At 39.2% G+C, this 143,143-nt stretch overlaps 3 protein-coding genes, 1 non-coding gene and 1 pseudogene across 6 annotated transcripts; 1 reads left to right on the top strand and 4 right to left on the bottom strand.

Annotated features, from left to right (window-relative positions):
• Nucleotides 1-3,678: 3,678 nt before the first annotated feature.
• Nucleotides 3,679-16,807, bottom strand: tnfaip6 (tumor necrosis factor, alpha-induced protein 6). Its single transcript, XM_088352763.1, has 6 exons — nucleotides 16,652-16,807; nucleotides 11,033-11,170; nucleotides 5,800-5,961; nucleotides 5,352-5,580; nucleotides 5,237-5,277; nucleotides 3,679-3,921 (listed from the first exon to the last, which is right to left on the bottom strand). The coding sequence occupies exons 1-6, from the start codon at nucleotides 16,752-16,754 to the stop codon at nucleotides 3,812-3,814; spliced, it is 783 nt and encodes a 260-aa protein (XP_088208889.1). The 5' UTR covers nucleotides 16,755-16,807; the 3' UTR covers nucleotides 3,679-3,811.
• A 21,524-nt stretch (nucleotides 16,808-38,331) lies between these two features.
• On the bottom strand, nucleotides 38,332-39,568 carry LOC148353318 (uncharacterized; annotated as a pseudogene).
• Nucleotides 39,569-48,684: 9,116 nt separating this feature from the next.
• trnas-gcu (transfer RNA serine (anticodon GCU)) lies at nucleotides 48,685-48,766 on the top strand. Its single transcript has one exon. It is a non-coding gene; the product is annotated as a tRNA-Ser (tRNA).
• Nucleotides 48,767-53,411: 4,645 nt separating this feature from the next.
• Nucleotides 53,412-122,746, bottom strand: itgb5 (integrin, beta 5). The gene is made up of 16 exons (XM_088353591.1): nucleotides 122,246-122,746; nucleotides 120,247-120,332; nucleotides 119,945-120,152; nucleotides 116,631-116,880; nucleotides 114,612-114,780; nucleotides 110,169-110,330; nucleotides 99,789-99,884; nucleotides 99,608-99,697; nucleotides 95,386-95,520; nucleotides 83,990-84,164; nucleotides 83,088-83,342; nucleotides 68,250-68,472; nucleotides 67,090-67,190; nucleotides 60,823-60,942; nucleotides 58,855-59,021; nucleotides 53,412-57,700 (listed from the first exon to the last, which is right to left on the bottom strand). Exons 1-16 carry the CDS (start codon nucleotides 122,325-122,327, stop codon nucleotides 57,611-57,613), a joined length of 2,409 nt encoding a protein of 802 aa, XP_088209717.1. The 5' UTR covers nucleotides 122,328-122,746; the 3' UTR covers nucleotides 53,412-57,610.
• A 2,000-nt stretch (nucleotides 122,747-124,746) lies between these two features.
• rbm44 (RNA binding motif protein 44) lies at nucleotides 124,747-140,424 on the bottom strand. Of its 3 annotated transcripts, none has more exons than XM_088353593.1 (10): nucleotides 139,993-140,424; nucleotides 139,815-139,881; nucleotides 139,626-139,732; nucleotides 134,530-134,577; nucleotides 133,216-133,391; nucleotides 131,321-131,472; nucleotides 127,578-127,641; nucleotides 127,393-127,507; nucleotides 127,207-127,277; nucleotides 124,747-125,413 (listed from the first exon to the last, which is right to left on the bottom strand). In XM_088353593.1, exons 1-10 carry the CDS (start codon nucleotides 140,117-140,119, stop codon nucleotides 125,150-125,152), a joined length of 1,191 nt encoding a protein of 396 aa, XP_088209719.1. In that variant the 5' UTR covers nucleotides 140,120-140,424; the 3' UTR covers nucleotides 124,747-125,149. The 3 variants fall into 3 exon arrangements, with proteins under 3 accessions (XP_088209719.1, XP_088209720.1, XP_088209718.1); XM_088353594.1 differs by having other exon boundaries at nucleotides 124,747-125,416; nucleotides 133,216-133,388; XM_088353592.1 differs by having other exon boundaries at nucleotides 124,747-125,416; nucleotides 139,993-140,421.
• Between the last annotated feature and the right edge of the window lie 2,719 nt (nucleotides 140,425-143,143).

Raw genomic sequence — 143,143 nt, 5'->3', positions numbered from 1 at the left:
GGTCCTGACATAAACAAAGTTTTTTATCTGTTTACCTAACATAATGATCTAAAAACGTATGTGGTTATCCAAAAAGGCGAGACGAGTTTTGAAAAGAATAAACTCAGCTCTTTAATTAAATTGGTGAATGAATTGTTAATTAGAAGAATTCATTAACCTCCCATATTAGCTTCAGTGTGATACAACTGAACAAGCGAGCCACAAGGGTCCCATCAAGTTCTTTCTTGCATTTCAGCTTGATGTGGCATCAGTGTTGTCAGGGTTGGGTAGGGTTACTTTAACTTGATTACATTTAATTACTTTTGGATTACTCCAATACCAAATATGCTAATAAAAGACAAGAGAAACTATATATGACTAAAATTATGACTCACAACACGTGGTAAGCTTTCTCTCCTGGCTTTGATCTCCGGCAAAACTAACATAAAATGCGACAGAAACAAAATGAAAATAAATCCAAACAGCTTGCCAACATCATTTTTGCTGTTCCATGTGTTCCGTTACTCCCCAAGCCTGCACAAAATTTAGTAATTGTATTCATATTTAGTTTATTTTGTCTTTTATTAGCATATTTGGTATTGGAGTAATCCAAAAGTAATTGAAAGTAATCCAGTTAAAGTAACCCTACCCAACCCTGAGTGTTGTTATAAACAAGGTGTCGCTCAAGACTGTTTGGACCGACATTTCGCCCTTGCCAGATACCATACGGGAGATGGTCAGATTGCATTTTAACCCCTTTGTCCCCAATGTTGGCCCTGGGCCAGCATTCCGATTGCTTTGAGACCTCAGCTTTTATTCATCTACTTCATATTAGGAGAGCTTTTAGCATGGTTGATCATGCTATATTCATGAATAAGCTAAGATACATTGGAATCAGAGGTGCTGCATTGATTTGGCTACAAAACACCCGAGATAACAGGCAACAATAGGTTCCTATATTGCAAATCAGCAATCAATAAAGTGTGGCGTTCCCCAGGACGAAAAGGGAAAAAAGCCGAGAATGCAGAACACAATGAAAATCACGAGAAGTTACGAGACCGTGATAAGTCAACGGCGACACAGCAAGGGATAACTGTAAGACAAAATTTATACAATTTGGAAGAAAAGTATATAATTATGAGATACAGATCAACATGAAACTGTTTAGTTTAATTATGTGTGTGATGATCCATCCATCCATCCATTGTATGCACCGCTTATCCTCAGTAGGGTCACGGGGGTGCTGGAGCCCATTCCAGATATCTTCGGGCAGTGTGCAGGGGACACCCTGAACTGGTTGCCAGCCAATCGCAGGGCACACGGGGACAGACAACTCACTCGCTCATTTACACCTAGAGACAATTTGGTTTCACCTAACATGCATGTTTTGGAATGTGGGAGGAAGCCGGAGTGCCTGGAGGAAACCCACGCAAGCACGGGGAGAACATGCAAACTCCACACAGGAGGTTCAATCTCATGACCTCAGAACTGTAACGCACACGCGCTAACCACTGTGACGCCATGCTGCCATGTGTGTGATTTTGTTGAATAAAAAGTGATACATATATATCTCATCCCATCTCATTAGCCGTACCGCTTATCCTCATTAGGGTCGCGGGGGGCTGGAGCCCATCCCAGCCATCTCCGGGCAGTGGGCAGGGGACACCCTGAACTGCTTGCCAGCCAATTGCAGGGCACACGGGGACAGACAACTCACTCGCTCATTCACACCTAGAGACAATTTGGACCGGCCAATTCACCTGAAATGTATGTTTTTGGAATGTGGGAGGAAACCCACGCAAGCACGGGGAGAACATACAAATTCCGCACAGGAAGTCTGGAGCTGGATTTGAACCCACGCAGGAGGTTCCCATGACATAAACTGTACCGCACAAGCGCTAACCACTGCGCCGCCGTGCTGCACGATACATATATATATATATATATATATATATATATATATATATATATTAATAATAATAATAATAATAATTTCCTTTGTATTGTCATTCTTGGTAAGAACAAAATGTCGATACACCTGACCCGTTGTAGTGAGCCGATGCAGTCGCAGCCAACAGAGGGCGCCGCCATTTTACCAATGTTATAAGTCTTAGGAATGACTCGGCCGAGGCGCGAACCAGCGACCTCCATATATATATATATATATATATATATATATATATATAAAATACATTAGTTCTACATGTATTTTCTGATTTTTTATAAAGTGTTCATGATATTTTTTCTTGTGTGATGATGACATTAGAGTTATATTACATAAAACACCTTTTTATAATACTGAGATTATATGATATGACTAATGTGAGATGTTTGGACTGTCAAGGGGACGGGACCAAGATAATAATAATAGTAATATTAATAATAATAATGCATTTTATTTCAATGCTCCCTTTAATACACCCAGCGTCGTTGCACACAGAATGTAATATACAACAAAACTACAATAAAACAACAAGCAATAAATGCAAAAATGAAAACAGGGAGTCTGGGTGGGGTGGCGTTTGGGGGGCAGGTATTATGGGTAAGCATGTTGAGTCCAGATTTGAAGATGGAAAGTTTAGCGGAATTTCGGAGGTCAGGTGGGAATAAGTTCCAGAGCTGGGTGGCAGAGCGTCTGAAAGCTCTGCTCCCCGTGAAGCTGAGGCGGGCAACAAGTACGGTAAAATGGAGGGAGGAAGAAGATCTTAATGTGCAGGATTGCGTGGCAATATGAATGATGTTGGAAAGGTAGGAAGGGGCAAGGATATGGATGGCCTTATAGGTGTACAGCAGGATATGGTGGGTAATTCTTTAGATGATTAGGAGCCAATGCAGTTGTTCAAGAACATGGGGTGATGAGGTGGTGAGAGAGCGCTTTTGTGAATTCTGGACCATCTGAAGGATCAAGAGATCGCAGGTTCGATTCCCGGCTCCTCCGTGTTATATGTCGAAGTGTTCTTAGGCAAGACACTGAATCCCTAATGCCCCCAATAAGCAGGTCAGCGCCTTGCATGACTGCATGGCCGCTATTGGTGTGTGAGTGTGTGTGTGAATGGGTAAGTGACAAGCACATTGTAAAGCGCTTTGGGAGGTCTTTATTGACTTGAAAAGCGCTATATAAATTCAGACCATTTACCATTTACCATTTATGGCAGGACTTAAGAAGTAGGCCATAGAGGCGGGAATTACAAGGTTAATTAAAGGTGACGAGGCTATGAACAAGGCTCTGTCTTTTTCCCATCAGCCTTTTTTTTCCTAAAATTTTGTCATTTGTTTATCAAAGTTGTTGATTTTTAATTCATTGTACCTTGTATCTGACGATCAGTGGAAAAAATGTCAAAAAATCTGTATCTTCTTTAACAGCATTCACCACACGGACCGACTACCACCTGCCCATGTGGCGACACACTGATCCATTAAATTTCCAGCTAAATTATTCAACACAGAGAATAATGATCATCTTTAACTTTTTCTGTTGTATCTCAGTGTTCTCTTTTTCCCTCATGTTGAATTGCTGTTCATTTTTTAGAATCAAATCTCAATGAGCACAGAACAGTATTTGAAAACATAATTTTGGGGAGCTCTTTTGGAGTATGCATTTTAATTTTAGATTTTCAAAAATCTATTCATACAGTTGTATCACAATTACAATGCATTGCAAAGTTTTTGTATCTTAGAAACTGGAAAAATACACAGAAATTAAGTTTTCAGCATCTTGAATTATTGACTGTTCACATTTGCAGACATTTATTTGTTATTCATTATGTTCCAGTATCTCTTTGTAAATCACGATTAAATTGATAAAAATGAAGATGTCGATCAGTGAAAGTAATTATGTGTAATTATGTGGCAATGCAGAAGCATTTATGGCAAAGTATTGTAACTGGAAGCCACCAGCAGTGACTGAAGCATCTGAGAGGAACTTCAACGTCATCACGTTTCCTGTAAAGTAGAAGTTTTATCAAACACAAGGTTTGGTCTTATCCAACAATCTTTCAATTTTACAATACAGCTTATTATCATGAGTAGGGAGATCAGGAATGACATACTATTTTGAGTATGGTACTTACACCTCATTGGCTCATGAAACAGAGGAGTTCTCTAATTTTGCCCATAATTGTGTACTATAAAAGACACACACTTGGAGCTCTAATACACTGACACAGTTTATGTAATATTATGTGAAAACAAATTTACCTCTAGGGACAATATCTATCTATCTATCTATCTATCTATCTATCTATCTATCTATCTATCTATCTATCTATCTATCTATCTATCTATCTATCTATCTATCTATCTCTAAACTCAATATATGTATGTATGTATGTATGTATGTATGTATGTATGTATGTATGTATGTATGTATGTATGTATGTATGTATGTATGTATGTATGTATGTATGTATGTATGTATGTATGTATGTATGTATGTATGTATGTATGTATGTATGTATGTATGTATGTATGTAACTATAACTGGCTTAGAGCTAAGAGTTGACATAATTTTATGTTCCTCCATCGCCACATAGATGACTTGATTTGGTTCGTTGATTTTTTTATTCAAAAAGACGATATATATCTTCTGCTGGCCTTTTCCAAAGGCCAGGTCTTTCTTTCACCCAGGGAAATTACGTCCAACCAAGAAGGGACATCACCTGATCCAGTTTAGAGTTGTACACTAAGGTTGCGGTAGGAATTGGATTATTTCTTTGCTTCTAACTGTTGATTACTAAAGTTTGAGAGCCAGCTTGTGCTCACAACACATGCCCATGGACATTGGCATTTACTAGGCTGGAAGACATTGAAATCGTTTTTTTCTCTTTGTTTGAATCCCTTTGTCATTTATTTTGAATTGTCATGGATACTTTAAGTAGGTTTATTGTGTAATTTTAAATGAGAAGTAAAATGGTGAGTTTTGGTCACTTTGAGACTCTGTAGTTTGTGTTCTACATTCTGATTTTAAACACTTGTTTTCAGTTACACAATACCATATAGCGACATCAAGTAATAAAATAATACACACTGTCCCTTTAAAGTAAGAAGATCATTTTTGCATACCAAATCCACATTTGGTGAGCTATAACTTATGTTAAATTTGTCTATTGTCTTGTCAATATTTCACTAAATGTCCGGCTTTTGTTTATCTTACTACACATCAATCCATAAACCTAGTCCACTGGCTTTTCTTCTTCCTGTTTAATAACATAGGGACTACATCACCATATTTTTTGTTCTTTTGAAAATGGAGACTCACCTGTGCTGATTATATCTTCAGGTAAATAATCACCGCAAAACCTGAAAAACATGCAAGCTTGCAGGTGATTTGATGTAACTCAATATGGTATTAAATGACTCCGAGCAGCCCTGACCTTCCAGCGAAGCCGGACACGTCATCGTAACTGTCGTACACTTCCAGGTAGTCAGCCAAGCATGCCGTGTCGTCTTCCAAATCAAACTCTAAAAAGTGGAGCAGGATCTTTTGGCCCAGACGTGCTCGGATGTGCCAGTAGCAGATCTGGTCGTCCTTGTATTCTTCTGGAAATCCAGGAGACTGGATGAACCTCTCTTGGTCAGTAAGAACACCGCCACACTCCTTGGCTGGGCACACGCAACATGATCATGATTTGATTCTGTACTTAATAAACATGTTTTGACTTCGCAGGACTTTTTGTTACAGCAAAAACAAGGGATTACTTTTTACGTTCCTAAATCAAGGTCTTTGGAAAATGGGAGGAAATCCAAGTTAATTCTAAATGCAGCTAGGGGCCCTCTACTTATTTATCATTGTCTTATCAAAGTATTTAGTAAGCTACTCACAGCTTGGATTGTAGCAGTACACATCCCATCTTTCGCTTTTGTTGATCCTGTAACCGTAGTCGATGATGCCAACCCTTCCAAAGCCGCAGTTGGCACCAGCTTTGACGATTGGATAACCGACACGCCCATTGTCAAACCATCCGGCAGCGCAGATGTGGAACCCTAAAATTAAATATAAAATAAAAATAGAGCTTATGTTGCATGATTATTACAAACGAGAAGACCTCCTAATAGCCGTTGTGAAACTTTTTGGTGGGTTTGTTTTCTTCATTTTGTCCTTTTTGTGGGATCGGTGTGGGTGTAACAAAACCCAGACCCCTGCCAAAACAGGCCTGATAAATGGAAGACCTCCCACTCCAGGGGAAAGTCTCAAGCTTCTGACAGACTTTTTGGTGCTAAGAGATGAAAAAGGGGCACATTTGTGCTTATGGACATTTGAAGTGAATTGTATTGATTCTGGTTGAGAATAATGTAGTGAACATTGTTCACAACAGGATTGGCATTGCACTCCAGCATAAACACGAATTAAATACTTAAAAGAGAAAAATAAAATAAAAGAATGTACAAATAAGTTTGCAAATACATTTACAAGGTTTGTTTAGAGAATGGCCTAAGTTGTAACAATAGTGCAGTAAACAATAGTGCAAAAAAAAAAGCGTGCAAAGCCCTTTAACAACAAGAAAATTGCCATCTGGCAAAATGTATTTTTGATTGTTTTGCGAGCTTGTTTAGGGTGGTGATGGCCCCTGCTAAGAAACTGTTTTTGAGCCTATTAGTCCTGGTTTTACGGGAACTGTAGAGCCTACCAAGGGCAAAAAGTCAAACAGGTTGTGCCGGAATGAGAAAAGTCCTTTATAATGTTTATGGTTCTTCAATGTTTTATGGTTCTTTTTTTTTCATTAAAGGGTGAATTAGATATATCCAACATTTTAATGTTCACGCATGCTGATTACAATTAGAATTGTATTCATAAAATTATAAGAATGTTTTGAAATATTTTACACATTAGTTTTATATCAAACCTATGAGACTGTTGTGGCAAGCGCCCTCTTCTATGCGGCAGCGTGTTGGGGAGGCAGCACCAAGAAGAAAGATGGCTCTCTTCTTAATAAAGTGGTGAGGAAAGCGAGCTCTGTTGTGGGCACAGAGCTGGACAGCCTGACAACAGTAGCTGAGAGACGGGCACTGAAAAAGCTGCGGTCTATCATGAACAATTCATCATATCCACTACACAGCATTATCTCCAAACGGAAGAGCAGCTTCAGCGACAGACTGTTGTCACAGTCTTGTTCCACGGACAGACTGAGGAGATCATCATTTCTTCCTCATGCCATGAGGCTCTTTAAGTCCACCCGGGGGAGTATAGGCCCACATTAAACCACACCCCCACATTGCATATTACCCTATTTTTATTACAGTGTGTATTTGATGTAGCACTATTTACTCTATATCAACACGTTACATTGGGTATTTATGTATTATATTCCTTTTACTTTATTATTGTTTTATTTTCAACACAAGGATACTGCTGGAATCTATCTATCTACAGTACATCCAACTTTGGACAGCATTCTGTTTTGCAGGGGGTGAGGGGCGCACACACACATGAACAACTCATCTGCCTCCCACCCCACACCTTTCTCTCTCTGAACTTCCATAAACAGTGAAAAATAATTCACTTTAAATTGTCATGGATCCAACCTATAGATTAAATGAAAGGGTTTTCATCTGTTTTTTTTAACAACTCATCTGTATACGAATATTATGCTCCTTGGAGAAAACAAGTTTTATAGATTAGACCTGCCTCTTCAGTTTAATTCGTCAATTGATTTTTTATTCATAGTCCATTTTTACATAACCCTGGGAAATTTTAGCTTTTGTTTTTTTTCTGGTATTTTTTTCTTCTTTTTGTAAATCAGGGGTGGGCAAAGAACGAGGCCCATCAGGCTTTTTCATCTGGCCCGCCAAATCCAGATGGTCAAAATAAAAGGACATAAAAGTAACAGTAAAAAAGTAAATAAAGGACTACTGGTAAAAGTTTGTTTTTGGTGCCAACTTGGTCACCATTGGCCCTTTGCGTGTCTACAATAGAATACTCCTACAGAAATTCGACAAAAATACAATACTACCAGAAAACTAAATATCAAATTTAGGGCTTAAAAACTGGAACCTAATATAATAATATAAATAAAAAAGACTATAGTAATGCTACAAAAGTTGTACTACAGTAATGCTACAATACACAAATACTACAGAAATACTACATTAGAAAAAATTACCAAAATACATCTAAAGTAATACTACAATACAAAAATACTACTTCAGAAATATTGCGACAGGGTTACTACAGAAATACTATAACATAAATATTACGAGAGGAATACTACAGAAATGCTACTACATAAACATTATTACAGAAATACCCAAAAAATACTACTACAGTAATACCAAAATACAAAAAATATACTACAGGAATGCCACAATATAAAAATAATACTACATCAGAAACACTACGAAAATACGACAGTAATATCACAAAAATACAAATTTAGAAATAATACAAAAACGCTACAAGTGTACTACAAAAGTTTTAGTAAGGAAATACTACAAAATAGTACTGAACTAAAACTACACTGATACTACAGAAATACTACAAAAATACTCCTAGGGAAGTACAACATAAATGCTACAAAAATAAAACTACAGCAATACTACAAAATTATTGCAGAAATACGAGAATAATCTGACTGCATAAATCCTGTGAAAATACTAAACAAAAACAAGTAAAATAATGTTACCAAATTAAATATTAAATGTATTGATAAAAACAGAGACCTAATATATTATTGTATCCAATTGTGAGTGTTTCAAACTCAATTTCAATGGACCAATCATTTTAAAACTAATATAAAAAGGAATATAAAATGTGTATTTATTCATGAATTTAAAAAAAAATTGGATAGGTCTTTGCCCTGCGACTGTCTGGCAACCGATTCAGGGTGTCCCCTGCCCCCTGCCCGAAGATAGCTGGGATGGGCACCCCCGTGACTCTACTGCGGTGCAGATAATGAATGAATGAATGAATGAATGAATGGATAGGTCTCCACAATCGGCCTTTCGGTCAAATTTTGAAAACAATGTGGCCCACGACTCCAAATATTTGCTCATCCCCTTTGTAAACCAAACAAATAATGAAAACATTCAAATAATTATTTACAAAGGATAACTGTGCAACTTCTTAAGACAAAATTTGATTTCAGTAATAGAAACTAAAAAAGAAAACTAAAAAAAAACACAGTCTAAAGACCCTTTTTAGAAAGAGAGTAGAGGGACAGAAGCTTGAACATCAGCCGGTTAGTCTGTAATTGTACCAAACAAGAATTCTCACATTGCTAATGTCAAACAGCTACTAAAGGGGAAACAACACTGAGAAACTTCAACTCACTTGTGTTTTTGTTCCCCCACGTTTTCTCCTCAATTGTAATTCTAAATAATGTAGAGAATAGGTGTCAAATTCAAATGAAGAGGGGCCGGAGTAAAGGTTTTGGCTACAAGTCGAGGGCCAAACTGATCGAATGTTAACATTTTGACAAAATATTCTGGTGTAGGGGTCTCCAACATGGTGACCTCAGTCACAAGGGTGCCCTCTAAAGACCGTACCTGTTCTGAAAAAAGTCATTGTGATTTTCTAGTCACATTAATTTTTGAGTGTTTTAATTGAGTCTATTTGACCCTACTTCCCACAATTTACCTGGTAGTAACATGGTAATAGCACAATAAGTTTTCCTTTTAGAAAAGCATATCAAACTGGGTGCCTTTTGCGCTAATTAGTAACAAAAAAGTAGCTCTCAGTTTAAAATAGGTTGGAGACCCCTGGTCCAATGAAGCTGATTGAACCCAATGAAATCCTGACAAATATATTCCAATACGAACAGATAAATAAACCAATATTTTGTAATGGCTCTTTCAGATTTTTTAAATTACAACAGGCACAGAAGACAAATTTACTTCCTCATAACCAGGGTTGGGTAGAGTTACTTTAACTTGATTACTTTCAATTACTTTTAGATTACTCCAATACCAAATATGCAAATAAAAGACAAAAGAAACTAAATACGAATAAAATTACTAAATTTTGTGTAGGCTTGGGGAGTAACGGAATACATGGAACGGCAAAAATTATGTTGGCAAGCTGTTTAGATTTATTTTCATTTTGTTTCTGTCGCATTTTATGTTAGTTTTGCCGGAGATCAAAGAGATCAAAGCCAGGAGAGAAAGCTTACCACGTGTTGTGAGTCATAATTGTATTCATATTTAGTTTCTATTGTCTTTTATTAGCATATTTCGTATTGGAGTAATCCAAAAGTAATTCAAAGTAATCAAGATAAAGTAAACCTACACAACCCTGCTCATAACATAATCATTAATAAAACATTAATAAGCTGGTATTATACAGGCACAATCTGTAACCTATTTTAGCAAAAGTGGGCTAAATTTACTTCAAATAAAAATACAATAACAGCAAGTTTCTATCATTCACTCAACTAAAAAATGTTTGAAGTATAGTTTGATTGGAATTTAATGAAAAAGTATGCACATATTTAAAAACAACAACAACACTTTCTCCAAGGACAGTGCAAAAAAACTCAAAGATTCTTGGTGTGTGATGCAATAATGAATCAAAATCATCTCAGGGTACATAGAAACACCTTTCCGCGGGCCAAATCTGGCCCCTGGGCTTTGACTTTTAAATTTGTGATATAGAGGATCCTTATAAGGACTACGGTCATTTTTTTCAAAAGAGAATTTCCCTCATTATTGACTTAAGTAAATGTAATAATTTGAAAACAAAAACGACTTTTGAAAAGGGCAATTTCTTAAGAGAGTAGGGTGGTAACGGTTTTGGTACATCCTAGTGTTTTCCAGGGTAAGCCACTGCAGACAGGTGGCCAGGTTGTGACCCCCCGGAGAAAGTGGCTGGACTCAATATTAGAGTTATGTCATTCAATCAAAATGGTGTGAACATTCTTTTTCCCTCCAATGGAGAGATCTTAACGACTGGGCGTCATGCAACAGCAATCCAATCATCCAGGAGAAACTCATATTTGCGACATTGTTTTGCTCTGAACAGCAGCCTACAATGGCGTACAATATTAACTTCCTCATTGCTTGATTTTGTGAATAATTCTTTCAGAAGCAAAATGACAGATATGTGCAGACAGGTTTTCCAAACCTATTTGGCGAGCAGCCTCCAGTTCTTTGTAAGTGGCAAGCCTCCCTCCTTCATACTTGCATACGGCTTTGGCCTCCTTGTAGGTCAGCTGGTATCTCCCCTTGCGTGACTCTCGGTGGTATACTCCAGCCGCTTGCTCTGTCAAAGAGAAAACGCCACAGCTCAACATCAACATTAATTTATTTATCCCATGACAAGTTAAGTCATGTTATGTTTATTTGTATATCCCTTAATCATGAAAAGTCTCAAAGGGCTGCACAGACCACAGACTGTTACAGACAACAGATTATTATTACACCGTTCTCTGATCTAAAACCTACATGAGGACAAGGAAAATGTATCATCAATAGTCTTTCGATCTCATACCTCTCAACCTCTGCCAATTACCCCCTTATTATTATTGCAAATCCTCCTTTCAAGAGATAATAAACCTTGCAATAACACGGCACCTATTTACTCACAGCAAGACAGCCAATGTAGAATACAGAGACCCCTTGTTACATCGCACCTCGATTATTGCCAGTTCCCTTTGCAGATTTCATCGTTTCTTGGTTTTTATTGGAAGGAAGGAATGACAAGGCGTGATTCTTCGATCCGTTGTTTGAGAGATTGACGAAGCTTGACAGGCGGGCGAAGGCTTGGTGGAAATGGTCGCGGACAGGCGCAATCGTCGTGTTGTTGGTCGGGGCTGGAGAAGAAGGGCGTCGTAGTGTTCGGAAATGTGATCAGGAATCAGACGGGCAGGGCAGGTCGTAGGCAAATTCGGAAACGGGTCGGCAACGGAGATCAAGTAGAAAAACAGGAGGCAGGCAAAGAGTCGGAGGTACGGGCCTTCTGAGCAGATTGCAACAGGTAGCATAGTACAATCAGACAGCTTGTTTCCGGAAGCTGAGGATTTAAATGGACAGGGTGCACCAATCAGCTGTCCTGGCTGTTGGCGCCAAATCCTGAGCACAGGTGTTCCCGATCCGGGTGATTGTGACACGGACAAAAAACAATAGAACATGCATAATGTGCCACTTATCTCATACCAAAAGATTGCGTAAAAACACAGCATGCAATCATTAAAATAAAATAAAATTAATACAATCTTAGTTTGATTTCTGCGCCGATGTCAAACAAGGCAAAGCATGGGTAAAACCTCTCCTCTTCTCTTTAGATAGTAAATCAACACACCCATCCCTGGGCCTGAGCAACAAAACACAAAAAATTATCTGGAAGTGTCATTCAAAATATATACTGACAAAAATCAGAAATTACTTAATAAAAACAGCTACTTTGTTACTAAAAAGTGCCTATGTGAGGAATGTATTTGTACCCCTTTAATGTGACTTCTGTGTTAAAATTAAGGCTGTAACGATGAGTTGAGTTTGTAATGCTGCCCTTTTTGAAAAGAGGCGGAGCTTGCGCTACGCTCAGCTCCAACACAGGAACTACAGCAGAGAATACGGCAAAATTGTCATGATTGCTGATTCGGGGCACCTGCGACTGCCCCCTTGGCGCCAACAGCCGCGGGATCTGATTGGCTGTTGAACTCTTTTTAAACTCCCGTCCTCCAAAAGGAAGCTGTCAGACCGTCTGCAAACCTATGCTCTCAGCTAGGCAAGCTTTGTACTATCCGACATTATCCTGCCCTGTTTTCCTGCCTGATACCCGTTGCTGACCTGTTTCTGGACCCGTTTCTGCTTTTGCTCCTCCGTCCCGGCCATCGACCTGTTTTGCCCTGTTTCCTGCCTGATACTCGTTGCTAACCTCTTTTCTGGACTCGTTACTGCTTTTGCTCCTCCATCCTGGCCATCGACCTGTTTTCTCGCTGTCTACGACTACCCTCGCTCGACACAGAAATTCCACTTCCGCGTTCCTGCCATCAGCCACTCGTGACCGACGATCATCAGATCGTGGAAGCAAGCACTCCTCTCTTTCTCAATAAAAACTGAGTAAACTGAACGCTATTGGGTCATGTCTCCGTTCCTGGCTTGTGACAAAGGTAGTTTATTTGGATCATTTTTCAACACATTTTTGATACATTGGAAAACGTTAAGTTTTTGTGTCATGTTCGTCCTCCTACAGAAACCAAATTTAAAGAAAAATATTTTTCTCCTCAATCTTTTTCAATTTGTACAAATTTTGGGAAAAGCGCCAGGTAGCCAAGCGCCAGCGCCAAAGTGTCACATGCAGTCCCTGAGCCGTGAGTTGCCGTCCCCCTGATGAGACAAACCTGACATTAGAGTTTTGAATACAGTACATTCCGGAATACAAGCCGCCACATTGTTTTTTTTAAACACTGGTTTTAAGTATGGTGCAGCTTAGTTTTTATTTTTTTGTGGTGGCAACAGGGGTAGCCTAGGGGTCGGGGAACCTATGGCTCACGAACCAGATTTGGCTCTCTTGTTAAATACATCTAGCTCAGAGATAAAATGAGACCTTCGTTATTTTCCCGATTCGTTCTGAATGTAAACTGAGGATTAACGACCATAGACCATGCAAATCCAAATTAATGCTGATTTCGCTAAGGGTTCGGTTCAGTATATATCGAGCTCAATCTCAATTACAGTTTACGATCACTGTGTCACACCAACATACCCCGTTTGTACATCGCTACGGAATCCTTTATATGGAAGCTAATTAAACAATACATCAGGGGTCTTCAACCTTTTTAAAGCTGAGAGCTACTTTTTGTTCCTAATTAGTTTAATTAGATAAACATTTCTGAACTAGCAATTTCGCTGGATGGCTCGCTAAATAGCTAAAAAGGTAGCTTTATGGTTAGTTAGAAAGGTAAACAGGTAATAAACTAAAAGCAAGCTGGATATCTAGCTAAAAGAATAAAAAAACACCTAAAGAGCCAGATACACACCTGAAAACAAAGCTAGATAACTAGCAAAATGGAGGCCAAATTTTAGCTTGATAACATGCAAAAAAAGATAAAATGTTGGCTAGATAGCATGCAAATCTTTTGAAAAACCTAGTTAGCTAGCTCGCTAAACAGCTAAAAAAGTTGTAAGGTAGCTAGATACACAGCTCAAAAGGTAAAGGCTCATTTGCTTTATAAAACTGATAAATGGGAATTTAGTTTGATGTATTTACTGTGAAACAAACCAATAACAAGATGAATAAATACATTTGTTTAATACACGAATAAATTCTCATTCTACTCTTTTAATCAATTGCTTAAAGTCAAGTCAAGTCACATTTATTTATATAGCCCTTAATCACAAAAATGTCTGAAAGGATTGCACAGGATTACAATTATACCATCACCTGATCTTAAAACATAAAATAATAAATAATAAAATAATTATCAATAATTATCACTACTTAAACACGTTTTTTTTTGGTAATGAAGCCCATGAACTGGAATTTATTTATTTTGATATTATAAAATAACAACTTATCAGTTTACTACTATGTTGTTAATATGTTATTATCAGGTTAATTATTAGAAATAGGGTTTAACAGACTCAGTCAACCAATAAAAAAGTCGTTTTACTAGAAAATCACAATGACCCAACACTGGTGAGTTCTTTTCAGAGCAGGTCCGCAGCTCAACTATCCTGGGGGGGGGGGGCACCCTGATGCCCACAGGCACAACTTTGGAGACCCCTGCAATTTATGTTCACTGTTGAGACACTTTATGATGAAACACCACCGAACAAACTGTAAACACCCATACCCCCAAACGCCAGCAAAGCACCCAGAGAAATTTGATTGGGTGAGAGGTGGAGATGGACAGAGCTATGCACACATCGCACAAGCAGTCACTTATCTCTAAATATGTCTGTATCCTTCTCGTCTACAGTATTTTGTGACACCTTTACAAAATAACTTTTCTCGCACCTTGATTTGAAACCATAATTTAGGACAAAAATGACAGTTAAAATGAGCCTCAACACTCTTAAGATACTGTAAGAGGGAGTTAGATTTTACATGGTACATCTATGTTGATATGGGACAAGGGCACTGGCATTATTATAATTTAATAAATTCTATCGATCTATCTACCCTGGCCATATCCCTTGAGAGGGATGACCGACAGCTTTCACTGGTTTAGCCCTGCCGTATCATACAGGTGCCCTGCCCATCCCTTCTAACACGTCCAAACATCCCACTATCCTTTCACAACTCTTCTCCACTTATTCCTATCACCAACAAGAGCTCTAGCTTCCACTACATTTAGACCTCTTTCCTGCTGTGCACCATCCATTCATGTCAATCGCGGCTTTCCTCTTGGTCTCCTTCCTTTTACTTTTGCTTTGTAGATACTCTTCAACATTTGCTCTTCATCCATCCTCTCCATGAGTCCAAACCAACCGAGTAGTCTCTCATTCACACCCTTGCTCAGTTCCGCTACTACTTCAGTTCTGTCTCTCACAATTTCATTTCTCAATATATGCAATCTTGTCACTCCTAACATACTCCTCAAATGTTCATCTTAAAAATCAATTAATTTCCTGAATATCATCAATTAATTAAATATCACACTCTGAAATAAAATGAGCTGAAGAATTAGCTTCTTTCTGGAGACCGGGTTTGGCAGTTTTGTTGAATTTTGTCTTAAAATATATGGTGTGGCTCTTTCTGTAAATACAAAATCACAATATTTTGCTTTTACCGCTATTGGGGTCAAAATTTTCCAGACCCCCGGAATAGCCTCATTTTGTAATTCTTCATTTTTGATCCATTGTTACCCGGATGTGTTACATTAAAAAAAATCCCTGATACTAAGAAACAAGGAAAAAGCATGCATTATTTTAGCAATGAATAACTCATTGCTGATAGATACATGCGAAAATAACATTTGGGGAAAAAAAGAGAAAGAAACAGTCACTTGTGTGGCCATCTCAAAGGGGAGTCTTGATTCTGTTTTGGTTTCACGCTTGACTAGCTACAAGACATGCTGCCGAAGCTGAAAAGCTGCACTCACTCATATTGGCTCGCTGCTGTTTTCGCCGTCTGTCATTGACCTAGGCGTAACTGTTGAGAAGTCTTTTTTTCCTTCTTTGTTTAGTCATTACCTTGCATGAGGTCACAGACTGGCACAGACCATGCCGCCAATTTCTTGATTACTTCCATTCATGCGTTTGAGAGTCTCTTTGAAGATAGCAACAAAACTAAAAAGGTCAGAACATTCAGTACACCTGCACAATATAAGAGCTGTATTAACAACATTTATCAAGATAGGCATGACAGATTTGGGCTATGGTATTTAGTTTAAAATGGAATTTCATGATTTGGGTATATGGTGAATGGGCTGCATTTATATAATGCTTTTCCATTGACTGAAGACCTTCCCAAAGCGGTTTACAACACATTTAACACTTAACCCATTCACACACTCACTCACACACCGATAGCTGAGTCAGCTATGAAAGGCGCCTACCTGCATATCAGAGTCCTTAGGGGTTCACTGTCTTGCCCATAGACACTTCGACATTCTCTCTTTCTCACTTTGGTCCAAAGACGACTGCTTTACCTCTTGAGCCACTGCTGCCCCATATACAACTCTATATGTTTTCCCATTTGTGAAGAATTACGGAAACCGACCAACACTCAAGTCTTAAACCAAATGTTTAACCGTCAGTAGGTCTACAAATAAAAAAAATAGAGAGAAATATTTACCTAGCCATATGGAGTTGTGAAAGATGCCGTTCCTGTAGCCCCAAGTGTGAGCTTCTTTGAGAAGGAAGCTCAGCGTCCACAAGATGGCCAAAAGATGCATCATGCGAGCTGCTTTCCAGATGTGTGTGTGTGCGGGGAACCCCTCACTCTGGACTGCCTGCCCTTATTTATGGGGCTTTTCCAGAGGAGGAGGAAGAGAAGAGGAGGAGCGTCTGTCTATCATGTTCCTGGTTCATGGATCTTTTAACCGCCAGGATTGTAGGGACACCCTTTCCTGTGGTGTGTCTTGGGCAAGTACAGCCTTGTGGAGCTCATCCTTCTCTTTTTTTTGGGAAGAGGATTGCTCCCTCTCATGAGACTGACGATACCGGTTTCCATGGTTATCAGGAGTGTTGGGCACGGTACTTTAAAAAAGTAATTAGTCATAGTGACTCACTACCTTTTCCGAAAAGTAACTGAATTAGTAACTGATTTTACTCTATATTATAAGTATCTGATTACAAGGAAAGATAACTTTTTCGGTTACTTTAGAAAACATTTGTTGTATCTCAAATCATTTGAAATTTTCTTAGCAAATACGAAACACCTCGTTTCATTGTAGAGACGGGAATTGTGACTATTTGTAGATTTTTCTGGCTTGGCTTACTAAAAAGAGACATCTTTTTCGGGTCCCAAACAGCTCTTCAGGTTGTTTTGGTTGCATTATTCCCCACATTACCAATTATTATGTAACATTATCCTTGAATGACCTAAAAAAGGTAGATATTGAGAAAAAAAGACAAAATAAACAAAGGAAACAAAAGGAAAAAGAGAAATAAAAGAATAATGAATAAACTTTACATTTTTATATTAACACATGACCACTGAAAAACACAGGAAAAATTAAAATATTTAACTACAAAAAAAAAACAATTTTCACATTTTTATGCGTAGCAAATTTAATTTCAATGACACAGAATCCCCCAAAAACTAATATTGACCAATCATAAAAGATCCTTAGGCATCTCGGAGGTAAGCGGGGGTTAAGAATATAGTATTTTGTTCATTGGTGAGGAGCCGGATCCTTTCGTTCACTTCCAATAGCCGGCTCATACAGACATTTTGTTTGCGAACGACACAAGTCTAAGTTCTGTCTAATATAGGGCTCACATTTTTTGCAACTCAGCCCTCATTTGCCTATTCTTTTGGCGAATAAGTAAATACTATAGACGTAATCAATATCTAACTATTGGTCGTCACGATTTTGAATGGTGACATGATCCAAAAAGACGTGACGGGAGCAATTCGGAGGAGAGTGTAAAACCGCTGCCATTGGCTTTCTGCAGCCAAAGGAACACACTGCTTTTGACCGTCAGTAACGGTTACCACATTGTAACAGCTGAAAAAATAATGACTTAGATAACCCTGCTCCTTTAAAAAATAGCACTATTATGTAACAACGTTATTTATAATGGCATTTTCCCCAACACTGGTTGATAAGACAGGACTATTGACCTTCTGTATGCGAATATCAAAAATGCGTACAGTGCTAAACCACTGCCTGCCCTTGGAAAAGGAGACCACAACCTCATTCTGATTAAACCACAGTACAAACCAAAAGTGAGGAGGCTACCAACAACCACACGCTCTTTTAGAAAATGGTCCACCGAGGCAAAGCAAGCTCTGAGAGACTGCTTTGGATGTACGGACTGGGATGTCCTGCTAGGGTCCAGCAGTGGGGACATTGAGGAGATGGCAAACTACACTACTGACTACATTGAGTTCTGCATGGACAATGTTGTTCCTATAAAGACTGTACGCTGCTAAGCCAACAACAAGCACTGGATCACGAGCGACATCAAGTGCCTTCTGAACCAAAAGAAGAGGGCCTTTAAAAATGGTGATCATCAGGAGCTAAAACGAGTACAGAAGGAGCTCAAAGTCCAGCTCCGGAAAGGGAAGGAGCAGTACAGGAGGAAGTTGGAGAAAAAGCTGCAGAACAACAACATGAAGGAGGTGTGGGAAGGGATGAAAACAATTACTGGCTGCAGCACCAAGCAGGGTGTGGCTGTGAATATAGATGTGGGGCGAGTCAACCAGTTGAACAACTTTTTCAACAGGTTTGACCACTCCGCCTCATCCTCACCCCTGAGTAATGCAGCTGTCCTTCCCCCTCCCCCTCTGGACACTAGCATGGAAGACATCCCCCCACTAAAAATAACTTCAGCCCAGGTGTGTGGAGAGCTGAGAATGCTACGAACCAGCAAGGCAGCTGGTCCGGATGGAGTATCCCCCCGACTGCTGAAAGCCTGTGCGTCTGAGCTGGGAGACCCTCTACAGCGCATCTTCAACCTGAGCCTTGAACAGGGGAGGGTCCCTCAGCTGTGGAAAACATCCTGCATCATCCCAGTCCCAAATAAATCAAGACCTGAGGAACTCAACGACTTCAGGCCGGTCGCCCTGACATCACATGTGATGAAGACCATGGAGCGGCTGCTGCTGCACCACCTGAGGCTACAGGTCCGTCACGCCATCGACCCACTGCAATTTGCTTACCAGGAGAAGGTGGGAGTGGAGGATGCTATAGTATACATGTTACACCGATCCCTCTCTCACCTGGATAGGGCGAAGGGGGCTGTGAGGATTACATTTTTGGACTTCTCCAGTGCCTTCAATACCATACAGCCTCTGCTACTGAGTAGGAAACTGACAGAGATGGGAGTTAGCTCACACCTTGTAGAATGGATTACTGACTACCTGACAGGCAGACCCCAGTATGTGAAACAGGGGGGCTGTACATCGGACACTGTGGTTAGCAGCACAGGATCTCCGCAGGGGACCGTTCTCTCTCCGTTCCTATTCACTCTATATACATCGGACTTTAAGTACAACTCTGAGTTCTGCCATGTGCAAAAGTTTGCCGACGACACTGCGATCGTGGGATGTATCAGAAACGGGCAGGAGGAGGAGTACAGGAAATTGATTCAGGACTTTGTCCGATGGAGCGACGCAAACCACCTGCACCTAAACACCACCAAGACCAGAGAGATGGTGGTGGACTTCAGGAGAACCAGAACTCACCCGGTTCCTGTAACCATCAAGGGAGAATGTGTAGAATTTGTCCAGACCTACAAATACCTGGGTGTGCAGCTGGACAACAAACTGGACTGGACTGCCAACACAGAAGCTCTATGTAGGAAAGGGCAAAGCCGACTTTACTTCCTCAGAAGGCTGGCCTCCTTCAACATCTGCAAAAAGCTCCTGAAAATATTCTCTGAGACAGTAGTGGCAAGCGCCCTCTTCTATGCGGCAGCGTGTTGGGGAGGCAGCGTCAAGAAGAAGGATGCCTCTCGTCTCAATAAACTGGCTAGGAAAGCGAGCTCTGTTGTGGGCAAAGAGCTGGACAGCCTAACAACAGTAGCTGAGAGACAAGGACTGAAAAAGCTGAGGTCAATCATGGACAATCCATCGCATCCACTACACAGCATTATCTCCAGACAGAAGAGCAGTTTCAGCAACAGACTGCTGTCACTGTCTGTACTACGGACAGACTGAAGAGATCTTTTCTTCCTCATGCCATGAGGCTCTTTAACTCCACCCGGCAGAGTAAAGGCCCACATTAAACCACACCACCTACATTGGATATTACCGAATCTTACTGCAATATGTATTCTGTGTAGCACTATTTAGTTACTCTATATAACACGCTACAGTGGGCATTTGCACGTCACACTGGGTATTTGTATATTGCATTCTTTTGGCTTTATTATTGTACTGTTCTCAGCGAAGGGATGCTGCTGGAATTGTGAATTTCCCTTTGGGGATGAATAAAGTATCTATATCTATCTATCTATCTATCTATCTATCTATCTATCTATCTATCTATCTATCTATCTATCTATCTATCTATCTATCTATCTATCTATCTATCTATCTATCTATCTATCTATCTATCTATCTATCTATCTATCTATCTATCTATCTATCTATCTATCTATCTATCTATCTATCTATCTATCTATCTATCTATCTATCTATCTATCTATCTATCTATCTATCTATCTATCTATCTATCTATCTATCTATCTATCTATCTATCTATCTATCTATCTATCTATCTATCTATCTATCTATCTATCTATCTATCTATCTATCTATCTACCAGTAACTGGAGAGTCATGATTTGACTCAGATACAGCACCTTTATCATCTGGTCACTGTTGTTTTTTAGTGAAAAGGATCATTCCATTTTTCAGAGATGAGCTTGATCTTGGCATTGACAGGCAGCTGCGTGTGGCTGACAATTCTGATACTAGTTCAGGGTTTGGCAACCCAAAATGGTGAAAGAGCAATATCGAACCACAAAAAAACGTGTTTGAAACACCAAAAAAATAGAAGCTTAAGATGTGATTTAAAGGTTCTGCTGGTAGTATATAAAATCATGCAAGGACTTGCTCCCTCATATCTTTTAGATTTAATTTCCCCCTATGTTCCGGTCCGGAGCCTTCGCTCTGAAAATGCTGGCCTACTAGTGATCCCAAGAGCCAAGAAGAGATCCGCAGGTTCGAGAGCGTTCTCCATTCTGGCCCCGGTCCTGTGGAATGCTCTTCCCCCTGAGATTCGATCTGCAACCTCAGTGGAAATGTTTAAATCTAAGCTTAAACCACACTACTATTCTATGGCATATGAATAACCTATATTTTATGTTGACAATATCTGTGTATTATTTGCCCTCATGTAGGTTTTAGATCAGGGGATGGTGTCATAATTGTCTGTGGTTTGCAATAATCTGTTGTCTGTGCAGCCCTTTGAGACTCTTTGTGATTAAGGGCTGCACAAATAAACATGACTTGACTTGACTAGCTGCTTTATTTAAGCCTGATTTAAAAGCAACACATGCTGTACAAACATCTAAATCTAAACTACTTTAGAAATCCTGATTTGTATGTGTGTTTGTCACGTGGCGGAGTGGAAGGGGGCTGTCACGAGGCGTGGTGGACCGGACCAGAACGGAGGCAGGAGGCAGGAAGGGAGAACTCATATGCGTTGACGACCATAAGTTTTATTTAACAAAATAAAAGTCGCCCAATACTCCGGGACCAAAACAGAACAATACAGAGTTCCTCCGGCACGAACTCAACAGGACAAGGCATAACAGACGGAAAATGTTTAAACCTAAAACAGGACAAGGCATAACAGACCTGGGATTGTGTAATGAGCCAGCGCCCGCCAAACCCAAAATCCAGCCTTAAATAGCAGACCAGCAATCAGCTGATCTGCTGCAGCTGAGTTCGGGGGCGCGGCAGACTGGTAGCCATGGCGACCGTGACAGAGCCCCCCCTTTAAGGGACAGCTCCTGAGGTCCCCAAAAAAGGAAAAAAAAAAAAAATAAAATACTACCTCACGCCCCGGAATGGTTCGACGCTCGGCAGGGTTGGGGGGGGCCGGCAGGCAAACTGGACCGGCAAACACGAGGACAGACAGGGAATCAGAACCGGCAAACACAGAGGACAGACAGGGAATCAGAACCGGCAAACACAGAGGACAGACAGGGAATCAGAACCGGCAAACACAGAGGACAGACAGGGAATCAGAACCGGCAAACACAGAGGACAGACAGGGAATCAGAACCGGCAAACACAGAGGACAGACAGGGAATCAGAACCGGCAAACACAGAGGACAGACAGGGAATCAGAACCGGCAAACACAGAGGACAGACAGGGAATCAGAACCTGCAAACCCAGAGGACAGACAGGGAATCAGAACCGGCAAACACAGAGGACAGACAGGGAATCAGAACCGGCAAACACAGAGGACAGACAGGGAATCAGAGCCGGCAAACACAGAGGACAGACAGGGAATCAGAACCGGCAAACACAGAGGACAGTCAAAATTGGCAAAAACAGGCGAGAGTCAAAATCAGAACCGGCAAAACAGGAGAGAGTCAAAATCAGAACCGGCAAAACAGGAGCAGCGGAGTCGGACTGGCAGGCAGCGGAGTCGGACTGGCAGGCAGCGGAGTCGGCCCGGCAGGCAGCGGAGTCGGAGTCGGCCCGGCAGGCAGCGGAGTCGGAGTCGGCCCGGCAGGCAGCGGAGTCGGAGTCGGCCCGGCAGGCAGCGGAGTCGGAGTCGGACTGGCACGCAGGGGAGACTGAATAGCAGGCAATCGGCACGGGAGTCGGGCAGGCAGGCATGAGAGTCGAACAGGCAGGCGTCAATTCCTCCCGGGACCCCATTCGAGGCACAGCAATGGCCACGACGGGCGGGGCCGTGGTTCGAACGGGCAGGGAGTCGAAGTCGGACTCAGTGGGCGCTTGCCAAGCTGCGTTCTCCAGGTCTCCCCAAATCGCGCTGGGATCGTTCGCTGAGTTCTTGTCGTGGCTGGCTCATTCTGTCACAAGGCGTGGTGGAGTGGAAGGGGTGACCGGACCAGAACGGAGGCAGGAAGGGAGAACTCATATGCGTTGACGACCATAAGTTTTATTTAACAAAATAAAAGTCGCCCAATACTCCGGGACCAAAACAGAACAATACAGAGTTCCTCCGGCACGAACTCAACAGGACAAGGCATAACAGACGGAAAATGTTTAAACCTAAAACAGGACAAGGCATAACAGACCTGGGATTGTGTAATGAGCCAGCGCCCGCCAAACCCAAAATCCAGCCTTAAATAGCAGACCAGCAATCAGCTGATCTGCTGCAGCTGAGTTCGGGGGCGCGGCAGACTGGTAGCCATGGCGACCGTGACAGTGTTTGCATGTCAAGTTGATTCAACTCGTGTTTATTTGTTTCGCCCTTAATCACAAGAAATGTAACTTATAGGCTCAGAAACAGCTGAATTGATTTTTGTGAAAACTTACATACTTTAAGCCTCTGCGGTTGGCTTTAGGAAGGTTTCGTGTCAAAGCACCCTCAATAAACACTAAAAAACACCACTGTGGTCGGACTCATCTCATGGGAAGATGATTCAGACTACAGGGAGGAGGTTAAAAGACTTGTAGGGTCGCGGGGGTGCTGGAGCCCATCCTAGCAATCATCGGGCAGTGGGCATGGGACACCCTGAACTGGTTGCCAGACAATCGCAGTGGTTCAACTCTTTGTGAGGATATTCATTTAAAAACTTGTTTGTGACATTCTGTCTGTCTACAGAAACCATATCATTTTCCATTATGTCACTGAACTGCTTTGGTCCGCGCACACCTCTGAGGCTCCTTGTGATTAAGGGCTATACAAATAAACATGACATGACTTGACTTGACTACTAAACATATATTAAAAAAAAGTTTCAGGGAGCCACTAAGAAGCGCCAAAGAGGCTGTTGCTAACCCCCATACTAAATACTAAACCAGTGTGGAAAAGCTCTTTTGTTCTGAAATTCAGAGCAGGCCTGTTTCTTTAATTATTCATATTGTACAATAGGCATGTCAAGTCAAGGAGTAAATTAATATACAAGTCAATAGATGTAAAATAAAATGGTTCGTTAAAAAATACAAAAATAAATTATTTAAAATAAGGTATTCATGTACCTTATCTTAAATCATTTATCTTTCACTGCTCATGAAAATAAAATGAAAAATAAAATACAGCATTTTCTGATCGCTCATCACTTCTGCATCACTGGTGTTGGCTTATACAACAATCCTTTAAAAGAAGGAGTCAGCTTATAAGTGCATATTTAGTTGTGTGGCACCATAAACACGTGGGGATGGAATCGTTGCTCATACAGAAGCCACAAACCAACAAGAAATCAATAAGGCGTGAGCACAGAATTTACAGTCACAGTGTGCGTAAATTTTGTCTTATTATTCAATTTTTGAAATACGGCATGCCTTGAGAAAAAAAAAAAGTACATTGGACAGTACCCAGAAATGGAGAAGGAGAAGGAGTGGTTTAAATCCCAGAGACAAAAGGGGTATGGAGTGTCTCAGCTATGTGTTCATTTGCGAGCGAGAAATATGAAAGCTTCACTGCCTACACTGGTAACCATGGAAACCATCTGTTATTGTGAACGAGCAAACCCTTTTCCCCAAAAAACAGCCTGGAGAAGGATGGGCGCTGCCAGGCTGCACTTGCCCGAGACACACCACAGAAAGGGGTGCCCTGACGACTCATGTGATTAAGGGATCCATGAACCGTGAATTTAGGTGGTAATTGATTACATTTTAAATAAAGTCAATAGAAACTGTTACTGTTTTCTGGTCACACGTCCAAAACTGTAACTAGCCGATAGAGGAATCGTCTGCACCCACCCGGAGGAGGGAACCGGAGCTCCACGGTGGGGGTCCCGGCAGCAACGGCCTGGCTATTCGGGTGGTTGTGGAAAGTAGAAGCAGGAAGGGAGAGGACCCATCTGGGCATCCCTGGCAGAGGACTGGAGGATGCTGCTTGAGAGGGTGGGAAGAAATCCCACTTGAGAAGACAGAGCTGTGCCCCTGCACAATAGTATTGCCCTTTACACATTGGTTAACTGCTGTTAAAAGTGTCGATAAAAATTGTTCAAACCTCATATTGTTAGAATACGGTATAATGAAATTGTGAATGTATTTAATTGCTGTTAAAAGTGTCTCCAAAAACTCATATTGTTGGGATATGATATAATGAAATTGTGAATGTGTTTAATTGCTGTTAAAAATGTCGAAAAAAATTGTTCAAACGTCATATTGTTAGATATAACGAAATTGTGAATATGTTTAATTGCTGTTATTAAAAGTGTCGAGAAAAATTGTTCAAACCTCACATTGTTTATTTGCTGTTAATAGTGTCAATAAAATTGTTCAAAACAAACAAAAAATACATTAGCTCTATTTAAACCCTTTAAAGCAGTGGTCTCAAATCCGTGGCCTGAGGAGCAATTGCGTCACCCAGGATGATTGTTTCAGGCCCTAACTTAAGATGAAAGTTAAAGGGACAATGTGTATTATTTTCCCCCTTGGTGTCGCTGTATTCTGTCGTGCCAACAAAAACAAGCGCTAAAAGCAAAAGAAGAAGACAAAAAAACGGGGACTCAAGTTGTCCAAAACGCACCTTTTTCTTTTGAAAAGAAGAGCAATAAGAAAACAAATTAGAAAAAAAAGAAAAGACAGGAAAAAGGACTACAAACATAAACAGAAAGGAAATCAGCAAAAGTACAAGATAATTGTATTTCTTTCATTTTTGCCTTTCTCTTTAATTCATTCCAAAATAAAGAAATAAACAAAAAAAAATCTAAATAGAAATAAGACAAAAAAGAAAAAAAGGAAAAGAAAAATGGAAAAAAATTAAAGAGAAAAAGAGGAAATTTAAATGAAAAAAGAGAAAATTTGCAATTTTCTTTTCTTTGCTTTCCTTCTTTATTTTTCTCAATTTTTCTTTTGTTTTGCTTTAGTACCCCTACTTTTCTTTAATTTCCATTTTCCTTTTTTCGCCTCTTCTAATTTCTTCTTCCCTATTTTTCATTCTTTTTTAAAAAAATTCCCTTCTTTTTGTCTTTCTTTGAAAAAGGCTGGCTAAAAATGGAAGAAAATGGTGCTTTTTGCTCACTTTCACTCTCTGTAGTATGTAGTTTTCCTCAGACTCATTTTTGGTTGCACTACACATTACAGCGGCATCTAGTGGTCAAATTAAAAAAACGTCCCTTTAAGAAGGAAGAGCAGGAATTTTTTTATCAGCTTTGTTTTTGTGGAAAACCCCTTTTGGCCCAACCTCACCCGGATCCTAGATTAAGAGGCGCCCAACTCAATTAAGTTTGAGACCCCCGCTTTAAAGAAACATTATGTATTATTTGGTGCCTCCTTGTGTTAACCGCACCTCCCCCAGTTGATAAAAAACAGTATTATTTGAATACTAAGCAAAAATACATAACCTAACATATAACATGCATTTTTCAAAAATACTCGTATTTTGAGATATTTACACTTAGTTTACATAACATAAGCCTCACCTAAAGCGAGCCATTATAATTGTTCACCATCTTGCTGTTTCGGTACGCAAAAACCTAAAAAATGCTGGCCAAAAAAATGAATGGTGCATTTTGGTCACTTTCAGTCTACGTAATTTGCATTCTTGCTTGTTCTTTTTAGCACTAATTTTCAGTATCACTACAGACTAAAGTGACCTCTAGTAGTCAAACATTACATACTGTCCTTTTAACCTAACATTGCTAAACATGGGTTAAAACTTCACTTCAATTAATTTTTGGCAGAACACTTGTGGCAAATATCCGACAATGTGAATAAGCCGGTATGCTAGGACATTTTCCCTCACCCCCCGGAGAAACGTCAAACCAAACGACTGTAGCAAAGTGCACGGAACGACTTCCAGATCCGGGAAAGAACATGAGTGCCCATGTCATTGCTCAGGGCGTCTTTCTCTGGCTGCCAAGCCCACACTTGGAAAATTGGCTGCCGTCACTACAACCTCTCGGGTTTTTACGGAAGAGTCATCGTTCACGTCTTTCCCATAACATTTCTTTTGGGGGTGATGCTAGGTGTGTGTGGCCTGTGTCATTTCTGAACTTTAAGAAAGCGCTGAAGTCATTTGTGACATCATGCTCATGTCACACATCAAAACAGTTAGAGTGTGGATGTTAGCATCTCGTGTACATTACTGTTCAAATATGTCGTTCAAAGATGTCCTTATTTTTGAAAAGCACTGTTTTTCTCAATAAAGATAACATGAAGCTACCGTAATTTTCCGACTCAAAGTCGTAGTTTCTTTCATAGTTTGGCCGGGGTGCGACTTATACTGAGACTTTTTTGTGAAGTTATTCACTCATTATTGTATAATTGAGTTTTACATTTGTATCAATGGTAATGTATATCATTTCACATGTTCTTTTTAAACTAAACTGCAAGAGGGCGCTCTACATATGTGTTTATAATTTCAACCTTGACCGCGAGATAAAAGGAGAAAGCAAGGAGTTGATTACCGGTAAAAGTGACGCAGGATAAAGATTTGAATGGCTTTTGTGATTTGGAGCAAAAATGATGGTTAGCCTGTTCGTTATGATTAGTTATCTAAATAACTCTTAATATGTTACTTTGTTGCTGATGAACGGGTCAAATATATGCTCGTACGTGACGTTAGTAAACCATGTTAAATGATTTAATTTCATTTTAAATTGCATAACAAGATTAAATGTATGTTTTTGGTGTTGGAGTTTAATTAATTTATTTTCCCCAAAAAATGCTACTTATACTCACAGTGTCACTCATACAGGTTTTTTCCTTCTTAATTATGCATTTTCTGGCGGGTGCGACTTATACTCCGGAGAGACTTATAGTCCGAAAAATATGGTCATCAGAAATACAGCCCATACATTGATAACCTAAATTATTATTTTAGCTGCTAATGTCTGGTTTTTGATGCAATATCCACATATGTGTATAGAAGCCAATTTCAAGGAACCAGCACTCCAGTGTTCATTGTACGTTGTGTTTGCTAATTGCATTAGAAGACTGATGAATGATTAGAAAACCTTTGTGCAATGTTGTTAGCACAGTTGAAATAAGTTGAGCTGGTTAGAGAAGCTACCAAATGGACCTTCTGTTATGACCTGGTACGCCTCCTATCACCAGAGGTTGCCAACCGGGTTTGGAATTGGTAATTTTATTATCACCGTCCTTTCTACATCAGTTTTGGTTTTTGTTTCCGGTTTTTAGTTTGGAAATTTCATTGCTTGAGTTTTTGTAAATTACTTTTTTTTTTGTATTTCCATTTCCACTCTAGCTTTGTTTTCCTTTGTTTCTAGTTGGAACATTTTTTTCGTTGTTTAGTGGCTTAATTTATGTTGCTTTGTTCCTTGCATTTTACATGCTTTGGCTTTGCCCTTTAGTCCTGGTTAGGACTTTGTCAGGTTTGATTTTGTTTGGATGTCTTTTGTACCGTTGTACCCCCCTTATTTGTTTTGTTACTTTGTTCCTAGTTTTGCTAATAAATACCTTCCTTTTTTTGAGCGCCTTGGCATCGGTTCCTGCCCCCTTCCCCCAACCTTCCTTTGAGCTAGTCGACTATCTGGATAATCACATTTGTGGGTGTGATAAGCTTTCAGAGTGACCAGAAAAAGAGAGCTTTCGTATGATACTCGACAATCTATTGTAATAAGAATCAAAGGTCAAATCAAGTAACATTTATTTTGATCACAAAATGTATCAAAGTACTGTACAAGTTACAATAACACCATCACCTGATCTTGAACCAATATTAGGGCAAGGAAAAAACGCGTAAAACCTCAGCATTAAGAAAATGAGAAACCTTTAGAAGGGGCCTCACAAGTAGCAATCCCCCCTTCAGGGTGACCAAGGTCCAATAGATTTAGAATTGGCTAAAATTCACAAAACAGAGTGAACATAAATTTAAAAAAAACATAGGTAATATGTAAAACATTTATCCGGAAAGGTCATGACAGCAATGACGCCTCAAGCCTGTCCATCCATCTTCCGCTTATCCGAGGTCGGGTCGCGGGGGGCAGCAGCCTTAAAAGGGAAGCCCAGACGTCCCTATCCCCAGCCACCTCCTCCAGCTCATCCGACGGGATCCAGAGGCGTTCCCAAGCCAGCCGAGAGACATAGTCTCTCCAGCGTGTCCTGGGTCGCCCTCGGGGCCTCCTGCCGGTGGGACATGCCCGGAACACCTCCCGAGGGAGGCGTCCAGGAGGCATCCTTATCAGATGCCCGAGCCACCTCAACTGGCTCCTCTCAATGCCTCTAGCCTGTAAAATTGTTTAATAAGTCCATGACAGCAAAGACGCAGTTTCCCATCTCTGCCGGCTGGTCAATGCAGACGTTAACAAGCTTCAGGTCTAGACGCTGGTGCACTGACTCATCTTAATTTGTCCTTTTCTCTCATATCACTACAAGCCAGGCAGCAGGAAAGGACAGAAAAAGAAGAGTATGAGAAGGGCATCATATAAAAGCTTATTCCATTTGAGAACTTGCCACGAAACTGAAGACGTCCTACAATGGCGTGTTCTACTCCCTTTAGAGAACAGCACAAACAGGCTCTAACCAGACTAGAAAAAGAAGTGGAGGGCACAACAAAGCAAGAGAACACGTGTTGAAAAATGATTGCCGCCTTACGGGTCCTCAACTAGCAGCTTGGTCTTGCAAGTAATACCCGCAGAACACTAGTGTCAACATCTACACTGAATAAGTGACTCAGAGATACTGGCCTTTAAGGCAGTGTGGGAGAGAAAAAAGACTGGCCAACAAAAGAAAGAGGTTAATATGGGCAAAAGATCAAAGACATTGGACAACACATTTGAAAAATAAAAGCATAACTTTTTCTTGGAAAACACAAAATTGACTAACTGAACCCAAACTTTTCAACGGTCGTGCACATGAAATGTAGCCAGTGGGATACATGACATACATGTTTTGGACGATGATGAGGGGACATTTCTGTGCTCTTGAAAATGGTGCAAAAAAAAAAAAAAAAAGAAGCTGTCATAGTCTGACTTGCAATATGCACTGCAGGGGATAGGAGTGGCTTGGGCGGCTGAAAAATGACACAAAAAGGCAAACGTCGTAATGGAAGATCTTTGTTTGATTCAGTGAGTCAAGTGTGTTCACGGAAAACAGTTGGAAATTTCAATTAATCATTGTCACTACTGCAGTGTTTCTCAACATCTTTTGAGCGAAGCCAAAGATTTGTTTTTATTAAAAAATCTCGAAGCACACCGTATGTCAAAAGTATTTAAAATATAATTTCCGGCACCAGTTTTGTGTTTTTTCAAAGCCTAAATTACCATGTTTCTTCGATTGACAGTATTTTTGTTATCATTTGTTGTCACCGTGGCGCAAGCATACTCACATTATTCTTTGTTTTAAATTTAAACAACAACAAACTAGTATTTTAGTCTGGTTGGTTGGTTGGTTGGTTGGATCCCTTGGTTGGTTGTAGGGGCACCATTTCCTGTGGTGTGTCTTGGGCAAGTACAGCCTGGTATTGCCCATCATACTCCAGGCTAACATATGTTACCACCCGGTCTCAAACTAGGCACTTTTCACGTGTTAGGCCAATGTGCTCTAGCTGCTTTATTTTGAACGTGAATAAACCACTTCAACGATCGAATTAGATTTTGTTTTAAAAAAGCACATGTTGTAAAGGATTTTTTAAAAGGACCAAATCAGTATTATATAATGTAAGCATTTTGCCAAATGAATGTCTGTTGCGAATGTCTTAAAGCCAGGTTGTTATTGTCTTTAATTGGAGCAGACATAAAAAATACTTTTATTTTTGAAGGACGTGCTATTATTTTAAATGTGTCTTGCCGAGGGCGTGCTCTTCCGAGTCTATATCAGCAACTGGAACAAGTCCGCGAGTCAATCAGACACGGTGTAGAAAACCTCACGAATGAAATAGGGAGTTTGCCAAGAAAGGACAAAAAAAGTTTCATCAGCTGAGAACCTGGCTGATAAGGGCACCGGTATGCTTATTGTTTGTCATGTGTTTGATCAAAGATTCGTTCAATGCGTGTTGTGACGTGTTTGAATTGTCACCATCATGAGTGCTAATTAGAACTAATTGAGGACTTTCCCATGTCCGCGAAAAAAGAACATTTCAAATCTTCCTGTTAAATATGGTCACAGTCTAAGGGAGGTTTTTGTCCAGTTAGAATTGTCATGGAACAGAACAAGGACTCGGATCCAATAGCGTCAGTTAAAGGCTTTATTGTGACAAGATTCGGTGGAGCAGGCTTGGGACGTCGAGCCTTGGCAGTGGAAAGCCTCTTGGGACGATATGGCAACTCCGTGGTGAAAACGCGTGGCGAAACGTAGCAGGTAAGTCGGTGGCCGGGGCGGAAGAGTAGATCGTAAACTTTTAACAGACAAGGGTCAGGCAACGAGAATCAGACTTGGAATATACATGGGCTTGTGGTACCTTGAATGTTGGAGGTTCACTCGGGAAATGAGGAAGACACTCGAACGTCCATCTCTGGACGCTGACAGCTTATGTAGTAGACTTCCACCAATCAAGAGATCGCGTTCCAGCACACCAGCTGATTACCTCAGGTGACTCCGGTTAGGTAATCACGACAGAACCCCCCCCTCAAGGGACGGCTCCAGAAGTCCCCCAGGGAAAAATAAAAATAAATCCAAACACGTCACATGGCAACACCGGTAATCCAAGGGAAGAGAAAAAAAAAAAAAAAAAAAAAATTCACAGGCCAGCTACAAATAATCCCCCAAAACCCAAAATACATCACCAATAATCCAAAATTGGAGGGCCCAGAGGTCGTCCGATGAACCCTCAGAATTCTTCCGAGTGGATAGAGGCCCCTTCGTCCGCATCTGAAGGGGTGGTAGCGGGTGGGTCTGCCGGTGGAAGAGCAGCAGCGTCAGACCTACGACGACGACCACGGCGTGGTGCTGGTTGGTCAGGATGCAGTTGATGGAATTCTGCCACAAGAGATCGGTCCAGGATCTGCCTGCTGGGAATCCATGATCTCTCCTCCGGACCATATCCCTCCCAATCGACCAAGTACTGGAAGCCCCGACCCCTGCGTCGGGAGCGGAGCAGGCGGCGCACTGTATAGATAGGCTCCCCGTCCAAGGAGCGTGGAGCTGGGGGAGGAGGTGGAATGGGTGCCAACGGACTCTGGCTGACGGGCTTGATTCGGGAAACATGAAACGTGGGGTGCACTCTCATAGATCTTGGTAGACGGAGACGGACTGCTGAGGAGTTGATAATTTTTACTATAGGAAATGGGCCAAGATACCGAGGAGCCAGTTTCCTCGACTCAACCTTCAGTGGAAGATCAGCTGATGCTAGCCACACCTTCTGGCCCACCTGGTACTTCGGAGCAGGACTCCTCCGTCGATTAGCTCCAACGGCATGAGTCTTGCTAGCCCGAAGGAGTGTGGCCCGAGCACGAGCCCAAGTTCGCCGACAGCGACGTGCATTCGCCGTAGCTGACGGGCAGTTTACTTCCTCTTCTTGACTAGGGAACATAGGGGGTTGGTACCCATACACACACTGGAAGGGGGACATTCCAGTGGATGAGCTAACCAAGGAATTGTGAGCATATTCCACCCATGCCAATTGCCGAGCCCAGGACAACGGTTCGCTAGAGACCATGCAGCGAAGTGCCGTTTCCAAATCTTGGTTCACTCGTTCAGACTGCCCATTGGATTGAGGGTGGAACCCTGATGAGAGGCTGACAGAGGCACCCAACAGACGACAAAACTCCTTCCAAAACGCGGATGAGAACTGGGGACCACGGTCAGAAACAATGTCCAGAGGGATGCCATGGAGGCGGAACACATGCTGCTGGACTATCATTGCAGTTTCCTTGGCGGAGGGGAGCTTCGGTAGTGCCACGAAATGGACCATCTTACTGAATCGGTCCACGATAGTTAGTACAGTCGTCATCCCCTCGGATACTGGCAACCCCGTCACAAAGTCCAAGGAGATGTGGGACCATGGGCGGCGGGGAACCGGAAGTGGATGTAACAGACCGGCCGGACGTTGGTGGGATGTTTTGTTCTGGGCGCACACTTGACAGGCGGAGACATATTCCCTAACGTCCTTGGCCATGGTAGGCCACCAGAAGCGTCGGGACAAGAAACTGTGAGTCCGAGCCGACCCCGGATGGCAAGAAAAGTGAGAATTGTGCCCCCATTGGAGGACCTCGGACCGTAAGGGTTCGGAGACGAATAGTCGACCCTCGGGACAGGAGCTGGGGCCCGCCTGATCGGGTATCGCCTCTCTGACTCGGGACTCGATATCCCAGGAGACTGCTGCCACCATACAGGAAGCTGGGAGGACCGTTGCGGGACCCTGAGGTGTGTCATTGGAATTCTGGAATTGTCGGGAGAGCGCGTCGGGTTTCACATTTCGAGATCCGGGTCTGTAGGACAGAGTGAAGTTAAAGCGGGTGAAAAACAGGGCCCAACGTGACTGGCGAGGATTGAGCCGCTTGGCCGATCTAATATATTCTAAGTTCTTGTGGTCAGTCCAAACTATGAACGGCACCGTTACCCCCTCCAACCAATGCCGCCATTCCTCCAGGGCTAGCTTGACGGCCAACAACTCACGATCCCCCACGTCGTAGTTGCGTTCGGCCGGGGACAACCGCCGGGAAAAGAAGGCGCACGGGTGCATCTTCTGGTCCTTGTCCGACCGCTGGGACAGGACAGCACCCACTCCCACATCTGAGGCGTCCACCTCCACTACCAGTTGGCGTGCAGGGTCCGGTACCTGGAGTATGGGGGCCGTAGAGAAATGGGTTTTTAGACGGTTGAAAGCTGCATTAGCCTCGGAAGACCACCGAAATGGCTCTCTAGGACTGGTAAGAAGCGTGAGGGGAGCTGCCACCGAACTGTAGTTCCTGATGAACCTCCGGTAGAAATTGGCAAAACCAAGGAATTGTTGGAGCTTTTTCCGAGACTCAGGGACAGGCCAAGAGGTGACTGCTGATACCTTGGCAGGATCCATCTGAAGGGTCCCCTCCGCCACGATGTAGCCCAGGAACGAGACTGTCTTGGCGTGAAACTCGCACTTCTCTGCCTTAACAAATAAAGAGTTCTCTAGGAGACGACGGAGAACCAGCTGGACATGTTTTCGGTGTTCATCGAGGGACTTTGAGAAAATCAAGATATCGTCCAGATACACAAAAACAAAACGATTAAGCACATCTCGTAAAATGTCATTTACCAAAGATTGGAAAACAGCTGGAGCATTGGTTAATCCGAACGGCATTACCAGATACTCGTAGTGACCGTTGGGTGTGTTGAATGCCGTCTTCCACTCATCACCCTCCCGGATTCGGACTAAGTGGTAGGCGTTGCGCAGATCAAGTTTAGTGAAGACCGTGGCCCCCTGTAGAAGCTCAAAAGCAGAGGCAAGCAGCGGCAAGGGATAGCGATTTTTAACCGTGATTTCATTAAGGCCCCGATAATCTATACAGGGCCGGAGTGACCCGTCCTTTTTTCCCACAAAAAAGAACCCCGCCCCAGCAGGAGAAGAGGAGGGTCGAATGATACCAGCCGCCAAGGCATCGGAAATGTATTCCTCCATGGCCTTCCTCTCGGGAACGGACAAGGAGTAGAGGCGGCCCCGAGGAGGAGCAGACCCCGGCAGGAGATCAATTGCGCAGTCATAAGGCCTATGAGGGGGCAAGGAAGAGGCCTTAGCTTTACTGAAGACCTCCTGTAGGTGGTGGTAACAGGCTGGGACCTTGGACAGATTGGGTGGAGCCCTCGTGGAAACAGGATGATTTGGGTAAGGAGCGGCTTGCAGACAGGTTTGGTGACAGTCCATGCCCCATTCAAGTATCGACCCAGTGCGCCAGTCGAAATGGGGGTTGTGTTGCACCAACCAAGGATGACCCAGGACAAGGGGTTGGTTAGGGGAGTGGAGTAAGTGAAATCGGATCTTCTCTCTGTGATTTCCAGACAACTGTAGTTCAATGGGTTCCGTTATTTGAGATACGGTGCCTAATAGGCGGCCATCCAAAGCCCGAGCTGATACCGGGTTAGGAAGGGTTTCAACAGGTATCCCCATCTTGTGTGCGAGTGACAAATCCAGGATATTTGTTTCAGCACCAGAATCGATGAGGGCATGGAAGGGTTGAGATGTACCGGAAATAATGAGATTTGCCCGGAGAACAGGTCTATCAGTCTTGGGGGACGATACTAAAGCTGAGCTCAATCGGATGTCCCCTATATCCGACGAGCGTTGGCTTTTAACGGGCAATTGACCACCCTATGTCCCTGGCCGCCGCAGTAATAACATAGCCGTTCAGTACGCCTTCGCTGGCGTTCTTCGACGGAGAGAAAGGTGCGGTCCACCTCCATCATCTCATGAGGTGCGGTAGAATTGGTTGGGGGGTTCGGTATCTTACTAATGTCTTGACTTAGCCGGGTGATGGGTTGGCTGGGATCTTCTCTCTCTCTGCGTCTTGCCTGAACCCTACGGTCGATCCGGGCGGTCAGTTCGATAGCATTGTCAAGAGTTACCGGAGGAGCGTGGGAAACCAATTCGTCTTTGATATAACCGGACAAGCTATGGAGGTAGGCGTCGACCAGCGCCTCTTCGTTCCAGTGACTCTGGGCTGCTAGTGTGCGAAAGTCAATGGCATAGTCGGCAATGGAGCGTCTCCCCTGGCGAATGTTCAAGATTGAACGAGCAGCATCGACTGATGAGGCTCCAGAATCAAAAACTTTAATCATCTCCTGGCTTAGCAAATTAAAAGAGGTGCATGCTGTCGCCCCCCGTTCGTATTCTGCCGTTCCCCAAAGGCGGGCTCTGCCAGTCAGATGATTTATCACAAAAGCCACCTTCGCCTTTTCGTTCACAAAGGCTCGCGGTTGTAGATCAAAAATTAGTCGGCAATTTATAAGAAAGGGGCGGACCTGGGCGGGCTCTCCACTGAATCTCTCTGGCGAACCTACTCGTGGTTCAACACTGCCGACCTGATCAGAAAGGGGCGGAACTGGATCTTGTGCTCGTGTTGCCGGGGGAGCTTCGCACTGTTCAAAAAATTCTTGGTGACGTCGTACTTGCCGGACTAGTGTGGATACGTCGTGGACGATCTGTTGTATTGCGCCTTCGGTGTGTTGTAGGCGCTGTAGCGCGGATTCCTGTTCGGCATTTCCGCATCTCTCAGAGGTGGGACGAACTGTCGCTGGATCCATGCTTTGGTTCGAGTGTTCTGTCATGGAACAGAACAAGGACTCGGATCCAATAGCGTCAGTTAAAGGCTTTATTGTGACAAGATTCGGTGGAGCAGGCTTGGGACGTCGAGCCTTGGCAGTGGAAAGCCTCTTGGGACGATATGGCAACTCCGTGGTGAAAACGCGTGGCGAAACGTAGCAGGTAAGTCGGTGGCCGGGGCGGAAGAGTAGATCGTAAACTTTTAACAGACAAGGGTCAGGCAACGAGAATCAGACTTGGAATATACATGGGCTTGTGGTACCTTGAATGTTGGAGGTTCACTCGGGAAATGAGGAAGACACTCGAACGTCCATCTCTGGACGCTGACAGCTTATGTAGTAGACTTCCACCAATCAAGAGATCGCGTTCCAGCACACCAGCTGATTACCTCAGGTGACTCCGGTTAGGTAATCACGACAAGAATGCTCTTTTTTTATTCATGTTTGTTTGTTCTGTGTTGTTGCAAAAACTTGCTTTATTTAACACTAGCACTACCAGAGAGGGATCAAATGATCTTTTTGTGCAGAAACTCCAGAGAGGGATTAACTGACCCCAGAGATTTCACCTAATATCCTGCCTTTGGGTGTGAAAGGCTGCCTTTGAAAACGTGGCCATTACTCGGGCACTACAGGGGGGGGGCACATGCTTGTAGTTTTGTCCTGTAGTGCATACCTGTCAACCTCCACGGCTCCATGACCGTACAAACTGTCGTATTTTCCCCTACAAAATACAAAATAATCGTACACCATTTTTTTCAGAATTATGCATGATGGGAAATCCCCAGGCGGTAGACGCATGCGCACATTAGCATCAAACCGCTTGCTTTGTTTGCAACGAAAAAAAACAATACAGAGATAGAGGCTTCTGCAGCGAACTCCTTTGACTTGATTGATTTGCCGTTTAGTGATAGTCGATGTATACCGGATGGTACCCATAATTGACAAATTTGCGTTTTTCCGTACGGATTTCCTTGTACGTCGTACTCGTCTTAAAATGCATAAAAAACGTAATTTGTATGGCAAAACCGTACAGGTTGACAGACATGGGTAGTGTATTACGTAAGTGTAAGTACAGCCCAGGACAATGTGGTAAAAAATGTTGTAAAATGATCATGACACTGATCATGGAATGTCATAAGCAGTATTGGGTGAAACTAGTTATTAAGTAACCAGTTACTGTAACTATATTTCTTTTAAAGTAACCAAATCATGTAAGAGATTACAATTGCTAAACTAGTAATTTAATGAGTTACTTATCCAGTAATTAGCTACTTTAGTTACTTTTAGATCAGGGGATGGTGTCATAATAGTCTGTGGTTTGCAATAATCTGTGGTCTGTGCAGCCCTTTGAGACTCGTGATTGAGGGCTATACAAATAAACATGACTTGACTTGTATATTAAATAAATACCTTTATTATTGATAAATGTCCTGTTTTTGCTCTGAGTGTCTGACAATTAACCTGCCCTAATGTCACTGTCCTTTGGCTTAATATTTTATTTCTATGTAAAAGTCTGACATTTGATGCATTTTAAACAGATCTTTTGGAGTTTAACTTTATCTAAATGGTTTTTTTAAACAAACAGCAAATATGATTTTCCGCTTTTTATTTGTGACACAAAGAAGTCCAAAGGCTATGTAACTCAGTAACTTTCTAGCGGCAAGTAGCGTAACCAATTACTTTTTTGACAACTAGTAATTTGTATCTTATTACCTTTTCAAAGTAACCCACCTAACACTGGTCATGATAAAAAATAAACAAAAACACCAGTGTATTGTTTTCATGTTCTTTATTTTTTCCTTTTGTTATTGAAATCCAAACTTGTAAAAAAAAATGCAAGTAATACAAGAATTCCACTAATCTGTACATATTTACATTAGTAATCATGACATATCCTGCCGTGTGAATGACATTTCAGCACACCTCAGATGCAGTGTCAGTATCAGAACACAGTGTCTCCTTATTTCATTTGACACAGGTGTGCTTGTAGCAGTGAACACACTCGGACAGTTGTGGGGTTCTGTGAGCATCGAAGCTTGACCTAGCACTTGTCTCTTTTCCCAGGGCTAGGTGTGACAGGTTGCTGCAGAAGGTTTTGCTCTGAGTCCACTTTCTTCGCACTCACGAGAGTTAGCCAACTCATTCGCCAACTTTACCAGGAAGTCCACTTGTCTCTCCTGTAGACCGGATGCAAAATATGAGCATTCAGTGCTGCCTTGTCAATCTTGTTGTAGAACATGTCAATCATGTTGTAGAACACAGCGACTGGCCATCTCCGTGTGACTGCCCGCAAAGTGTACTCTCACACTATCTGGTCCATCACATCTACTCCGCACTTGGTGGTGTTGTACTGTGTCGCAGTGTTTGGCTTCCTTTTGGTGTCAGTCTCAACCACAGAATGCATGCTGCTGAGGACGTAAACAGTCTTCTTCTGTTTTGGTGCATATACTGTAAGTGATGCTTCTATGGTTGAAAACACTTGTGTGGTGAATTCAGTCTGGACTTTATTTCTTGTTGATTGAGGAATATCGCGGCAAATCTTGACTGTCCCAAGGGTGGAGGTTTTCTGGTGACGCAGACGTTTCACAAGAGACAGCGATGTGAAAAAGTTGTCAGTAGTTAGAATTCTGCCCTTATCCATGAGTGGCTCAATGAGCTTCATCACTACACTCTCGGACATTCTTTCCCCGCTTGCACGACTTGTAACCTTGCGAAGGTATGGGAGGACATTGCAAATCTACTTTGTTTCTCAGGTCACATGCCACCTAAAACTTAAAGCCAAACTCGTCAGGTTTGTTGCAATGGACTGCAGGGAACCGCACCGAGTCTTTGATAGGGAAAGGTTTTCATCTATAGTGATGTATCGACCAGGGTTGTAGGATTCCATGCAGTTATTGTCAAACGATCCCCAAACTTCTGAAATAGCAGCGAACTCATCAGCATCAGTCTCTGCTCTCTCACTGCGTGTGAACATGTCATCAAAGCGTAGGGGTTACATGATGTTTTGGAAGCGGTTCTGGGCCATATTAACACTAATGAATGGGTTTCCAAGTTTGGTGGACCAGTTGTCACTTAGGGCTGGCAAATGGGTCACCCCCTGCATGATTATGAAAATAAATGCCATCAGTTCTGGGAACTCCATAAACCAACCTTACGAAGAATGGCAAGAGTTATAAAACACAGGAAGCTCTGAAGACTCCTGCCAATACTTCTCCTGGCCTTGGCCATTGACTCTCCATTTGCGGCGTATGGCTCTGTTTGAAGGAATTGGCGACATTTCCCCACCTGTTCTTCACACAACATGGTACTGTTTATAGCAATCTCAATGGGTTCATTTTGCAACCGAGCGCTCTTTTCTGGCAGTGGAGTTGAAGTCTCTTCAGTTACACAGAAAACAAATAGAAATGAGTTTTACATTTTATATTATTAACGATAAACTAATAAACACTAGACTTTTTCATATTTCAGAATCACACAGCTGAAGTAGTCCAAGCCTTTTATTGTTTTTGGCAAAATATTAAAGAAAAAAAGATCTGTGTCCAAAAAAGTAGCATACTTTGAAAAAATATATTAAAGCCTAATATTTGAGTATATTACAGAAAATATTGAATTTATCACAATATGCTATTTTTTCTTAGAAGTACCTGTATACCTATACCTCATTTAAAATATTAATAGTGATTCCCTTTGCTTTTGGTTCTTACTTAATATACTGTAAGTGTCATGGTTGCCTTGGCGACCGGTCTGCCCTGCCCCCTGGGCACCAGCTGAAGCAGTTCAACTAATTGCGTGTCTGCTATTTAAGGCCGGATTGTGGGTTTTGCGGGTGCTGGCTCATTATACCTTTTCTGTTCTGTCATGCCTTGTCCTGTTTAGTTGAGTTGGAAGAAACCTGTGTTTGCACGTTTTTGTTAAAGCCTGTTTGTTCTGTCTTGTCCCTGAGTTTTGGACAACTTTTATTTTGGTAAATAAAAGTTTTTGATCGTCACGCAATTGAGTTCTTCCTTCCTGCCTCCTGCCCCGTTCTGGTCCGGTCACCCCTTCCACCTCGGGACAGAATGAGCCAGCCAACATTTTAACTCAGCGAACGATCCCTGCGCGATTTGGGGAGAGCTGGAGGACGCCGTTTGGCAAGCACCCATTGAGGTATCCTTCCCTGCCCATTCGAACCACGGCCCCGCCCGTCGTGGCCTATGCTGTGCCTTGAATGGGGTCCCGGGAGGATTTGACGCCTGCCAGTCCAACTCCCCGTCCTGCCGGTCCGACGCCCCGTCCTGCCGGTCCGACTCCCCGTCCTGCCGGTCCGACCCCGACTCCGCTGCATGCCAGTCCGACCCCGACTCCGCTGCATGCCAGTCCGACCCCGACTCCGCTGCCTGCCAGTCCGACCCCGACTCCGCTGCCTGCCAGTCCGACTCCGCCTGTCCTGTTTTCGCCTGTCCAGTTTGCCCGCCGGACCCCCCCTGCCGAGCGCCGATTCCTATCCGCCCGACGCAGATGGCGCCTGCCTCTCCCCGTTCCTGCGTGTTCGGAGGAGGGAGCGGGGTTGCCCCAATCGTGAGCGTCTAACCATTCCGGGGCGCGAGGTAGTAATTTTTTCTTTTTTGGGACCTCGGGAGCTGTCCCTTAAAGGGGGGGCTCTGTCATGGTTGCCTTGGCGACCGGTCTGCCCCGCCCCCTGGGCACCAGCTGAAGCAGTTCAACTAATTGCGTGTCTGCTTTTTAAGGCTGGATTGTGGGTTTTGCGGGTGCTGGCTCATTATACCTTTTCTGTTCTGCCATGCCTTGTCCTGTTTAGTTGAGTTGGAAGAAACCTGTGTTTGCACGTTTTTGTTAAAGCCTGTTTGTTCTGTCTTATCCCTGAGTTTTGGACAACTTTTTTTTTTGGTAAATAAAAGTTTTTGATCGTCATGCAATTGAGTTCTTCCTTCCTGCCTCCTGCCTCCGTTCTGGTCCGGGCACCCCTTCCATTCCGTGACAGTAAGTGTAAATCTGATCTGAACCAGGACTAAACCAGGCCTAAAGATTAAATAAAAAAATCACTTGTCACAGTAGCTCAAAGTACAAACGGTAGGAAAAAGTCCGTTGTGCATGCAATTCAACATAAGTGACTTATTAAAATAAGAATAATAAATAGAAAACACGTGGCTTCACTTGTGTATGAAAACAGTTATCTGAATAGCAGTATTGTGTTCTATACAGTGTGTTAAGTTATAAAGTGATAAGTGGCCACTACATCTGACAAAGTATTATCCTGCTCTAAATGGTCTGAACCCCCTTGTTTGATTACAAAGTAGTCATGGGATGAAAACTGTATTTTTGGGAAAGCTTACCAGAGGACTGCTCAGATTCTGTATCCAGCTGTTCATCTACAGTGCATCCGGAAAGTATTCACAGCGCTTCACTTTTTCCACATTTTGTTATGTTACAGCCTCATTCCAAATTGTATTAATTCAATCTCTTATCTAAAAATTCTACACAAAATACATTATGACAATGTGAAAAAGTTTTTTTTTTACTTTTTTTGAATTTATTAAAAATAGAAAACTAAGAAATCACATTTACATAAGTATTCACAGCCTTTGCCATGAAGCTCAAAATTGAGCTCAGGTGCATCTTTTTTCCACTGATCATCCTTGAGATCTTTCTACAGCTTAATTGGAGTCCACCTGCAGTAAATTCAGCTGATTGGACATGATTTGGAAAGGCACACACCTGTCTATATAAGGTCCCACAGTTGAGTGTGCATGTCAGAGCACAAACACCAAGCATGAAGTCAAAAGAACTGTCTGTAGACCTGCGAGACAGGATTGTCTTGAGGCACAAATCTGGGGAAGGATACAAAAAGTATTCTGCTGCTTTGAAGGTCCCAATGAGCACAGTGGGCTCCATTATTCGTAAATGGAAGACATTTGTAACCACCAGGACTCTTCCTAGAGCTGGCCGGCCTTCTAAACTGAGCGATCGGGGAAGAAGGGCCTTAGTCAGGGAGGTGACCAAGAACCTGATGGTCACTCTGTCAGAGCTCCAGCGTTCCTCTGTGGAGAGAGGTGAGCCTTTCAGAAGGACAAGCAACTCTGCAGCAATCCACCAATCAGGCCTGTATGGTAGAGTGGCCAGACGAAAGCCATTCCTTAGTAAAAGGAACATGGAAGCCCGTCTGGAATTTGCCAAAAAGCACCTGAATGACTCTCTGACCATGAGAAACAAAATTTTCTGGTCTGATGAGACAAAGATTGAACTGTTTGGTGTGAATGCCAGGCGCCATGTTTGGAGGAAACCAGGCACTGCTCATCACCAGGCCAGTGAAGCATGGTGGTGGCAGCATTATGCTGAGGGGATGTTTTTCAGCAGCAGGAACTGGCAGACAAGTCAGGATAGAAGGAAAAATGAATGCAGCAATATATAGAGATATCCTGGATGAAAACCTGCTCCAGAGCGCTCTTGACCTCAGGCTGGGGCGAAGGTTCATTTTTCAGCAGGACAACGACCCAAAGCACACAGCCAAGATCTCAAAAGATTGGCTTCAGAACCACTCTGTGAATGTCCTGGAGTGGCCAAGCCAGAGTCCAGACTTGAATCCGATCGAACATCTCTGGAGAAATCTGAAAATGGCTGTACACAAACGTCTCCCATCCAACCTGATTGAGCTTGAGACTTATTGCAAAGAAGAATGGGCAAAACTGCCTAAAGATAGGTGTGCTAAACTTGTGGGATCATATTCAAAAAGACTTGAGGCTGTATTTGCTGCCAAAGGTGGATCAACAAAGTATTAAGCAAAGGCTGTGAATACTTATGTAAATGTGATTTCTTAGTTTTCTATTTTTAATAAATTCCCCCCCCCAAAAAACCTTTTCACATTGTCATAATGAAGTATTTTGTGTCGAATTTTGAGATAAGAGATTAAATTAATACAATTTGGAATGAGGCTGTAACATGACAAAATGTGGAAAAAGTGAAGCGCTGTGAATACTCTCCGGATGCACTGTATATATATATATATATATATATATATATATATATATATATATATATATATATATATATATATATATATATATATATATAATGTTTTTAAATCTACGCACATGATATGCTATTTCTAAACAACACTGGACCTTAAACATTTAAAGGTTAAAAAAAGGTGGTTTTTGGGCCTTTCTGCTGATGAAGAGTTGCAACTCATCCTTTGTTGTGGTGTGGGCTTAGTGTTTGGTGTCAGGTTGGGAAGAGGGAAGCGGAATGAATGTTTGAATGTGAGTGTGTTCTAGGTTCTAGCCACCTCCCATGAGGAGGATATGGCTTTGATATATACTAGATAGAGAATTTCTTTTCCCCCATGTTTTAGTATTTCGATGAATAATATCTCATCTCAACTCATCTCATTTCATTAGCTGCACCGCTTATCCTCAGTAGGGTCGCAGGGGTGCTGGAGCCCATCCCAGCAATCTTCGGGCAGGGGACAGAGGGGAATTGATAATAAAGGGATTAAAGCAACAGAAACAACCTGAAGAGTCCTTTTAGACCTGAAAGAGACAGCTCATTGTAGTGAGCGGAGTCAAAAAAGCCTGTTCTCCAAAAATAGTCAGATGTTCCTTCTCTACTAAGTAACTGTTGTCAAAGATTTTCACTGCGGTTTTTAGTAATTTCTTCATACAACTTGTTTTTAAGGTAATGGAAAGAGTTACTTTCCCTATCAACTAGTTACTTCAATATACTGCTTATTTTTAAGGTAACTGGAATAGTTACTTTCACTGGTCACTAGTTACTTTTACAATAAAGTAATTAAGTTACTAACTTTTGGGAGAAGGTAGTAACTATAACTAATTACTTTTTAAGTCGCAGTGTTGACATTTTTAAATGTCAAAAGGTTGACATGTATGCCCTTGAGAAAAACTGGGTATTCATTTGTTATAATTTTGCTGAAAGTTTGGTTTTTACTATATATTTAATTAACCACTTTTTTAATGCTAAAAATGAGCAAAAATTATCTTCCTGTTTTCTTTTTCATTTCTTTATTTCTTTATGGTAAAATGACCAAATAATAATTAAAAACAGGAGGAAAATTATGCCTAGCTTTGGCGATATCCAATTGACATATTTAATACCGCAGGTCATTGCTTGATGTTATGCAGCTTATTTTTCTCTTGTGCCTCTCAGCATTGTCTTACCCACCCTTTGGTTGATTGAAGTGTTCACCTTTTGCCATCTTATTAAAAGTCCACAAATACAGTAATAATACACGCTTATCCCGTTGGGAGCTATATTGTTCTTGTTGTTTCTTGTTATCTGGTCTACTTTTTCTTCCACATATCAAAGATAAACCATGGTTGGGTTTTGCAGAACCCTGTTTATCCTCTAAAAAAGGGCAAGTATCAAATACAGGGGACAATTTGACAAAGGAGGTTGAATCTAATCATGACCTGAGTTTTGCCAAAATGATGTAGAAAACAGAGTTTTCGGTGGTATGTGTACAGATTTGGGTTAAATGACTGAAATATTATGTATTACCTGGCTTACTGGCTGTCTAAAAAAGACCATATGAATGGAGACCCAATTCAACCAGTCACCATGTATGGGAAAGAAAAAAAGAATGAAAGAAAGACAAACATTACTTTTTGCGTACTATTTGGAAAAAAAATACATTACAAATGTATCATTTGCCAAATTGTTTGAATTAGTTATCTGGCTCCATTAACCAAACACAAACTTCATTCTCCTAACAATGCATGCTTCTTTCTTAATTTAGGGAAAATATTGACAAGAGACAGGCATTTCCACACGGGGGCAGATTTATTTTCTTAAAGTAATTAACTAAGTGAATTCCATTGAATTCAGCCGAATTATTGTCGAATTAGTCTAATTAGACATCACATGTGATGAAAACCATGGAGCGGTTGCTGCTGCACCACCTGAGGCTACAGGTCCGTCACGCCATCGACCCTCTGCAATTTGCTTACCAGGAGAAGGTGGGAGTGGAGGATGCTATAGTCTACATGCTACACCGATCCCTCTCTCACCTGGATAGGGCTAAGGGGGCTGTGAGGATTACCATTTTGGACTTCTCCAGTGCCTTCAATACCATACAGTCTCTGCTACTAGGTAGGAAACTGACAGAGATGGGAGTTAGCTCACAACTTGTAGAATGGATTACGGAATACCTGACAGGCAGACCCCAGTATGTGAAACAGGGGGGCTGTACTTTGGACACTGTGGTTAGCAGCACAGGATCTCCGCAGGGGACCGTGCTCTCTCCGTTCCTATTCACTCTGTATACATCGGACTTTCAGTACAACTCTGAGTCCTGCCACGTGCAAAAGTTTGCTGATGACACTGCGATCGTGGGATGTATCAGAAGTGGGCAGGAGGAGGAGTACAGGAAACTGATTCAGGACTTTGTCCAATGGAGCCACGCAAACCACCTGCACCTGAACACCACCAAGACCAGGGAGATGGTGGTGGACTTCAGGAGAACTCAAACTCACCCGGTTCCTGTAACCATCAAAGGAGAAGGTGTAGAATTTGTCCAGACCTACAAATACCTGCGTGTGCAGCTGGACAACAAACTGGACTGGACTGCCAACACAGAAGCTCTATGTAGGAAAGGTCAAAGCCGACTTTACCTCCTCAGAAGGCGGCCTCCTTCAACATCTGCAAAAAGCTCCTGAAAATATTCTATGAGACAGTTGTGGCAAGCGCCCTCTTCTATGCGGCAGCGTGTTGGGAAGGCAGCGTCATGAAGAAGGATGCCTCTCGTCTCAATAAACTGGCGAGGAAAGCGAGCTCTGTTGTGGGCACAGATCTGGACAGCCTGACAACAGTAGCTGAGAGACGGGCACTGAAAAAGCTGCGGTCAATCATGGACAATTCATCACATCCACTACAAAGCATTGTATCCAGACAGAAGAGCAGCTTCAGCGACAGACTGCTCTCACTGTCTTGTACCACGGACAGACTGAAGAGATCTTTTCTCCCTCATGCCATAAGGCTCTTTAACTCCACCCGGCGGAGTAAAGGCCAACATTACACCACACCCCCTACATTGCATATTACCATATTTTTATTGCAGTGTGTCTTTTATGTAGCACTATTTAAATACTCTATACAACACGCTACAGTGGGTATTAGCACGTCACATTGGGTATTTGTATATTGTATTCCTTTTGCTTTATTATTGTATTGTTCTCAGCGAAGGGATGCTGCTGGAAATGTGAATTTCCCTGCGGGGATGAATAAAGTATCTATCTATCTATCTATTTATCTATCTATCTAGTCTTCGTCCAGCCTCCCTCTCATTCTCGATCTGATCTCCCCATCTCTCTTCCTCCGTCTTCCGTCTTCCGTCTTCTTTTTCACAAGCTGGGGCATTGGCTCCTCCCCCATGGGTGGGCCAAGAACTCCCCACGTCGCCACCTCGTCTGACCGGTGCGTCACGAAGGCCTCCCCCCATCGGGCGTGTCAGGTGTCAGCTTATCAGCCAAACAATGTCTCTTTTCCCGCGTCACGGGCCCCTCTGGCGTCAGCCCTTGTCCCCGTTCTTGCTGTTTTTCTGTAAACATCATTCTTGTCTAGGTTACAATGACCTCACCCCACAGCTCAGCCAGTGAATATATTTTGTATTTAAATGTAATTTGTATTTGATCGTAAAAAGTCCCTTATAGTAAAAAATATATAAAATATAAAATCCTTCAGTACAATACAACAGTGGTGGGTCATCAGGGCGCTCAAGGCATCTGCTGGCCTAGACTAATATCTGAATCGTGTTACGTTTCTATTTTGTCTATTAATACTTACACCAACAGCCATTAAACTTCAAGAGACAGAGCTGTACAAGTTGTGTTGACTTGACAACTGGCGGCATGGCAACTGGGTGGTTATCACGCAGCCCCACAGTGCAGAGGTCTAAGGTTCGATTCCAGCCTCCCTGTGTGGAGTTTGCATGTTCTCCCCATCCCTTCGTGGGTTTCCTCCTACAATCCATAAACCTGCATGTCAGGGTAACTGGTTGGTAAAAATTGTCCCTAAGTGTGAATGAGCGAGAGTGGTGTCTTTCTCTATGTGTGTGGCTATCAGTTCAGGGTGTCCATTGCCTACTGCCTGAAAATAGCTGGGATGGACTCCATCACCCCTGCGACCTTGTTGAGGATAAGCGGCTCAGAACATCAATGGATGATTTAATAGCAACAACCCAAGCTCATGCTCGCGACCAGCTTGAATCTTTAGTCAGTTGGGTCTAAAATGTTAATTGGGTTAGGCTGAACTTCCGTTGTTGAATGTTTATTTCATAGTCTGGATCTTTTTTTTTACTACTTAGAGTTTGTTACAAAATACAGACTTTACGTGTCGTACGCCTGCCTGAGCCCCGCCCCTTTTAAAGGGCAGTGTCACATACCAAACAGGTGGCTTAAAGATAACCGGTGGGCGTGCTATTGACTATGGAGCCCAAAGGTAAAAAAAAGAAAAAAATCAAACATAAACCTTAATAATGTGATTGTATTTATTTTACCTTTTCAAAATGTTGCCATTTTATTTCATATAAGTGCATGCCAAGTAATACAGTATTGCACTCTGTTGCCCAGTAAGGGGCACATTATGCACCTTTGTTGTTGTTTTTCAAAGTAAGAAATACATTATTTGATTCCTTGATTGCATTTCTTTAATGTTATTCAAACAAATAAACATTCCGTAATTCATTAATATAGTCATGACATTAAACTTGAGGCGGTGTCACACAAAAGCATTGTCACTTCATTCTACACACACACACTCACACACACACACACACACACACACACACACACACACACACACACACACACACACACACACACACACACACACACACACACACACACACAACAAAGACACAAACAAACAAAGACACACACACGCACAAAGACACACACACACACACAAACAAAAAACAAAGACACACACACACACATAAACAAAGACACACACACATAAACAAAGACACACACACACACACACACACAAACAAAGACACAAAAGACACACACACACACACACACAAACAAAGACACACACACACACACACACAAACAAAGACACACACACACACACGAAGAGGAGCTGCGAGAGCAGTGCTTGTGGAATAAAATTAATTGAACCATTTAAAGGCGTGAAATGTCTCCGACGCTGCGTTGTTCACGGTTTTGTTTTGCCTTTTTTTTTAATCTAGCGATTGTCATCATTTAAGCCTAAGTAAAAGAGAATGAAAAATATGAACGGAAAACAATATCTTCCCAACATGCTTTGGTGCCTTCTTTTGATATGCAGTAAATGAAAGTAGTTAGTTCTAAGAATGCTTTCGACAAACTACCGTAGAAGTAGTGCAATGATGAAGACAGGAGCACAAGTTTAGTTCAGAATGATTATGAAACGCCGTGTTGCCACCAGACGAGGTGGCCGAGTGGTTAAGGCGATGGACTGCTAATCCATTGTGCTCTGCACGCGTGGGTTCGAATCCCATCCTCGTCGGTTCCTTTTGATATAACGCTAGTGCTAGTGTTTCTAATATACTATGTATGTAATCTTGTCATGCTTTTTCAAAAAGGTTTTTGGACGACTGTACAACTTTTTTCTCTTTAAAATGGACTATGCAGGGAGTGGGTAATAAGACGGTCCACTAGATGGCAGGGTACGGCCACTACAAGAGGACGCTTCTTAAAAAACTAACTTGTTTCGGTCTTTTGTGAATCATTGCGGCTGACCCATTGATTAACCTCTTGGAGTAGGTGGGGGGAAATAATTTTTTGGTATCTGTTACATTTTATGTGTTCCACCCGTGCGGTTAGACAGGTGCACTATTTTGTAATGCAGGCACTCAAGTTCCCGGTAAAGCTGATGAGCATACTTCTGTGTGCGAGTCTTCATTAAAAAATATCTAACATAAAATAGTATCGATCCGATACATGAAAATAAGGGATAGGATTGATTTATACCGACGCGACACAGTTACTTATTGCCTTGAAAAGTCTTGATCATTAAATAATTGAAGGCTTCCCCTCTTGAGATATTATATAATTTAGATAAACACAGCACAAACAATTTAGGCACTACAAATGTTTCAATCTTTTTAATTAAATAAATTCCAAACGTAAAAAGTATATAAAAGTATTTCTAATATAGCTGTTTCAGGAAAAAAACAAAGAGAGTCAAACAAAAAAGCAGCATGGTAACCAAAATACGAATAGGGTGTAAAAATCTGAACAAGACAACTATAGTACCTTCCATTGCACAATATCTTGAAAATAAAATCAGTACTGCAAATAAAGTCAATTTTATTTCACTGGCTTTGTTGCCATCGTGACAACAAATTAACAGATTTAACAGTATTATGTTGGGTGAGCTTTTTTTCAATACCAGTCCACTTTATAACAGAAATGTCACCTGGTACTATCCTTTTCAGTGGTTGAAAATAAGTCCACGCTTCCTTCCTATTTATAGCTTCCTGTTGGGTGGGCAAAAGATTTTGCTTTATCTTCAACCTGGCAGGTAAGATGCCGAAAGAGTGCCTTTTGGTCACACACTCAGCATACAGTTAAAGAGTGGCAGAGGGCGGGGGGTGAGAGAGAGAAGGGCTGTGCTGTCCACAGTACATAGAGAAGCGGTGTGTTGAGGATAATGGTGGAGGAGCAAAGTATAGACCCCAGTACAATAGTATCAATCTAATTCAAGTACCTGCTTAGTATCGATAAATTAATACTTTGGATCAATCCACCCCCCCCCCTATATCGGAGCTGGAATAGAGTGCTTCGAGGTCCTAAGATTACCCACAATGCATTGCTGGCGGCCATTTTGGAAGTCCACAAAGCTTTTCACTTCATTGTTATTGTTCAGCGAACCAGTTAGATTCTACATTGTAATGCCGAATACGTGCGTTATTGTTGGCTGTTGTAGCCGAGGGGAAAGGGTGGGAAGGACTTCTTTAGACTTCCGAAGTGTGTTTACGATCAGGGGATTGAAGCTCAGGAGAAAAGTGAACGGCGAAGACGAATGTGGCTGGCAGCTATCAACCGGTCGAATTTGCCAAAGCTTGACTGTGTTCGTGTTTGTTCTGACCACTTTCTGACAGGTAAATTGAATTATTTATGATGTAGAAATAAATTTTAAAAAGGTTATGGGACATGTGTACTTCATGTACTTCTGTCGACACCATTCAAGTATGGCTAGGTTAAATACTGTAGGTGTGTGCACAGACACATCCCGAACCCAACCAGACACAAATCTGTCGTAGGCTTCCATACTTTTGTAATTTTTAAAATCCTTCAGTTCACAAAAGGGACTTGGGTGGAAAATAAGATAGTTAACAAGTTCGATGTAAGTCACATACGGCAACAAATCGGGATCAGACTTCCAGTCCTTGTTTTTAATTTTGTAGGGATCCAATTTTCCAATAAAATGCAACTTCGCAGCGTACCGCTCGCGTGCTTGCTTGTCTAAACTCTCCACGTAGTTTTCCATAGTGTTGATGGACAAAATCCGTACACAAACGAAGCTAGTTGAGTAAATAAATAGACAAACTGAGTAAATATTTGCTCCTCTCGCTATCACCGCTTGTAATCGACAGACTTCCAAGATGGCGGCACAAAGCCGCGTTACTATTTTTAGCACAAAGCGCGGAGCCCTCTATATAACCCGATTCGACCCGATGGAAGACGAGTTCTGAAACCATAATTCAGCTGATAAGTTCCATAATAAAATTTTTAAATGTTGGATGGCAAAACACATTTATGTTTGTGTGGCCCTGAGAATCTTTGAGTTTTAAAGAAAAGGGCAGTACATAATACTAAACACATTCTGACAAAGTTCATTGACCCTGCTCGATTTCACATCCTCTCAAATTAAATCAATGAAGAAGTCATATATAGGAACTGAAATTTTAAAAGCAGAAAGAGGTCACACTTTTCCAACTGCAGTAAAGGTTCTTTCTCATAAGCAGTGGGGCCCCCAGCAAGAAGGGTTCATGCCCAAATTCAAGCACTTTCCAAGGATTTTCAAAGCCATTTATTCCCTGTACTTAATAAGATATAAAAACAATTACAAAAATTACAATGAACCAATCAGTAATAAAGCAATCCATAATTTGCTAGGGGCTGCCTCCTAGAGGTAAAAAATATCTCATTCATTAGAAATTTCAAAGGTTGACATTTCTACTTATTTTACATTTGGCGGCGCCCTCTGTTGGCTGCGGCTGCATCGGCTCGCTACAACGGGTCAGGTGTATCGACATTTCGTTCTTACAAAGAATGACAATACAAAGGAAATTATTATTATTATTATTATTTACGAGCCTCACCTAGGGCGGCACATCGGCTGAATGGTTAGCACAACGGCCTCACAGTTCTGATGTCCCGGGCCTACCTGTACGGAGTTTGCATGTCCTCCCTGTGCCTGTGAGAGTTTCTTCCGGGCACTCCCACATTCCAAAGACATGTATAGCAGGTCAATTGGCAGTTCAAAAATTTTCTTGGAAAGAATGGTTGTCTGTCTCCACATGCCCTGCGACTGGTTGGCAACCAGTTAAGGGTATTACCCGCCCACTGCTCGGAATCAGTTTAGGTGGGCTTCAGGACCCTAGAGACCCTAGAGAGGATAAGCGGTGCAGAAGATGGATGGCATGATTGTCCGCCATCTTGCTGCTATTGGTACCTTGAAAAACCAGTGCTTTATGGTAGCTTTGAGTCCCCGTAGTTTGTATCATTCCCTGTCATTTTTATCAAACCTTTTTGGTTGCATGAGAAAATACTACATCTAGTGGTCAAGTAATGCACACTGTCCCTTTAACTTTCATACTATGACAGGAACCTCAAATCCTGAGGGCTGCGAGTTTGAGACTCCCCGCATTAATCGGATGGAATGAAATTTGAATTTTATTGAATGAACAGTACTTGTACCTGGTTAATATAACTTGTCACAAATTGTTTTGTCGTGTACTTGTAGATGCATGTTGTTTTTTTCAATTTATGTCTTTTTTATTTTGTCTGAATGGAATGTGCAAAAATACATAGATTTATATATATATATATATATATATATATATATATATACAAAAGCCCCGAAAATAGAAAGGCATGCATTAGCATTTTCTCTGACATATTGCAGAGATATGTTTTGAGACTGTGTAGATAGAAAAAGTAAAAATGATAAAAACAATAATATTTTTCCTCCCAGCCTTTTCGCTAATTTATTTTAACAATGGCTAGCGATTTGAAAAGTTTGCCTACCCCTGATCTGGAACCTGCTGAATCAGTTGAGATTTTGAGACAGGAACTTTGTCCTTTGCAACTACTTTTTGCATTATTTCGGTTATGACTTAAGGCAGTGTTTTTCAACCCTTTTCGAACCAAGGTACACTTTTATTTATAATAAAATGTCCGAGGCACACAGTCCGTCGAAAATTTTGAAAGGGAAGTTATGTGAAATATTTCACTGTACTAACTCATAAGCAGATAATTAGTATATAAAAAGAAAATACTTAAAATAAAAAAGAATGATGTGCTTTATTTATGTTTTTTATTTTTTACAGTGTAATATTAAACCGCTTTGTTAAACAAATTAAGTCATTAAATGTACTGTGCTACCTCATGAGATAATTAGTACATAAAAAGTATATAAAAATCTACTGCCACTTACTGATATGGATGACTATTACAGTTCCTCATCTGAAGATAGCAAAAATACTGAATAAAGGCCTGATTTTTTTGGACCGATAAAATTGGCCAAATTCCAGTGGCACACTAGACAAGGTCTCACAGCACACTAGTGTGCCCCGGCAGACTGGTTGAAGAACACTGACTTAAGGTATTGTTGATGTTGACAGTGTATTTTCTGTTAATGCCCTTCCAACATTCATTGCAGCCTGGTCATCCCTGGAGGGGGTTACCTCATTTACGACCTCTTCTCTTCTCATGGTCCCTTTATTTTCCTCTTGCTGGAAGTTTGAGTTTTTCCCTGCCCTCATGTAAATTCCAGATCAGGGGATGGTGTAACAGTTATCTGTGCAGCCCTTGAAAGTGTTTTGTGGTTAATGGTTATCCAAATAAATATGACATGACTTGCCTGATTTCAAAGTAGCATCTTTACAGACGTTTTGTGATCTCATGTAAATAAAAACACACAATTCTTTTTCTGAACAAGCTGATTTATTGAATGGCAGTGATGCAGTTAACAAAGAGTTCAGATTAAGGAAATGTTAAAACCTACAACCCAATCCATATTTCCCTGGAGTCAGGCCAAAACGTTGCAACATTAAATCCAACCATCTTTCAGGATTGCTCTATGAAAGCAAGCTACTTTCAGCACCAATGGTGAGCGCAGATACACTAAGTGATGCCCTTTTATTACTATCCATGAAAAGTGCCCTTTATTTGTTTTTCTTTGAATACAATTTTTCATTACGTCAATACCAGCAGACATGGCCATTCAAAGAAGTTGCACCATTAAGAAGCATGTGTGCATATCAAAATTTTGTACAGAATTGTGCATGTTAACAATAGAAGCTGTCCTTCCAAAGTGTCTTTACTAGTAAGACAGCATTTGAAAGTGTTAATGACAGTGTGATTGTTTTTGTAAAAAATTGTTATATTTGAAGAAATACATACGACAAGGTTTTGGCCAAACGTAAGAAATTTGTGGCAAATACCACACAAACACACGCGCACACAACCAAATCTCAGACATTTGTGAAATTATTGAATCAACTTTACCTTTAAAAGTTGCAAGTAATGTAATAAGTTATTTGAAGTATTGGTAAGAAATTAGATTTACTGTATAATAGCACAGAGTTTTTTTCATGCAGAGCTGCTCAATCTCTCCCAATACTGTATCATCAAAATTGCTACAGTGGAGATATTGCAGATCTGTGTGCTTTTTTTGTTGTTGTTTTTTAATTTAAAAAAGCGTTCTGGTTGGTCTGTGAATACCAAATAAGAGGGAACATAGTTTCCTCCCTCTTTACGAAAAATTTGATTAAGACATGAAATAGTATGATGGGTTATTTAGTGAAGTTGCAGTGAAGTGACAGGGTGTTTGCTTCTAATTAAACTCACATTTTAATGGTATGTGGCGTCTATGTTCGCAATGCTCAGAAAAATCAACACCGTCATAGTGTGACAAATGTAGTCATACGCAACACATCCAGAACCATTATGATGAACACGGTGATACGCCAGGGTTCGTGCTGAGCCCCCTCCTCTTCACTCTGATGATGCCTGACTGCACCCTAAAGCTTCAAACTCTTTAGTAAGTTTGCAGACGGCAAACCTGCGAAGAGCCTCATCAGCAACAGCAACGAGACAATCTACATGATTGAAATGAGCAGGTTGGCCCACTGCTTTAAAGACAACAACTTCCATCTGAATGTGGCGAGGACCCAAGAGATTCTTGTCGACGCCAGTAGAGTGCACAACAAGCCTGCCCCCCTTTCATTTAACGGTGCTGCAGTGGATGGGATGAACAGTAGGAAGTTCCCGGGTGTGCATATTGGCGAGGACCTGTCCTGGAGTCATTCCTTACATTACACCTAGCCAAAAAAAAAAAAAAAAAGGCCAGCAAGTGCCCTGACTGTCATCATGCTCTTATTCTACAGAGGCTCCAATAAGAGCATACTGTCCAGCTGCATCACCGTGTAGGAATGGAACCTCCACAATGTCCTGTCGACAGACTGCATTGCATCATGAGAACAGCAGAGGTCATTTATGTACCAATCCTGGACATTTACCACTACCACCTTACCCGCAAAACCTCCAGGATTTCAGGTTAAAACACCCAACCATCCCACAGCCACTTTAACCTGCTGCCATTAAGGAAAAGACTGTGGAGTCTTGAAACCAGGACAAGCAGGCTCAAGTACATCTTCCTTTAGTATGTTAGGACTCTGAATTCTCTCCCTGCCCTCCCACCTTCAACCCCTCTGCCTTCTGCCAAATCAATGCACTACTGTGCTATTTAGATTCTGACCTATACGTTAGACACTTTGTATTCTAAATCGTATATTTTTTTTATATGCTCACATAATTTTTTTTTACCTTGTAGTAATTTGTATTTTGTGTCTTATACATTGCATGATTGCACACAGGGTGAGAGGAAGTAATTTCATCTGTACTGTTTGTTGTGCATGTATCATATTTAACACTTAAGTTGACAAAGACAAATTTAATATACCATTTAGAAAATCACCTTTCATCTAATTTCTCTAGAAGCCCTTTGGACCTATGCAAGTTGTTTTTCATACAAATTTGGCCTCAATTTGATGCACCGGCTGAAATTCAGTGCAATAACACGTATATTACGAGAACAGTTGCTTAACTGTTGTGTTAAACAACCGAATACGGTTAAAGGGACATTTTGTATTATTGAGCGCTCCTAGTGGTAAAAAAAAATATTGGTTTGAATAGTAAAAATAAGAAATATTGTAAGTTTAGTTTTTTTTTCATATTATCATTTAGAGGGAGCTGACATAATTGTAAGTCATTTTGCTGGTATGGGTTCCGCCAAAAACCTTGTGAAATGCTAAGCAAAAAAAAATTGGAACAATTATGCAATTTGGGCACTTTGAGTCTACGTGGTTTATACTTTTCTTTGTGGCAAACCTATTTGTTTGCACTACACAAAACAGCAACATTTAGTGCTCAAGAATTACACAGTGTCTCTTTAAAGGCAGCGGAGGTGACCCTGACTTACAATTACACACACGGATACATGTACATATGCACACTCAGCCACAAACCCTCACAAAAATGTCACCTCTAGCTCTTTGTTTGCCTGAAGCACCGCTCAAAGCAAATGTTTCCCCATCTGTGTCAAAAAACACATAAAATTTAATTACCAGGCTGTCATGTGCATGCCAATGCTCCAGTTAGCACTAAAACCCCAATGCCAGTCAGAAAGCAGAAGTTGATAAAACAGAGAAAATCTTAAATCATTAGTATACAAAGTTGTAATTTATATTTTGTTAATCAGTAAGAGCCATGCTACATAAATGCACCACTTTTTCTGTAATCATTTACACTACCGTTGAAAAGTTTAGGGTCAACCAGACAAGTTTGTGTTTCCCATGAAAAACTCACGCTTTTATTTATCAAATGAGCTGTATGATGTCTGTGTTCTTTTGCCCAAATTTATCTCTTACTTTTGGGGGCCACTCTCAGATATGCCTTTTTTTTGCCACTCAGCCTTAAAGGCCAGCATCTCAGAGTCGTCTTTTTACGGTAGATTTTGGAGCTGGTGTTTTGCGGGTACTATTTAACCAAGCTGCTAGTTCAGGACCTGTAAGGCGTCAATTTCGCAAAGTAGAGACTCTAATCTATGTTTAAAATTGCCACTTCTCTTTCTATTTGTACTCTGGTTAGAGACGCTTCGTACTGTTCTCTGACGGCAGTTGTACACACCGTAGTATGAGGTGTTCAGTTCTTGGGCAATTTCTCACATGGAATAACTTTACTTTTTTAGAGCAAGAGGATTGTCAAGTTTCATACAAAAGTTCTTTTTCAGGCCATCGTGAAAGATTAATCAGACTCACAAATGTGATGCTCCAGATACTTGAATAGCTCAAAAGAAGGTCAGTTTTGTAATTTCTCTAACCAGCTAAACCGTTTACAGCTGTGCTAACATTGCACAAGTGTTTTCTAATTATCCGTTAGCCTTCTTACTCAATTAGTAAACACAATGTACCGTGCTTTACCTTAAAAAAAAAAAAAGGACATTTCTAAGCGACCCCAAACTTTCAAACATTAGGCTATGTTTATTGTTTATGTTGACTATGTTTCTTCTATTGGTGCCAATGCAGCATCCGTTGCAGCCTGGAGATCCTGGAAGGGTGATTACCTTAAAGTGCGACTCCTTCTCAAGGTATCCTAAATTTTCATCGGGTTGTTTTTTTCCTTGCCCTCACGTAGGTTTTAGATCAGGGGACCTTGTAATGACAGTCTGCAGCCATTTGAAGCTCTGATTAAGGACTGTACAAATACATGTACTGTAACTCACCATTTTCTATTTGCAAAATGTTAATGAAAATCTTCTCAAATCTTAAAAAAGACTTTTTTTTGTAGTGTATAGCTGCTGAGTGTGTAGTTGACCATGATAAAGACATTTTTAGTGTATGGAAAAATAAAAGATTGGCACACAGACCAGCTTGTTGCTAACATTAAGATGTTGATGCCTTGCTGGTTGTTTCAATGAAGTGAAGCTGCCTTTTCAGTCATTTTTATCTACTTTCACTTCATTGACTTTGTTGAGGAAGGAGTTGGCCTCAGCCTGCAATGGCTGTGTGCAACCCGTACGTGTCCCTCTTGCTGGACGGGTCCTGCCGCCCCACACGTCTCAGTGGACCCCTCCATTGTAGGGCTTGTCGAACATATCAATTTCGCCAAAATTGGATGAAACAGGCAGCTTGTAGAGTGGGTTGGAAGCCTGTGAAACAACCAGAAATTAGCCCAAAGAATTATACACACACACACACATAAGTACAAAGAATGTATCTCAAATACGACTACAAGCCAAAAGGCAAATAGAGCCAAATAAAACTAAGTAGATGGACATAGAGTTAAAAAAAAAAAAACAGGCACAACCACTTACCAGAAGAGCTACACACAAACCAGACAATCAGAAGAATCCAGTTTAATAGACAACATTAAAAAAAAAAAGGATACTCTTAAATAAGTCTAATGAGTCAGACAACCAAAATCAGAAATGCCACTGAATAAGGAGAGAAGACAGAAATTAATTTAGAAATTGCAACAACAGAAGATTAATGTGAAAGAAACTCATCAAATTCCAATTATGTTCTAAAAGATCTTCCCCTAAGCCATTTAAAAAAAAAAATCACGAAGGTTAAGTATGTGCTAATCAAAGAACAGCAACATTATTCGCCAATAGTGAAAAATGATGTACACAGTGCATAATAGTCAAATTAACAGAGAGGAATAATTAGCAGAATAACCAGCTGGCATCGTATGCAATCACCGTTGCAGGTATCCAATATGAAAAACACAATAAACTAATCACTAAGCCCAAACGCCAGCTCCTAAGACTAGCTCAACACCTAACCTAAGAAATACAGCAACAATCTCGAGCATTTCACCTAAAATTCAAGCACTTTTCAAACCTGTAAAACACAACATGAAAGTTCAAGCATTTTCAAGCATTTCAGGCACTCGTTCGAACCCAGCAGAAATATACAGAAGTAAGACAAAACATTTGAGAAGACACCGTCATAACAAAGCAGAATAAACCAGTCACAAACCTGACACAATTTTGAAACAGAAAACATCCATTGCAATCTAAAAGAACTCCCCAAAACAAACCAAAAAACATTACCAACATTACCAAACAGTAAACAAACTAATCCAATGCACACAAACGCACAGACAGACACGAAGCCACACACCCAGCCAGGCTAAGAAATAAATATTATGACACAACCACAAGTAATTTAGACCAGACACAATACAAATGTACAACAAACACACAACCACCAACCCAACACCAACAAGTCCTACCTCACACAACCAGATGGGTTGAAACCCGATGAAACGGGTGATTTTTACGCTACCCGTCTTGCTTACCATCTCGTATCGAGCGCGAGAGCGAGCGTTCTGGAAGCGCGTGAACTCTCGGCGGTCGTGGACTGTGATGACCAGTTTCCAAGTGGCGAGCAGCACAACGCCCACCAAAAGTATGCTGCCCACTACTGCCAAGAGGACCATCAGGGCGTCTGGACCCCCGCCGCATTCTGGCAACACATCACAAGGAAACTTTCAGGTAAGCCACAAATTATATATTTCAGGGGTCTTTTTTTTTTTTTTTGTGGTCCACCGAGTAAATTTATATATCTCTAATAATCAACCAGGTAATCGAACAAGAAACGTTGTGATTTTAGAAATGGAACTCAAAATAGGTTCCCTTTGCGCGAATAAGTGGCAAAAAGTGTCTCTCAGCTTAGAGAAAGTTAGAGAGCTTGACATATATTACATGTTTTACCCTTGAGTGCCATGTCTTGCACGGAATTGTGAAAAAAAACGTATACAGTATAGTATATATTTACCTTGTGAATTTATATATACATATATTTCTTAAATTGCTGCTGCTATGTGTTATTGCATGTTTACTGCACTACATGTATTCTTCATTGCATTATTATGATAATTTAGGACAGTTTTTCTAAGCACTATGTTGCAGTTGTAATTATTATTTTCATATACAGTCGGATAGTCTTTTATACTTTTTCTCTTCAAAGTCATGTTTAACCTTGGAGTTCCATGTCTAATCTTGTTGCAGACAATATTTCACAACCTTAATATCAATGACAATAAAGAAATTCTAATTCTATATGGTCAGTTAGAGTCAACTGACTTATGTGCATATTAGTGTTGGGATTAATGCATTACAAAGGAACGCATTCCCTGACACAATTACTCGGTAACAAATACTGTACCGCCTTATTAATATAATTTTGGAACTGTACTTTTAGTACAACTTAGACCAACTACTCAATTAAATGCAGATCATGAATTATAGTGTTCTCTGATTGTTGAGTAATCTTATTTCACTTACAGTGTCACATGCATCCCTCGCTCTGCCATAAACAAAAGCAGGGGGTGTTCATATTTACCTACAAAATAACAACTGAATACACTTATGGTGGCGGCGTCACTTATGGTGAGTGCGCTGAATTTATCCTCATGGAGATATCCTCCCTACTGTATATACTCACATCTAAGGCGAATTGTTCATGATAAAATAAAAAACTGAAATCATCTTATATGGGTATATTTTTTTGTGTGTCACCAGTAGCGAATTGTAGGCCGGACATAGGCGGGGGGGGGCATGGCTTATACCGAAACAACTAATCGGCAATCGATGGGCGCAAATGCGAGTACAAAATTTACGGTAAAGGAGTGACGAATTTTGTTATTTTTATTTGTAAAATAATTTTTGCAACATACCAAGCCTGGAGAAAAAACGTCTTAGGCTGAACCCAAAAATGGAGTACGAGATCTTGACTGGTTTGAAGCCAAGAGACAAAATGGATATTGAGTGTCGTTTGCTTGCTCTAAAGGTTGCAAGAAATCTAAAGGCTTCACCATTTCACAGGTTGGTGTACATGTTTTCTTCTATTTATTTTATTATGCATTTTTCAAAAACAGCTTTAGCGTGTTCAGCTTTTATGCGACTATATACACGGTAATTTGTAACTTGATAGTTAGTTACTTTAAGAGTAAAACTTTACTTTTTGGGATCAGGATTCTGAGGGGTGTCTGAATTACTTTTGAAAAGAAATAACTAGTAACTGTAATTACTTTTTTTCCAGGAACGCGCCCAACACAGGATGTAAAGACAGTATTAAATTACAGAAGCATTGCAATGACCAACTACTTCTCACCTGTTATAAGATGAAATTTTCAGTCAACAGTAAATAACAAAATGGCCACCTGTCCTGCTTTACATCAAAACCTTTTTTTTGCTGATACCAATCAAGATTTTTTGCTATTATGTAGACGTGGCAATATCGAGAGAATTAAGCAGAAGCTCACCTGGCTCCTTCAGGGTCGTGAGAACGGACAATCCGCTGGCGTGTTCAGAGTACGTAAACTTCATCACGCAATCGTTTTCCGTCTTGTAGACACACAAAACAGCACCCGGCTCCTCAGTTCCTATGAATAACAACAAAACAAAGTCAATCACATTAGCTCACTTGTGCTATCGAGTTTTTTTCACTCAAAAATGTAGTTTTGTTTATGAAACGAAGAAAAATGTAAAAGTAACCCCCCCGGTTTCACCTTCAACGGTCTCGCTGCTTCACAGATTTCGATCATGCATTGTGTTCTATATTCTGATTGGCTAAAGAGCTCATTAGAGCATTGTTTTTCAACTTCTTGGAGTCAAGTCACATTTCTTTCATTGAAAAAAAATCCCGTGGAACATCACCAGATGAAATTGTGAAAAAAATAATCTGAATAATACAGTACAAGTGTTTTTTAACATTCAAGAATGACATTATATTTTACCACCTAAGTAGCTAGTTGTAAGGGTTCTTGTGTTTTTTATGAAAGTTGCTTGTGTGTCCGTGTGTTCATGCATGCGAACAAAATACTCCACAATTTTGTTTTAAAGTGAAGGGTGTTTTGTTTGGTGATGGTGTTTAGGCTTACTTGGGACCAGGAGCGATTTTAGGCTCAGAACTTTGGGGGTGCTGAGCACCCAGTATCTGACTGATTACCTCCTTATTTTTCCCCATTTTACTTAAAGTGATTCAGGATCATTAAACACTGTTCAGGACTGTCTCTTCCCATTTGAGAACATCACATTAGACTTTGTGGTTCACAAAAACACCAATTACTATGCCATGCCCAGTTTTTACTCATTTATTTCTAGAAGAGAACACACAAACATACACTTCAAGAAGAACAAGCATGAACCTTATTAGACAACGATGCATTCAAGTCAACACTTTATAATTCTACCATACACTTTATGGATTAAGCTGTGACGCCTGGCTTTGAGAGTTGCAAAGCGGTCAATAACTTTTTGGTGTTGCACTTGGTCAAGCAAATCTTTTTCAATTGCCATCATAGCCAGGTGCTGGAGTCTGTTTTGACTAGTGGTCCTTTGAAACTAGGTATGGAGCCGGGTTAATGCAGTGAAAGACCTTTTGAAGCTACAGCTGCTTATTACAATTGTGAGAGGCAGAGTCTGGAAACTTTGCAATATCCATGGGATTGTACACTGATAGTGTGTCTTCAATGGCACCAGACAATATATAATTCTAAAAGAAAAATCAATGTTTTTTTTACATCAGGGATTTTGTCTATCACGGGTTCATTTTTGGAACGTAATAATTAGGTGATTTATGAGAAACTGATGCCAAATAATTTGATAAAAATCAAAATAATTTGTTGATGGGGAAATAAAAAACAACCCAAAAATTAAACAGAATGACAATGCAGAAGACTGGTTCCTTCTGCCAAAAGATCATTGTAGAAAATCCCAATGATTCTCAGAGGTTTGTGTGGTCCCCACATTCTTGTATGCATGCCTGAGAATGCTAGGGCATGCTCCCGTTGAGATGAGAGAATGTGTCCTTGGGGAATCTCCCCCTTGGATCAGGACAAGGGCATCACTGAGTTTCTAGACAGTCTGAGGAGTAAACTGGCGGGGCGGATAAACCTAAACAGAATGACCCAAAGGCGTTCTAGTGGCTTTAGTTCAGGTGAACATGGGGGCCAGTCAATGGTATTAATTTGTGTTGCGAATTGCTGTTCTGCTTAAATACTCAATTTAACTGTATATGGCAGCGTGCTCCAATAAATTCCTTGCTAAGTGAATGGATACATTTCTGGGCAGTCTTTGATCCTTCTTCCCTCTATATGATGAACATCTTCCTATCCATCAAATTTTGTGTCATCATTTTGTTTCCAACACACTACTAATCATTTTCATGAAAGACATTGTGGATCATTTCCCCCTTTTAGATCTGATTTCCAAGTGTTCGTTTGAGCAGTGTATAAAGTGAACCACATATTTATTTTTCCAACCATTGACACAATTGGCATATCAGAAAAATACTCATTTTATTTCAAGTTGTTGACATGTTCAAAATAAAAAACTAAAAAGAGGCTAACTTAACTGCTCTGAAAATGGATGAAAATGAACGGAATAAAAAAAAATCTTCCTCACTTCTGCTAAATCAAAAACTACTGCAAATCATCTAGTGACTGACTTAATCATTGATTGATACAGTAAGATTACGATTTTACATGTTCTTTTTTAAAACAGAGAGGAGAGTAAGTGGCTACATCCATAGACAATAAATGGTAAATGGTCTGCATTTATTTTGCGTTTTTCAAGTCAATTAGGACCCCCCAAAGCGCTTTACAATGTGCTTCACACTTACCCATTCAAAATAAGTAAAACAGGAAACAACCCCCCAAAAAAGTATAATGAAAAATCTAAACAATTTTCAAAACATAGTGGTCGATGTGTTCTTAACCCATTCTTTCGTTAATTCAATCAGTAAACAGTAGATTAGTAAAATTTAAATTATCCCCCCCAAAAATCTACAAAAATACGTGCTATAAATTTATTACAACCTGGATTTAAAAAAAAAAAATCACATCGTGTAAAGACAAACAAATCGGGTGAGGTACTGTAACTTCAACAGGAAAGAAAAATTTTAAAAAAGTTGAAGAAAATTGTTTAGCAGACCAATAAAATAGTTATTTGCCTATAAAAAAATCACATCTGACAAGCATGTTTTGATCTGTTGTCCACTGATATCTATGGATGTATGTGGGGGAGTTGGGAGAAAGGAGGCCGCAAATCCCCCAAACCCACAAGCCTTGCTTGTATGCGGAATGTACATGTGGAGTCCATTAGTGCCGATCTGTCAAGCTAGGAATGCTATGAATCACGTCAAGATTGGGCCAACAAGCAGTGCTCCAAAAATAGTTTCAACAGCGACAGAGGAGTTGCGTACAAACACACTTGTCACTTGCTCACGTATGAACCACATGTATTTCTGAGGGTTTATTTCCTGAGCAGCAGAGCAAATAGGCATTTATTCGTACAACAGCTAATGTGAAGATGCACTTTACTCTATGAATGCAGCCATACTCTAAAGCAGTTTTTCTCAACTGGTCGGTCAGCACCTGTTTTAAGTGGGCCGTGGGCCTTTTGCTTGTCAACATAATGCTGAGAATAAAAAACCACGGAGGGTCAACTACCATCCCTTACAGCAGATAGCGATAATGTCCTGCTCGATCTCTTCTACCAGTTCCGTCAATCGGCGCGTTTGAGAGGGACCATGTGTATTTTTATCGTGATTCTGTTCGTTTTATTTCCCTTTCCTGTCCATAATAATGGGTCCCAAGAAAGTTAGTGATGAGGAAAAGGAAAAGTGGACAACTGTTACAACAATAGAGTCGAAGAAGGAAACAATTGCTAAATTTAAAAATGGTATACGGGTGTCTGCCATTGAAGCCCTGTTGTAAGGTACAGTAAATGCTTTAAATTGGTCATATTTGTAGCTTTTTACGAGTGTAATAATCTTTTTTACCTACATAATAAATTAATTATCGATGTTTAGGTACACGCTTTATTAATATTTTGAGTTTCTTTTTGCATTCGGCTATTTTACATGCTTCCTGCAGCTTAAGGCAAGTTAAATTCATTAGACTTTTTAATGGCTTTTAAAATCAAATTTAAGACCAACCTTACAAAAAAACCTGTTACAACAAACAAAACAAAAAAACAAATATTTCTCACACACAATCCATCATGCCTCAGACACATTACTTGGTACAGCTTTTAGCCATGGCGAAAATTGTTCAAAAATGATATGTGTATTGTGGGTAGACCTAAGACATGCGTCTGACTGAAAGGCCTAAACCACATCTTTGTTTTGGTAGTTCCGTTATTGTGGTCATGCGATGTTGCCGCGATAGCAAATAAGTGGGTTATTAAAAAAGACAAATTATAAATGTTACTAAATCTTTTTAGCTCAAACAAATATAAATCTTGTTAATGTCCTGACTAGAACCAGGAAGTACGACCATATTAGTTCTGTGCTCAGGTCTCTGCACTAGCTTTCGGTCGCTCAGAGAATAGACTTTAAAACAGCTCTGCTGGTGTATAAGTCTCTTCATGGTCTAGCACCAAAGTACATCTGTGACATGTTGGTCCCATATGAACCATCTCGGACCCTGAAAACCTCAGGGACAGGCCTTCTGCTGGTGCCCAGAGCCAGGACTAAACAGGGTGAAGCTGCATTTCAGTTCCATGCAGCTAAACTCTGGAATTGTCTTCCTGATGACGTCAGACAGGCGTCTACTCTGACAGTGTTTAAGTCCAGGCTGAAAACAGCTCTGTTCAACTGTGCATACAACTGAAAGGGTTCTATTTGTACATTTTTGCACTTTTACTTTATTTTAATTCATTGATTTTAACATGTTTTATCTGTGGTTTTAATGCATTTTAAAAACACATTTTAAATGTTCAATGTCTTTTCTTCTATGTTTTAACTGTAATTGTGTGTTTTTCTCTTTGCCATTTCTGTAAAGCACTTTGAATTGTCTTGTGTATTTGTTGTGCTATACAAATAAACTTGCCTTGCCTAATGTGTTTACATTTTTAAGACTTTCAAAAATTGGATTTAAGACAGTTTAATGCCAATTAAGGCTTTATTTTTTAAAAAATAAATTCAATGCCTTTTAAGACTTTTCAAGGATACACAGGAACACTGCTATTTATCCTGATAGTATTCTAACGTTTTTCTCTTCAAAGTCTTTATTACATGTTTTACCTTGGCGTGCCATGTCTAATATTGTTGCATATTATGTTTACAACATTGATATTAATGATGATAAAGACAATTCAATAAGATTCCATGCTTGCTTCTATTACGATAAAACATAAACATAAACATAATGGGGCGACCTGTGAGGCAGAACTGGGATTTCTCGTTTCACAGTACGCTTGTTGCGATCAACAGGTTGGAGGTTTATGACCACCTTCTATTTTGCTCCACAGTTCCCAATGATTGGAGAATCTTTTTTTGAAACAAGTACCTTATAGGGTCAAAACAAACTCAATGAAAATTTCACCAAAGGGAATGCAGAAATAACCCAAAGGCGAAAAAAATGATCATGCAAATAAGCGCTTTGTTTATTTTGTTAGCAAAATTCCTTTTGGATAATAGGTCCAAAGACTTTTGCTTCACAGTTTTGTTTGCCGAGATAACTGTTTTGTAAACATAAGCGAAAGCTGCACAGAAATATGTAAGCAAAATTAAGAATAAATGTGAAGGAGCCTTGTGAGTTATTGACTGGATTCCTTTTAACATTATTTTGGTGGTTCTGTGTGGTGGGCGCTGCTTAAGCGGCCTCTCAAGAAGACATAATTGATGTCTCCAAGCAGTGGGAACACTGGACCTGGGCCAACACTGTAAATGATGTACTCAAAATGCAAGCTGATTAAATCATGTCCCAAATGGAATACGGCATAGGCTAAATGTCTGTCCCTTATGTTTTGAATAGTAACGCAGCTAGCTGCGAGAACTTTGCGACGCCATGGACACACAAGTGATGATGGCTTATGATGAGAGTGGAGGTGCTGCTTATGGGCTCTTACTCTGTCTCGTTGGGCCCTCACGGCTCGCTTGTTCATTTGGTTGTACCATGTTCCATTCATAAATCTACATGCAATAAAAGCCCATTTGTTCCAGGTTTTCTGGAATGCATCAGAGTAAGGAGGAAAACAAAATCTGAAAATGTATATTGTAAGTGAACTTATGTGATCATTTATGAATTGATTAACAAACGACTGTTATGATGACAAAAGACATGATCATGAATTGAAATTATTATGTGTTCAAATGAATTTAGGGGACTTTGGAGTTTCCAACTATGCATGGATTCAACCCCTCATCCCTTTTTTCTTTTCGGGTGATTTGTTAACTTTGTGATGTGACGTTTGAATCAACATGCTGGAAAAGAAAAACTTGAAATCAAAGTAATCTGTGAGCAATAAAGCAGATGGAGGACATTTCAGAAGAATTTCAACTCTTCCACGATGTCACATAGAGATATGTTGATGTTATTTAAATGTATGAACATGAAAATTATGTTTCTTTTCAGTGAGCGCAGACTTTGAAGTGTTTTTAGTTGAAGAAGTACTAGTGTGTGTGTACGATGCTTTGACCAGTCCTGACAATAATGATGGTCTCAAGATCTGAAGCAAAAAAGAATCCTGGCATGTGAGAATAGGGACGTGTATGTGCACACTTGTAGACAGTGTTTACTTACTGAGAGACTCCACTGTGATGATTTCATCCTTGCAAAGACGCTGGCAAGTCTGGTTGTCTGAGAGCTTGCCCGAGTTGAAAAGACGGCACTCAATGCACTCTCTGAAAAAGGAAGAAGCCGTTTAATAGGAAAGAAAAATGCAGACTTTTAATTTTTTACAGGTCGACCGATTATCAGGCGGGGCGATTATCGGCACGGATATTTGGGAATTTGATGGCTATCGGGATCTGCCTTTTTATGTATTAAACCTGACGATTATTTAGGCTCAGATGCAGCCACACCCTTGTTTCCATTCGCACCTACTCCTGCCCTCCCCTCGCCTCTCTACCCACCAGCGCCTTCTGACCACGGCTGAGTCACTGAAGCAAAAGCTTTCCCAACCCCACACACTGCAGACTGCAAACATGGGAAGCTCTGCAAACTCTTGACTTCCGCATGCCTGTGAATCAAGCCGCTGATAATATGGAGATTTTAAAAAGTATTTGCCAAGGTAGAAAAGCAGGTGTGTGATTAAGAGATAGCCATTAACTGCTCTAATGCCTGAGCAGACAATTATAAAATAGGTATACTTAAAATATGGTGCGTCGTTTGAGAGGTCCTTAAAAAAACTAAAAGGTTCAATATTTTCTGTATTAAATATTTGTTAAAATTGCCCAACTGAGTTGAAACAGCCCTTATGCTTAATTTTCCACTGCTTTTATCTTGCTTTTAGCAAAGTTGTTTTGTGCCGAACGCATTAGGTAGAAAAAATGGGGAGCAAGGTGGAGTGCTGAAGAGTGAATTATTATTTGTCACCGTTTTCTTTCTATCTGTTAGGGTAGCATGAAAATGGCAAAAGTAAGAAGAGTCCTTCTTCAGGTATAGAAAGATAAAAAAAAGAAAAGTTTATATGAATGCGTTGGAAAAATGCATGTACTTGCACGAGCATCATAAACGAGCTTACTAAGGCTGCAATGATGACACAAGCCAGGAGATAGCAACAGAGTACAAAAGTTCCAAATTCTGTACAGCTCCTATAATATCTGCACACATTTTGCAAATGATGATCAATTCACGAATGTCTATCATATGAAACAGGCCAACTTTCTGCAACAAATCAGACAAGGTTTCGCAGTAGACAAAAAGTGTTTCCCATATGAAAATAATAACTTTTATTTTACCTTTTGGCGTCACAAGCGTCCGGACAGGTGGGGCACTTTTCGCACGTGTCGCCGAAGGCTCCAGTTTGCGTGCACTGGCAGCGTCCGCAAACACAATTTCCGCGGTGGCTGCACATCTGCCCGTTGTCTGCAATGCACGATGCAGTCTCAGTGGAACAGTTGCAGTTGTCCCCGATATATCCAGCGTGGCACTTGCACTCGCCACAGTGGCATTCGCCGTGGTCTGACAAGTTGACAAAGAGCAAGTTAGTGTTGGAAAGTCCATTCTACTACTGTGTTGAACTAGTTAAGAATTTTAGAGAAACTAACAGCTTTTTATTGAGAAAAAGCCACTGACTTGGGCTGACATTTTGCCAACTTGATTGACAAACAAAGAATCCTAATAATGCTGAACCACTGACCCACGATAACCTTTTTAGCAAAGTGAAAAAGAACTGGGGTTGGATACTGAGCTAAAGTTTTAACTTGGCAAACATCTTTTACACGGGGATTCTTCTGGGCAGGATAGTATTATCACAACTGTGGGATTCTCAACACTCAAATTGGTTGACATCAGTGACAGTTCTGTCGAAGACCTCTTTTACAGTTTTGATACATGTGATGCCATTAACTCAATCCCAGAGGTTATTGATGCACAAAGAATGATATTGCTGAGGATTATTTTATTAATACATTTAAAACCTTAATATTAATGGGGATACTATATTTTTTATGTGGTGGTGTGGACATTTTTTCCCCCTAGATGAAGGTGGGCAGTTTTTTCCCCTTTTTTAAACCCTGCCAGGCTTTAGTACAAGTAAATCTTTTCCTTGATTGATTAGGGCCCTAAAAGCAGTTGGTGGGTCACAATGGACTCAAGGTTGTATTTTGGACACCACTGCTCTAATGTGCTAATAGAAATGTATCCCCATCCTCGTAATTATTCATTTTTTTGGAATCATTATTCAAACAAGTTTTATTTTTTTTAAGATTTAGCCATTAATTCCTAGATTACATAATGGAGACCATCCCCCATAGTGAATTTGGCGGGCCATAGGTCCCAAACAACAGTTTGATTTAGATAAAAGGTTTTGCCATCACTTTATTCATGTATGGACACGGCATTACATTAACATAATAATCTGCTAAACCCACTGTGTAATAGGGAAGTCAATAAACAACACTATGGCAACTGTTGAAAACAGTAAAAAGAACAGACATGGTAAAAATAGAGGTAAGACTACCTTTTGGCTCCCACTGTAGCACTTTTCTCAAAACATGGTCCGACTTGTTACTCAGGCCATTTGTGTCTCCAGGTCTGTTTATTTGGATTAATTGGTCTAAGTCAACGTGCAGTAGCCAAGATGGGCTAAGAGTGTAAAGACAACGTTTTGAATCAAGCATGACCAAGTATGCTAGTATGTCCATGTTCAAACAGCTAGTGATGATGGGGTCCCACAAATATTTATATTCAGATTAATGTCTGACAAATTTTACAGTTTGTCGCAAAAGTGAGTACACACCTCACATTTCTGCAGAGATTTCATTATGTTTAATAGAACATCACTGAAGAAACATCACTTTGACACAATGAAAATAAGTCTGCCAAAAAGCCACGGCTTCTGGAATAATATCCTCTGGTCTGATGAGATAAAGATTAGTTTATTTGGCGAAGATGGTGTGAAACATGTGTGGCGGTAACAAGGTGAGGAGTACAAACATGTTTGCTCCATGCCTAAAGTCAAGCATGGTGTTGGAAATGCCATGGTTTGGAGCTGTATGAGTGCAACTGGAGTTGGGGAGTTGCATTTCTTTGAGAAAAACATGAACTCAAGCATGTACTGTGAAATACTGGAGCAAGGAATCATCCCCTTCCTCTAGATACTGGGTCGGAGGGCAATGTCCCAGCCCAATACACCTCTCAGATGACCAAAGCTTTTCTAAAGGGACTAAGGTTAAAGGGGATGGATTAGCAAAGCATGTCTCCAGATCTAAATCAAATAGAACATCTTTGGGGCATCTTTAAGCGGAAGGCGGAGAAGCAAAAGATCTTGAATATCCCCCACCTCAGTCATGTTGTCATGGGGGAGTGGAAGAGCATTCCAGTGGCGATTTGTGAGGCTCCGGTGAAATCCATGGCCAGGAGGATTAAAGTGGTTCAGGTATTGGCCACACAAAATATTCAGGAACTTTTACTTTGGGGTGTACTCACTTTTGTTATCAGGTGTTTAGCTACTAATAACTATATATTGAGTTTTTTAAGGGATAACTAAATTTACACAGCTACCTGGCAGGGGAGATACCATGATCATGATGGAATAAGAGCTTGCTCTGTCCACTCCACGCATCAGCCCGGTATTGCAGTACCTCCGGGAACGGTGCATTCGCAATGATCGCAACAAGGCTTTAGGGCTAGGACCTTAGCTTGGCCTTTTGGCTGAGAGTAAGTGTCCCGGCTCCTAGGCTTTGTAGCGTATTATGAACTGACCGATAACGGATAATGAATAATGAATAACGAAGATAGATAAATAACCCTTAAAAACCCCAAAACCCCCAGCTATACAAGTTTTACACAGACTACATTTCATTGTGTCAAAACAAGTGTTTTCAGTGTTGTTAAATGAAACATAATAATGAAATCAGAAATGGGGGGAGTGTACTCACTTTTGTGACATACTGTTTGATCCTAGCAAGGCTGCCTAATCAATAAAACATGAGAAACCCTTTAGCAATGACAGATGATCGTGCAGTGTTACCAAATCAAAGTTTGAAAAATAGGCTACATTGGACCAAATGGGATAGCCCTGAGACTAGGCAATGGTTACAATCATTGGTTGGCATGGAAGCTCAATGAAATCTTCAAGTGATCCTTCAACAGTCAAAACAAAACTCTCACCTTGAACCAATGTACTGAAAATTGCTTTGTTATTTTAGGACAAACTTCTCAAACCCCTGTGAAAGTCACACAGATGTGATGGAATCCTTGAGGCCTACGGCACACAATTACGTACATTTAGCTGTTCTAAATGAAAAACGTTCATCCTCTGAGTTCACTTTGGATGATTCTATTGCCAACATCTAACCACTTACTTTCACGTTCACGTGAGAGTCAGATTGCCTTTGCAAAAAGCTGCAAGTTCTTTTCGTCTACTCTACAGGCTACAGAATTGACAGGTATTTTAGAGGTGGATCGATTATCAATTGGGCCAGTTATTAGCGCAAATATTTGCGAATTTTATGGGTATCAGTATCTGTATGTTTATTTATTCGTAGGGCTGATTATTTAGGGTCAGATGGAGGTGAGCCCCTTTTTCCCCTTGCACCATGTGCTCTTAAATGTCCTCTTTTATGCACTACCAATGGAAAGTTTCAAGGGAGAACTGGGTCACTAGGTGCGGCCCGTCATCCAAAATCCAATAATGACAGCCTGGCATTGGACGCGGGCAAACGCATCATCTGGCATGATGCGTTTGCCCGCGTCCCCGCGTCCTAGACGCATCATTTTTGCTGGGGACGCATAGTGTCGAATCAACGTGCGTCCCCGGGACGCAACTTTGACACAAAATTGACATTATTACTTTTTTTTAACAAAGATTTATCGCACTCCAAACTTTTCGTCAGGCAGATCCGCCATTGTTGTTTTGGTCTCGCGGTTCGAGATTTCGTCTGCACGCCAATCTCGGCAAACGAGATTTTGTTGCTTCAAGATTACGTCATTGTTGTGGTGCTTGTCGTCGAGTGAAATTTAAGTATGCCTCCGAAAAAAACAGTATTAGGTAAAAATCAACACAAAACTGGTCATTTATCAGTGTCAGTAATAGGTCGAAACATAATGCAGAGAGTGATAACAACGGCAATAATTCCGGCAAGGAAAGCACGTGTGTTGAAACGAATGATTCGACGAAAGAAAATAAACAAAAGAATACTCCTAGCGAGAAAAGGACTTTTCTGCCAAAATTGACTAAATTATATTTCTGGTTACGCTATGAGGAGGATGATAATGGAGGCTACATGTTCTGTGATGCGTGCACCCAGCATGACAAAAAAACTGGATTGCATAAATCATTTCGCAATACAAACTTTCAGAAGAGCACAATTGATCGGCACCACGACAATGAAAACCACAAATTAGCTATGGAAATTCTGTTGCTGCAATTGGTCCTTGAGAAGGCATTACAATTGTGGCGGGACAGCAAGCCACGAAGAATATATGAACTGAAAACCTGAAGTGATAACTGCCTTGTATTACCAATTAACTGTGATGATTAAAACTGCATGAATATATAGACTAATATTTCAGCAATATTATTTTGTATAATGTACAATATTTTTTGTGAACTGAAAACTCTTGAAGTGATAACTTATTTGTATTACAAATTAACTGTGATGATTAAAACTGAATGAAAATATGGATTAATATTTCAGCAAGATTATTTTGTATAATGTACAATATTGTGAACTGAAAAATCTGAAGTGATAACTGCTTTGTGTTACCAATTAACTGTGATGATTAAAACTGAATGAAAATATAAATTAATATAATTTTTTCAGCAATAATATTTTGTATAATGTACAATATTGTTGTGAACTGAAAACTCTTGAAGTGATAACTGATTTATATTATCAATAAACGGTGATGGTTAAAACTGAATGAATATATAGATTCATATTATATATTTGTCGCCGATTTACAATTTCAATACAACACTAAATTTTGGGGATCCATAGATATCTGTTGGGACTCATAGATTTTTGAACATGGGACTCCCCGGGATCCATCACTCTTCAGAGGTAAAATGAACACTGTATCTATAATTTTTTTTTTTTTTTTTTTTAAAGATTATTAAGCTTGGAGTGCAGCCTTCTGCCATGAGTCACCTAAGCAACAAACAAAGCTGCTTCAACATCAACAACAATGCCTTATTTACAGAACTATGACACTGTTGGAAAAAAGTCATATTTAACATATCAAAACATTCTCATGTTAAGTGTTGTTTTTCTTATTTAATTGAGACACAAGAATATACTGTAAATCAGGGGTTGCAAAGTTTTTTGAACCAGAAGAGAACTTTTTAGTTACTGACTAGCGCAAAGGGCTACCAGTTTGAAATGCATTTCTAAAACAACAATGTTATTACTGTGTTGTTACAATGTTATAACGGGATTGTAATTATGAACAGTAGGGTTAAATAAGCACTCAATCATGTTTTTAAAGAAGATTTTGTCGGAAATTTGTCCTGCCAGTTAGAAATATATTTTCCTAGGAAATCATTATGACCCATCACTGGTAAGCTATTTTCAAAACTTGTCCGCAGGCTACTCAGGTATGCTAAGGGGGCCAGCTGGTGCCCGCGGTCACCAGATTGGGGAACCCTGCTCTACATAGACACTTTTGCCTATTCAGTGGTCTTTTACTATTTAGAATAGAAAAAAACCTAAGTACTATAAATGCTTAACAAATATTATTTTTTTACTTTACAAAAGAAATATGTAAACATTTAAAACAACCTGTACATAAAATTATAACCTGCCAATCAGAAATGTTTTTGTTTTTTGCAGTGTAGGACAAATTAAAATTAGAGCCTGTATTTTTGTTATATCTACTAATTTATACCTAAACAAATCAATGATAAGAGGTTAGGTAGTGACAGATATGACTTAAAGAGAATTTTCTGATTTTGGAAATGTTTTCATAAAAGACTTTAAGAGTGCTATTTCTAAGTGGAAATTTGTTCTTGGACAATCACAAACAGCACTCCAAACATTTTATAAGTGTCCAGCAGATGGCATAAATACATATTAAATAATCAAGGAACAGTCAACATTTTCTAAACTACTTTATAAATCTCAATGTGTGTGTGTGTGTTTGTATTTGACTTATAGGCTCCGAAATGTCTAAACTGATTAAAGTGAAATTTTACACTGTTGTAGTTTAAGCCTTTATGAGTGTCTTTAGCTAGGTTTTATGTCAAGGCAGTCTCAATAAATACCAAAAAAAAAATAAAAAATAATAAATAAATAAACATCTGCTCTTGTGTCGTCTGCTTCTCTAACGCCTCTAAGTGCCAAATTGGCTACTGCAGCTCCCGACCACCAACTTTTGTTAGATTTCATAAGCAATGAGTGTTTCGTAATTTGCTACTATAGTTTTGTAGTATTTGGTAGCATTCCGAACATTTGCATACTTTGTTGGGAATCATTAATTATAGTAAAAATTCATCGTCGAAATATCCAGAAAGTAGGGCTGCACGATTAACAGAAATCACCATGTGACGTAGTGCGATAGTGTAACCGCAAACTGTTTTTTTCAAGGATTCATAGTTCCATTTTGGTTTATTGATTGACTGAGTGTTTGGCCAACAAGAATTGTCACATATCGGTGCCATTAAAACCTGCTTCTGATTGGCCGGCGATATTAAACCCCAACTAATAAAGGTGAGGCAAAGTTTGCATGGCGTGTGTGTAAGACTTTGATAGGCTGGTGTAAGCTGCCAGTCAGCCTAACAGCGCGTACACAAATGGCCACAAAACAAACGTCAGTTTGTAGCTTTACCATCTCGTTACATTGAAAATAAACTTATTCATTAAATCGTATTCTGAGGAAAGTCAGAAAAGCGCAAAGAATAGCAGGTTGGTTTGAACAAATTTATTGACACTAAAAACAGAAAACAATCATGACAATCTCAACAGCAATTAAGCAAATTCACAATATTATATTCCAATATTACGTGCTCCCTGTATTTACATCACGTCCGGGAACTGACTGAGGCGGCGTCGGATGGCTACGCTAACAGCTAGGCTAACATCTCTCAAGCCACCACTGCCGAACGTGGCTGGTGACAAACACTAACTCCATTACCAATAAGGCGAGAGACTTGGAGCAACCACTCGTGGAAAACCGCTACATTTGAAACTCTTGTATTTTAATCATCACAGAGACATTGCAGAAGTCGCGGGGACCCAACTGTAGCTTGCCAGCCCCACAATAGTTCATTTACACTGACTCAAGAAACCTTCAATTTCGTTGTCCTTTTATATATAGACAATAAAGACCATTTATTCAACTGGAATTCTGTTTTATTTGTACATAAATAGTTGATATTTTGTAACACTCTGTCTCTGAGTATGTTATCTCAAGTTATGTTTGCATGTCACTATGTTTATGTTCTCCCCGGAAAAAAAATTGATCAAAATTGCAATTTGCGTCTGTAAAAAAAGGATCGCAATAAGTTTTTTTTCTAAAAACGTGCAGCCCTTATTTAAAATGTTTTTTATGTTAGAGGTTGACTTTGGTTATGAAGACATATCAAAATAAATAATTGGAATGTTATTTTGTGATATGTATTTGTTTTGAAAATTGTGTAGATTGACTACTATTTTATTGAGGTTAAAGTGCTATCTATTGCAATTCACAGGTATGTAGGTACTGTACTTAAGTCGATTGAGGAATCAATAAGTAAAAATTTGTCAACAGACACCAACCCTAACAAAGCTCCCCAGAAGAGAACGCTGTTTTCTCAAGGTTAAGCATGTCAATATGATTGAGTACTCAAAAAAAAAAAAAAACTAGTAAAGAAAATGCAATTAAAAAAAAAAATGAATAAAATTGAAGATCGCATCGAAATCGCAACACTGCTCAAAAAAATCGCAAGTAGGTTTTTTTCCTAAATCGTGCAGCCCTAGCAGAAAGTTCTGAATATTTTTATCATGTGAGCTACTTTGAAAATCGGTTGGATCCCTTAACCACTATGGTTGTAGGGGCACCATTTCACAGCCTGGTGGCGCGCATCCCTCTCCAGGCCAACATACAGTCCAACCAGTCTTGAACTGGGGGCTTTTCTCGTGCTAGATGAATGTGCTTAAATGACCAAGTCAAAATGATGTATACCCACCCAAAAAAATGCAAACCTTTAATTATTTCCAATTGTGTAAATCAACACAACATTATTTTTTTCCATAACTTAACTTTATTGTGTTATGTAATTTTCACTCTAAATGCTACTTCCTGCTTGTACATTGATAGGTTTATCGTTTAGTACACAGGAAGAAAAACAGGGGAGAGTCCAAACCCCAGATGAGAAATGCCACCCTGTTCTAAAAGCCCATCCTTGAGCCCTTTTAATAAAACTCCCTAGGTAACAAAAGCTGATCAGCCCTAAAAGGTGTGGAATCAAACAACAGAAACAAAACAACGAACAACACATAGCTGCTATCATTAAAACAACAAACTGGGATCTATGGGATCTCCTTTGCAGGTGTCCAATACTAACTATATAAACTTATACATAAATGCTCTTATCTTTTGGTGCATACTTTTGGTTTCGCATAATGTAATTTAAGGTTTGATTTAGCAAGATGACGAGATGTTTGCTATGGAGCTTTGACAAGCAATTCACTTTGTATTACTTTTGTACCGTAATCAACCCTTAGGTCGCCGCTATGTATGCCCAGCATTCAGCCGCCACGCTGTGCTCGGGCCCTCACTCTCACCAGACAACATAGTGGTCAAATATTACACATTAGGGCTTTAAAACTCTCCTTTTTAGCCGGTTTGAAAGTACCACAAAATCTTGCTGTACAGCTCCAAAGGCTTGTCACTTATTCTTCCACATATGCATACAGACTATACTGCCCCGATTAAGGGACTTTTATGGGATCCAAGAGTATTTCCCGCAGTAAAGCGTGCCAGAACAAGACTAAGTGTAGCTTTAACTTTGCTAATGTTCTGCGGTGTTTTTCTGCCCAGACACGAGCTGGATTGTAACACTACTTTCAAAAGTGCTAGAGTCAATATTTGGAGGTTAAAAAAGAGGAGGAAATGGTATTTCTAGTGGGTTGAGTTGCGCGTTGTAAAGAGCACATGTGCCAAAGTGTCAAGTGTGTGACCAACTTGCATCAAACACTCAAAGTACTTGATTCAAATTCTTCATTTTTAAGAGGCTATTCGGTTTGGACTGGAGATAATTAGTAAAATTGGTGAATAGATCACAATCTAGAATAAATCAAAACACAAGCTGCAGTACTTTCTGAAGGCTCATTGTGATTCGGTGCGCTTGTGGCCTGTGTCATATTTAGACTTCCTCAGTCAGGTTGTCTTACTGTGAGAGGAAACTGGAACGGGACGATTTTACTGCGGTTTGCAGCTAGGTCAGGGAGGCGCACGCCAAGAAATGAAAACCGCCTCATTTAATGACACAGACTGCTGCCAAGGGAGAGACTGCAAGCGTTTGAGAACCGGTGTTCTAACAAAACGTCCTACCCTTTTGAGGTGTCCTACCGTAGGCTGATCTGACAGCTGTTTTGCCAATAAGTATTTTGAAGGCGTGAAAGTGTCAAATGAGATGAAAAATAAAAGTACATTCATCTGAATGTATCACTGCGTTCAAAGTCACATATGATAGGTAGGACGAAAGGTTGCCCATTTCCTGGGAAATCACTATCAGTGTGCATGCGCACTAGGCATTGGAGGGATGACGATGGTTAGGGAGGAAATTTAGAACACCAGTAACACGGTAAGAGACAACAAGAGAAGACATTCTCTCTAAAATCAAGAGAGATTAAAAAAAAAAAAGTAAAAAGTAATTCTACTTGATGGTATCAAACAGCTGATGGGGTTTTTAATCTTAGCATAGCTGCATATAAGCTCAATTTGGAACTATAAATCAAAATATGCGCATAAAACAATATGAACACAAGGTGGCGTAAGGCAGGCACTGCCACCTAAGTCAGGCTGTCTGCTGGTCTTGCTGCGCCAAGTACTATCCTCGTAAATCAGACTATCTCACCGACTCAAGTGCTTTGTCTGGCCACCAACTTGTATCTACAATGGTGCTCAGACTCCATCCTTACCTAATCCCTTCCTTCTGTTCAATTGGTGCCGTCCTAATTGTATTTAAGCGGGACCACATCTCATTTTATTGTGACTTAGTGCCTTTTATTGGCTTTTTGCCCACAACGGGTCCCAAAATATCACAGGGTTCATACCAGACATGGGGACTTGAGACTTAGTGACTTGGACTCGAGTCGACTCGAGTCGCTGTTTTTATGACTTGTGACTTGACTTGGACTTGGCAATCTAAGACTCGGGACTTGACTTGTGACTTGACTTGCCCAAGAAAAAAATACTTGGGACTTACTTGGGACTTGAAGGTGAAGACTTGAGACTTACTTGAGACTTGCACATGTGTGACTTGGTCCCATGTCTGGTTCATACAGCTTAAGGCAAGTTAAATTCAAAACTTTTAGGACTTTTTTAAAGCCTTTTGAAATCAAATTGTATTCTAAAATGTCTAAAGAAATGGCCAAAATAAAATACACAGTTGCAGAGGTTCTATAGCTGTAAACTGGTCGTCTCCGAATGGCCACTTTTGGAAACGCCTACAAAAATGTGTATGTAGTTTTTCAGATCAAATTTGCCAAGATACCAGGTAAAATTTCAAGCTATTGACTCACCCATGCTTCACTCATCTGCAGGCATTTGATTACAATTTTTCTTTAGGCAAAAATAAAACCTTTCCCATTCTGTGTGTTCAAATTCAGATTACTAAATGTTAGTAGCATTTGATTATTTCAGTTTGGGACAAAACCTCTGTGTGTTAATTTTCAAAAGAAACCAAAACCGTCCAGTTTCTCCAAATTGTTCAAGAACAGCGTTCAATTTACTTTGTTTTGGATTGGGATTTTAGTTGAATTTTACATAAACGTAACGGGGTGATATCAGATAATCTTTTACTGTCGAAATTAAGTATCTAGTTTCCAACTTCAACCGACTTTGGTGGGAGTTGACTCCGTTTCCCAGATATCTCAGTAATATTCCTGCCTATTTGTGTGTCAGCTGTTCAAATTGCACGAGTCAAGACATGTTCATGAGTCAAGGCACTGTGTCAGTGTTGTTGAGAGAACATTTAGTCTCTTAGAGAACTGAAACCTTTAAATATTAGAGCAGCACCTCGAGTCAGCAAGTTTTATGCGCACTATTTTCTATTACAGTAAGCAGTAACCAGATTTACAATGCAAACACATGAAACGCTTTGATGCACACTGGACATTCAGTTAATAAAAAAGACAGTGTATGCATTTTGACCACTAGATTTTGCTGCATTGTGTAGTGCAACTAAAAACAAGTGCTACAAAGCACAAGAAAGGAAACAAACCATACTCAAAGTGAGAAAAAAAAAATCTTCCGATTTACATGCCCAGCCTTGTCCGACTACTCCAGGATGCAAGCATATTGCCATCTCATACAACTTACAGAATTTCTTCTAGTTATGAATCAAGTTAATCACATTTGTTATATCAGTATTCACTTATCCCTGGAAAAATTGGAAGTTGCGCTGCACTTTTTTTCAACACTCAAACCGCATTATACATTTCGCAAGGTTTTGGGTCTTTGGGTACCCACAGCAGCAAGATGCGGACAATGTCAGCTCCTTTTAGGTGAGGGTCATGTTGCATAAAACAAATACTAAGTTCTCAACCTATGACTATTTAAAAAATACACATTTCTTAAGATGTTTTATGTATTTTTGCTTGTTATTCAAATCAATATATTTCTTGTGACGTTTATTTGTACTAATAGGAGGCTCTAAATAATACACAATGTACTTTTAAGATGATCATTACAATATCAAAGAAAATAACAATGGATAATGCATTCAGAACGGCAGTCAAAGGTGTGTCAACACTGTAGGAACTGAGATTTTTTTTGCAATATGCATGCCAGGACAGTAGATGACATTATAATTGGTAACAAAGTCCACACTTTTCCAGTTGTGTTTGTCTACACATGTTAACACAGATCAAACTAAACGTGTGTTTTAAAATGAAAGGGGAAAATAAATAAATAGCAGTTCTTGTCTTTGATATTTTTAGCGATGATTGACTGAATGGAGCCTGCTGACTTAGCAAAGCGTCTGTCAGCACCCCCGAGTAAAAGTCATAATCATCCATGGCTGCAAGCTAAACACCCACCCAAGCACCGCTACAAAACACTGCTAAGGGAATCCCCGCAACTGAATTTGGACGTCTATTCAACAAACAATTCAGTTACGATATTAACCAGCTTTTTGGGCAAACATACATCAAGCTAACAAATCAGATTTACGGAAAGGGTCTGAGCTTTGATTATAAGGGCAAAACAGGGGAGTTGCACTTATATTTTTCTAACCGCTGTGCCAGAGGATTTTGTTAAATTGGGTCAAGTTGAGTCACGTCTTAAGAGTGAAAATTGACAAAGTGAGCCAGTTTACCCTTAGGGGACAATTAAGTGAAGTAACCATGAACCCAAAATTGACCTGTAAATTTTCAGTAAGGCAGCCAGGTGGTCAAATAAATAGTTTGAATGGCACGTTTAAAGTAAATAAAAGACGTAAAACAAAAATAAAATACATTATGCTGAATTGTAATTCCAGGTTAAAACTAGAAGGACTTTAGGCCTCTAGAACACAGGACGGCAAGTGAGGAAAAAAGAGAAAAGGTGACATTTATAAAAAGGAAATTAGAGAAAGAAAAAGGGCAAGAAAAAAATAAGTACAAAAATACGAAAAAAGAAACAAAAAGTTAGTAAAAAAGACTTAAAAGAGCAAAAGATTAAAGAAAAAGTTAAAAGACCAACAAAAAAGCAGAAAAAATACATGTTTTTCGGGGTCTCTGAACGCTCGTGTTACGCAATCAAATACATTGCAAATTATTTACACGTAACAGTAAATTTTTTGCCAATAATGTACTTTCATAAAAAGGGTAATTAAATATAGTTCTGTATTATGCAATAAATCCACAAAATGTTAGTATCATGTAACAAAAGATACTTTTTTGAAAATGGAAATCTTGTTGTAAAAACAACTGCCATGTGTCGGCTGTGCAACCTTTTAGATATTAGCCAGTTCAATAAAATTTTTAAAACTATGTAACTTGATATGATCTCAGGTTTTGGACATGTTGGATAATTATTGGATTACAACATGCAGGAATGATAAATAGATAGATAGATACTTTATTCATCCCCGCAGGGAAATTCACATGTTGCTCATCGTTATTTTGAGAGATGCTCAGACTGTGTGACCCGTGGAAGCTTGCTCACAATTCAAGCACTTTGCAATCCTTCAAAACACAACATCAAAATTCAAGCGTTTTCAACGACTTCAATCCCTCGTACGGACCCTTATAATAGATTTTCTTTTGAAGCTGCTATGTAATTAGAGCTTCATCGAGGCCTCATGCTTGGTGACCAGTATAAAAGAGCAGAAAACATGTACTGGACTGTTAACATTTAATGAAGGCAACACACATCTGAGTGTCTGGCCTTGTTTTCACTTGTTGTGCTAAGAAAATAGAGGCGGGCATTGTGTTTACTAGGAATGGCACAAAGCGAACATCAATGTGTGCAGTAGGGGTTGGATTTAGAGCAAGGGTCCCTAACCACTCGGCCAGACAGAAATAAAATAAGTTCCATTATTTTTTGCCTGGATTTGTTTGAAAGGACCACATGTGTTTTTTTTTTTTTTGAATTATTGCATTTTATTGCCTTATTTTGTCCAGAATAATAGGTCCCAAGAATGTTAGTAAAACGGGGAAAGAAAAGTGACAATGATTGAGTTAAAGCAGGAAATGATTGCGAAATACAAAAGTGTCCGAGGTCAAAGGACTGCTTTAATGTACAGTGAATGGTTTCAAACCGTTTTATTTTCATCTTCATTACAGGTATGTTAATCTTTGTTATCTTCACATTTAAATAGTTATTGTGGTTTAGGCACATGTTTAATTGGTGTTACGCGTACGTATTTCTTTTAGCAGTTTTAGTGTGGCCATGCGTTTATTTAAAGTCTATCTTTCAGGACGACCAAATCACTACCCACTATATCTTTCTCTTCAATAAGTTCAAGATCTTGTGCACTTCATAAATACTTTGGGAGTTGGTGATTTGATACTGTAGGTACTTATGTAGGTTTTAGATCAGAAGATGGTGTAACAATAGTCTGTAGTCTGGAATAGTATGTACAGCCCTTTGAGACTTCTTGTGATTAAGGGCTATAGAAATAAACATGACTTGACTTACCAAGGACTGGTTTACATGCGAGAACATTTTCCCAGCCAAATAATATCATCAACAACGTGGTATAGTGACTAAAAGTAGGGTCATAATGACATAAAACCCAGTGCAGTTTCATGTGTCGACTGTATCCCGAAGAGTATAGTGGATAGTATCTGGCACTCTCCCTGCCGTGATCCAGGATAGATTCCTGTCGCATTCAATTTTTGCAACTCTAGCCCTTACTGTAATTTTTTTCCAGGCCTAAAAGCCCTGTGCGCCTTATATTTGAAAAATATATCGCACAAGACTCATGTTTGTGAGTGCACCCAATAGCGTGGAAAATATGATGTTTATATTACTAGAAAACAAGATAGTACAGAAAACATTTAAACACAGGTTAAAAATATAATCAAATACCAAATTACGGCAAAATTATAAACCAAAATAAATAATCTGTATACACCCTTCGCCATTGCTGCTGGCACTGGCAATCCAGTTTTAAACATTTGACAGATGATGTGCTGCAAGTTTTTAAAAAATAAAAATAGTGTTCCTCGGCTCAAAAAAGATTGGAAAACACTGGCCAGGACATGCATTTACAAGGGCGACCCTGTGATCCCAGCCCTAAATTTCTGCGTTCTAAACGCCATTGGTAATTGAACTTACAAGACCTAGGACCCATTGTAGGATTTGTAACTCTAGTATTAAATGAAATACTACATATACATACTCAAACGGCAAATATATTCAAATTAAAGGGATGTTGCTTTGCTTATATGAGATGGACATAACCCCGATTTTATCTCTGTTGGACAGTATCAAGATGTTACCTGAGCACAAGACGCCTTTGTGCCGGGCACACGAGAAGTCATCGCACTGGCAAAAGCTGCCGTAGATTTTGCCAAACTCAGATTCGTAGCACAGGCACTGGTTGCAGCTGCATTCACCGCGCCCGCTGCACAACTGCTTGCCTTCAGCTTCTCGACAAGCGCTCTGGTAGATGCTGCTTGCCTCCCCTTCCTGGCACTCGCAGCGTGCCCCCAGGTAACCTGGCTCGCATTGGCAGCTCCCACACTTGTATGTGCCTTGAAAAACAACCACGTGCAATGTTACTCATACTTTGTCAAAATCAAAATTATTTATGTAGCATCACATTTGTGGGTCTGATTTAACTTTCAGAATGGCCAGAAAAAGAACTTAAATGTGAAAATTGATAAGTCTATTTTTGTTTTAAGGAATGAAGGTTATTCATGCGAGAAAATGCAGAGAACCTGAAGATCTCCTACAAAGGGGTGTACTACTCCCTTTAGAGGACGGCACAAACAGGTTCTAACTTGAGTAGAAAGAGAAGTGGGAGTGCATTACTGTCTCTGATTCTTCAATTAGCAGCCTGGTTAAGTAATACCAGCAAACACCAGTGTCAATATTTACAGAAAAATGGAGGCACTGAGTTGCTGGCTTTCAAGGTAGAGTGGCAAAAAAAGCAATATCTGAGGCTGACCATCAAGAGGAAGAGATTAAGATGGGAAAAAGATCAGACATTTGACAACTCATTTGATAGATAAGAGTGACTTTTTTTTTTTTTTAAACTTGTTTGGGTGACCTCAAACTTTTGAAAGGTTGTGTATCCTCAAAAATTGTTTTAAATTGGTGAAAAAATAATGAAAGCAAAGTGAAAAATGTGGTTCACCAAAACAATTTATGATGGAATAGACAGACAGGTAGCAGTTACCAATGGAGCTACAGATGGTGCTGTTAATTTTGGCCGCCTTGGTGCAGGCACATTCACACTGGTACTCCACAGCAACCTGCAGGCGGTCTTTAAAGCCCACCGGCTTGATAGTGAAACTGTGGTCGGTGCCATGAAGAGGACAACTCCTTGCTTCCACACTTACGTTAAATGACACCTGGAATAACAATGAGGAACAAAAATACTAATCAATTTAAAAGATAGATTATTTTGTTGTGGTTTAAATAACATTTTGACACTATTCCATTTAGGCAAATGGGTTATTTGGTTGTACTGTTAAAGAGGTATTCATTTAAGGTAGTGGTCCCCAAACCTTTCTGGACCATGGAACCGTGTAGTGTCTGAAAACATTCTTGCGGCCAAGGCCAAAAAAAACAGTGATAATAATAATCAGCCTTAATTCACTGCAAGAGGCCCTGTACGGTCCGCGGCCCGGTTGTTGTGGACCACTGATTCAGTGGAGAGTTGAAAAGGGACCAAGGCTTTTTGAACTTGCTAAGTAAAACAACTTGGTCCTGGCAAACACCGTTGGCAACGCAACCACAAGAACTCCAGAAAGCGGACATGGCACCAGCCGGATGGAATCCACCAGTCAGGTTCATACATCATGATCCCACAACCATGCAAGAGTGGAATCAAGACAACAAGCACCCACACATATCCGGGAGCTCACGTGGAAAGCGATCATGACCTGGTCATAATCAACTTTCGCATTCGCCTCCAGAATATCAAGAAGTCACAGAACCCACGGATTAAGTTTGACCTGAAAGAACCACAGACATCTGGGGCATCCAGGTCTTTATTGGTGGAAAGTGTGCTCCCTTGCTCACCTTGGACTACCATGTATTGTATTTATTCAGCCAGTATAAACCATAAACATGATAGATAGATAGATAGATAGATAGATAGATAGATAGATAGATAGATAGATAGATAGATAGATAGATAGATAGATAGATTAGATTAGATACTTTAGTCATCCCCGAAGGGAAATTCACATGATATATGATATATTCAAATGATATATATATACAAGAAATCATTTGACACGCGAACTCTCAATAGTGATAATATAATAGATTTAAAAGAATAAAAAGAATAGAGTAAAAAAGATTTTATAGTGTATAATACAAGGTAATTATATAGAATAGTTTAAAAAGAAAGAATATGTAAATAACAAGACTAGAGTACAATAGGTCGGAGGAATGCCGTTGGCAAAATAATACTACAGTATACATAATAACCTAATCAATTCCTGTTGAACATATGTTAAATCTCTTAAGATCTCTTAAAATAAAAGAAGAAAATAAAACAGTGGGTCAAAAAATGAATTAAGTGCGGAAAAAAACAAGAGAACACAAGAAAAAAAAAACAGCCCTAAAAATGTAGCTAGGTACTGAGCAGCCAACGAGTAAATTATAAAAAGCTTGAGAAAAATAAAGGAGAAATGATTGAACTAATGCATGAAGTTAGAAGAGTGACTCAACAAGAACAATTCAAAGTAAGTCTTCTAGATTGTAAAATACCCTACTTAAACTTTAAGGCATCAGATAAATAGCCCTTGTGTCCAAGTCTAAGGCATGGGTCGGAAACATTTGGCTCGGTAGCCAGATACGGCTCTTTAAATGAATGCATACGGCCGGGAGATAAAATTGTAGAGATGCAAAATTCTTCCCGGGTTCACCAATTCTGATAAGTACAGTGGAGGGTTCGGTACTCTGCCGACTACAATTTCCAGTCAAGGTGTCCCACCAACAGACCCCGTTTTGGCTGTACGTCGCTAAGGAATCGTATAAATGGAAACTCATAAACAACCTATGTTCATTGTTAAGACACTTTATGATGAAAACCCACATGATCTTTAAACACAAAAACACCAGCCAAGCACACAAAACAATTGGATTGGGTGAGCAGTAGGGGTGGACTTGCTTCTCTGCCAAGCGCCGTCTGCACTAAAGGTAAATGCGTTGGTATCCTTGGTTGCAGTATTTTGTGACATTTTTACAAAAAAGAACTCTGCTTGCACCCAGTATTGAAACAAATATTCATGAAAAAAATTAAGGTCAAAATGAGCTTCAATGATCTTATGTAACGGCAAGAGTGAGAACAAGTTTAAAGTCATATACCGTTTTTGATGATATGGGACACAGGCTCTGGCATTATTATTTCATAAATTTAATCAAATCATCTTACGTGACACAGTGAAATAAAATGTGCTGAAAAACTTGGTTTTGTCTGGAGAGCGGGTGTGGTATTTTTTCTGAATTATGTCTTAAAATATGTTTTAAACTTACTAACATGAATTTCAGTCAACTTTACTCTTCATCACTTAACAGTAGCTAGAGAGGAGCATCAATGATTCTCCATAGAAAATATATTTTACTTTAAATCAAACAATGATCGATCAGGAAGGTCGATTTATTATTGTCGAAGCAAATATATTAGAAAAAGCTTATAAAATTGTCAATCTGTATGCACCCACTTATGATGATATGCCCTTCTTTCATACACTATTAGCACACCTTGGAGAAATTGCTGAACCCACCTATTCATAAAGTAATTCAAAATGATTATCCCCCCTACACACACACAAAAAGGACTATACCCTATAGGCAAACAAAGCTGGCACACGTGCACAGTGAACTACACATGACCCTGACTGACACTGTGTCATAATGTTTAGACCAGTGGGTGCGGCTCATCCAATGAGTCAACAAAGTGGAAATCTGATAGCTCAGAGGAAGGAAGAAGGATCACCCAACTCAAAACACACCTCATTTTGGATAGAAGCTCAAACTTGCATCCTAGATGCCATAGGCATAACCAGCCCGTTTGAAGGCGCTCACGCTCTCCCAAATTCAAACCAAACAACCCCCGAAAATTAAATAAATTTAAAAAAAAGAAAATGTAAAACTAAACAACTGAACAACACTATCTATCCATCTACCCTGGTCATATCCCTCGAGAGGGGTGACCGACAGCAAGACAAACACGTACACAAAAACAAAGAAAAGAAAAAAGGAAAGAGTAACAAAAAACACAAACAATGTGACCATGGCCAACCCAAATGCCAAAGCACCCAAACAAGTTAAGCACCTCGGCACCCAAGTTGGTCATGCTTTTGTCCCCCCAGATGAAATGGGACACAAAAAAGCAGCCATGTCACTCGGGTCAGGGTGACACAACATACTTTTGTGTTTAACAGCAGGGCCCAACAGCTTTCACTGGTTTACCCCTGCCGCATCAAACAGGTGCCCTACCAATCCCTTAGAAAGCGTCCAAACATCCCACTATCCTTTCACAACAGCTCTCCACTCATTCCCATCACCGACAAGAGCTCTAGCTTCCACTACATTTAGACCCCTATTCTCCAGTGCACTCATAACACCATCCATCCACGTCAATTGCGGCCTTCCTCTTGGTCTTCTTCCATTTACTTCTACTCTGTAGATTCTCTTCAACATTCGTTTTTCATCCATCCTCTCAATGTGTTCAAACCAACAGAGTACTCTTATATCCACATGCTTGCTCAGTTTCACTACTACTCCAGTTCTGTCTCTCACAATTTTATTTCTCAATCTATCCAATCTAGTCACTCCTAACATACTCGTTAAACACTTCATCTCAAAAAATTTTAATTTCCTTCTCAAATCTGCATTCAGGCTCAAAGTCTCTGCACTATACAACACAGTCGTTAAAATCACACTCTCATACACTCCTCTCTTTACCGTCAAATATTCTGCCGCCTTTAAATGGTTGAGTCCATTTCATTCCTAGCACTGTGATGTAGTATTTCAGCAGTAGTATTTTTGTAGTATTCTATTGTAGAATTTTTGTAATAGATCTCTACTATTACTGTAGTTGTATCTTTGTTGTATTTTTGTTGTCAATAGTTTTGTAGTATTGCTATAGTATTACTGTAGTTTTATTTATGTAATATTTTTTGTAGTATTTTTGCAGTTGTATTTTGTGATATTTCCATATTAGAATCTCTGTAGTATATTTGTCGTATTACTTTAGTTGTATTCCTGTGTTATTTTTAAAGTATTTCTGCAGTCATATTTTTGTAGCATTTCTGTAGTACTTTTATAATATCATTATTTTGAATTATTTTATAGTATATCTGGAGTCAGATTTTCATAGTATTTTAATTGTACAATTTTTATAGTACCGTACATCTGTAGTAATATTTCTGTCTAAGTATTTTTGTAGTATTTCTGTCTTTAAAAATATAGCAGTATTTTGTATTATAGTGTTACAGTAGTGGCATTTTTTTGTTGAATTTCTGTACAAATATACCAAGTATTTCCATACTGGTATCTTTGTAGTGTTTATTTTTTATTTTTTTTTACATTACCGTGGGTGTGTTTTTGTATTATTTCTGTTGTAATGTTTCTGTAAAAGAACTTTGTATCATAGTATTACTGTAGTATTTCTTCAAAATTTCTTTCTCTCAGAATGAAGACAAAATGATGATAGGGTCCTGTTTTAAGCACAAAATTTTATATTTAGTTTTGTTGTAATTTTGTAGTATTTTTGTAGTGTTTTGTTGAAGACATAAAAAAAGGACAATGGGGACAAAGTTGGCACCCCTGAAAGTTTTTTTTATTAGTAGTACTATATTTTAATCTTGTATATCTTCATCATATTTTGACCATTTTTGTTTGGCTGGTCTGATGAAGTAGCCCGGGGGCCGCAGTTTGCCCAACCCTGCTCTGGGTGCTCAGTACCCCCAAAGCTCAGAACCTAGAATCGCCCCTGCTTAAAGCTGTTCGGGCTCACATCTACACAGTATATTTAACACATCCTGTCAGTGCTTGAATGGCAACCAGCACGAGCTACACAGGAAGTGGTTACGTCACATGGAGCAGATAGGACATTCCTTTCCCCCTTGCCGCCTCCTTATCCCTAATAAGCTAATGAGCAAGACACACAATTAAATTTAGTGTAAATGTGAATCCCGCGGAAGACTCCGGCTTCATGACTTTCATAAGGACAATCGAGGGGGTTGCCAAGAGTCCAATGAGGGGAAATACGCGGGAAGTAGTCTTTGCCGTAATAGTAGAAAACACAGGCCATGTGCTGAGAGTCAATGAGGAAATACAGTTGTGGACTGTATCATTTGGGGACTAAATATTTGAAAATGTGTCAATAAGTTACAACTATATAGAGAATGTACTCAAAACATTTACCATAGATTCAATAAAAAAAGCTTTTGACAAAAAATGTCATTCTAATGTTGTCCTTTAACTCAATATTTCTTTCGAGCACCCTCTTTCCTTCTACCCAAGTTTTAAATTATATTCTTGAAAGGGACAGTGTGTTTTATTTAGCACCTCTATCAAATTAAATTAGAAGCAAAAAACATGAACTGTCATATAAACATCCAAGGGAGCTGACAACATTTTCTGCAATTTTGCTGCTACGGGGACCCAAAACCCTCAAAAGGCTGGGAAAAAAAGAGTAAGTAAGTAAAATGGTGTGTTTTGGTCAATTTGAGTCTCGTTGCACTACACCATACAGTGACATCTAGTAGTAACATTATTTACACTGTCTCTTTACCATCTGCATTCCTTTGCCATTATCACGCCATGGTTTGTATAAATTCTGCGTGGCCAAATTCAAGCAATTTTTAAGGACTTACAAATACAATTTTCCATTTTTTTCAGTACCTTAAAAGAAGTAATAAGGTGTGCATTTATCAAGACACCAGACTTTTGGATCTTGAGTAAATTGTGAATAGATTTGTTTTCGAAACAAATCTCTCCCGACATAGGTGTTGGGTAAAAATGGCAATAATATGTTAACTTACATTTTCAGTTGCAAGAAATTCTTCCCATTACATTTTACCACAAGGTAACAATACCATAATTTTTTGCGTGGCCCATAATAAATGTCCATAAGTGATACATTCTGTAATCCTTACAGAAATACACATTTCATAGTAGTAACCTGTTTAGGTTTAGCATGAACCTGTCCTCTTGGGTGGGACCAGTCAGGAGCAGTGACTCTGTATAGGACAAAGCTGTACAAACTAATACCAGCTGCAGTTTTTCAAGAGGGAAGAAGAAATGCAATGGCAAAGCGAAGCCGCCAGAGAGCAGTGTCAGCATTATTATTTAAGCGACCTTTTGAAAGACATGGCTACAATTTCAAGCATTTACAAGCTCTTTATCCAAAATTCAAATTTGATAAATAGAAAGGGATCAGGGGAGGGTTTTTTAGAAAAGGATGGCATTTCTTATCTGAGGTTTGGCTCTCCCCTGTTCTCCTTGGAAGTTCAATATGAATTTACATATTTTCTCCTTATTTTGAATGTCCACTAAACTACAAACTTTATATCTATATATAATCAATATGTTTAGAATATGAATAAATACAACAAGAAATACAGAAACAACAATATTCAAAACATAAAAATTACAGTGGAAATACAAACATAAATACATTTAAATATGCATTAGTAAATTAAAACGCTCAACTTTCACATTTGTTTAGTTAATGCTGCAGATGTACTGAGGGGAGTGTTAAACACGCTTTATCTGCTCAACCTTGGTTATAAAACACTACTTCACTGTATTTGCTTCTGTTGTGTCTTTCCGTTCCAAGGCTGCAGATAAAATTCAATGATACGATAAAATATTTGGCAAAACGCCATGTTCAGAACGGTTCAAGTTCAATTCATATTCAAAATGTTAAAGGTTAATGACGGTTAAAACACACATTTGAATTTGAATAATTATAATGGCATGTTTTTACTTGCAAATGTTTTTTTATATGCGATATTATTGTTGTTTTAATAATTTATTACAGACCGATTTATTGTCTAATTCATTCTAAATACTATTCTTTTTTTTTGGACTTATTTTGTGAAGAAAAAAAAGCAATAATCATAAAATATATTTGATAACAGTGTAATGTTTTTTAATCAGAGAGGTATTGCCCATATTTTAGACTACAATGTTACCAATCACATTTGTTCCTAATTGGCATTAGCTTGTGCGTTGGAGATCTACAAATTACATTTCAGAAAAGTCCAGCAGTTTAAGTAAAAAAAATGGATGTAAAAAAAAAAAAATTAAAGACAAGTATAAAAATTTAAGATACTTATCCCCTGTCATATTACTACACTATTTTTTAAAATTCATTTATATTGTAAGACTTATTTAAACAATAATTGTTTTATTGATGAGAAAACTATTGCTTTCAGTGCAACTGTGAGAAGAACATTTGCTTTGCTTTTGATGCCCAGGAAAGAATTCCTCTAACTGCCAAGAGGTTTTTTTGTTTAACAATACCTTTACTCCTTAGCCTACTTTTGTGTGAAGTCATTGACATGCAGAATCTTACTCCACGGAAAAAAAAGACCACAGAAGCTTGTGGGTTACAATTTGGCCGCTGGAAGAATTCTTTGTTAGCCTCCTTTCATTTGTTAGCATAAAAGATCGGATCCCAGACTCTTACGATTGTCTCTTGTCCATTCATTGGTGCTTTTCTGCAAAAACAACGATTCTCCCAACTGTGGCCTCAGCCGCTATCCGTTGCCATCCCAACACTGTCCCAGAAAATGGAAACAATAAGGCTAAATGACACAAGCTTCAGAAGAGGGCCAAGTTCTTGAAATAAAAAAAAACTCCCAAACGTTTTCTCTCAATATGCATGTGAATGTAATGGTCAGGTAAAAGGATATTAAACAAAAACAGTAATTAGAATTCTACATCATGATAGGTTACACTCTAACTCGAGCAGGGGCTTGCAAACTACAGCCCGTGGGCCACATTTGGCCCATCAGGCTTTTTAATCAGGCACTTTAAACGAAACTGTTAAATTGACATTTTGTATCATTGAGTATCACCTAGTGGTAAAAAAGTCTTTCGTTGAAGAACATAATAGTATTGGTTTAAATAATGAGCAAAAATGCATATTAACTTGAATTTTTATTCTGAAAATCTAGGGCTCGTACACTTTTTCACAGCCAAATTCAAGGAAAAAAAAACAACAACAAAAAAAACAAACAAAAGAGAAGCCCGGCGCAGCCTGGCCCGTCTTAATGATTGACATTTTAAGCCCGAACCCAGCCAGAATTTTAGGCCAGGTTCGGGCTCTGGCCCAAGATCTTACCAATATTGGTAACTAAATAGATCATCGATTCGTTGTACCACGTGATTTATGAGCCACATCAAAGCAAACAAGAGTGAACACAATTCCGTTGTGACGCTGAGAATTGGAGTATCACTTTGGTCCGGCAGAAGGCGCCAAAACCGTTTTTTATAAAAAAGTTATCTTACATTTTTTAAAATCTTTTTTTCCCCAATTGAACATTGCATCATTACAAACAAAATTTATCATGAAAGTTTTAATTTTGTAGAGTTTGACCAGTTCATCATAAAATAAAGTGAACAATATTCAAGAGAATAGAAAATGCAGCATAGGAGAAAAAATATCTGAAAATAAGTGAATAAAGTAAAAACAAAAATCACAATAATGAAATGTTTAACTCTGCGCAAGAGACAGATTCTTAAGCATATTATATATAATATGGATATTTTCATTTTAGGTATGTTTATCATATTCAAAGATTTAACCAAAATAACATTTTGAAAAGGGGGAAAGTAAAATGCTACACATGAAATGAAATGTATTGCTTTTTCGTTCTGAATGATAAATTTAAATATACTATGATCCTTCGATAAGGTGGTAGGAAAAGTGTATCTTACATATTTGCAGGTGTATGGTATATATTTGAATGTATTTTTGTTTAACGTCAGGTTAATTGACAAACACTTGGATTTATTTATTGTTGAATATTGTTGGTTTGCGCACTGTTTTCCTATCGGTCCAAAACTTATATTATTTGAATAAAGAAGAAGAGATTAAGAAATGTTTTAAGAAATCCGATTTGTCGATTATTCAAAAATTAATTCAACCGATTCATGGATTATGAAAATAATTGTTAGTGACAGCCGTTAATGAGTGGTACAAAGAACAAGGAAGAAAACAAACTACAGAGTCAGTGACCAAATAGCAACATTTTACTTTTCATTTTTTGCTCTTCATTTTTGAGGTTTTTGGGTACCGGTAGCAGCAAGATGGCAAACAATTATGTCAGTTCTCTTTGGGTGTGGCTCATTATATATAAAATAAATACTAATCTCTCGACCTATGAGCATATTTAAAAATGCATGTTTATGATAGTTCATATATTTTTGCTCCTTATTTCAATCAATTTTAATGTTTTTCTGATCAATAAAGTTATTTTTTTAACCATTAGGAGGCGCTAAATAATACACACTGCCCCTTTAAGAAATGATTTCCTACTTGCATTCAGCCCAGCACTCGTTATGCGTTTCTACTGTATTATTATTATTCACAATGTAGGTAATAGACATTGGCGAAAACTCATACACCAACAGTTATTAAACAATGAGCCCTTTTCAGGAGTAGGAAATGTGTGGTGGATTAAATACAGTTATTTCGATTTTTGTTATGTTGAATGACACAAACAGACACACACGTGTACTTGCACACACAGCAGAAAAAACATGGGATGGAGGGACAACATGTGTACAAAACAAATTGTGCGGGAAGCGGGACCCACAGTGAAAAAACAGGAAGGTCAAGACCAAACAGACATCTCCATTTACCCTACAAATTAATGGTGATTTAAAAAAATCTACCAGAAAGGCTCCTTAGGCCTTCATTCAAATCGAAGTCTCATAGTAACTTGACTTTTTGGAAGATGTGTGTACCTTGTTTCGCTTTTGACATTTTTTGAAAAGCTTTGAATATCAGCATCATATATTTGTTTTATATGAACAATTATGCCAATTATTAGGTATAGTCAGTGTAAAGACAAACATGGTACAATTGAACGTGTTCCTAGAACGCACTCAACTTTCTCAGTAATGAGTACTGTACCGTGTAATTAAAGAATTTATAAACTACTGTTGTTACTACATGGTGTGTTAGTGTTTTCTTAGTTACTTATGCAGATCACATATGATCATCCAGTGTCCTTTAAGTCCTGAATTCTCCTGCATCACCTACAATGTCACATAAAACCCCTGATCTTACTGTCACAAACTCTGTGAGGTGGGCATGATTATGTTTACCAACAGAGTACATTTGAATAATTATGGCAGCCAATTTCTCCTCATGAAGATTTTCTCAATACTGTGTATACGTGCAGATATGCTGGAAAAATAAAATCAAATACTTAAACCAAGTGGTCAGCATATGTGCACATTTTTGGTTGTGTGTCACCAATAGCAAATGGTAAGCAGTGCATGGGCATTTCTTGTACAGGAACAATCAACCAATGGGAAACCAATGTGGCTAACGGGTGCATGCGGCCACAGAATTTACGATAAAAGTATGCTGAATTTTGATCGTTTTTTTTCGGTAAATTATCTTTGCAGTTCACCATGCCTGGAGAAAAAGGAAAAGTCGATCCTGTACTGCTGACTAGCAACGTGAAAGCTGCAAGAGAGTTTGGTGTAGATGAAAACAATGTCAGAAGATTGTAAAAAAAAAAAGATACATAATTGAAAACTGCGCCTAAGGCCAAACGAGAGAACATTGGATCAAAATATGGCTGCTACCCAAAAATGAAGGAGATCTTTGAGTGATTTTGAAGCCCAGAGACAAAATGGATGTGGAGTGTCTTGGCTAAGTGTTGTACAAGGCAAGAAATATAAATGGGTTCACTGCTTCCACAGGTTTCTGTACGTTTTCCATTTATTTTAGAATGTGGCTATTTTAAAGTAAATTTAGGGTGTCAGCTTATATGATGTAGGTTTACTGTATATGCAAGTATAAATGGTATTTGGTAACTGGATATTTACTTTCCAAGTAATGCTCTACTTTTTGGTGTCTGGAGTTACTGAATTACTTTTTAAATGAAGTAACTAGGAACTGAAACTAATCACGTTACTGTTTTTCAGTAACGTGCCCAACCCTGGTTATAGGTATTATTACTTTTTTTAGTTAATGGTCTTTTATTCCATGTTAGTTGAATTCATCTGTCAGTCGTAAAAGCATTGGCAGGCCGAAAAAGTGAGTGATGTCATCTGATGACTAAATTGGCTGGTGTAACAATTTCAGCATATGCTTTATTGAGGGTGTTGCAAAGCTCAGGCTTGAAATATTGCATGACATATCATGTCCAAGGACACTTCCAACTTCGGGTTTTGGTGTAACTAGTACAATTTCTCGTAAATAGATTAGTCAGAGGACAGGGTGGTCATATCCATTGAGATTAAAGTTTCTTATCGTATAGCATATAGCTGCAACTGGGTGGATGCAAAGCCACTTTGCAGCATGCCAAAAGCAAATACAATATTCATAAATCTAAAAGGAGAGCATAGAAATGGACTCACCGTGTCACCTATTTTTAAATCCGCGCACTTCCTGAGGCCGGGTAGCGGCTCACCGTCCTGGCAAGTGGCGGTGAAAGACAGGCTGAGGTCTTTGGGTTGGTCCCACACTGTAAGCTCCACTTTAGATCGAATGTTCTGTTTAGGGCCAAAATACAACAGATCTGTAAGATCACGTTTTGTGACTAGTATTTGCTTGGAAGGGGAACAAATAGGCAAAAACATGTACAGATTTAACAGAAATAAGTGAGAAAATAAAGGCCTACTCTTATAGGTCAGATGCTTGAATTTCCATCTGAAAAAACACCGTACACTAAACACTACATACACAGTACATTTATATTTTTTTTTCACACAATTCTATGTGATCCCTTATAGTCACCATCATACTGAGATGAAGAACTTTTAACTGACATCTTGTCTTTATGCGTGTGTGTAGTTTTCTATAGAAAATATAAATTACAATGATATACAACAAAGCATGAATATCACCCGAAAAAAAAAAACAAGAAATTCGCAGGAAACTGAAAAAAAGAATCCAACATTGGCAGATAGATTGTTAGTCATGTTTGATTCAACCATTTGGCCAAATATTATCTGCAAGGACCTTTTATATTGAATCTCCACAGGGGGAGGCAGTAATAAATACTTACAAATCCAAAGTAACTCAGAAAAGAAAGAAAAGGCATTGGGCGGCATTAGCTTAGGAGGCAGAGCCCTCGTCTTGGGATCAAGAGGTCGCAGGTTTGATTTCTGGCTCCTCTGTGTTATATGCCGAAGTGTCCTTGGGGACACTGAATCCCTAATGCTCCCGTTAGCTGGTAGTTGCCTTGCATGGCTGACGCTGCTATCGGTTAGTTCATGTGTAAAAGGGATAAAGCGCTTTATTATTCACAATGTAGGTAATAGACATTGGCGAAAACTCATACACCAACAGTTATTAAACAATGAGCCCTTTTCAGGAGTAGGAAATGTGTGGTGGATTAAATACAGCGCTTTGGGAGGTCTTCATTGACTTAAAAAGCGCTATATAAATGCAGGCCATTTACATTTACAAAAGGCATATATTTTATTTTTTGAGAAAATAATTCACAGGTTTTATGAGACAGAGATAAATAGTTCAAATGGAGATTCTGAGAACTGCTGTGTCACGACTTTTGCAAGACTGAGAACGTCAAGAAACAATGTGCATGTCCAAAGAAATAGTAATGACATGTTGAATCTCAAAGGATCAGTCAGAATGTTTAAGATCATAGATATGTAAAAAGTAGGCAAACAATTATATGTTAAATAAAAATTTTACCCATTTCTGAATTTGTTGGTATTTCAATATTTTCAAATAAAGTATGAAAAAACTATATACATTGACATTTAATTTCCCCTTATGTTCCGGTCCAGAGCCTTTGCTCTAAAAATGCTGGTCTACCAGTGATGCCAAGAGCCAAGAAGAGACCTGCAGGTTCGAGAGCGTTCTCCATTCAGGCCCCTATGTTGTGGAATGTTCTGCCCCCTGAGATTCGATATGCAACCTCAGTGGCACTGTTTGAATCTAAGCTTAAAAAACACTTTTATTCTATAGCATATGAATAAACTATATTTTGTATTGACAATATTTGTGTATTATTTGCCCTCATGTAGGTTTTAGATCAGGGGATGGTGTCATAATAGTCTGTGGTTTGCAATAAACTGTGGTCTGTGCCGCCCTTTGAGACTCTTTGTGATTTAAGGCTATACAAATAAACATAACTTGACTTGGTTGAGTTATCATTTTAGCCCACAGCAGTCAATTACATGGACATCAACTTTTAAGTATTTTCTAATAGATGTTAACAAAAACATCAGCACCTACAAAAAACAATATGTGGTCTGTGTCATACCAATCACTTAGAATTTGTAATGCTTTAAAAAAATAAAGACAAAAATAATTAAATTGATCACCACTTGTGACCCAAAAGTCAAATTTTGGATAGATTAAAATTACAAGGATTGTAACAATATGGAATCGGTTTGGCGACCAGCATGTATTTTTTTATTTTTCAAAAATGTAATACACAAACCAACTCTCAAACAAACAGAGAAGTAAAATACAAAGACTAACCTTTGTAATACACACGGTTTATATTATATTATATCACACACACACCGCACACAGCATTTTTATAGTGAGAAAAATAACATCATTTATAAACTTCAAATCGAATATGATTACAAGCAAGAACAGCATATACCATATAAGTGTTGTTTAATATAAATCATAATTACATGGTATACCAACGCCACATTAGTACCAGAAACCTGTATGCGGTTCAAATCATAACTGCACTGTGGACATAATTATCTTTTTCTAAGCCATGTCTTTTCCTTTTAAAGTTGTACTCGTGATATTAAAACTAACCTCACCAGTTAGCATCAAAATTTATATCTTGAGGTCAATGAATTCCTGTTTGCCTGTTTCTATAATCTAGATTTGTGAAAGACTAATTGATAAAATACTCAGAACACATTGCCGCCTGACCTCTGAAATTCTGCAACCGTGTCCACCTTCAAATCCGGACTCAAAACTCACCTCTTCAGAGTTGCCTTTTCTTGACCATATGCCTCACACACCGCCCCTTTTAACAATAATGTGTTTTTTTGGCTATTTATTACTTGCTTGTTTTACTCTTCGTTTATTGTTGTGTCCTACAAATTTGTACAGCGACCTTGGGTGTCTTGAAAGGCGCATCGGAATACAATGTATTATTATATTTAGGACTTTCCCATCTGCTGCATAAACTGTGGTGCAGCCAAGAGTCATCTTAGCAGTACCTCAAGGTTGTAATTGAGGAACCAGAATGTAGAGTTTCATCTTCATTCACAAATTTTTATGTCCAACAACGCTAACGACATATGCAGACTAACATTAACATTTTCTATAGAATATCAACAAATGCATCACTAACAAATACAGCAGGCAAGCAAAGAATGTACGTATATCTCAAAATAAGAAATGATCAAACTCATATATTGAAAACTGTGATAACTTGTCAAACTGAGTACTGGCCAATCTAACTGATATTTAGGATGCAAATACATTCAGGCCGCTATATTCCAAGTTAATAATAAACATCAAAACAAATTTTGATATCATCACGTGCAAGCAGTTGAACTTTTCACACTATCACAGCTAGAAGGAGCTTTGAGCTTCCGTTTGCTTCGAAGATAAACCAGGCGGATACACAATAATGTCCTGCAGTCGCAGTGCGAGGGATGCAGTTTGGCAGCTGGAATGTTAATAAGGCCATGAGTCAAACGTGGTTTTTTTCAAGCTCCAGCAACACAAATCCTGTCCGTCCCACCCAAAGGCCTGAAAACTTAATTCAACTGAGGCAGGAAGTGAATCTCAAACACCCACGTGGCAAAAAACTTAAGGGAGGTTAAGGGTAAGGCTTAATGCCATTAATCCCTCTACCCCTGAATTTTACTCTTCACTAAGGCAAAGCTCGATCACAATGATGGTAAGAACAAAGCAAATGCAGTTCAATGCAGATTAAGTTTATATTTTATTTACTATGCTTATTTTCTGCTCAAGAGGTACAATACATTTAACTTATTTTGATGCAGCAGTTTAAGATAAAATAAAAACTTGGATAAAAATAAAGAAAACGTTTTTGCACATAATTCAGCTGATTTTAATTGTTTTCATTAAAGAAGGAATATAGTAAAAATTAAAAACTGATCAAAAACACAGTAAAATCCTCAGTTACAGCAAAAATATTGGCCAAAACAAATAACCTGCCACCACAAGTAATATGAAAAACTTGATATCGACTATTTAAGTGACGTGATAATTTAAGTTAAAAAACAAACAAAAAAACAAACAAACATGAAACTGTTGCCAGGAATTAACTTTTAAACATTGTCGATGGACGTTGTGCCACCACATTTTTTGAAGAAAAAACGTTTTCTTTGGCTCTGTAAAGGTTGGGAAACACAAGTTCCTACCACGATGAGAATTCCAGCATGTAAGAAACTGCATGTGTCCTAATAGGAGCTTTATTAACAAACTGTGTGCGTTTTCCAATAGGGGAAACACTTAAATTCGTCTCACTGGCAAAGGAAAGGGACACGCTTTCACTAACAACTAAATTCTTCCTCATCTCTCAACTACTGCTCTAGTATGTAACCTGTCGCTATATATTTTATCTTTATTTTATGTAGCCAAAACAGAAAACATGTAACTCACATTGTAGGCTGTGATGATGAGCTGGATGACGTTTTTCGAGTCCTGGTCAAGGATCTCCACTGTAGTTCCTGGTATAAGTGCCGTAAAATCCTATTGAATATGTTAAATAAAGAAAAACTGAATTTGGAGGATTACAAAACAGATGTTTTAGGCAGAACACTTAAAGGAAGAACTAAACTACCTTATAAATGACGTACAACCGCTTAGTGACAGCAAATATGAGGAAAATGTTGTTTTCCGACAGTTTCTCACCAAGAAGTGCCAGGGAGGGGTAATCCTGCAAAAACATCACACCTCAATATCAGGATGTTACATTACCACATTCAGTCCAATAACATAAAGATACTTTATCAGAAGCATTTTCCATGAGTGTCAAAATGTAAAAATACATTTTTGCTTTGTTTCATTTATTAAAAAATAAATTTTTAAGGGTGTGGCGCAGCTCATCAGTAAGTATCAAGCCACTGGGAAAACTTACAGTATGATAAATCACCATTAGATCTCTCTACACATCAAGGGAGCCCCCACTTCCTAGTGTTGCTTTCTGTATCCAGCGATTTATGTGTTTAGGTGGCCCCATTTAGCAAGCAGGTAGTGAAGCAGTGAGTGAGAGAAGTGAAAAGATGAGGAAGTCCCTTCGTTATCATCGGGGCAGAGGGGGATGCCCTTCAGTGCATCTCGCAGGAATGCAATCGCCATGGTGACCGAAATAGTGTGACAACGTCACCGGTAACACCGGGCGCTGAAAAGGTTCTTGCACATATTCATGCATCGTTCATGCATAAGTTCAGAGTTCTTGCAATAAAATGCTAACTTACAAGCAAAGTGCAGTAGTGTTTATCGAAAGCATAGATTAGACATTGGAATTATCACAAATGCAAAAATAAAAAAGTACAGAACTGAAAGTTCTGTTAAAATGCATCATTTCACAAAAAGCAGTTTTTTTTTTAAACGAGTATTTTCAAAAATTGCCGTTTAGTTAACAATGGTAAAAACTAGAAACAGACATCTTTCTAATGCAATATGAGAGTCTAAGCTTTCTTTTGATATTTCCTATGTCTACGTAGAGACAATACACATTTTTCCCCAGGCCTTTAAAAATGACTCAAAATGGCAAAAATTGGCAGGCACCCGCACTTTGTATTTGAGATAAACGTCTGGCATTGAATGAGTTAGAGGTATTTCCAAACAGAAATGTTCTTTTTTTCAATTAGGCACAGAACATGTAGTGTTCTTCCCCACAAGTATGCAAATATGTTGCAATATAATGCACACCCCGTGGGAACTGGGAAATTTAGTCCCAAAGTTGACCCATCTGGCTTGTTTCCTGTAGAGCTGTGATATCATTTAAGGAACACAACACTTTCAAAATGGCAAATCCCGTGCTCCAAAACAAACATCAATTGTAGTGAACAGCGAATCCATTCTGCTAATTTCTGCTTGGAGGTAGGCAAAAAGATTTTTATGCAAAAATCATGTACTATTTCCACACATTTTGCAAGTTTAAAATTTGGGATTATCTTGCAAGAGAAAGATTGCAAAGTCACAAATCAAAGACGGTGGGGAGATAACAGTGCTGCTTTTACTGACCATGTGAAATGAAAGCGCTTGTCAAGTTATTTCCAGTAAAAATACTACATCTCACATTGTGGGCTTGTTTTGATAGGAAACACATTAATGGTGATATTTCAGCATGTTTAAAAGAGGATTGGCGTCAACATGCTTGCAGGATTCAATCATCAAATACCAGTGAGGTGACCAACCCCATAAAACAAAAAGTACACGTAGTGTGTTTCACTGAAAATCTTTATCAAGTCTGCTCTGACTCCTAATTATGCATATTATTTACTCATCATCAACACACGTACCACTATTTTCAGAATTAAAAGGTACACTGTGCAATATTTGGTCACTAGATGTTGCTTTATTGTCTAGTGCAGGGATGTCAAACTCGGTTTGGCTTTGGGGCCGGATCCAGAGTTTCTGTTCCGACGCGGGCCAGATCAGTAAGAGAATGTCAACTCCAATTTTTAACTTCGGTTTTTAGTATTGTTTTCTCATTTTGACTGCATTATTACATATTATAATCACGGATAACAAGGGACCTTTTATAAAGACAACTCTTTCATTCACAAACAATGGAGAAAAAGATTTTCAAGCTAGGCATTTGATGTGTTACCTGGTTTTGTTAAGTGAATGCAGTTTCACACCTGAACCAACTACCACGCTATACAAACTCAACACTACCCTCTCTAGTGGCCAAAGAGAGCATTTGGTTTGCATTTATTTAAAAAAAAAAAATCATAACTTTTGATGGAAATGACAAAGAGACTTTTTATCATCGAGTGGCGGGAATTTTTGTGTTGCTCAGGTCGTCACGACTACGAGATCGATTCAGATTCCTACTAGAGCAGAATTCTGGACTGAGATTTTTTATTCCTAACAGTTGAAAAATTTCAGGTAAGTATCTCGCACAATTGGCGTAAGGTAAGTGCTGCGCACAATTGTTTTACAGTCGCGCTGCTGCCGATCACTGGTGAAGAGCAACCCCTCCCACGGCTGTTAAGACGCTGTTCGGCTTCCGACTGCTCACAAGTGAGTATGGGTTGTTGTAAAGGTTGCTCCCGCTTCCGTAGGCAAGTAGCCCTTTTAGAGGGACGTGTCCGTGAGCTAGAGCAGTTTAAAAGGAAAATGTTAGGTGCCGCAGACACCACTGCTAGCGTGGGTTGTAGCGAACCTGCTAGTCCGTTTAGCACTAGCCCTAAACTGATAGCGGTGAGCCAATTCAGACACATAAGTTCAGCCCCCTAGCTAGTCCCACTCCACCCCGGTCTACTGGCTCCCACACCCTAGTTATAGGTGACTCCATCACCCGTAACACCCCAGCCACGGTTATGTGTATTTCTGGGGCCAGAGCACCCGGCATTGAGGCTAATTTGAGGGAACTGACATGCAAATCTAGACACCAGGACAGGGCTAGCTACACTAATATACATATACATTCAAGTCGGCTCTAATGATACTAAAATGAGGCAATCTGAGATTACAAAGAAAAATATTGCTAGGACCTGTAATCTTGTCAGCAAGATGAGTCGGCATCAAGTAAGTGTCTCTGGCCCTTTGCCTGCGAGAGGCAATGATGAGAGGTTTAACAGACTAGTCTCGCTAAACCGGTGGCTGGCAAGTTTCTGTAATCAGCAGGGATTTAGGTATGTGGATAACTGGCCTGCTTTCTGGGGCCGACCCGACCTGCTGAGGAGAGACGGCCTTCACCCTAACTGGGAAGGTGCTCTCACTCTTTCTAAAAATATAGATTACTGTTAAGCCTTCCATGACAGGGTACACTAGTGCAGGCCAGGTCACAGGTGATTAGTGAACCTGTAACCACGGGTGTGGAGTCTGTAATGCTAGAGCTAACTAGTGCTATGGTAGATTCATGCAATTCACATAGTTTTTGTAGTTTAGAGTGTTCCATTGCCTGCACCACACACCCTGATCTGTACTTTTCTATAGCATCTTCTTCTGTGCTTCTTACCTCTGATTCTCCCTTGTTAGGTGAGGAGGGAGAAGAAATAACATTATTTTCTACCACTAGTCATCCTGCTACTCCACCTGTCAACAATATTCCTGTGGGATGGAATTCGGGCCGCATCTGCCGTCATGCCAGGCACAGGACCCGGACTGGCAGTATGATACTGTGGAGGTTACCACTAAGGTTCAAAACTCGGGAAAGGGTTCAGCTCAGTCCACAGTGCTGAAGCTTGGCCTTCTGAATATTAGATTACTAGCCTCCAAAGTTTTACTTGTCAATGACCTCATTGATGAACACAATCTTAACCTTATTGGCCTTTGTGAGACCTGGTTTAAACCAAATGAGTTTGTAGTGTTAAATGAGGCTTCTCCCCCTAACTTTGCGAGTTTGCACTTGGCACGACCATGCAAAAAAGGTGGCGGCGTTGCTCTTATATCGGAAGGTAAGTTGAAATTTATTCCTGGTACCCCTACTGTTTTTAAAATGTTTGAAGAACTTGTTAAGAGATCCTTAATGTCAACACCAATTTATGTAGTTGTTGTGTATTGCCCACCTGGACCATACTCAAATTTTTTGGATGAATTTTCGGAACTGTTAACAGACTTAGTAACTTATGCGGACAATGTTGTAATTATTGGTGATTTAAATGTTCACATAAACTCCCCATCAAATTCACTTGCAATTGCTTTTAAGTCAAAAAATAGTCTGTGTAATAACCTGTTAAGCCCTTTGAGACTCTTTGTGATTAAGGGCTATACAAATAAAAATGACTTGACTTGACTGATTGATACATTTGGTTTCAATCAAATAGTTGATGTGCCCACTTAAAGATGGGACCACTCTAGATCTTGTTCTGACCTGTGGCGTAGTAGCCTCAAATGTTACAGTGTTACCGTATCCTAATGCCATCTCTGATCACTATCTTGTTAAGTGTGCGGTGCTGTTTAATGTTTACTGTGATAAGGAAAATTTAGGCTTTAGCAGTCACAATATCCGCCCTTAGCTTCAAAAGAACTATTACCTATGGTAACTGCAGCCTTCCCTTCGTACACTGGGTCTGTTGACTCACAAATAACGTTAATACTGCTTTGGTTAATGTTCTTGATTCTGTGGCGTTCCTAAGGCATACATTTCGAAGAAGCATACACCTTGGTTTACTGAAGAAACCAGGTCACTCAAACAAGGTTGCAAAAAACTTGAACGAAAAGTGCGCACTACAAAGCTGGAGGTCTTCAGACTGGCCTGGTGTGACAGCTTTCTGAAATATAAAGTAGCTCTTGCCTCAGCTAAAGCATCGTTTTTTTCTAAGATTATTGTTTAACATAAGAATAATCCGAAATTTTTGTTTGACACAATGGCGAAACTTACCAGACGACAACTCAACCCAAATAGTTCTACTTATTCTGCTAATGACATTATGGAATATTTTAATAAAAAGATTCAACTAATCAAGAATGAAATTTAAAAAAAATGCTCTGTAACCTCCTCCTATCTCAAAGATGTGGAGGTGTTAAGTAAGGACCGTGTCGGCGGTTGTTCAGAAACATTCTCCAGTTTCAATGATTTGTCCCTTGATAGTCTAACACAGATGGTCAGTAGGGCCAAACAAACTACTTGCCTGCTTGATCCGTTTCCAGCTTCACTGGTGTAGGGTCTGTTTCGGATCTTAGGACCATCAGTTTTAAATATTATTAATATATCGCTATCCTCGGGTATTGTTCCTGTAGCCTTCAAGTCTGCCGTTATTAAACCCACGCTTAAGCCACCTAACCTTGACCCAGAAAGCCTAGGTAATTATAGGCCAGTGTCAAATGTGCCAATTTTTGCAAAATTACTTAAAAAGGTTGCTGCACAGCAGTTAAATGACTTCATGTCAGAAAATAACCTCTTTGAAACTGTCCAGTCAGCATTAAGGGAAAATCACTCTACTGAGACAGCCCTGGCTAAAGTAATCATTGATCTCCTTTTAGCAATAGATTCCGGTGCCTCATCAATGTTACTGCTGCTGGATCTCAGTGCTGCTTTTGATACTGTCGACCACAACATATTACTTGTTCGTCTGGAATGCATTGGTATCTCAGGAACTGTACTCTCATGGTTTAGGTCCTACTTGTCAGACAGGATGCAATGTGTTAACTATGGCAATCTGACCTCTAAACAATCTAATGTCCCCTGTGGTGTTCCACAGGGCTCTGTACTTGGCCCCCTTCTTTTTAGTATTTATATGATCCCGCTTGGTGACATTATCCGCAAGTATAATATTAGTTTCCAGTGCTATGCAGATGACACTCAACTGTATGTGCCACTGGAGACGACTGGACATTTAAGTTGTAGAAATCTGGAGGCTCGCCTTACTAAGATTCAGAGATGGATGTCACTTAATTTTTTGCGCCTTAACCCAGAAGAAACTGAAATGTTGATTATTGGTCCAGCTCACTGTCGTGAGTTGTTTTTAAACACTACCTTAAACCTAGACAAATGTAATATTACCCAAGTGAATCGGTCAAAAATCTAGGTGTAATATTTGATTCTAGGGGAATACCACTTGTGAGGACCCTTCTCAAGGTTTCCCTTTTTTCCTCACGCTGAGGTTTTGAGTTGTTCCTTGCCCGCATGTTGGTTTAAGATCAGGTAATTGTGTCATTGTAATCCTGTGCAGTCCATTGAGACATTTTTGTGATTAAAGGCTATATAAATAAATTTGACTTGACTTTAAGAGGTTTTTTTTTTTTTTTTTTTTAAAGTAACAAATTTATGACCGGCTTTAGTAAATCTTCCAACAGTCCGGATCCAGTCCGTGGGATGTATGTTTGACGGGCCTGTAGTGTGCAACTGAAAACGAGTGCTAAAAAGCTACAAAGATTACAAACTAACAAGACGAAGTGACCAAACTGCACCAATTTTCTTCTCTCTTTTTCCTAGTCTTTCACAAAGTATTTTGGGGTACCCTTAGCAGCAAGACGGCGGACAATTATTTTAGCTCCCTCTAGGTGAGCCTCATGTTATGTAAAATGAATACAACTTTATTGACCTACAAGTATTTAAAAAAATGCAAATTTATATGACAGGTAACGTTTTTTTGAATATTATATATATATATATATATATATGCCACCAGGAAATGCCAATAAAAAACACAAATTCCCCCTTTCAAGTAGGACCTGTTTGGAGTTGTGTGTCAACACAGTCAAGTCCTGATAAATCTTATTTTGTAAGCAGTCTTTTGAGTTTGTAGTATGAGAAGACAATAAAAAAATATTAGAGGACGCTCCTTGCATGGCTGTCACCGCTATATGTGTGTGAGTATGTGTGTGAATGGGTAAGTGTGAACAACATTATAAAGTGCTTTGGCCTGTCTTCAGCGACTTGAAAAGTGCTAAATAAATGGAGAACATTTACCATTTGAGCTACTCAGGATCGCCCAGGAGATTGATCTTTTTTTTTTTTTTTAGAAAGAAGAACTTTATACTGACGTTTTATGCCTTCAATAGAAACGTGCCCATGTTTGAGTAAACACAGTACAGATATACCTCTACATAAGAGATTAATTTGTACCCGGATCGTGCTCGTATCTAGAATTTTTTGTATCTCGAGACAATTTTCTCCATACAAACTAAAAACGATCTAATTCGTTTCCAGCCTCCAAAAAGCACCCAATTTACCCCTAAAGAGCTATAAAACATCTTTTTAATCATTAATAACACATTCAAAAAGTAATTAAACATAAAAATACAGTATAAAGATATATTAGATGAAATTACTTCTTGGACTTTCTCTCAATGTGGGGCAAGATTTTTACTCAAGAGAGTTTGTATCATGAATTTTTTGTATCTTGAGTAGTTCGTAGGTAAAAGTGCTACAGTATTCTGAGTAAATTAAATTGAATACTAATTTGAATAACTATCACAATATTATAATTTGCTGAAACAGTCTTGTAAGTACTATGATCCAAGACTTGATTAATACTTTTGGTTTTCATCACGGCTTATCTAATCCCATAGTTTTAAATCTTTTCTTAACAAGTCAACAGATCATTTTGTGGTTCCAGTGAAGGGGGGCAGCCTCAACAAGTACATGTGTGCGTCAGTTTCTCCCCTCTGCAATTAGAATAGAATATACCTTCTAATTACCTCTAAATGTGAGCATGCGTGATTTTTATACGTGCAGAGTTAAATAAAAATAAACCAAACTGGCATACCTTCCTAATGCCTGCGTTTATGCAGCTTATCTTAGACAGGAAACAAACATTATCAACCCACTAAGGTAAGCAGTTTAGGTAAGCAGTAAGAGAAAAGTGCCAAGAAGGTCAACTGTATCTGGTTGTTGTATCTAAATTTATTAACTGTTCACTGCTAAAACTCCTATTTTAGATTTCTATTTGATTTATTTAATAGCAGTATGACAATTGAGGCAAGCATATTTTATTTATAGCTCCCACTTGAGTTTGTTTACTGTGGTGAGTTGTTTCAGATGTAAAGCTGCATTTATTCATTTGTCAAAAAAATCAATTTATCACATTTAATTCCAAACATGACAATCTTTTTTACTCATTGTCTTTAAATAATTGTGTTGTGCTTGGAAAAGATCCAGTATTTGTGATTATAATTTGTAAGGTAGGCTACAAATAAAGACTGAATGAGAACTACTGAAAAAAAACAAAGCTAAATATTTGGTGTTGCATCTTATTACTGGTCCGGCCCCCCTGAGAACATAAAGTCTGGATCTGGCCAAGCCAAATTAAGTTGCCTAATTTACCGCCTCGTAATGGCAGAGAAGAACTATATTAATTTAAAAAATGATTGATTGAAATGTCAAAATACTTGAAATATAATAGAAGCATTTTTTTAAGATACACATAGGTCAAGAATTTTATCTTTTTACATAACATGAGGCTCACTTAAAAGGGAGCTGACATGATTCTCAATTTGTATTCTTCCTTGTCGTTTTAAGCACTTATTTTCAGTTGCAATGCAAAATACAGCGACTTATTGTGGTCAAATAAAACACAATGTCCCTTGAACGCATTAAAATCTTGTAAATTTGTGAAAATAAAATCCACACTTCACATGTACGGGCTAACCAAAGGTATTTTTTATTTCTTGTTTTTTTGGGGTACTCAGTTTTCTTTTTATGTAACACCAAGAAGATGAAAAGGAGAAACATTTTATTGTTGAGAAGTTAAGCATTTGAGGATTTTGAGAGTGTTAAATTAAAAATATATCTAACAATGATTTAAATTGAATTCGAACGTTTTTTTTTTCCATTAAATCAATTAGTTGATTTATCAATTAAGTGTTGTATTATTTTTGTGACTTCAACTTTTCATTAGAAATGGGAAAGAGGGAAACTTTAGACTGGTCGGATTGGAAAATCTCATTCTGCAAGTCCTAAGATTCTGTTTTTCATGTTGCTGTTGCACTGAGGCAAGCCTGTGGTGCAAATGAAATGAAATCAAATTTGTAAAGCATGAATCAGACAATGAAATGCAACTCAGAGTCCTGTGAAAAAAATTGAATAAGTAAGACACGCTCCTTTTTCTCCACGCTTGTATCCCAAACAGTTATATGAACAAATTCCGTTGATTACGGACTTGAAAACCTGATTAAAAGCCGTTTGCTCCAATTTGTGAAGAAACTCAATTTAAATCTTTGTAAAAGCCATACTGGATTTTAAGCTGCAGCCTTAAGCGCAGCGCTAACCTAGCGGCAACCGTGTGGGGAATTTGGTGTCAAGTCTTTTGAGTACAAATTGGCAATGGCGTCGTGTCCCCGCACACCTGAAGCGGCAATTACCACATCAATTACAGAAACAAGCTCATATTTACCACTACCCAAAAGTAAACGCGAATGAGGGCCATGTCACATAAAATGTGAGCCCTATACTTCTAGACAGCCCAGGGCGACCTTACTGTTAAAAATAGGGCCAGATTGCAACACAGATGTGCTTTTTGTGCTGTTCCCATTGGTGGTTTCTGCGGTGACGGACCAATCTGCATTCGCTTTTCATCGTTCCTCGAGGTTTAAAGGAAGCGCCAGCAACTTGACAATGACTCCAATGATAAAGAGAATATAAGTGTTTTTGATAGATAACGTCAATTCGGATGTGTAAACTGAGGACTTGATTTTGTGGGGGAAAAAGCTAAAATATAGTGAGTACGTACTGGGTAAAGTACTACCAAGCCCCACATTTTGCTGCTCTTAGGTATTATGTTGGCAAAAAAAATTAAAGTATTCCGGTAGTCGGACTAGTAAATTATGGCAGCCTTAGCTGGTGAACTGGGGGTATTTTCGGAGGGTCACAATAAAATAATGATTCAGGGATGCAATATTTGATTATAAAACGATTATTGAGTCCCCCCCTCATTTTTACAACTTCACAAAAATTTACAAAAATGCACTTGAACGAAAAAGAAAAAAACAAATTGAATTGATTTCCATTACTGTTTAATTAACCCGGGGAAACTCTTGCAGACTGGAAAGTGACAAAAATTGTACAAAAACATAAATTTAAATGATTGATTTAACTATTCAAAATTTGTTCTGTTTATTCTTTATTTCATTTGAATATGGGAAATTCCCTGTTAGCGTTCATCCACCTGTATTCTAGAAAGGAGCATAAACTTCTGCAAAGACACCAAGGTGCAATTTTTTAAACTGTTCTATTTTTGTATTGCCCTAAATAGCACTTCCATGACTTTTTTAAGGTAAGATAATTAACTGATTGGTTACTTCAATGTTCTCTGGTTGATTAATGGTTTTCAGCAAATACAGCTTTAGGAGCGCAGCTTAGTTTGGCGGCATTTAGAAATATTTAAAACTGCAAGTTGTTTTTGAAGTTAATTTTTCTATTGAACTTCTCTTAGCATTGCCCCGCGGGCACAATTTAGGCATTTACAAGCCCTTTCCCCAAAATTCCCAGTACTTTTCAAACCTTGAAAAAAAAAACATTAAAATTCTATTTCTTTTAAGGATTTCAAGCACCCGTGCGAACACTGGTTTTCATAATGACAGTATGGAGTTATTTGGTTACCAAGCGAGTGGAAGCACTATACTCATTGTTGTCATCCAGGTGACAGCGGCCATCATGAGGCTGCACGATACCACCTAGACGGCCGTCCAGGGCCAGGTGAGGAACGTCGTCGGTGGCGAACACTAGCAGGTGGTACGCTTCCTTCCTCCAGCCAATCTCCTCCTGGACAAACCATAGTTACACACACTTATAGCGATGTCCACCAAAGCCATTTTGATACCCAAATTTCAGGCACTTTTCAAGCACTTTCACGGCCAATGTTTCAAAATCTTTAGGAACTTTAAAAGAAGAAATCCAGCTCCTGATCAAAAAAACGTTTTGTTGTTGTTGACTTTGGTGACTAAGAAAAGTAACTATTTTGCTGCTAGCACATACTTTGTTTCAGCTGTTTTATTTCATGATCAACATTGGGTTCAATACGAAAGACAAAAAGAAGGTACTGTATATAAAAAGCAGAAAAATGAGCCAAATTTCCACTCATTGTAATGATGATGAGTGCTCCGAAGCAAAATGCATTCAGTTTCAATTTTAGAGACAGCTGATCTTTGGGTTTTTCTTAGTTCTGTCAGATGGGTCAAAAAGACAAATTTCCTTTTTATAACAATCCCTAATGCATACACATGAAATGAAACAAGCCAGTATTATTCAGGCATCATCAGTAGCCTAGATTTTATATTCAGATTCAGATTCAGATTTACTTTATTGTCATTCGTGTACACGTGTATACAGAACGAAATGTCGATACATCTGACCCGCACAGGTTCTTTGAACGTCAGCCGGGATAGATAAGATTAACCATGTCTTCGTCAGAATTTTAGCGCAGCAGTTCGTCATCTCGCGGTTCGATGCCACTTCCAGTTGTTAAATGGTCCAGTTTATTGTCCAGAGAGCGAACGTTGGAGAGCAAAATGGATGTTAGAGGGGTTAGCCTTTAGCCTAGCTGTTAGCCCGGCCCGCTTCCTCGTCACGCCGCTGTCTTGCCACTCTGCTTCGCTGCTTTGTAGGCCGCTGGGTCTTGTTGACATAGCAGTCCGTGGCTAATAAACACCGAGCGCTTGATGTCTGGATGATCGCATATCCAGCAAAAAAAACTGCGATCGTATCTTAATCTGCAGTTCGAGACGACTTTGTGCGCCATCAAAACTGAGTCGAAGACTGGATCTTATGGCCGACGTGTAAAAAAACCGTTGCAAGCCGATACAGCCGCAGCCGAACAGGGCGCCGCCATGATGATGCACGTTATGCTCTATATTTTAGCAAAACTAAAGTAAAAATCTATTAAAAGAAAGAAAAGCAACATTTCTATAATTCACTAAACTACAAAAAATAAAGTGAAGGAATAAGTACAGTGAAAAACAGTTCATGATATAATACACTCTGGCTTTTCTTTCCTGTCAGCCCTTTTCCCCTTTCTGTTTTGTTAATTGTTCATCAAAGCTGTTGATCTTAAATACATGATCATCTTGTATGTGATGATCAGTGGAAAAAAATAAAAATGTCAATCAATCAGAAATGAATCAAGATCATCTCAGGGGATGAAGAGAACCAGCTCGGGGGCTGCGTTTGGCTCGCGGGCCTAGACTTTTACATTGTCCTAGAGGAGTAGGCAAGGCAGCAGTGGGCATAATATGCGTTTATGATATAAAACTGCCTTTGCTTAGAGCATATTCACCTTATTTACATTCATTTTAATTTATTCATTGCAATGGATTCTGATAAACAAAACATTGATTTAAGGTAGGGTGTATGAGTGATACGCCCAAAATATCGTTAAATTGAAAAAAAAAAAAGTCATGTAAAAAAAAAAAGGCCGATTTGATTTGTTTGGGGAGGAAATGTAAAATGTCTAACTGCATTATAGCCATCATTTGATTGAGTTTTGCAGTTATATAATTTTCATTCTTTTAATCATCAGATCATTATTTATTCATCATTATTTTAATCTTGTTAATCGTTTAGTTGTAATTAATGCACCTAATGATTATACATATATTCGAATGCATTTTCTTATTCCAGTTTTATCCAGGGCTTGCATACCTTTTTCATGGCAAAGCACTTTTTAAGAATTTATAGCCATTTTCCTAATTTCTTCAGTACCATTCAAAAAAAAATTAAGGAGTGAATTATGTATTTTGCATAGCCACAACTATGTCTGCAATGTATCTATGTAATTTCAAATTTTGCGTGAGCATTCATCAACACATATGATTTTTAGATCATGAGTCAATCGCGAATAGGTTTGTTTTTGAGACAAATCTCTCCCTATATAGGTGTTAGACAAATGTATACGTAACTAACATTTTCAGTTGCAGGAAGTTCTTCTCATTACAATTTATCACTAGCAAGCACTACCTTAATTTTTGCATGGCCCATAATAATGTCCCCAATTGAGTCGCAATCCTTGCAGTAATACACATTTCATAGTGCTGCTTATAGGTGTAGCATGCACCTGACCTCATGGGCACGATCCTTAGGGGGCGATGACAATGCAGAACAAACTAATGCCAGCTGCAGTTTAAAACAATGGCAAAGCAAAGCCACCAGAGAGCAGTGTCTGTCATTTTTAAGCAGATTTGTTGAGAAACATGACAACAATTTTAAGCATCTACAATCACTTAACAGGAAACTCAAGCACTCTTTAATCCTTGAAAACATTTAAATTCAAGCATTTTCAAGTATTTCAAGCACCCGTATAAACCATGAAGGAATAAATATAATTTCCAGTGTAGCTAGCCGGCGACAGCAATTGTTTGTAGCTACTATGCAATTGCTTACGAGTGTTGCTCGTGCCTCTAGCTTGGCTAACGCTGCTAGCACAGATCATGTTAATACCATAGTGAGTCATTCCAAAAGAACAATAACAAAAGCACACTTCATTCATATTTACTACCAGCCATGATCTACATTCAAAGTTATGACCTTGGTAGCCACTCAAACATTACTGAGCATGTTCAGGGGGGAGTAGAAACATAAATTTATACTGTGTTATTACTGGATAGAATAGAAAGTACTTGAACAACAAAGGAATATTCCAGATGTGGCTTTGTTGAAGATATTACGAAAAATTGGGCCACAGGGAAGGCGAGAACTGAGGCTTCTTTTTAATTACAATGCAGTGTGTACTTGCAGGAAGTCAGGGTTAGAGATGAAAAGAGAAATGAGGGTGAACAAGAATTGACCAAATTTTCTATAAGATATTTGTTCTAGTACACACTTCTTGTCCCTCCCTCCCATGATGCTTTTAATTAACAGGCAAATAGGTCAGATGCATGTCATGAGGCTGGTTACTTGATTTGAACAATGTTAAAAACAATTGAGCTGACACATTATACTGACATTTTATTGTCACACAACCAGTCTAACACTAACTCATGACATATGTCACGCAGTGAACGAGCTTTGTGAGACTAAATCAAACCCTCAGACTGTCAAAATAACTATTATGGATTCCTTATGCATTCTAAACTAGATAGTTCCTATTTCCAATACACATAAGGGGGTGCAGATAAATCCAAATATCGATATTTTTGATACTCCACAAGTACTTCGATCGGATTGATATTGTTCTACAATCGATAATTTGCTCCTCCACCAATTTCCTCAAAGCAGTGCTTCTTCACACAGAGCACATCCCTTTCTCAATCAGCATCCTCTGCTACTCTCTGAGTGCATGACTGAAAGGCAGAATTTTAGCCCCTTCCCCTAGCTGGCCACTGGCCTGCCAGGCAGAGTAGAGGGTAATGGCAGAGCGAAAGAGCAGCCCGATTGATCCGCCCACCCCGACCAGAAGATAAAAATGCCAAAAGCAAGAGGGAACCTAACATGGTGTGGACTTTTAAAGTGGTCCACTACTGTAGCGTCACCCAAACATGTACCTATACACATAAAAAAAAAGAGGTCACCATACAATGAGCAACGAGCTCCAAACAAAAATTTAAGCAGGTTACGGTTCCTAAACAAAAAAAAACATTAATTTGTTGTCACTATGGCAACTTGGAGCAGGGAGCCAGGGGCTGGGAATGAGGGCCAATTGAAACTTTATTTGGACTACTGACTCTATTTTTTTTTAATTCTCACAAGTATTTTATTGTCTTTTTGAAATTGTTATTAAGTATTTGTGTTTATGTTAAGAAGCATCTTTAGGTTTGTCTCTTTTGACTTTTATTCTGAAACAGTTATGATAGAATTATTTATATTTTACACTGTTAAAGGTAGCATTGTAGCTGTTTAATAAAAAAATACACATGTTTGTGCCTAAAATTATTCATGACATTTCAAAGTTTAAAGTGGCTATATAGGATCGTTATCGATTAATACTACCCATGGATAAGATCAATATCAAAATTTCAAGATTTGCCTACCGTTAGTTCACACAATGCTACCCTATGATTGACTTAAAACAACCATCAACGAATAGAAAGATATTGACAGGTTGCTTCTCACCTTGCAAACCGCTGCCTGCAGAATAGCATCAAATCCGCCCTCAGGCGCGTCCCTGTTGCGTGAGACCACCTGCTTCTGCACCTCCTCATTGAAGCGATCCACTTTATCAGTCAGCGGTAGGATGTGACGGAATCCAAACGTGGGAACGCAGTGTGGAAACAGCTTGTACCTGGGTTGGACATAAGACCATGACAATCATTATATATATATATATATATATATATATATATATATAATCTTGTTTGCTTGCTTATTTGGATCCCTTAACCACTAGGATCGTAGGGGCACCACTTCCTGTGGTGTGTCTTGGGAAAGTACAGCCTGGTGGTGCTCATCACTCTCCAGGCCAACATGTTTCCTCCCGGTCTCGAACCGGGGACCTTACGGCGAATGTGCCATCTATTACATATGACTGCAGGGTCAAGCCTTTTTTGTCCATGTATAATATGATCTCCCCATCCTGTTTTGCAAATGGCTGACATGCGCATGCCTGCACAAGTAACCTACATGGGAAATGATGCGTACTGGCTACACTGAAGTTTCACCTTCAGGGTGAAAATAAATGGGAAGTCCATATTTGCTTGTACAGTATATTAGGGAGTGTGGGCTGGATTGGGCACTGAATGCAGTATTAAACAGGAAGAGGGTGAAAACGAAATGTTTGTGGGGTTACATTTAAGTCCATAATATAGATGGCTTGTATTGCCATGCCCATATTTTCTAGATGATGGCCTCCAACCCCACCCTGGCAAAAATAGAAAATACTAAAAAATACCCAGTTTAGCTTAGTACTACAAGTAGATTATTTGACTTAAGCAAATGGTTTAATTATTGGTCCGATATAAACACCCAATTTTCTGCCATTGCAAACTGCCTTTGGAACATTGTGCATTATATTGAAGTGAAAATATGGATATTGAGCAAAGTACAGTAGGCTCAGCTTATCACGGCAGCAGTTTTAATTTAGTGATTCCTTGCACAAGATTAATATCTGTCTATTACCTTCAAGTATACCCTGACATTTGTCAAATTTGTAACATCACCAGAACTGAATTGTTAGAATTAGAATGCTCTTTATTGTCAATGAGAAAAGACAGGGCACTCCAGAATAAACATGTAATAAAAGACTCAAAAAAGAAAAATAAGTTATTGAAGAATGTCGGAGTTAATAGGCAAATATCTACAAAGTCGTGCTTAGAGACTGGCCTAATTTGTATATGCATCAGATCAATATTGCAATGAAATTAGCACCAAGACATTTTGAAATAAGGGGCTGGGATTAAATATCAGTACTTATTTTTCTATTCATCAGTCTGATATATATTTTCTTCCACAGTCTTGTGTGTGTGTTTAGGGTGGAAATAGCCATGGGAAAGAAAAAGACTCTTAGTGTATAAGTCCTTGTTTTAAGGGACTTCCTAAAGTCTACCAGAGGGCAGCAGGTCAACAAGGTGGAGGCTTGGGGTGAGAAATCCTTCCTAATGCTTGGCTATGCTGCGGTATCGCAAGCTGACAATGTCCTCCAGACTGGGCAGAGCTCAGTTAATGATTTGCTGCTGGTTGTTGCTGGGTGTGGTGCGGACTGCTGGTAGCCTATCATTTTCAACGCGGGCTAGGAAGCGGTTAAAATCCTCTGCCAGGAAAGCATCAGGCCCAAAAGTCAACCGTTTGTTGCCTCTTAAGTTTAATATTTCACCTATTGAGTTCCCGTGCCACGTGTATTTCTCACTTAAACCAGCCCTCCATTTTCTTTTGCTTATCCAGGGCGGGACACGGACTGCCTGAGTAGCAAGCCTCAAACTTCCCTTTCATTCTCAACGTCATCCAGCTATCAAACAGTATCCCACAATATAAAAACGCAAGTCAAAATTGGGAAAAAGCCAAGTCAAAAGTTTCTTAAAGTGTATTCAGCAATCAAACAGCCATTTGTCATTGATAGTATCACTAAAGCACGTTTAACTAGACAACCGCATCTCAAGGCAACAGCTTATATGGTCTAGATTTTTCAGACTTTCTTACCCATTGCAAGGGTTTTCCTGATACTTGGATGCAGTATAAGAGAAGGGCGACATATTTTTGTCCACGAAGGAGCCAAAGCCCAAACGGAAGTTGCTTGTGAGTTTGCCCATCTCCAAGGCCAGCTTAGTGCCCAGGTTCCGGATGGTGTCCAGGTCATCCTTCATGGACAGCGAGAGGTCCATCAGGTAATAGAGGTCCACAGGGTAGTCCTCCACCTGTCGCACCTGAAGTCCAAACCATGTCTGCTCACCTGCACGGCAAGTATGAAATTAAAACTTACGCAGCCTTACAATGGCACTGAACAACTGGAAAGTGATTAAGCATAGTCATTCAATTTTTATATGGATGCCTGATTGTCTTTCTTTCGACATTTCGTGGTTATAAGTAAGGTTAAGCAATATAACTGTATTCAATTATTCAGGGCTTTGACTTAATGCTTATCTAAAAATACTGAGGACCTATTCACATGTGTGGATTCATTGCAATTTTTGGCCCGAGCATTAGTAACTGGCATAACTTTGGTGGCAAACATTACAACATCATTGCTGCTAACTGCTAGAGCTAGCAACACAGTTGGTAGCCACCAATGCTAGGGTTGCCTGTAATGCTTACAATGGTTGCTAGTGATATTGCATTTAAATTTGCACTTTAGCGCTAGATAGCAATGTTAAAAAAAAAGGGTTTCGGCGATTTTTTTCCCCTCAATTTTAGCTCTTTCTCATGTTGTGATTTTATTTTTACTAATCCACAAGGTCATTTTCTATATTTTCACTTTATCGCTCACCTCCTACTTCAGGGGTGGGCAAAAGTTTTGATTGGAGGCCGCATTGGGTTAAAAAAAATTGTAGGAGGCCAGGAGATAAATAGGAGGGCCTTCAGACTGTTGATAAAAACGTGACTTCACATCTTCACCAGTCATGCCACATATCAATAGAAAGCCTAAACTCTTAAGATCCAAGATATGCTGACCATCTAAAAATGTACTCATCAAGGAAACATCACAATCGGTCCGAAACAAGATACATGAAAACGATTTAGCTGGCATAGCCAACTTATAACGTCTCCTGGTAGTCAGCTCATGATAAAATACCCCGCAAATATTATATATTATTTTCACGAAAGTCCAGGGGATCCGACAGTGTAAAATATTGACTCCAATACACATGATAATGCCGACAGATTAAAAACAGAGGCTAAAATCATTCCTGCATGGTTTGACGATCTTCGTTGAAATCTGTTCATTGAGCTTCATAACTTTCCTTGAAAAATTTAACAGACTCGACAGATGACTTCCGGTATAGCCTTTGACCTTTTGATGAACCTATTTATTCGCAGATTGCAAGCTGCAGTCTTTAGCCTGAGACAACCTGTAAGGGCCTGTATTGGGAAAAAAAACCGTCATGACCATTTTGTCTTCAAAAGTCTTTAGCCAATAGTGACTGATTCAAATGTTAAGTGACACATTGGTCAACCCAAAATAAAGTCCCAACGTAATTATGTACACATTTAAGGTGTATATTCAAATCAGAGCCAAAAGTAAAAGTGTGTAAAGCCAAACGTGATTCATTTTTACGCACCATTATAGCACGCAATAAGTGTGCAGAACCATGGATTAACTTCTACAAAGAGAAGTCAAACATTTACAACTCTTTCACAATGTCTAAAAATTGGCCAAAATACACAACTGCAAAGTTTTAAGGGATTTGAGCTGGTCGTCTCCAAAAGGCCACTTTTGGAAACCCCTAGAAACGCTTTGGCATATCTTTAGAAAATAGTGTAAATGACAATGTTTAGTTTTTCAGATTATGATCAAATTTGACAAAGTACTAGTTGAAGTTTCAAGCTTTTGTCTCACCCATTTGCCAGCTAAGATGCCAATGCTACACTCCTTTACAGGCAGTGGATTAAAATAAATAAATAAATAAATAAATAAATAGGGGGCGGGAGTAAAAACCCTCTATTTCTGTGTGTTCCAAACACTGATTACACGATGTAAGCAACATTTGCAGTAAACATTTCAGTTTAGGACAAATCTTCAGTGTTACCAGCTAAAATAGACAAAAACCTTCCATATTCTCCCAACGATTTAAGAACAGCATTCAATGTACTTTGGGTACATCTTGGATTGGGATTTTAGACAAATTTTGTTTTACAGGAACGGTAAGGGGTAAAGCACTAAATTTGTGGCACGGAAAAATTAAAAATGCCAAATGGTTAGCTCAATTGTTTTATTTTTAATTAAATGTGATAAATATCTTTATATACTGTATATATCAAACTAATATCTTGTAAAATAATAGCAAGTAAAGTCAAGTCATGTTTATTTATTAACGACCTTTATAACAAGAAATCTCAAACACCTGTACAGACTACTATTAAAAAAAAATATGAAGGAAGTAATTGAGTAAAAAGTAATAACCATAATACTTTGTTTTTATTTTATCTGCCTCTATGGAGTGATTACAGAACAACCCCGAAAAATGGTTAACGCAAAGAATAATGATAAAAGTAATGTCTGCGATTTGAATTTTGGGAACACTCGGGACAAAGGTGCCACCAATACAACAAATTTTTATTACCATATTTCCACGACCATAAGTCGCACATAAGACTCTCAGATTTTCTTCAAATTGTGTTGCGCGCTGTATCATGCAGTGCGTCCCATGTGTCATGAAAAGCCGCAGACGTACACTAGCACCCCAAGACTTACATTGGAGGGTGAAATCCGATGTTTTTGTAAGATCGTTTACATTTCCGACTAAATGAGACTTCTATGCATCTCCTGTGTGAACGTGACAAGAGTCCTGTTGTGCAGAAGAGGACACGTGACATCACACAAGAAGCACTCATGGATGCTAATGCTGTAGCATATCTGGAAACTTAAAAGTTACTGTGTTATTGGAGGCTAAACAGAGTTGCACCCCAAATATTAATAAATCCCAAAAACACAACCAAACTCGTTTTTTCTCCCCCTATATTTTTAAATACGCACACTTGTATCTTGTCTGTGTTGTGATAAGACAGCCGCAGCAAGGGCACCCGCACCCTATCGAGCGGTGCGCCCTGTGTATGTGTTAAATACATAAATATAACCAGCTGAGAAGACTCAGCCTTTTAACACGGTGCCCTTTATGGTTGTGAAAATACAGTAGTAGGACTTTTTTTCCTACCATTTCATATATGGTCTATCCTTATATTTATAACATTTGGCAGGCTGGACTTAAAAGCCTGACAAGGCCGCATGTAGCCCGAGGGCTGTAGTTTGCCAACATGTGCCCAAGTTGAATTGTTGAAATTGACAATCAAGACTTCACCTGGTCGTAAACTGAGAGAAATCCTCTGAGGCCTAATCTGGACTACGTCCTGCTGGGTCAGGCCAGACCCCTTGGTGCTTAAAGGCAAATTCCGCTCCACAGTGATGCTGTTTGTCGGGTATTCCACAAAGCGGCTCTGGCAGCCCCTTTTATGCAAGTTTTGGACAAAATCACAACGTGACGTCAGTGTGCGTCCTCTTCCAAAGTCCTGTGTTACAAAGAATGAAGACCATAAGGACATGAGATGTATAAATGATGCAAACACCAGTCTTTTGAATAATATGCTGAGAAAAAGAGGATACCTCTTGTGCACACCAGGCACAACTGGGGTGAATCAGGAGGCATTCTTCACAGGAAGCTGCGCTGCCACTCATGCAAACATTAAGACCTGAGAGAGAAGTAGTATAGAATCAAGCCGCAAACCTGTACATTCAGTATTGCCTTGATTTTCATGGTTAATTTGTTTCATATATAGGATAATCGTTTAACTTATTATATTGTCAGGGTACTAGGTAAGTAATGTTTGATTTTTTCAGATGAGTGCTCCCAGTGAAGCTGATGTAAGCAGCAAGTATTTGTCAGGGTAATACAAGGTGAGATGCACAGTAAGTGTACATATACAAAATGTAATATTAAAAGCACAAACTATTCAAGTGTTTAGCTTTAGACACATGTGTTCAACTTAAAACACCTCAATTTTTTTTATTATTTTTAATTACGTTGTTGGCTATCCATAAATCAAGGGTCTCGCTCTTGCGGCTCAATTGGGTATTTGAGAAAGTTTCAATGTTTTAATCGCTTTTCTTGAAGAGAAGCCCAATTTGGCCCCACCTCAGACCTTAGCTCCGGCGGCCCCCAAGTAAATTGAATCCGAGACTTCTGCAATAAATGAAGTGTTTAAAATTAAAATAATAATAATAAATAAATAAAAAACATAAAAATGGAGACAAACATTTTTAACATGACAGTAACGATGTTCACCCAAGAATAGCCTTGAAGCCGAAGTGTTAAAGGTTTTGTACTTGTTGGACAATGATTAAATAATAAAACGAAGTTTTAGAAAGGTATTTCCTCAAGTATATTTAAAAATGTCAGGTTGTCTTCCAATAATCTAGTAAAGCAACGTCGAAAGCTGATTCATTTTGTTCCTTTTTTTTAATATTGGACGCCTGCAAAGGAAAGCGCATAGGATGTCAGTTCGTTATCTTAACTATTTTACCTCAATATTGTTTGTTGTTTTGACTATTATGAACCGTTTAGATCATTGTCACTGTCTATCCGTTATGTTGCTGTTCTTTGATCTCCCACACCTTTTCATTTTGCCTTTACGGTGGCTGACTGGTTAGTATGTCCGCCTCACAGTTCAAAAGTCCCAGGTTTGAATCAGGCTACTGGCCTTTCTGTGTGGAGCTTTCATGTTCTCTCCGTGCCTATGTCCAAGAACATGCATGAGCGGTTGATTAGTGACTAGGAATGAATTTGTGAGTGGTTATTAGTCATTGTGTGCCCTGTGATTGGCAGGAAACCAGTGCAGGGCGTCCCCTGTCCACTTCACTATGTCCCCTGGGATTGGCTTCAGCAACCCCTGTGACCCAAGTGAGTATAAGCAGCTCGGCACATGAATAATGAATTAATTTTGCCTCTAATTGAAAACCTAACTGAAGAAAATGTAGCGTTTGCAGACAGGACGTTGATTTACGACTGGTATTTCAAACTCATTGAAACTGTAAATTGGTCATCGTGGAAGAGGGATTACATTTTGTGTCCCCTTCACAAGGATTCTTATTTTTCATCATGCTGAGGTTTTTTCCCGGGGATGGTATAATTATGACCCTGTGCAGTCCTTTCAGACATTTTGTGATTAAGGGCTATGCAAATAAATGTGACTTGACAAAGTGTCAAAAATTGGATGAACCCCAACCCCCACATGCACTTTCTATTTGAGAAAAAAAACGTCTGGCACTGAATGAGTTAAGAGTAAAATTACAATTCTGTCTCCATTTTTAACGACATGCGAGTGTTGACAGTACCAACCAGTATGGCATGAATTTAATTAACACTTTTTCCAAAATTATTTTAATCCACACGACATATATTATAAGCTCATCTCGCTATAATTCTGATTTAGTATACTACGCTTATGTGTATCAATATTTTTTTTGGTTTGAACAATTTTATTGACACTATTAACAGCAAATAAACAATGTGAGGTTTGAACAATTTTTTTCGACAATTTTAACAGCAATTAAGCATATTCACAATTTCGTTATATCTGACAATTGTCAATGTCACCGGTCTTACCCAGTGAAGTGTGCAGGAATGCGTGCAGCAGCAAAGAGCACACGGCAGCAGCTTTCAAAAAGCGTGTCGTCCGGGTCCACATGGCGTCACTCACTCGGCGTGTTTACAGTGGAATGGCCCTCCCCCTTCTCCCCCACCAACCCACACACCACCTTGGATTCGTAGCAGTTCTCTCCCCTTGACCGTCAATCCCTTTCAGGACTGGTTCCCGTCCAGCTAGTCGAATGTTGACACCTCATGGCGACAAGCCGCGCGTTTCAGCGACAGGTTGCATTGTTGGTCCTCGGTTCAGTTGACTTGAGATGCCTCGGGAAGCAATTTTCCACGTCCTCGTCCGCTTTCAGGTCCACTGGCGGCCTCAGAGCGGTTGCTGCGTCGAATTCATTGTCAGTCACTCGGAATTTGGGTGGAAATCAAAGTGGAAGTCGGGAGATAATTGTGCATCCGACGATGCGTGCAGAGGATTTCCAAACTTGATGGCTCAGATTTGATCCCGCTCACTTGGTCGGCTTCCCAGCTGAGAGACTCCGCCCCCTAAGCTTCCCCCTCCCTTCCTAGAGTCGATTGGTCTAGGCTGATCAGTGCTGACATCTAGCGATGATTTTGAGGAGTTGCGTCTTTGGTGGTGGAATTTCTTCATTTCATTTCACAATGCCAAGCCAGAGATTTTTTTTCCACCGGGCAAACTAGGCAGTTGCTTAACCCCCCCCCCCACACTAGATGGCGAAAGAGAATCAAAATTTACATTACAGTTGATGGAGAAGTTGAGTGAAGAATTGAAATTGCGTTTTGAGACCTTCATTATGAAGATTAACTCCTTCCAGGAATGGGAACATTAAGAAAAAGAATAGCAGAAAGCAAGATGGTAGTAAGCCATTAGCCATATAATAAAGAACAGAGATCAACAATATTTTTGGTGCTAGTCTAGGTTCATTCACGCTAGCAATAAAATAACACCGTACTTTATGTTGTTTTTTAACGTCGAAAGCTATGACTAGATTAATAAGTAGTCTACAATACGATAGTACCTTTAAATTAAAAAAAAAACATTAAGTGTAATACAAGATTACACAGAATGTTGTGGCTTTATGGTTGCCATTTAGAACAAATAATATAATCGAAACAGAAAATGTAATTATTTTTTAACGTCGCACGTTATAAGTTGTTTGAAAAGGTGAAAGCTGTCATCAGCAAATCTGTGACCGTGAGAATGGTCTGTATTAATTATTTTACCGCTGCAATTGCATTTCAAGCTGTGCATCTGTTCATAAATCGTCAACCTGTGCAGATTTTGTAGCGTCAAATCATTTGTGTAAACTTTATAAGTGGTATAGTCAACGATAAACCTTGAACCGTCCTTTTCAAGAATTGTTGCAAAATGTGGATCTATTAAACCCATGTAATGGATGAAACTAATATAGCTGAAGTTTCTTACATTAGTGACTAAGAAACCGAAAGCAATGATGTGCATCTTTGCCAGTGATGACAGTTATCCAGCACCTACCTCCACTACACCGCCGTGGTCAATCATATGACAATGTTGCCTTACACAAAGGCTAAAAGTTTAAAGGCTTTTCGTTTTTTTGTTTTAATACAATACGATTTTATTATAATATCATTTTTGATATTGCACACCCAGTTGAATTTCTGCTTGGGGCCCCACTCAACCCTAGAATCACCACTGTGCCTAGCGAAAGTATTAAGAAAATGTAAGTAATTAAGGAAGCAAAATATTTAAAATATCTACGAATTAGACATGAAAACGTGTAAGGGGTTAGAAGGGTGAAGAGGAAATACCGTACAGTATTTATTAGTGTATAATGCAAACCCCTTGTTTTTTTTTCATTATTGTTAAAAATCAGAATAATGTTTTTTTCTTTTTCTTAGCTCAAACCAAGCATCATGACAAACATTTTAAAATATTTGCCGCCATGATAAAATGATTTATTGACAACGTTTACTATAAACACTGTACTGATATAAAATTTACAATGTATTTATTGTCCTTCAAAGTCCGATTCAATATCAGATACAACAAATAGTTTTTTTTTTCATTTTTATACATCTTTCAGGTTGACTTTCTGTTCTTTCTATTCTCTAACATTTGTTTCTGGCACCTAGAGTAAAAACAGTGTTGAGTAATTTAGTTGTTACGTTTCGGAGCTCTCACTGCAGCGACCTGGGTTCATTTTCTGTTGCATCCAATATTTTGTGATTGTGGACAGCAATATTTTTTGACTGATAAATCATTGCAAAATTACGGTAATATACGGAAAAACCGTGTGTATATCATGCCCCCAAAATCCCACAAAAAATGCATGTTATACAGTTATGCCACCTGTGCAAACTAGACTAATTTTAATTCAAACACACCACCTGAACTGCCCAATTAAATCTGGAAATTCTTACATTATTCACCTCCCCCTTCCAAACATTTAATCCATAGATCTATACAATTTACTTAAGTCACATTGCATCGAAAGGTGAAAGATTTTCATGGCTGAAAAATGGATCATATGACTTTATTGCTCTTTTGGGCGCAGCACAGAAAAAGCCCAGCTTTATACTTAAAAGCTACTAAACTTCAATTTCCATTAACCAAGAAATGTTCTACTGAATCAAGACAAAATTTAAAGACCTGTGTTGCTATGAATACACTGTAATTGTAAGAAAAAAATAGTGTAACAGCATGCAAACTGTTTCAACACCGCTCTAGGGTAATATTAGGTGACATAAGGCAGATAATATTCCTGACAACAAGAATAGTGCCATTAGCACAATTCCAATGAATCATGTCCCAAAATTTTTGTAGTTACCAACTGGTGAAGCTAACGTTTTGGACATGTCATGACTTTCAAGATCAAACATGAATGAAAATAATTTTCGTACAAACAACTTGTTTTCTTAAGGCTGTGTCTCATTTGCTGGACGGTTAAGTATGTCTAATGTCATTTGCCTGATAGTGCTGAGGGGCAGAAGGCAGATCTCAATTTGGTAAATGTCCCACATTTCCTTCAATGAGTCCAAAATTCTCTGCTTAGCGACTCTGGGATGACATGACTTGAGATGCATCAGTTCACTCATCAGGGTGGAGATTGCTGCCATGGTGCCATTGTGATGGGGCACAAAGGTTGCCCCTGCTTTAGGTTTGCTGTTGACCACCCAATTCTTCTGGACACAAAACACAAAGTGTCTTTAAAGGTACTCACAAAGACTAAATTTACTTTCTCAGTAAAGGGTAGAACAAGCAGTGTTTCTTCTCCCAATTAGGAAGATATGTTTCAAAATATTCCACATGCTGGGGGACTTAAGCCATTTAGTCTCAAAGTTGCCCCATCTGGGTCTTTTCCTCTAGAGCTGTGACATCATTAAATTAACACATCCCTTTCAAAATGGCGGATCCCATTTACACAACATGTGAGGCGAGCTCCAAAACAAACCGCAATTGTAGTAACAGTAATTGCATACAGCTCATTTCTGCTTGGAATAATTGGAACTTTGCCTACGCTGTTGCTGGGGGGCCTTGTGACTGTTATGCCAGACAGCTTCGACCTCCAAAAGCTGCCTGGGGTGAGTTTACCTGCCTCTGTTCAGCGTGTGTTCATTCTTTGCCTTCGCTTCCTTTCAGGTAGGCGGTAGCGTTTTTGGACACATATGCCTCTGATGGAATAATATTGTCTGGCTAGCTACCCATTAGTGTTGGAGATGCCGAAGTCTTCCTCTTTTATTTGCTTTATTAATTAGTAATCAGTAAGTTACTGATTTAGACACTGATTAATGGCTATACAAATAAACATTACTTGACTTGACTATAAAGATAAATAAAGTGAAGTTTAACTTACTTTTGGAAGTTAGGTGACTTCCTCCTCCGTGGTAAAAAGTGGATGAAAAAAATAAGCGATCCGACCATTTTCTTAAAAGCATCAATCTTTCTTATTCCACCCTCATTTGAAAAGAAATGGCTCACCTCTTTTTTACACTTAACACCAACCATATTAAATGGATGCACAAGATTTTAGACAATAAAAATGTCAAAGTTCTTGGCGTGGTAGAGATACAGTGCAGTGTGTATACACATGAACTAGGAAGTAGAAGCCGTATTTCTCCTTCGGGGTGGATGTTGGGTGACCTCTCACCGCGCCACACGACGGAAAGAAGCACTACAGTACAGTCCTCTACTCGGAAAAAGGTGCACACAACCAAAAAAATCTAACTTACAGCAATGTCCTGATATTTTTCAACATCCCGAAAAAATGTTTGTAACTACCACTGTGTGTAAGTCGAATGGTCGGACGTGGGGGAGCTCCTGTACTCGGAAAAAGGTGCAATTCGGTATAATTAATGAAAAACTATGATGGTAATGACAAGCTTCTTTCATCTTTTTAGGTGAGAAAAATTGCACGAATGGCAGGTGACTAAATACTATCTTTCCACTATACAATATCACACACTCCTAAATATAAGAGTATTTGATTAATTGCACTGATTTAAAATCTTGTGAATTCTAATCCTATTGTTTTAGGAAAATAGTATTTCACCTGATATTAGATTGTTTTTAGTGGAATGTGGCCTACTCCTATGATTCTGTTAATAACATGATGACACTAACCACGATGCTGCTGTCTACGTAACATTGTCCTGGGTTGCTATCACTGTCCATGTGCCTTAGACTGTTGGGCAACAACCAGGAGCAGATGGGGACAGATATTCTCTGAAAAAAACAGGGTTCTTACAAAAAAAAAGTTTACTAAAGTGACATGTTGACTGTAAACTGACTGTCATACACATTGCAAATAAACCTTGATGCAATCATGACCTGTCAAGTAATCTTCTTAAGCCTTATGTGCTGCAGGCATGGGTTAGAACATGATGCAATTGTTTATGTTCGCATCTTAAAATAAATAGCTGTGGTTACTCTGGAAATAAAGGAGAACCTTATCAAGTAATGAGAGTGGATTCACCTCAGAGGCTGGATAAAGATTGTCTTCGGCATCATACCACACCTCGGTCATGTTCAGATCTTTGCTTGCACCTGTTTGCCATAGGCAGAGATCGAGCACTCAAACAACAAAACTTAGAAACTAATAATATGGGGCTTGATGCAAAGCCTGGATAAGCAGAAGACAATCGATGGAGGGATATCATACATGATTGGCTTTCTTCAGGTGTGTCCAATTTAAAGGTGGAACTTCTCTCCCAGGAAACAGGAATAATGGTGTTCCTGGACTTGCCACAAATCACATCAAGCTTTGTTTCAGCATTCTAAGGATATGAAGAATTGTCAATAATTTAAACACAAACAAGTTATTTATGACAACAGAACCTGTCTTACCTCGCTGCATCCAAATATGTATCTGTCATCTTGTGGGTTCTCCTTTCTAGGCATAGCAGATGACCTTTAAAGTAAAAATGTTAAGCATTTAAAAATAACAATAATAATGTGAATTTGTCCGTGATCTCATACAAATAATACATTTTTAAATAACCGGTATATAACTGTATTAGAAGGTCGACCCATTTTTGGGCGGGCCAATTATAGGCACTGATATTTAGGAATTTGACGGATATCGGTATCGGCTTATTTTTTTTGCCAATTATTAAGTCACAGATGCAGCCGCCTAAAACTCTCTTGCTGTTACAAACACTCTTCCTTCCAGTTCCCTCCCCTCTACCCATCCTGCACCTTCTGATTGGAAAGGCAACCGTGGGAACATCCACTAAAGCAAGAACATTAGAGCAATAGGTCTGCTAACTCGCCCTGGCATGCCTGTGTCAGTGATATAAAAACATGTTTGCAATTAAGAGATAGCGTAAAAAGTGTAGTTAACTTGTTTCAGAGAGGGACGTTCAGGTGAAAACTGATGTCCATCCATCTATTTTCTGTCAATCAGTCATGTGTGTTTGTGGTTGAGAGAGAGCAGAAAAAGCATGCATAAGTGCAAGTAATTAGTTCGTTTAACTGGCCCTTAAACAGGAGTGCACTTTTTTATTCACCAGCTTCGTTGAAATTTCCATTCTGTTTTTGTTTTAAGTAATTGTAAGTTGTATTGACATTTTTAGTTATTTATTGTAAAAAAATATCACTGAACTATTTAAGTTTTACATACCTTTATATGAGTTACTGTTGAATATATTTAGTCCTGCATTGGTTAGTTTTTGGTTTAAGTAAAGGTTAGTCCATGTTATTTGTGTTGAAATTCTCATTTATTTACTGTAAAAGGTTTCAGCGAGCTCTTAGTTTTATTTAAAAAAAAAATTACAAATATTCTTTGTTTCTCTTTAGTTATTAAAAATTCTCCTTCATGATCTTTTGCAAAAAAAGAAACAGAATTCATAATTCTGTCAACTACAGCAAGTTTTCCTGGTTCTGAGGCAGATAAGTGGCCCCAGCCCATCACACTGCCACCACAATGCTTTACTGTTGACACCATGTTCCTTTTGTCAACTGCAGTGCCATTTTTACGCCAGATGTAACGGGCTGCACACATTACAAAAAGTTTAGTTTTTAACTCACCTGTCCACAGAATGTTTTTTCAAAAGTCTTGAGCATTATCAAAATGCTTTTGAGAAAAGTGAGATGACTCTGTGTTCTTTTCAAGGTTTGCGCACCTTTTTATGGCCAAATTCAAGCACTTTTCAAGCACTTTCAATCAAATCATTGGCCTGATGTTTGTGGTGACCGAGTGTTGCCTGTAGGAAAAATAACCAGCAAATTTGATACATCCTAAGCCAAATATTAAACCAGCACCTGAATGGGGCATAAAAATGCAACTGTGGCTCATTTCATGTTTATGGCTATCTCTGTTTGGTTCATGTTTCAAATTTTCTTATTGATTTTATTTATTATGGAAAGCCCTCGATGACTTCAAACTGTGGATCTTTTGATTGATTAATGCCAGATTTTTTCTTGTAAATTGCATAATGTGATATTAATTCTCACACTTAAAATCACTACTTACTCACTAACATTCACTTATTTATTAATGAAACTGTTCCATATTAACAGAAGGAACATAAACCTAACTCAATCAAACATCAAGGTAAGACCAAAGGCCAAATCGCTTAGGACTCTAATGTGCATAATTCAGTTCATTCATCTTTTCTGTCATTTTTTTCCCCTCAATATTTTCAGTTCTTCTTTAGCTGCATTTCTGAGTCCGTTTGAAATTGGAAGGAGGTAAAATTTGCTTTTAGCTTGGGGTTTTTCTGCATTGCTATCAGCAGATTGTATGAGCAGAACCTTAGCATTGGCGTTTTGGTGGGATTTACCTATTCTGATGCACCTTCTCTAATGCACCTGTAGATGACAGTGACGCTTCACACGACAACTCCATACAAAAAGCAATGCTATAGGAACCGTGCAATTTTTAAAGCCAAATTATTATCTATTTTTTTCCTTAATGCGCTGTCGAGTGAGGAACATCATATGGCAAATATTTCAAGCTCAAGCACTTCACACAAAATTTAAGCATTTTCCTGACCTAGAACACATTAAAATTCAAGCATTTTCAAGGATTTGAAGCACCCAACAAACCCTGTCTTTTGTGACAGTAGTGGATTTCACCTGGGAACTTTCTCATGGATGACTTTTTTGGCCAGTGTCTTTCTTGTCATTACACTGGCAAAAAAAAATAAAAATAAAATAAACTTAGTGGGGCGGCAGTGGCTCAGGAGGTAGAGCGCTCGTCTTGGGATCAAGAGATCGCAGTTCGAATCCCGGCTCGTCCGTGTTACATGTCGAAGTGTCCTTGGGTAAGACACCGAACCCCTAATACCCCAATAAGCAGGTTGGCGCCTTACATGGCTGCAAGGCCGCTATTGGGAAATGTGGAGCACACTGTAAAGCGCTTTGGGAAGTCTTGACTTGAAAAGCGCTATAGAAATGCAGATCATTTCATTTTTTTGGGCGGCAGTAGCTCAGGAGGTAGAGCGCTCATCTTGGGATCAAGGGATCCCAATTCGAATCCTGGCTCGTCCGTGTTACATGTCGAAGTGTCCTTGGGTAAGACACTGAACCCCTAATACCCCAATAAGCAGGTTGGCGCCTTACATGGCTGCAAGGCCGCTATTGGGAAATGTGGAGCACATTGTAAAGCGCTTTGGGAAGTCATTGACTTGAAAAGCGCTATATAAATGCAGATCATTTCATGTCACTTAAAAGAAGGTTCTGGAGGGGCAAAGTCAAAGTCCAGTTTCAAATCCAATTGAGATGCTCTGGTGTGACCTAAAATAGGCAGTTCATGCTAGAAACCCTTTCAATATGGCAGATTTTAAACAGGTTTTCAAAGAAAAGTGGGCCAAAATTACTACACAGCGTTGTGAAAGACACATTACCTATCATCGTAAACAATTGATTTCTGTTATTGATGCCAAAGGTGGGTCAACTCGTTATAAGATTCAGGGGGTAATTAGATCTTGCGTATTGTGCCACAGGAATTTGTCTTTTTTATAATAGGGTGCGCTCTACAGTTCGAATTTTACTGTACTCAATAAATATTCAACTTTGAACATTTTTAGGGATACCTCAAATGAGCAAAAAATATCTGCCAGTTGAACTAGATTTGTTTAAACTCACTTCAAGCGTTCTCTTTCTTGGGGGGATTAGAAAATAACTACTAAAATCAGCCAACTTGTGTCCAATATTTTTAGTTTATTTGATGTATTTCATTATTTTTGCAGTGCAAGCTTCAACAGTTTCATCAAACAGAATGAGTTATTAAATATAATCCCCTGTAGGAGTCAATAATTAATATATAAAAATAAAAAAGGGAATCTGCTGCCACCTACTGTTATGTATGGATGCTACTTATCTCAACCCTGGAACAAAGCAAAGATACAGAACAATGGCATGCTTTTTAAAAAAGATAAAAATGGACAAATTCCTGTGGCAAAATAGGCAAGATCTAACGGCAGACTGGTGTAAAAATACTGTTGTAACCTAATCTTTTTAGATGGTTCGACTTCAAAAATTCTTTTTTGTTTGTAGAACTTTAAAACTTTATAAAAAACATTTGATTCAAACATAAACAAAATACCTAAAAGCATATTACTCAAGTTAGGTAAGCCTTTACTTACCCCACCCTGTCACTTCCTTTTGTAGCCATTGAACTTTGGTTAAGGAACGGAGGTGTTGGTTGCTGCGAGCGTCTATCCTGCTCCATGTTTGCAGTGAAACCAGGCGGCCTTTGAACATTACTAGCAAAAGATCTTGCTGGGAGTGATCCTTGCTAGGAAAACAAAGTATTGCATTGCAAATAATTATGATTCTCTAGTATAATTTTCCTGCATTTATGTTTTAAGATAATCAAACTGCAAAAGCAAAGGGCGAAGTCAGGTATCTCCAACCTTTTCAAGCTGAGAGCTCCTTTTTTACTTATTAGCGCAAAGGGCGCCAAGTTTGATATGCATATATATACAGTCGATCCCCTACTTACGAACATTCGAGTTACGAAAAACTGTAGACACGAACATTTTTTTCGGCATGTCGGAAAAATATCCGGATATTGCTGTAAATTAGATTTTGTATTGTGCACCTTTTTCTGAGTACAGGATAGTACTGTAGTGCTTATTTCTGCTGCTACTGGTGTGTGGCGCTGTGAGAGGTCACCCAGCATCTACCTTGAAGAAGAAATCCGGCTTCCTCTTCCTAGTTAGTGTGTAAACATACTATACTGTATCTCCAGCGCACTAAGATCTTGGACATTTACATTAATATCTCATGGATCTATTCGAAATGGTTGGTGTAAAGAGTAAAGAAAAGGTGAGGCATTTCATTTAAAATAGAAATGGAATAAGAAAGCTTGGTGCGGTTAAGAAAATGGTTGGATCGCTTTTTTTCGGCCACTTTCTACCACGCAGGAGGAAGTCGCCTAACTCTTGAAGCTCATCTTCCAAAAGTAAGTTAAACTTAACTTTATCTAACTTTATAGAGCATATTATTTTTTTTGAATGTTTATTTTTTGTAAAAACAATACAGGTTACTTAGACAAGCCTTAAACATACTTATATAAACCTTAAACATACATTCCATAAAAATTTAGCACTGAAGCAATTTACGAACAAATTCAACTTACGAACAATCTTTCAGAACTTATCTCGTTCGTAAGTAGGGAAGCGACTGTAGTAACAACTTATCACGTTGGCTGTTAAAATGTTATTAACAGGTAAATTATATGAAGTAGGGTAATTAGACTCAGTCAACCATTAAAAAAATAATTTTACTAGAAAAATCACAAAGACGCAGGACAGATAAGTTTTCTTCAGAACAGGTCTGCCGGCATCTCAGCTGTTATTAAGGGGCAATGGGAATCGAACCGGAATAGTGGCGGTGAGAGCACTGACACTCTACTATTAGACCATCAGTGGTATGGATGACATACAAAAAGGCATTAGAGCTTCTTCACCCGTGCGTCAATAACCTCAGTTCAATATGTGTGAAGCCGAGACAATACTGACCTAAAGGTTTTTGAGTTTTTCCTTGCCATCATGTAGGTTCAGTCCAGTATATACAAGACACAATTTTAACTACAATTTACAGTCAAGGTGTCACACTAACAGACCCCATTTTGACTGTATATCACTAAATAATTTATGTAAAAACTCTATAAACAATATATGTTCATTGTTGAGAGATTTTATAAGAGCCACAAACAAACTTTAAACACCCAAAAGCTCTCGCAAAGCACCTAGAGCAATTTGATTACGTGAGCTGTAGTAATGGGCAGAGCTATACAGAGTTTTTGAAACATGGTCTGGTGGGTATTGAATAGTTTTTTTCTCAAGTCGATGTGCAAATTCCCCTTTCAAAATTGAATAATATGTTTAGTCTAGTTATTTTTGTCTGACATTATTATTCCTTTCACAGTCGTAAATATAAGAAGTGGGCAGAATAGGGCACATACTTTCTCACAAATTTATCGCATACTGTAGTATCATATGGGAATTTTCAACATTTTTAATTGAATCCATACTTGCAGCAATCTCAGGTCATATGTTGGTTGCTCCATTTGAGATCTGTTGTATGTGGCATGGGAAGGGTACAGCACATTAGCCATGCTGTGAGCAGTGCTCATGCACGGCCAGTTTTGGGGGGCCAAATGATTCTCAAATTCTCTGGGGGATCTGTTGAGAACTCCAACAGGAACTGCTGGTAAAAGAAACAACAAACATACAAGATATTTTATAAACGGAATCAAATAACACAAAGAACACAAAGGTTTTTTGTTACCCCTTTCAAGACTTTTTGATATTGGACACAATTGATTCCAAAAGTGTTTGACATTTTAAATTTTGCTGTCATTATTAAATGTTTCCAATAATGTACCAAGAATTGCCAAGGACACTACGTATTGACTTCATATTGACACATTTAACATATTTTCTATCTAGAAGTGATTTTATATAAGAAGGGAAGGGGGATTCCTGGGGGGTTTGCAACTGCCAACTGATTTGATTTTATCTCAAACCTTTAATGGTGCAGTACAAAATTTGAAATTTTGTTACACTCTCCTGCCATTTCCTGATTTAGTCATGACTGCAAACTCAGTCAGCTAGTTTATTCATGAGTACATGCATTTCTCAGGCGCCCTCAAATGAACTGTTTTTTCTCCTCTTTTTGTCGGTTAGGGTTGACGTTTGGACTGGACTTGAAACAGGCTTTTCTTGCATTTAACATTTTCATGCTACACTAACAAAAAACTGCGATGACGAACATAATGTCACTTTTCAAACAGCCCTACAATCCTCCGTCTCTTCTCACCTAATGTGTTGAGTGTCCTGGAACTGCGTTGCGAAAAGTATGATAAAAGCAGATAGGCACAGTGGGAAAGAAATTAGGAAGGGTCTTTGAACTCAGTTGGGGATTGTTAACACATTCTTAAGAGAGAAAATATCTGGGTAGACTTGTATACATCATTTGAGACCTTTTCAATGTTTTAATTTTGTGTTAAGAAATGTAACATTTTTTTTCAATTTTTTAGGATCTTGGGGCAACCCTGACTTTTGAAAACAAGGGGCGGTTAACTTTGCAACTTTTTAGGTATGGTATAAAAAAACTAACATTTTATATATGCAGTACAATAATCTATATTTTCCACCTTTTACACCTAGTTTCAAACCTCAAACATGCTTTACGTATTATGCACACGATTATATAATCCTAGAACATGCTGTCAAGTTACTCCCGGACTTAAATGCAATTATTACATATGGCGCTTGTGATATGGCTCATTGACAGTAAAATTATTTTTAGCAGTACAGATGCACAATAGAATTCTGTTGCTTACATATTTGGATTCCAGGGTGTCTTTCCAGAAACTCTTGAAAATCTCCATCTATTTAAAAAAACAAACAGATGGTTATTTTGAATGTATTGCATGTATACATTTAAATAAACACAAACTACTAAATTGCATGATTTATAATTAGTTTATTATTTCTTAAAATAACCATTCAATCATTATTAACCCAGCTCATTATATTACAACAGATTCTTGAAGAAACTGAAGTAAATACTACACCTTACATGTTGATGATCCCGAAAATTAGTGTTGTTTTCGTTTTTGAAAAGTATGACATAATGAGAGGTTTGCACAACGGATGCAAAACATCTCTTGCAAACATTATCCCTTGGACAGAAATCTACAACAAGTTGGAAGTCCTCAAAATCCAACCAGAAAACACTGATTGACAGCTTGACTGTTGCATCGGATACGGATTGACTATTTTAATTTTTTTGTTTTTTTTCTGTTGGCTATTCTTGTAGCAACATATCTGAGACAAAATGAAGACAAATCACCAGCATCCTAGCACGCCAGTTTTGTTGTGTTAGTTAGTTTCAGAGAATACAACAGTTTTACTTATGCGTGGCTTTGGTAGTTTTTGTGGAGAATGCCTAGGGATTGTGTCACAGAGGCTTGCAGTAATGAGACAACAAAGGTCGAGCAGCCAAAAAGGGGCCAACTAGAAAAAATAAAACACGAAGCGCTAACGGGGGCCAACATGGACCGATTAACGAAAGGAGGCCGCAGCCTCGGCGGAAAAACGTGGCGCTCGCACTGCAAAAGTGACGTTAACACCGTGCTAGCCGGTTCCACAAAACACACTGGGCAGCCAATGAGTGCCAACCAGGAGAAAACAAAAAAAAATTATATCAACCGCCTCACACGCGGGAAAAAAAACACATACAAAAAGCCACAATCGAGTATTCCCATTCCCGCATGAGGGTCAGGGGGTGATAAAGCCTGAACCCCACAGGGTAGACAAGGCATGTGTGTTGTAGTAAGTGGGGACTCTTCCCTCATACCTGAAGCTGTGCGTGCTTTTGACAAATGTCCTCCAATTTCATTATATTTTTTATGATGACAACAAAACCATTCATTCAAATTCAATTATGTGTTGTGTGTTATTATTTGTTGATCTATAGTTTATTTATTTTTTTCTATTTTGTTACAGTCGCATACTCTCAAGTCAGTAATGATGTCATCCTTAGTAATGATGTTCATCTTACTATATTATATACTTTCAAAAAAAGTATATAAATGTAATATAGTAAAAAGTCAAAATTAGAAAATGTATTCACAAAAATAAACAGTATTACTTGTTGAGCCATGGTGACCATAAATGATAAGAAAAACTCAATACATTGTCAATTTAGGAAATTATATTAGTGCCAAGGATTATTTTGAAATATATTCGAGCAGTGTTTTTCCGATGTGCTGTGGGAAATAATCCTATTTGTGTATCTGTGCAGTTAGGCTGCACAATTAGCCATAATCAACAGATATGATATGATAATGTGAGGTGTTGCGATTGTGCAATCACAAGGCACAGGTTTTTTTTGAAGGATTTATAGTTCCTTTTTTGTAGAGGTAAGCCTAAAAAAATCCCGCCCGACCCGGCCTACAAGTATTGATATCCGACCCTACACAAAGCCCAACTAATTAATTTGATTGACAGGCCGCACCTGAAGCAAACCTAAAATTGAATTGTTGTTGGACCAATTAACTTGATTTTGCAGAACTGGCCAAAAAAACGAAATTCCATATTTTATTTGCGAGGTCTTGGGATGTTTTCGTTTCAAAACCTTTTCTTAGAAAATTTCATGGCCTGCAACTTTTAGTATCACTTCATCACGATGTATTTTGGGCAGAAAAAAAAGATTTAAGGTTGAAATAATGTACACATTTTAATGAACATGATGAATGCATTTCAACCACAAAATAACGCTGGGAAACCGAATAAAAGCCAAACAATGAGAGCATAAGAGAGGTCTTGATGCACTTGCTTAAGTACGCGGAGAAATATTACAGCTCACTTGGCTTTAAATTGATAATACAGCTCAAATAAAGGAGAAAAGATATGTGAAATTGTTATTTCTGTAGTCTGAAATGGGAAATCTAAAGCAATGATCGAAGAGCAAAAGCAAAGAAACTAGATAATAAAAAATACCATTCATTATTTTAATTATTTGCATCAAAACACACACAAAAACCACCTGCTTTAAGAAGCGTTGAAAAAAAATCACACTAAGAACAGGCCTTCTGTAAAGAGTAAATTAACATAATACAAAAACAAAAAAAGGTAGATAATAAAAATAAATAACGTGTTAAGACCACTAATAATTAAAAAATGTTAATTTCCAGTGGGTGCTTCGTGGATTGTTATCACGTCCGGGAATGGATTAAGGTGGCGTCGGGAGAGAAAGGTCTGGCATACGGCTAGGTTAACAACACTTTCTTAAGACACCCCTGCGGAAGCTGTATTTCCCACACACCAGATCCTTTACCCATGAAAAAGACAACGTGGAGCTACAACACATCGTAAACACCTACGTTTGGGACTTGTGTTTTAATTATTGGGGAGACCTAGATAAAGTCGCACTTACCCAATGCTAGCATGTAGCCAGCCAGCCAGCTTCTCTCTTTCTTATTCTAAAAGGAGAAACTCTCCAATTTGGTTATCTTTTGTATAACGATTATAAAGACTATGTATTCAACTGCAATTAATAGATCCGACAGAGTGCTAAGACATGCCAACCATCGTTACGGTATTCATGTATCACACGCGGAGCAAATAGGGCGGCCGAGACAACAGCTAGCGACTCTTTAGTCACTATTCCTGATAGGATAGCCACATCATTTTTTTCTTATTATGCAGACTTACCTAAAAAAAAAAAACATAAAAAAGGGTCTCAATTATTACATACAAAGTTATATTCATGAAATCAAGGTGTCAAAAGACGCTAATAACCGTGTAATGTTGGCTATCTATGAGGAAATCGTCAGCCCTGTACCAACTTCACATAGAAATTGATTCAGATTTGTCAGCTCTGACGGAGTGTTACAGCAAATCTAAAGCAGGGACTGTACACTTTATTGTTTTCCCTTCTAACAGACCTTAATGAGTTTTAAATATGTCACCTCACTCTTATTTGTTGGCTCACCTAATGCTTTAAAAGAAGCAACATTTTTTTAGGCTGTCTTTGCAGATAACTTAACAAGTTCACAACTATGACAGAACAAACCCATTCCAGAATTTTTTAAGGTGTGTCGAGGTTTCTGTTTTACAGTAATATACCAAATTAATGTGGAAGAGAGAAGTTACACGTCATGCTGTGAGGCTGATATGGTGCTGTGTTATAACCCACCCAACAGCAGAGTAAAATTCATTTTAATACAAAAAAACACTTAATTGAAGAAGAAATAATTATGTTCCAGTTAACATCAATCATCTTCACATAGCGCTTTCCTTTATCCACTTCAAACACTTCTTGCTGAGGAAAAGGGACGGACTTCACCCCTACCAATCGTTCCGGATACGTCTGATTGACGTTACAAGTGCCCCAGACACATTGTCAAACTATTTTTGGTACAAAACACTACTTAAAAATGTTTGAGGTTACAAAGCTACTTCCAGAACTAAATAAAGTCGGATGTAGAGTTACCACTGGACAAGCGTGTGGTACAAAGATGGAAAACCTAAATCGGCAGCCACCGGCTGTCGTCATCCTCACGTTCTGATTGGCTGAGAACAAGCCCTGTCGGATGTATCAAATCGGTTTGTATGTGTTGAGCTTTATTTATTTGTACAGTCATAAATTCTCAGTCGGTACTGATGTCATCTTGACGCAAGTTTGCATGTCACTTAATCAAGTTCTCCTAAAATAATTTCTAACAGAGAAATGCACTTTTCTTTTAAAATCGAAAACCGCATCGTAATTTCAATGCAGGTATATATATTAAAAAAAAAATCGTAATTAGGGTTTTTTTCCAGAAGAGTGCAGACTAGCGCCTGGCAGACTAATCATTTAGTACTCTTCCATATCATAAGCAACAGGTAGCAAATTGCCTATTGAAGACGTTATAACATTAGCAAAAGCAACCAAATTCCCAAAACGCTCTTTTCCTAAATAAAGGAAAGGATAGGCTCAAAGTTGCGGTGCGTAGTTTGAGGTGCCCTAACAATTGCTCAACTGAGTTCAAAGGTCCCAAGCGCCGCTCTTGCCCCCTTCTCCGCACCAAAATCTGTGGAGGCTCCAGTGTATTACGGGGAGAGTAGAGCATTTTCACTCCCATAAGGTGCACGTACGTCTTGAGTTTTTTTTTTTTCATATTGTGCGGCGCGCCCGATTATCACTAAAACCGAGGCGTTGAGAAGCATAGTTCACACAAACGGGAGTCAGATTTTGCAGGGGAATCTAATTTAGGCACAACAGAGGCCACAAGAGAGAGCACCCTCGCCCTATCGTGCGGCGTGTCCTCTGTATGTGTTAAATACAGAAATAGAAACAGCTATGGAGACTGCGCCTTTTAACACGATGCGCCCTATTGTCGGGAAAAAAACGATATGTCATAAAGTGCCACTGTAAAACACACTCCATGCTTCTTATTCTGTGTGTGTATGTGTGTACACTATTAGAAATCCAGTTTTTACTCAATTTAAATGAAATGCATGCTTTTGGAATGTGGGAAAAGGAGAACGTGCAGACTCCACACAGGAAGGATTAATCCCATGACCTCAGAACTGTGCTGCGGACACACTAACTATTCAGCTGCCATGCCAAGTGTTTAATGATCCTAGATCACTTTAAGTAAAACGATAAAGAACACAAATAACCAGCCAGGCACTCCGGGTGCTCAGCACCCCCAAAGCTCTGAATCTAAAATCGGTCCTGCGGCATAATGTAACGTACAATAAAAAAAAAAAAAAAAAAACGTATTGGTAATATGAGCTTTTTTTCTTTTTCTTTTTTGAATAAAAATTCTCAGCTGGTGATGTTCCCGGTATTTTTAAAATCAAACAAATGTACATTGGCTCCAAAAAGGTTGAAAAACTGCTTTAGACAATACGTTGAATCGTTTTCTATATAACAGGCACTTACCTTTTAGATACTGTCTGTATTCATGTGGCAAACTCAAGCGCCAAAGCATCAACCTGGGGTCACTTAGAGCAATGTTAGGATGCTTAGCCACAAAATTATAGAGAGAGCTGGGGGACAAAAACAATTTCTATAAATACATAAATGCAGACATTTTAAATATTAGCTCGTGATATCCATGAAGGTTCTCACTAGTGCAGAAAGAACTTGAGGGTGTTTTCTGAATAGTCACAGTCAGTGGGCCTCGAAGTAGGTCCCTCTGCAATAAACCACAAATCGTATTTAATCTGCCTACACTTTGGTGAATTAGCGCTAAATTCAACAACTTCATTAGCATTTTTAAATCCGTCAAATTTGACCAAATACTTACGGCAACATGGTGAGGCAGCCACTGTGTGATAAAATGGAGGCACGGCGGAATTATCCCGCAAAGTAGACAATTGAGGCCACCTTGGTCCAGGCAAAATTGGACAGTAACTCGGTGGATAATAAGCCATGAGTTTAAGCAAGAATTAAAACTTTGGAAACAAAATATCGTTGAAGTTTCAGAAAAAGGTTAGCAGCGTTTCTTTGGGAGAATCAAAACAAGATTCTTGCTATTGGTTGCTTGCTAAATCAGCTGCGGGCTACTGCATAAAAAAAAACATTAAGGCCAACACGCCACTTCGTCTTTTTTTTTTTTTTTTTTTTTTTTCTTAAACAGGCTTATTGCAGTTGAAAAAAAAGAAAAAGAAAAATGAGCGAAAAGCGAAAAAAGCTAGGGGAAAAAAATAAATGTATGGTGCGTTTCTTTGATCGGTGTATTACCAGAGGTGGGTAGCAGACATGGGACCAAGTCACACATGTGCAAGTCTCAAGTAAGTCTCAAGTCTTCACCTTCAAGTCCCAAGTAAGTCCCAAGTATTTTTTTCTTGGGCAAGTCAAGTCACAAGTCAAGTCCCGAGTCTTAGATTGCCAAGTCCAAGTCAAGTCACAAGTCATAAAAACAGCGACTCGAGTCGACTCGAGTCCAAGTCACTAAGTCTCAAGTCCCCATGTCTGGTGGGTAGAGTAGCCAAAATCCTTTACTCAAGTAAAAGTACTGTTACTCCAGAATAATCTCATTCACGTGAAAGTAGTCATCCAAATAATTACTTGAGTAAAACAAAAGGTACTTGATGGAAAAACTACCCAAGTACTGAGTAACTAATCTATCCATTATCCGCGCCGCTTATCCTCAGTAGGGTGGCGGAGGTGCTGGAACCCATCTCAGCTATCTCCGGGCGGTGGGCAGGGGACACCCTGAACTGGTTGCCAGCCAGTCGCAGAGCACACAGAGATAGACAAGTCACTCGCCCATTCACACCTAGGGACAATTTGGACCCGCCAATTAACCTGAAACGCATGTTTTTGGAATGTGGGAGGAAACCGGAGAGCCCGGAGGAAAACCACACATGCACGGGGAGAACATTCAAACTCCACACAGGAGGTCCGATCTCATGACCTCAGAGCTGTGTTGCACACGCGCTAACCACCGTGCCGCCGTGCTGCCCTACTGAGTAACTGTTTTTTTAAAAGAACCTTTCAATTAGATTATCAAAGTCCATCCAATCAACAATAAATTACATTTAAATTAAACATAGATTAAAATAATCAAGTTGAATTCGTGTACTTATTTTGCTGAATGTTTTTCCTCGCCATTGCTGGATGAGGTTGCAATGTTTCAATCAAAGCCTTGAAAGATGGTGCCTTCAACCACCATACACAAAATTGAGCACCAGTGTTGCTTGTGTTACACACACTGGGGAAACAAAGGCTGTGATTTTCATAGGAGTATCGAGACCGGGTGGAAACATTTGTTGGCCTGGAGAGTAATGGGCGCCACTAGGCTGCACTTGCCCAAAAAAAAATACATAAAATGGTGCCCCTAGTCGTAGTGGTTAACCAACAGACCAACTGGAGTTTACAGGGAGTATGAAAAGTTTATGACTTATCAGAACACTACTCAGAAACATCGCTTGGAAAGTACTGAATGAATGGATACATTGAACCATCAAATAAATACAGCAGTGAATATTTCATTTAAATATGTGGATAAACACAAAGTGCATTTATAAATACTACATGGATAATGTTGTTATCAAAGTGATGGTGTGATGATTAAATAATTCAACTAATATAGCTGGAAAACTAATGCAATAGTCTTGACATATTCAGGGACAAATTTCAATAATCTAACTAGATAAATGACAAAATACATACATGAATAAAATATATTACATTTATGTCGGGCAGCATGGCAGCTGAATAGTTAGTGTGTCCGCAGCACAGTTCTGAGGTCATGGGATTAATCCTTCCTTTGTGGAGTCTGCACGTTCTCCCCGTGCTTGCGTGGGTTTCCTCTAAACACTTCAGTTTTTTTCCACATTCCAAAAACATGCATTTAATTTAAATTGGCTGGTTCCAATTCTCCCTAGGTGTGAATGAGAGAGCGAGTTGTCTGCGACTGGCTGGAAACCAGTTCAGGGTGTCCACTGCCAACTGCCCGAGAATAGCTGAAATGGGCTCCAGCACCCCTGCGACCATACTGAGGATAAGCGGTGCAGGTAATGGATGGATGGATGGATGGATGGATGGATGGATGGATGGATGAATTTATTGCATGATATGTGTATGCATCAATTTCTCTGCATGGCACATATTTGTTGGTATTTTTTTCTATGTACATTTTTTCTACAAATGGCAGGATGGGTCGTCCATAGCAGAGTGGTACTTAACAATGTCCCAAATTTCAGGAGAGGAAGCAACAACAAAACTAGTCTCAGCCAATTGTATGAAAGCTCCACTAGAGGGTGGTAGTGTGCCATTTAAAAATATGAAATTTACGCAAGTGACCTAGGTGTATTGTTACTAACAACTTATTCATGCTTGGAACTGATGTCTAGAAATATAGGTTATTTTAGTCTACGGCTGCTATATTTTAAATTGAGTATGTCTTAATTTCACATGTATTTATTCAGATATTCATGTATTTATTTTTCATGTATTTTCAATAGAACAGTTTCATTGAATCACCTTTTCATACCTGTTCAACTTCAGCCAATTGGTCCCCTTAGTAAAGCTTACAATTCCCTTTATTGAGCCGCAATTCATCTTACAAACACAACGCTGTCCCTAGTTACTAACAGCAAGACAGACTATTTAGAATTAAAAACAAAGATCATTTTGTGCAACAATTTAGTTTTATTGCATTTATAACCCTTTTATTGAATTATAGATACAAAAATATACGAAACACAAAGTCCTTTACCGAAACAAAAGCCTTTGATTCTTCATTATGTCGCAAAACAAAGAATGTGACGTCACTGTTCCACAGTTTGCTTTTCAACAAAAATATGAAAGCCAAAAGAAAGGCCATTTGTATTGCGCCATGCTCAAAATTTCGGAACTAAATCTTTTTCCCACAATGATTTACAGTCTAGGATCAGTGATGTCACATGCCGCTGCCAGTCAATGCCGAAACCGACTCATCTCTGAAGAAC

Source organism: Urocampus carinirostris, chromosome 14, assembly GCF_059441175.1.
Source record: "Urocampus carinirostris isolate Australia breed hairy pipefish chromosome 14, RoL_Ucar_1.0, whole genome shotgun sequence".
In the NCBI taxonomy this organism is placed as follows: domain Eukaryota; kingdom Metazoa; phylum Chordata; class Actinopteri; order Syngnathiformes; family Syngnathidae; genus Urocampus; species Urocampus carinirostris.
The sequence above is the reverse complement of the archived record's forward strand: the minus strand, read 5'-3'. Positions and strand labels throughout refer to the sequence as shown.

Bases quoted from the DNA above. Each gene is read 5' to 3' on its own strand.
- tnfaip6 (XM_088352763.1), bottom strand. From the start codon at position 16,754: ATGATGCATCTTTTGGCCATCTTGTGGACGCTGAGCTTCCTTCTCAAA. The intron at 5,278-5,351 runs GTCAGGGCTGCT...CATGTTTTTCAG, and splicing joins GTGTCCGGCTTCGCTGGAAG to GTTTTGCGGTGATTATTTAC. The intron at 3,922-5,236 runs GTGAGTCTCCAT...TCTACTTTACAG, and splicing joins TGAAGATATAATCAGCACAG to GAAACGTGATGACGTTGAAG.
- itgb5 (XM_088353591.1), bottom strand. From the start codon at position 122,327: ATGTGGACCCGGACGACACGCTTTTTGAAAGCTGCTGCCGTGTGCTCT. The intron at 114,781-116,630 runs GTAAGAAAGTCT...TGTCCAACCCAG, and splicing joins CAGGAAAACCCTTGCAATGG to GTACAAGCTGTTTCCACACT. The intron at 59,022-60,822 runs GTGAGCTTCTGC...ATGTGTTGCCAG, and splicing joins CACGACCCTGAAGGAGCCAG to AATGCGGCGGGGGTCCAGAC.
- rbm44 (XM_088353592.1), bottom strand. From the start codon at position 140,119: ATGGCTTATTATCCACCGAGTTACTGTCCAATTTTGCCTGGACCAAGG. The intron at 134,578-139,625 runs GTAAGTGCCTGT...TTTTTTAAATAG, and splicing joins ATACAGACAGTATCTAAAAG to ATGGAGATTTTCAAGAGTTT. The intron at 125,417-127,206 runs GTGAATCCACTC...TTTTGTGTCCAG, and splicing joins ATCTTTATCCAGCCTCTGAG to AAGAATTGGGTGGTCAACAG.